Source organism: Vicia villosa, linkage group LG3 (assembly GCF_029867415.1).
Source record: "Vicia villosa cultivar HV-30 ecotype Madison, WI linkage group LG3, Vvil1.0, whole genome shotgun sequence".
Classification (NCBI taxonomy): Eukaryota; Viridiplantae; Streptophyta; class Magnoliopsida; order Fabales; family Fabaceae; genus Vicia; species Vicia villosa.
The window spans coordinates 16,618,170-16,719,614 of NC_081182.1; the positions used below are offsets into that span (position 1 = coordinate 16,618,170).

Below are 101,445 nucleotides of genomic sequence, written 5' to 3' on the forward strand. Positions count from 1 at the left end.
TCAGATTCAATTGCTTGATGAAAGGTTATTTTATTAAATATGCTTCATTCAAAGTTAAATTTTGTGATGATCTATAAATGATAGCATGAAAATAAAATTATTGCTTGATCGACGTTATGTTTCACTCATTCTTTGAAAACATGTTACTTAAATCAGAGTCATTATATACCTAGTTGGTGAGTTGTGTGTACATATATTGAGCGTAGACGTGTATATGATAACTCTGTTGATTTTACATAAATCTTGCTATTTTTTAATATGTATGAATTAATGTTAATGATCAATGTCATGTTTCTTTTTAATTAGTGGCAACTATTTGGCCAAATTAAACTTACATGTTGATATAATGATCTTTTGACAACTTCTTTGAGCCGAAAGTTGATTTTTTTTTTTGAAATGTTATAACCCTTAGCCAATAAAAAGAAAAACTATTTTTGATCTGAAGTTGTCTTGAAATAATAATTTGAGTAAGCAATGTTTTCATCTCCATACTTTAATTATGGATAATTGTGAAGTTGTTTTTGACTATGCATGGTTGAACTTATTATATAGAACCATTTGTTTTTTGTATGACTTTTGTTTGAGGGAAAACAAAATGTTAAGTTGGCGAAAGTTGATAAGTGCTCATATTACATATTTTTACATATACATTTAAGAACACTTATTAACTTGCCTAACATTTAAGCTTAAGCTTATGAAAACTCCCAAATTGAGTATAAATAATGGACAAATTGGAAATTTAGCATCTTTGTGAACACTATGATTATGTCACTATCAAAATGCAGGTTAAACAAACTTAAAATGATAAAAGGATCACAAATCAGAGACGATGAATAACAAAGGGCTTGTTGGGCAAGTTTACTGGGTCCTAGGCAAAATTAGGAAATTACTTCTTAATGAAGAAATGAATTGCATATTGGGCGAGCTTACAAGGTCGTTAGGCGAAAGAAGGCGGTTCATAAGCACAAATTGAGTAAGTCACTTCATGGTGAAGCAATCACATTCTTGTTGGGCAAAAATGCAGGCCTGCTGGGCAAAATTCAGGCGGTTCAAAGTCCACTTGACCAAGTTACTTCATGGTGAAGCAAACATATTCTCATGGGGTGAAGATACAGACTCTCCATGCCAAATTCAGGAGGCTCATAACACATTTGAATGAGCTGGAAAAAATTTCTTGGTGAAGTAAGATATGTTGGCTGGCAAAAATGCCTTAAAAGACCCATATAAATAAAGGTCACGACATCTCACTAATTCTATTCATTCCATACTTAATATAGTTGAAAACATAGATAATAGGGAGAGATAAATCTCATAGGAGCAATTAAAGATTGAAGGTGGAGACTTAATTCGATCAGAGAGATTGATCACTAATTAATGCTTTTTCATCTCTTTGTTTATCATTTGTGTAAAGTTATTATTAGTAAGAGTAGATAAATTCTCTTTTGTTGGGATAAGATGTATTTATTCTAAACTCGTGTGTCCTTTTTATCATAGCATTATATATGTTTTAGTTATTTATTATAATATTGTCGGTTATCCTCGTTTTTAATGTCTATTGTAAACTAGCTAATTATAACTTGATATATGGTTTTAAAATGCTACTGAGAATTATTTTTCATAACTAGATACATGATTTTCCTCTGTTAAACATAAACTCAATAAATAGTCTTAGTTAACCGACTAAGAGATCACTTAATGTTAAACAATATTATTGGTATCATGTTGTTTAGACTTAAGTAACATACGCAAAACGATAAATAATAATATTAAATTCTAACTAAAATATATGTAATTGATCACGATAGTACATTAGAAATGTAGAATAGGATAACAAAACCTAACCCCAACAATCTCATCTTATCAGTTAAACTTATTTTTATTTACTATCATTCTACTTTATTTCTATAAACCAACCTCTTTCAAGTCACTTTCCTTAAAATCACAAAGTCACATTAATCTCTACGAAACAATAGATAAAAAATACTTACTTTTATGCTTTAAATCTTTAAATAAATTCTCTCTCAACTATTGCAGTTTATCCTCGAACCACAATTTAGGGATGTCAACTTGCCCCCGTTAGCGGGGATCTCCGCGGGGATTCCCGTTTGGGGCCCCAAAGACGGGAAATTTCCCCCCGTGGGGACGGGGGTGGGGAAGAAAGTCTCCCCGACGGCACTTCGGGGGGGCGTGGCGTAAATACCCCCCGCCCCGTGGAGTCCCCGTCCCGCCTCAATTAGCATAATGTCCTTAATTTATATATAATTTTAAATTATTATGCAAGTTTATTTGTCATTTCATATAATTTTATCTTATATAAATTTAAAATACATATATATATATATATATATATATATATATATGTATTGTTAGTAAAATGATGAGATCTAAATGATTATTTAAAAAAAAAATTAGTTTGAAATTTTAGTGGTCATAACACTCAATATTATAGATTAAATATTGTTAAAACAATATATTTATCATAAAGGAATAATTTCTAAATTTCTTGTGGTTAGTTTTGAAGCTTTTACTATTAATTTGGTTCAAAATAATAAATAAATAAAATCATGATTATGAATCTCTGCATGAACCTTGGGGATCCGTGGAGACCCGCGGGGACGGGGATGGGGGACAAAATCTCCCCGTAGCGGGGTTCCGAAGCGGGGATGGGAAATAGATTCGAGAACGGAGATTGTGATGAGAATGTATCCCCGCCCCCGTCCCGCCCCATTGACATCCCTAAACCACATTTAATAATATCAAATTTTTTTTATAACTAGTCACACAAATATTAACCGTAGAAGATCCAAATAGTGAATTAACAAACTAAAAATTTGCAACCTAAAGTTTTCAAGTGTTTTTTCTTCTTCTTTTTCCACCACAATTAAATCTTTGACAAATGATAATCAAACATGATCTACTTTTCATCATTTAACAAAAAATTATGATCTATTAATATTATTTTTCTTCTCTTCCCTAATATAGCATTCTTAGGATTAATGTTTTTAAGATATTCTTTCTTCAATTTTAAAAAGCATATATATGACCCGTACACTTAAGTACAAACACATTTGTCAGAAAAGTCATGCATGTTATGTTTTGCTCTCTTTATTTTAAACAATTTTTTTAATATCAATTTGCATCCTATTATTGAATTTATTATTAAAAGATTCATCTTACATTGCCAGTTTCTGTCTCAGCATAAAATCTTAATTTCACATGGCAGGTGGGGTGTAGAAACACAACAGAGAGGCGCAAATAGCAAAAAACTTGCAGATTTCAAATTATGAGGAAAATAAATCTGAAACTTTTTATACAAAATTTTCCTCAAGAAATGCTCCTGGTAACAAACGTTACAATCACATTGTTCACCAAAAATACTAATAATGATTTTCGATTCGATCTCGATCAAAAACTAACATAACCACGAACTTACTAACATTAAAAAAAAAAACTAGATTGCGAATCTACGCAAACTAATTCAATGACTACATTGAAGAAAGATGCTAAAAAAAAGAGAAGCAAAAGCTAGATGCAGCTTCATCTTTGATCACCTTTTCTTCAAGTAGAAGCAATGTAATGAAACGAGGTTGGCTTATGTTTATGATCTGAGCATGATTGATGTTAACGAGCGAAAAACAACTTCGTGGCAAGGAATTGTGAGGCCGGTGTGATGATGGAAGCCGAATTCTTCTTCGGCTTGTCGAAGGAGGGACTGAAACTGAGGGTGAGTTAGGACTGTGATCGGTACAATGTATCTGCTTCTGTTTTCTCCGACGTAAACTGCGAAGTGGCCTTTTGGTACATCAAGAGGAAGATCTTGGACATCATCTTCGTCTTGATCGTAGCCGTTTTTCTTGGTTAGGCTTGAACATCTTTTTAGGATTTGCTTGAGGACTGTTTTTTGAGAGAGTTTGTTTGGTTTTGTTGTTCTAATGGCCATTTTCAAAGAGAGGGTGAAAGAAGCCGAGAGGTATGGTAGTAGTGGTGGTGGTGGTGATGGTGATGGTGGAAGTGATGATAGGAGTGACGGTTGGTATTTATGAAGAGAGAAAGAGAGAAAGAGAGAGAAGTTAGTTGTATTTGTTGATCATGTGGAGTGTGTATGTGTGGGGGCAAAGGAGAGCCCACGGGTGTTTTGGGGTGTGTGTAAGGAGTAAGGACATGTGTGATGGTGGGAACAAACCCCACTTGCATCTCTTCTCTATGTTGGTCCTCTATATGGCACCAATAACATGGATGGATCTAATATTTTACATTGTTTCCAACTATTTTCACCCATCCCTCATGATCATATTTTCTACTATGTTTTAAATACTATACATTATAATATATATCTACATTAACCAATATATATATATATATATATATATATATATATATATATATATATATATATATATATATATATATATATATATATATATATATATATATATATATATATATATATATACTCCCTTAGTTTTAAAATGTGGGCCGTTTTAATAAACAAAATTTATTTTGAAATGAATATTATTTTCATTTTTTTAATACAAAAATGATTGCTACTTATACTACTTGATACACTACTTTTAACACAGGTTAGTTTAGTAAAAATGTAGTATCTTTTGATAATATTACTGCATCTATTACTCTATATTCTGAACTCATAAACGACATTCACTTTAAAAATGAAGGTGTAATTTATTAGACTATGAAAGGTAATAAAATGTTCATGTCCATCAAATTTAACTTAGAGAAAGTTTATGACCGCCTCCAGTGAAATTTCATATAGAATTACTTAGAAGAGTGCAAGTTTCCCTCGTAATCTAATCTAGACTATCCATCATTGTAACATGTCTCCATCTTATACAATCATGAGGATAAAACATATTCAATCACTCATTCGAGAGGAACCCGACAAGGGGATCCTTTTTTTCCTTATCTTTTATGTCATTTACATGGAGAGATTATCTCACATTGTTGTTGATCAGGTGGAAGAAAATTACTAAAAACCCATGAAAACTAGAAAGCATGTTCCAAATATTTCTCATCTTCTTTTTACAGAGCCTTCTGTGGAGAAGGCTCATTAGGTTATTAGTTGTTTTTATACTTTCTTTCGAGCATTATGACAAAAGAGTAGTATAAAAAAACACAAATATATTTCTTCAAAAATGTTTATCAATAATTGTGTTATGCCATTATACAACATATTGGGTTTTTCACCTATGTTAATAATATTTAAAGGTATCTCAAGACCAATAGTGTTATACATGTGAAGGGCTCACATAGGACAATGCTTTTAGACTGTCTCAGAAGAGGCAACGATGGAATGTCACATAAAGGGAGGTATCTCTTCGCCCCCAGACCTTTCTATAGCCCAGTTTAGCTAATAAGCTAGAGGGAGTGAATAGATCAACATAAATTTTTACGGTGTTTTAAAAACTTTGGTTAACAGAAGCGTCTCAGAATCGACTTTCGTCTATTCTAAATCGCTATTGGTAGGATCTGATATGCTACAAACCACGAAGAAAGTTGATACGCTAAAGAGTTCAGAAAATAGAATCGATAAATTTGCTAAGGCAATTTATCGAACATGTGTTGTGCAAACAATTTTGTTGCACAAGCAAATCAACAAACACTTGGGGTGCAATAGTTAACTTGTCAATGTAATCTAAGAGTGGTTGATTGTGATATCTAATTGCAATTAACAATTATAATTCTCTATACAAAAATGGTTTTGTATCACAATTTAACACTTAGACTAATTTCCAAATTAACAATTGTGAACCAAAATTAATAGAATGTAATAGAGAAGTAGAGATAGGAGCACAAGGATATATTTAGGCAGATCGCTGTCCGTCCTCGCTATAACTACGTCTGACCCAAATTCCAAATGAGAATGGAGATAGTTTTTATTACTTTGCGAATTGTTATTACAAGAGAAGTTAAATCAATGAACAAACAAACTCAGTTTAATGTTGATTCTTTATCTTCTCTCCCCCTTAAGCAAGATTAAGTCGACCCAAGGGCTTTCCTTGATACTCCGTCTACCGTGACTCACTTGAACGAACCTGTGTTCTTCAAGACCTTCACTTGGCTGAATCATCACAAAAGCCTCTTGTCCAAAAACCACTAAATTGAGCGCGACTTTACTTGTCTATTAGTCGGAAGACTGCAAGTGCACAGTCATGTCGTGTAGTTTTAAAAGATATCGAATCTACAAGGACTATAAATCGATCTACCGTTATCTAAAGTTACTATGTAAAGCTAAGGCTAATGATATTTGAATTGTTTATAAGGGGAAACTAAAATCTTAAATCTAGATAAAATATAAATGTGCGGATAGCGGTATCTAATTCGTCTAACTTAGGTGATCCAAAGTTCCATTGGCCAGGTTCTTTATCAAATCAAAAATCTTTATTAAATATGTCATTTAAAAGTCCTCATCTCAAACTCTCGCTCTATTGATTAAGACTACGATCCTAACTCATAATGTACGCTCTCGATGTCCCACCAGATTTAGAAACGCTTTTTGAAAACATCAGAATTAATAAAATGCCTTTTTCATGCAAATATTATTTAATTAAAAATCCTCATCTCAAACTCTCGCTCTGTTGACTTAGATTATGCTAATATCCCCTAACGTACGCTCTCGCTATCCCGCTGAGTTTAAAAACATTTTTTTAAAATAAATAATACCTAATTAGTTTTAATACGCTCTCGTTGTCCTTAAAACTAATGTCATGTGTCTACTATCTGGTTAAATATCTCAAACTCTCACACTATTGATTTTAACCTTAATCAGTTCTAAAATCTCAAACTTCCGCTCTGTTGATTTTATAACTTTAATAAATACAATTAGACACAAAAATCAGAAATAGGTGATTTTCAATAAAACTTTATTTAGGCCAATTTATTTCGGATCCCTTCGGTCAGATTAATTTACATACCGACATTTGATTAAATTAGCCAGACATACTTATTAAATTAAACATGTATAAATAATAATAATTAGGCATATTCATCAACATATAATAATTAATCATGCAATTAATAAATAAATACGGTAAATAAGAAACCTAGATAATAATAATAAAAACTAGAATTAAATTCTGAATCTTCAAGTACTCAAACTCTCCACCACAAGTCGGTTGGATTGTTCTTCAATTAATTATTCAGCGGAAAAATAAAGAAAAGGAAATAAAAGACTTGAATCTAACGTAAGGTTATATCAGTTAAAGATTCACAACAATTTTTGATGTAGAAATTGTTGTGAGAAAAGATGAACGAAAATAGAAACAAATGCTGGAATTAAAATTGCTGAATGAAAATAATACGAAAGCTTAAAACTAAAATGTTGATCCTTGCTGAAAAACTCGGACCCTCTCAAAAGTCCTTTCAGTCTCCTTTTATAGTAATATGTTGTAACTGTCTTTTTCTCTTGACGTTTTCCTGTTCCCGATTTCTTCTCAAAAATAGGCCTCAATTGACTTGGAAAGTAGCACAGAAATAGGGGACGTGGCTGGATTCCCTTAACTAGTCAAGAGACAGGCGTCTCTTTTGGGTGAGGAAGTGGAGACGGGTCTCCACTTGGTGACGTGGCTCGTGAGACGGACGTCTCATTTACTTGATGTGGAAACGGACCATTGGGCCCTGGAGACGGGCGTCTCCTATATTGGAGACGTGGGCCTTGCTTTGGAGCGTTCGTCTCCTCCCTCTAAGATGGGCGTCTTAGCTTCAGGAGATGGGTCAGGCCTCTTGTACGTTTCTATTTCTCTCTTCTCTTTTTGCACCTCCATTTTGTTATTGCTATGTTACCTCAATTTGCGCTTTTTTAGTGATTCTTTCTTCATTTCTTCTTCTTTTGTCAAATGATTCTTGCAGGGACATAATACCTGAAACAAGGAAAATACCAGCATAATACCGTAATAAAATATAATTATAATAAAATAACGAAATGATTTATGTTATAATCGATCCAAATATACGATACAATTACGTGTTATCATAAATCACCTTGATCTTGGAGTACAAAACCCTAAAGATTTTATTCAATGAAACCACCACAATCTTCACCCAAAGGAATATTTAATTCATATCCATGGACGTTATTAAACTTGATCATATGCCAGCAACACAAAAGAGATTACATGTACTTAGTTGTGATCAAGAAGAAGAATGAAGATGAGAAGACTTGTGTATCTTTTAGGTTGTAAAGTTTCTTTTAGTGCAGAAAAAGTATATGTGTGAGTGTAATGAGGAGCTGAAACAAGAATCAGATGCCCAAAAATTCAATTTCTACTAGCGACGCGTCGACCTCCTGATCACCATGCGTTGACCAGAATCATGCACAGAGTTGCAGCTTGGAGAGTGGTTCAGTATAGGTCGACCTAGCCATGTAGTACGTCGACCTAAATTTGACAGAATTTTCCAATTTAACATCTCTGCATTATATGTCGACTTGGCGGAGCTTGTGAGTCGACCAGATTTAGGCAGGGAGTTCAAGAGTGTTTTTTATGCAGTATAGGTCGATCTGGAGGATCCATGAGTCGACCTAAAATTGGCATAGAGGCTAGCTTGTTTTTCTTGTCTTCATGAGTTGACCTGACATGTCTGTGAGTCGATCTAAGCTGAACATAATTCTTTCTAATGACTTTATGGCTTCCTCAATGGACTTGTGTGAGGAAGCACAATGCTGAAGAGAACATTATTCTTTCTAAGGGAAAAGAAGAGAACATTACACCATAAAAAACAATGCTGAATAAGGTCATAATGCATACTGACCACACCCCATTCACTTATACTTAAGCTTATCGATCACATTTAGAGCCTCTCACGTCACGTGAGCAAGAGTCCTAAAAACCACCATAAAACACCATTATATAGGGTTTTTCATCATTTTGGACAAACTCTAACCACCATACAACTTTATACACCTACTGATGCCTCTGAGTCTCTCTTTTCTTGTTGGAGGAATGCACACACCTGTACCGTTTGAACAGTACAATGGCTCCCACCGCGGGGCTCCGGTAAAACTAACATGGGCCACACCTTTACTATAACCCCTTCCATCTTCCCTCTGAGGATGGCCGATAAGACTCTACTTACAACACAAATTCCATAGGTGAAGGTTTCGCCGGGAGAGGCGGCTCTAGAGTCGCCTGAAGGAAATATGCAAGGCAGGTGTTTGTAACAAATGTAATTTCCCTTAGGTTTCCCAAAAGTACCTTAGGATAAATAAGGGTTAGCATCATTTTCTCCGAGGAGGACGCCCTCACCATCAACCCTCACGATGATGATCCTTTAGTGATAATGGTGCAAAAGGGAAATTGGGATATGAAGCACGTCTTGATTGACCCTCATAGATCCGTTGACCTCTTGTTCTAGGATGTCTTCCATAAGCTAAAGATTGACCCTAACAATAGAAATATGTTTAGTGGTTCATTAACAGGGTTGTTAGGGGAACATGTGTAAATAATGGGCTCTGTAACCCTAGAGACCACATGTGGCGAGGGATAGACACCAACGCGATCAAAGTCAGCTACCTTTATATGGACATCCTATCACCATATAATATCATCATCGGGTGACCAACCATCAACGCCAAGCAATCAACGAGATCTACCTTTTGTCTTAAAGATCGAAGCTTGTGGAGCTCTCCATGCAAAGATGTGGCGACTAAATCATTGTTTAGACATGACTTGGAGGGGTAAAATTTCACATCACTTTATGGAAAGTGATTCAAAGATTCTCGTGGAAAAGATTTCAAATCACTTCAAGACCATTGATACTTCTCTTAATTTGTTGCATCGCATTCATCATATATTGTCCTTGACTTGACATGTTCAAATTAAACATACATATTGTGAGTGTAATTGATTGTTAATTGACTTTCTAATGTTATTATTTCAATGAATTCAATGAATTTTTATGTTATAGAGACTACTCATAATGAGCTTCATAATTTTCTTTTAATAGGTATTATGTACCGGAGCTAGATTTGATTAGAAGGTATGGATTGGAAGTTGGTTGTAATGGTTTAGAGCTTCCGATGTTGTGGAGAAAGGGATGACTTGCACGATTATCATTCTAACACTCAAGTCACAATGAGGTTGAAAATGAGTGTTTGAATGAGAAAGTATTTGAATACATGTGAAGTGGCATGTTTTCCTCTTTAAAAATTTGAAGTGGTTGATAACTGCACACATGTTGAACAACATGAGGTGCGGTAAACTGTTGAATTATTGGATAGATAGCGTGATTTTAATGTTAAAGGATTTCTTTTTTATCAAAGAGAGGGGGTTTACCTATTTAGTATCACATGCCTCTTTAATCCTCAACTGGACCTTTTTATTTTAGGCCTTGCAACGGCCCAAAAAAATTGTTCCCAAGCCCTTGTTTATGCTTTTTAGGGCGAGGGTTTGTGACATGTGTTTTTGCTCGACCATGGAGTTCGAGCGTGGAAGTCCTCAATGGGATGTGGTCGTTCTCGAGAATATAGCGCATTAAATTTCGTTTCTGCAAGACATAATATAATGCTGGGAATGACAAACATGTCTCTATGCGCTAGTTAGTGATGACGTTTCTTTTTCTTTCAGAGTACTCATGTGCCTCTGAACTATTTCTAGAAAGATATCGACCATTGATGGTGCAGGGTGGATCATACGGTCTTTAATGTCTGTATAAAGTATAAAGGGTTTTTGAAAAATCATTTTACCTTTTTAGCTGTTAATGATATGCGAAAAGAGTGTTTATGATTCTTTTATCGTTTTCTTCTAATATCATTTTTCTAGCATTAGATTTAATTCAAACGAATTTGTTTCTCGGTACTAGTTTTGCATGTTCAATTATCCCTTTGTTAAGTCTCGAAGTCTGCATTCTACTTTCGTTCTTATTCCCCTTCTCTTGGATTTCTAAAGTAGTTAGTTATTGCTCAAACTTGCTTGTTTACTTCATTTTACCTGCATCAATTTCTTTTACAACATATTTTAATATGGTGAGAATTTCTACTTCGACCAAGAAGGCCAGTAAGGATATTCCAGGTGAATGGATGGATCTCAACATATTGGAGATTCTTTTTGCTTTTGTTTGTGAAGATGTTTTCGACCAAGTTTTGACTAATGTGGGTGCTGAAACTAACAAGAGAGTGTTTCTGCTAGATGAAGATAAGATGTTTTGTAGCCGATATGATGGATGTGTTATCCCTTTTCACAAATTCATATTCCTCCTTATAAGTTATCTCTTTTCCTTCAATGAATTCGACGTCTCGATATTAAGCTGTTTGCTTATAGCTCATTCGTAGCTGCATTCACTGAGCTGGGAATTTTAAAAAAAATTCCAGTATTGGTGGCATTATAATGTGGTAATCCAATTGTTACATTATTTTTTCATTTTTTCAAGACTTAGAATAAATTTAAGCCAATAATATTTCTGTCATTGATAAGAGTTTGCATGCCTTGGAATATTATATTAGAGTATTAGACTTTTTTTTTTGGATCGGGGTGCTTCTAAATTTAAGCCAAATATCCTACACTGTTTCAGGCTTCTAATTACTATTACAGCCTGAATTTTAATTGCGAGAATCTTATAAGTAAAGAATAAAGAAATAAACAGAGTAAAATAACAAGAGAAATTTCAGATTGGCATATAAATTTATATTCTTCACGGATGGACCTACTACAAACAAGTACTCATCTGTACAAGCTGGTAATGTTTTGGCTTTTCTGATTGCTGGATTTGTAAAACTATGAACTATACTATACTCTCTTCTACTACTGATCAATGACACGTGATATTAAATTCAAACAAAAATCAATCAACTTTGCAGAAAACCCATGTGTCCTTACTTTACTTGCTGCCGTTAATAATATCATCAATTCTTTCATCCATCTTCAAACTTTTCCACCAAATTATTGAAACAATAATAACAACACAACACTCATAAAAACATATTTGGTCTGCCTTGTGGCTATAACCTTCTTATATCCATGCATGTCCCACTTTTATAGTACTATCATTTATTTTATGTCTACATTATGTAGAACTCACCATGATGTCTATAACTAATTAATCTAAATACATGGATCACGGTTTTAAAACATGAAATATGATCCGGTCAAATCTTATGACCTTCATCTCAATTAAATCGTTGATCTGCAGTTTTTGGAGGTGTACATGCAAACACTCTTTAAAAATTGCAATTGCAAGTGAGAAGTTTATAGTCTAAAAATGTGAGTATATGAACCTGAACTACCGATTGGGTTTTATAGCACGAGGTTTCGGGGTCTGAAATCCTAGAATTTTCTCTAGGACAATTGTCTTTTAGACCAGGTGTAATGAAATTTTTAAGTCTTTTCATCTAACGATCTTTTAAGTTCTCTTAAGTGTGTCTATCTATCGGTCCACTTAATCGATCCACTTAAGTATTTTGTGATTTTGAATTGAACAGCTCAATCCACTACGGATAGGGTTTGGCTCACTCCATAACAAAACAAAATCAAACAAATGTATTTGACTATTAACATAAGGCACGTGATGTCTATCTATGACTAAATTTGATTATTTAAAACTAATTCAAATATGGTTTCATTAATTAAGAGCAAAGTTGTCGAGTGAGTTATGAACATGAATCACATTCAACGTGGTTGGTTGGCTGGCTGGCTGGTTCTTTTCTAGTAAGACATCCATATTAATTGTTTGAGCCACAAACAATGTAGTATAACAAATTTGGTAATAAAAACTTGTAGTATTCCTTGCTTCTCAATTTCTCAAACTACATACTACATGTCATGAGTAGTGTTTGTGTTTTCTAGTGTCTTAAAATTGCAAGGCTTCTCTTCCCATGTGGTCCTGCCTAATTAATACAAAAAATTGTAATCTGACACAAATCTACATATCATGTGTGTACAACTATAGTGGTCTTTATGTGAAGTCACAATATTTTTTACATTACTAGTAGTTTTCATTTGTGTGTAGGTATATGTTAATGTGAGTATTTCTCTATTTCTATATAGGGAGCTATAGTTATGTGGATGTCACTTTCATTGTAATAATCTTTAGGCTGGTCCCCCTATTATCCATTTTTTGTGTTTTGGTCCCTCTATTTTAAAATCTGGAATTTTAGTCCCTATATTTTAGTTTTTTGAGGATTTTGGCCCCCTGCAAATTCGAAGGCAATTTTAAATGAAATGACGCTCACATTGATGATGTATTAGTGTCAGTTTAACAATGAACTGTTCAAAAAAAATTAATTTTATTTAAGATTTATGTTGAATATGTCATCAATTTGAGTTTCATTTTATTAAAAATTGCCTTCGGATTTGTAAGGGGATCAAAATCCTCAAAAAACTAAAATAAAGGGATTAAAATTCTGGATTTTAAAATAGGGGGACCAAAACCCAAAAAAACGGATAATAGGGGGACCAAAATTGCAATTAAGCCTAATCTTTATGTTTCCAGCCCAATTAAGGGATAATCTTTAATGTTGATAGTGATTTTACCTTTCATTTGGCACATGAAAAGTCATGTTACTCTCTCCCAACAAATCCTCTCATCAAAACAACATAATATTGTGAGATATATCATATCTCTCCTTCACATGAAAATGCATACCATAGAGAGATGGTGTGTTTAATTTGTGGGGAAGTGAGTTATTATTATTTGGTTTTATATACAGTTATGAAATGATGTCCACACACATGGAAATATTGAGAAGATAATTGCTCAATCTATACCTTAAAGTTTATTTATATTCATACATAGCACTAAAATGGGTATGTGAAAGGGAGTGAGGAATGTTGCACAATTAATCTAGTTTAGTAGTTTGAAAGTGTTACAAGCACTACTGACTCAAGTGGCTCATCAATGGTGGGGCCAAATTCAAGAGATCATCATTTAAGACCTTCCATTGTGTTTGATTCTACGATGAAAAAAATTAATTATGAGTGAATTGGTTATATATAATTGATTTTGATTAAAAGTGAATTGAATGTAGAATGATTCTATTGGAATAAATTATTGTAAAAGTTAGTTGAATATAAAATTCAATGTAAAATAATGTTTAAATTCAAAAGTTGTAAATTCTATTTTTTTTATTTTAAAATTTTTTAAAAAACATAACCAATTCTACTTGAGACTCAAGGATAAGACATTTGCAAATTGATAACCAAATTCTACGATATCTCAAAGTCACTTCAAAAATAAATCAATTATTCAAAAGAGGTGGCAATCTAACTATATACGTAGACATACATTCTAAAAAATCTATTTTGTGATAGCAAATTGATCATTAGTATCGTACAAAATTCTGTTCTAAATGACAAGACAACTATGTTAAGATTGATCAGAATTTCATTAAGGAAAATTAGACAATGGATCAAAGATAGCAAATCGACCTTTTGGATATCTATTGGACAAATGTATTAACAAAGGATTTATCAATTAAACAATTCAACTAAGTAATTAAGTTACTTGTAAACATGAAATTATTAATATCATTCCCTTAAAATTTAAGGGGAAGTGTTATAAATAATATATCACATTGGTTTTATTTTACCTTCATTATTTCTATTTTATCTTTAATGTTTTATATTAGAGTGAAGATCCATTTTGGTCCCTCACAAAAATCACACGACTCAAATTAGTCCCTCACAAAAAAAAAGGACTCGATTTAATCCCTTACAAAATTTAATCGGACCATATTAGTCCTTCTGTTAATATTTTTATCAAATCGGTTTTTTATATTTTTAAACCGTGAATGGACTGCCACGTTGGCTTTTATTTTTTATTTTCATTTTTTAAATATTAAATTAATTTTTATTTATAATTTAATTTTTAAACAATTCTGATTTAATAATATCAAAAAGACAAAATTGTTTTTTATAAGGAACCAAACTCAATACTATTAAACAATATCTTAAGTTTTATACCACTAGGCCAATATGCATTCATAAAAAATAATTTTCAAGATTTTTAATAATATTAAATAATTATGAATTTAAAACAAAAATTATAAAATTTATATCAATAGGATTTCGAACCTCTTTGATTTACTAATTTCAAATAATACACCAATTTAAAAATAAAATTTATTAAATGTAAAGCCTCAATATATTTAATCAATTAGAAATAAATTAAATTATATGTAATTGAAATTAAATAACACACAAATAAATATTTATTTATTTCAAATTAATTCAAATTAAATAATGATTAATTAGTTTAATAATAATTCAACTAATTATTAAAATATTTAATAAATTTAAACTAAATAATCAAATAATTTTTAAAATTATTTAGTTAATACAAACTAAATAGTAATCAATTAATTTAATAGTAATTCAATTAAATATTATTTAATTTATTTTAATTTGATTAATTTTATTTAGGATTTATATTTTATTAGTTTTATTTTTAAATTTTTGTATTATTTAAAATTAGTAAATATTTATTTTTTATTTGAAATAAGTAAATATTTGTTTTGAATTATTAACAATATAAATTGACTTGTATAGTTGTAAAGTGACTATTATTTAACTTGAACGGATTTGAATTTGAGACCCAGTTGATACAAATTTTAACTTTTTTGTTTTGTTTTAAATTCTACATTATTTAATATTTCTAAAATTTATAAGAATTATTTGTCATGAATATACATTGGACTATTGGTAAGGACTTAAGATATTGATTAAAGGTCATAGGTTCAATTCCATATAATTTTTTTTTTTGGCTTTTTTGATATTATTAATTCAGAGTTGTTTAAAAATGAAATTATAATTAAAAATTAATTTAGTATTTTAAAAAATGAAAAATAAAAAATAAAAGCCAACGTGACAGTTCAGTCACGGTTTAAAAGTATGAAAAAATCGATTTGGTAAAAATATTAACATAAGGACTAATATGGTCCGGTTAAATTTTATAAGGGATTAAATCGAGTCCTTTTTTTTGTGAGGGACTAATTTGAGTTGTGTGATTTTTGTGAGGGACCAAAATGGGTCTTCACTCTTTATATTATTTTACCTTAGTTATTTTTGTTTAACCTTTAATTAGTTTTATATTATTGTATGAAATCGTTAAGCAGAGTCTATTAAGTCTAAAAAAAATCTATTTAAACAAACTAATTATTATATTGTAACGATTATTTAGAAATGGTGTATTATAAAATACTTTCTACAATGTACAATATATTAACATATGTATTGTTCTGTTGTAGAATTTAAATGGACGAAGATTTGGTGGTTTTGGAGGATTATGATTCATCTGAGCTTCTGATGCGGTGGAGAAGGGGTTAACATACAAAATTAGCACTATAACACTCAAGTCAATATGTGAGAGAGAAGAGTGAATGAAAATTGAATTTGAAATTGTGTATTTGGATTCTTTGTGTATATTCATTATATAGTTAGGTGGTTATAACAACATGTTATTTGCTACGCATGTGATGCGGAGAATCGTTGGATGTATCTGAAATGTTGACTGTCTGTGTTCTTTTGTGTGGTAGTTCTTCTGTACTCTAAATGTTCTAGACGAATTGCAACACCATCTAAGTGGTCGGTCGATGACCACTATGGTTAATCTAGAACAGTTGCACACCAAGCCCTTGTTTATGTATGAAAGTGAAAGGGTTTGTCGTATCTGCCTTATTTACCGACCATTCTTTTTAGATACTCTGAAAGGTTAGGAAAAGTCGTTACTGTTTCTTGGGAATTCACGCATTTAATACCCCCGTGCTAAAAATATCTTTTCGGAGGTACCCTTATGATGACCTTAGGGAACTGGAACACTTGCGTGTTTCATCTAAGTGACTTGAAGCGTTGGTAGGTCTATTATGCCATCACATGATTTTTGAAGAGTCAATTTCTTATTTTTTTTGGTGGCTTTTCTACTTCGTTGTCATTTACTTTCATATGATACTTCTTTTTTCAATGCTTGGAGATGATCGTATCTGTCATGAGTCAAAAGTCAATGGTGTCTGTGCTTCTTGGGAAGATCATGTCTATTCTTCAAGTGTTTCTATTTTTGCTTGCAATGGTAGTCTTGACGGGGTCTTTCTGGATGTTAGTCCATCATTGGATTGGCTTGTCTTGACCACTGGTGAAAATGAAATAATTTACAAAGAGTATGGTGATTGTGCCATCCATTTATAGGAGTGTGTTTTCTCGATCCTGAATCTTCAACCTCCCGTTAATGGCTTCAAAATAGAAGTTCTTAAAACACTTGATGGTTGCTTTGTCACAAACTCGTCCTGTGAGTTGGGAAGATGTAAAAGTCTTCCAATATTGGTGTAAATATTTGAAACGAAGGCCTTCTTTGACCCTTTTCTTTCATCTCTTAAAAGTCCAACTTGGCCATGTGACTCGGACACTGGTTTGTGGTTTAGTTTTCCTGGTGTCGATCGTCTGTGACTTTAGGGCTTTTTTAGAGAACTTGAAGCGTTTTCAATACTGATTCTTCCTAGTTACCCCTATTTGCTTGGAGGATCATGCGGCAATATGTGTAGTCGGAGGTGGAACATGGGTTAAATGCATCAAATTATTCTCCGATTACTACAAAAATTACATCATTGTCAGAAATTTCAAATATTATAAATCATGTGTTTCAAAGGATAAATAAAAACAAATTGTACCTCTTCGTTCCAAACGTTTAGCAGCATGTTTTGCATGCAAAGGAAGTAGGGGCGTGTCATAGGGGCCTCCTCTAAAAGCTTCAGAAACGGTAGCAATGGCGACATATGCATCAACATGGATTAGTGGGGACTTCCGGGGCACTAATAAGTGACATTTTTGCCTATGAGAAGATGAAGTCGGTGACACCTGAACTCTAGAAATGAACGCTTCCGTGTCAAATGAACTAGCATCAAGCGGTGGTCGCGAGGGTCGAGCTTTCTCCCTGCAAACCGATGCATATTGGGACACTCTATTGTGCCTCAATCGTGTTTGATTGTCAGCCATTTTACCTATAATTAAATCAGACAGAGCAAAAAAAACAAACCCATATGAAATACATTCAAAATTAAAAAATGTAGACATAATACGGAAGTGCACTTTTGTATTCTAGAAAATCAAATTCATACAAAATATGGAAGTGCACTTCGCTATTTTTATGAAACTCAGAAAACACGAAAATGGCAGAAAACGTAGGGAACACAAAAATGTCAAAAAAACGTATGCCTCAATAAAATACCTAACTAAGCATATAACTACATATTTAGTAATGTACCGTAAACAATCGTAATGTACCTATTTGGTAATGCATAAAGATTAAAAAAATAAATAGAGAAATAAAAAAAAAACTTACAAAATGTGTAGTGGAAGCACTTTGAATGGTCTTGAGAAGTCTGGTCTTGAGAAGTGACTGATAAAGTTGTTGGATCAAATGGGGTATAAAAATTTGAGCAAGGTTGAAAAATGATGAATTTAGGAATATTCGAAAAGTGACTTGAGAAGTGACTTGGAAAATTTTACTGGAAACGAGGAAGAAGGAAGGTTTGATGCTTATTAGATTAAAAACTCATTTGGAGGTATACTTTTCGTATTTTTCACAGAGATGCATCTCCGTACTATTTGGTTTGGAAAAATGAAGGTGTAGTTCACTTACGAATGGATGGGATGTGGATGTGATGTGTCCGAAACTGCATCTCCGTATTATAAAGACATTTTTTATTTTTCATAAGAGTGTGTGAACACGGGATTGGATTCAGTGACTTTACTATGCAGGTGACTTTGTGACTTTAGGCAAAATAAAAGAAAAATGAATGATTAAAATAAAATATATCTTGAGAGAGAAAAGTTGGTTTAGATAGAGACAGAGGGAAAGTCACTAAGTTACCATATTCTCAAAGTCACCCAATCCCTCTCCGTGTGAACACCACTATTAAAAGCTCAATAAGTAATTCCTTTCTTTTTTTATCAATGGTGCAATCAACCTCTCTAGAGTCTTTAGGCATTAGTACCGATAATTTCTTTTGTTTTGTTTTGCAATGGGTCTAATCTATAATATAAGAAAGGAAATTGTTCTGGAAAACACCCAAATACCCTTCCTTCTAATTTTGCCACCTCTCCAAAATGGGGGCAATTTTGGTCATAAATTTACTTTTTTCAACTAATGATGTCATATAATTGACTTCCAATTGTATAGTTGTTGCTTTTTGTCTTTGATAATTAACTTGGAGTTAATTGATGATGTCATTTTGCGTTGTTTGGTTACATACAAACTATTTTAGCTACTTTAATTCAAATTTCTCTGAAATCATCACTCTCTATGGTCCTTTTTCACGTGTTTCTTCCTCTTCAGTACTGTCTTCTTTCTCTTTCTGTATCTCACCACCATCCTCTTATCTCTCATTCATTTCTCTTCTCTCTATTCCTTCTCTTTCTCTTTCTGTTTGTCATCCTTCTCTAACGTATGATTTTTGCCCTAATACCAACAATTTTCAGTTTCAAATATGTGATATTTGATATACCCTAATCCCAATATTTTTTCGGTTACAAATCTGTGATATTTGATTTGTGTGGGTGCGATTTTTGGTTTCAGGTGTGTTTCGACGGTTGAAAGCAAGCATATGTGTGGCGACCATGGTTTTAGGTGTGTTCTTACCGTGGAAACGGGCTTGAGACGGTTGTGATGGTGGTGGTTGAAACGGGATAGCAACGATATGATTGTAGTTGGCGGTTTCCGTCGACGAGTGTGGTGCGTATGCACGGACCAACTTCTTTTGACTACTTCTGTAATATTAGTGAATCTTACTGAGATTTCCTATTTAAACTTTCAGGTTCTCTAGCAGATAAATGTGAAAAGCTTTATGGTGAAGTGAAATGGACGGGGGAAATCACTGTTTGAAAGGTTTATAAAGGTTTATAATTGGTTATCTGTTTAAATTTAGGGTTTTCAGATTGTGATTAGGGTTTTTGTGTTTAATGTGATAATTTTGTGATAATCACAATACTAATATGTGACTTTAGATGCAACAGTTATGTTAGCTTTCATAAGTTGGTCTTTATGCAGTTAAACAGTTTGAGTCCGATTCTTTATAAAGCTTTGATGATTTAAGCACGTCAATCACTGTTTGCATTATTTCAAGTTTAGCAATCCAGTTGAATCCGATTGAACAGGGCAAGATGGACAGTGGAAGCTGCAACCAACCACATTTTGTTGTGAGTACAAAGGATATTAAATTTGGTATGAGTTTTTTGAGTTGCTAAATGCTGTCAAATATTTTGGTATCTTTCGCGAGTTATTGAAAACTACCAATATTGAGTTGGATAGCTTGAATGTGTGGATGATGCCATTGGTTTTGCATAAAAAATTCCAGCATTGTGTAATGATAGTCCTGCAAATGAATATTTGAGAAAGAACACTATGGATGATATTGAATCCTTCTAACAGGGGCTTTTGACAACTTTTGACTATTTGAAGTGTGTTAAGGTATGACTCAAACAACTATCGTGATTCTTCTTATTATTTAGAATTTCTTGAACTAATTTGGTATAACTCGATTTTTTTTCATTATTTCTCTGAATTAAGTTATCCCCGTCTTATTTCCTTACATATGTGTTACTGTTTTACTGTTTTATTTCCCTAATTCATACCATTGTCAACCAAACCCATTTTGGGTTTCTTTCCCTTTTACGCATATCATCCAAAAGGTGGCACCTTTAGCAACCTAGAAGAGTGTTTTCAATGAAAACCAACCAGGGTGTTGTTATTACTTGGAAAACGGATGGAATGTGAGTGGCTTTATTAAGCAAAATGGCTAACGCCGAGGTCGAGATTAGTCCTTTTGTGTTTGCATTGGCTTTCAACCCAACTTTTGTTTCTGGTTTCTATGTGATACGTATTGTGTTTTCAGCTTTAATATGGTTTACTTTTAAGTATCTTTAACTACATATGTTATTTTTGTAGATCTCATTGGGGTCGTCGATGAAGTTGGATACATGTTGACCCATATGGGGGGAAAGAAGGTGCAGGTGAATCTGGTGTTGAGGGATTTGTGGTATGTTACTCTTAAATTGTCTGTTGTTTGGTGGTTATACACACATCACATAATTAACCAATCTATCTCTCTTTTAGGGACAATACGTTGAATTGTACATTATGGAAGAGCTATGCACAACAGTAATTTGAATTCAAACCAAATCTACTTGATCCGTCAGCCCCTACCGTTATATTCTTACAGTATGCTAAAGTCAATGAAGAAGGTCATTCACGCTTTCTGTAATAGTGGACTTTATTTTGTTTCATAACAATACACAACACTTCTTTCATGGTTTCATACCTTTAATATTCAAATCTGTTTGCAGGGAAAGACCCCCCTCGCTGTTACAAATACCTACTACATAACCAAATTACATATTAACGAGGATATCCCAGAGATAATAGCTTTTCGTCAACGGTACCGTAAAATTTACTCTATTGATTGATGCTTTGAGCTAGCGGTGCTAAACAAAAAAAAAAACTCTTTGTAACAATACTGTTATCATGTTGGGAGTTCTCATATTCTTAAAGATATTCTGTCAATAAAAGGGGGAATTATTATTACAAGTGTATGACTGTTGGTTACTTCTTTTCTGCAGGATGATATTTTGCCTTTAGTAGCTTCTATTTTTTTGAGAAGGCTGCTGCTTCCAATGGTTCATCATAATACTGCTTTGCTTGCAACTCTGGCTAACTATAACAGGCATTTGAGTGAATCGAATTACAAACATTAATTGTAGATGGACTAAAAAAGGAGATACTTTGTCACTAACCAGCATAAACAGAAGGAGAAAAAGGAAAAACTCAGAAACTTAGATGCTAACAAAACCTAACATTTACTTCATAATTGATTGCTTGCATTTATTGAAAAAGTTTGGTTCTTAAATAACCAATTTTTACAGAGCATATTCCTTGGAATCAGTAAAGGATAAGAATGACAACTGTCAGTACTATGCTAGCTGTCAAGGAATTGTTCTAGACTATTCTATTACTATGCAAGCTGTTATCATCCATCATTTTCGTATCATATGAGATGTGTCATAGTCCTTCAGGTATTTGGGCTTGACTCTGTTTCTTTTGGGCCTTCCTTGTGGGATGACATTATCATATTGCTGGCCCAATTCAACATTAATGTCTTCCGTAACATCCCTGTCCCCATCAAGACTAACCTTGTCCTCAAGGTTCAACTCAGGATACTTGAGTGTGATAGCAGCAGCCACCTCCCAAGTTGCATCTTCCGGAAACAGACCACTCCATTGCACCAGCACCATGTCTTTGCCTTCCTTCCACCCTCTGTCCAGAATAGCCACAGGTTCAATAATAGGACAATTTTCAAAGTCATTGGGAGGTAATTCCAGTGACGAATCAGCAGCACCACAATATGGTTTTAGTTGGGAAACATGAAACACTGAGTGAATCTTACTACTAGGTGGTAACTCCAATTCAAAAGCAACTTCCCCAATTGCTCTAGTGATTTTGAAAGGACCATAGAAACGTTTAGCTAGCTTCTTAGGATGGTAACCGGTAACCGAGACTTGTCGATATGGTTTTAGCTTAACAAGCACTAAATCACCCGGTTTGAAGGAATGCTCTTTGCGATGCTTAGCAGCAAAATGTTTCATTTTTTCCTGTGCTTTCAGCAGCTTTCTTTTCAGCACATTCAGAATTTGGTCTCGTGTTACTAAGTCAGTGTCAACAGCCTCAATCTGACTTGTCCCTGGAATGTACTGGTTCAAAGTTGGCGGTGGTCTACCAAAAACTGCTTGATAAGGACTTATGCCTGTGCTTTCGTGAATGGCTGTGTTGTAATGCCATTCGGCCCAATGAAGGAACTTTCCCCAAGTCTTAGGTTGTTCATGGACAAAACAACGAAGGTATTGTTGTAAAGCTTTGTTGACAATCTCGGTCTGTCCATCACTTTGTGGGTGATAAGCGAAAGACATTCGTAGCACCGTTCCACTTAAGTGAAATACCTCCTGCCAGAATTTACTAAGAAAAACAGGGTCCCTATCACTAACCATGCTCTTTGGCATGCCATGCACACTTGAGATCATTTTGGTAAACAACTCTGCTACTTTGACAGCAGTGAAATGGGTAGGTAGCATACCAAAATGTGCAGCTTTGGATAATCTATCAACAACAACAAGCACCACTGTGAATGTTTGGAAGGAAGGGAGCCCTACTATAAAGTCTAAGGATATGTCTTCCCAAACATTCGAGGGAATAGGAAGAGGTTGTAATAAACCATATGGTGAGTGAGGGGGAATCTTGGTTTGTTGACATGTGAGACAAGTTTTAACAAATTCAGTGACATCATTGCGCATTCCCTCCCAATAGACATTCTCCTTTAGTCTCCCTAATGTCTTTGTAATCCCACTATGCCCCCCAATGAGGGATGAATGGAACTCCTCTAAGAGTGTAGCTTTCAAGTCAGAAGATGCTGGAATATAAAGTTTACCTTTATAGAACAACAGGTTATGAACTAGTTTGAAGTCAGGAAATTCAGAAGGTTGGTGGTGCACTTTGGAGAGTAATTCCTGATAAGCCTGATCTTGAAGGCAGTGGGTACGTAGCTTGTCCAAGAAGACCGTGTGTGAAACTGTAAATCCCAAACAAGCAGGGGCAGAATCATGGATGCGAGATAAGGCATCTGCAACTTTGTTTTGAGCTCCGGGTTTGTAAACAATCTCATAGCAATAACCCAGCAGTTTTGCGAGGTAGAATTGCTGTTCTGGAGTCTGAACAACCTGTGTCATTAGTTCACGGAGACTCCGTTGATCGGTGTGGATCACAAACTTTCTGCCCAGAAGGTATGTACGCCATTTTTTTACCGCAGAGGTAATAGCACACAATTCATGGACATAAGTAGAGGAAGCAAGCAAACGTGAACAAAACTTCTTACTATAATAACAGATGGGGTGACCATGTTGACATAAAACAGCACCCATACCAAGTCCAGAAGCATCTGTTTCGATCAAAAACTCACTTGCAAAATCCGGCAGAGCTAATACCGGACTCTCAGTCATGGCTTGCTTTAATGTAGCAAAAGCATGGGAAGCATCTTCATTCCAAAAGAAAGAGTCTTTCTTCAAGAGTTCAGTAAGAGGGGCTGCAATGGAAGCATAATTCTTCACAAATTTGCGATAGAAGCCCGTGAGGCCCAAAAAACCTCGCAACTGTTTCAAATTCTTTGGGGTAGGCCAATTGACCATAGCCTCTATCTTCTCAGGGTCTGGACCAACCCCCTCAGCAGACACAATGTGACCAAGATAAGATATAGATGACTGAGCAAAATAGCACTTAGATTTCTTCAAGAAAAAATTGTTATCAAGCAGTAATTGAAATATAAGTTGAAGATGATCTAAGTGTTCTTTCAGAGACTTACTAAAGACTAGAATGTCATCAAAAAATACTATAACAAATTGTCGCAAGTAAGGTTCAAAGAGTATGTTCATAGTAGCTTGGAAGGTAGAGGGAGCATTACAAAGGCCAAAGGGCATTACTAAGAATTCGTAATGACCTTGATGAGTGCGAAAAGCAGTTTTAGGAATGTCACCTGGGCACATAAGAATTTGATGATAACCTGAGCGGAAGTCCAGCTTGGAGAAGAAGTGAGTACCATAGAGCTCATCAAGCAGTTCATCGATGGAAGGAATCGGAAAGCGATCCTTGATGGTAATGGCATTGAGAGTAGGGGTGGCAAAACGGGCCGCTCGCCCCGTCCGCCGCCCGCCCCGCCTTATGCCCGCCAAAAAACGAGCGGGGCGGGCATGCCCGCCAAGTAAAATGGGCATAAAAGTCATGCCCGCCCCGCCAAGATGGCGGGTTGGCGGGCGGCGGGCTTACCCGCCTATTTTTATTTATATTTTTTTAATAGATTAATAGGCTTTTTTTACCTTTTAATTAAACTTTTCACTTATTTTTTAAAACAATTTTTTATAAAAGCAACTTTTTAACAAATTTACTTAAAAAAATATTACATATATTTATAAATAAATGTATAAAATAAACCATCAAGAATTAAAATTACTAGAATTAACTAAAAAAAGAGTTAGTTTTGGAGGAGAGGCGGGTTTTGGCGGACGGCGGGCTTTGGCGGGGCGGGTATGGCGGGCAGCGGGTTTTTGCGGGGCGAGTTTTGGCGAGCGGCGGGCCTAAAATCTCAACCCAACCCGCCATTTTTTGGCGGGTGGCGGGCCGGCCCCGCGGGCCACGGCCCGTTTTGCCACCCCTAATTGAGAGCACGATAATCTACGCAGAACCTCCACGTGCCATCCTTCTTGCGTACAAGGAGAACCGGAGAGGAAAAAGAACTTGAGCTGGGGCGAATAATGCCCTGAGTTAACATCTCACGAATCTGAGTTTCAATTTCACGCTTCTGAAAATGCGGGTAGCGATATGGTCTGACATTCACTGGATTGGTCCCGGTTTGGAGGGGTATTTGGTGATCAGTGTTTCTTGAGGGAGGAAGGTGAGTTGGAGTTTCAAATAGTTGATTGAATTGGTCAAGTAAGGTAGTGACAAGTTTAGGAGTTGTAGTGGGAGTGGGAGGTGAAGGTTGTGGGGAGATAAGGTGTAGTTGTAAGCAAGTGTCAATGGCTTTGGTAGATATCATTCTTTTTAGTTGGTGGAGTGAAGCTTCTGTTGGGTGAGGTTTGGGAATGCCTTGAAGGAGGATGGTTTGGTTGTTGATGATGAATTTCATTGTGAGTGTGTTATAATCTGTGAGAATTGGACCGAGTGTTTTAAGCCACTGGACCCCCAAAACTAACTCAGCTCCACTAATGGGTAGGACAAAAAAATCAACAAAAAATTCATTGGGGCCCAATAAAATAGGTAATTGACGACACAGATAACCACATGGTAGTTCCTCGCCATTTCCTACTAAGACATTGAAGGCATCTGTGGGTTGAAGTTCCAAGCCCAATTGTTTAACAAGTCTATCTTGGATGAAGTTATTTGTACTACCACCATCAATTAGTACAGACACTTGTTGTTTGCCAATACGACCCATTACACGCAGCGTTTGAGGAACGGAATGGCCCACTAATGCGTGGTAGCTAATTTGAGCTGGGTCGTCAACGCTTTCAGGTTCAAGTGGTTGGGTAGAGGCTGCTTCTAACAATAGTTGGGTTGCAGTGTGAGAGGTTGATTCAATTGGGTCAGGTTCGGCTATAAGGAGGTGAAATCGGCGTTGACAGCGGTGACCAGTATGATAAAGTTCGTCACAATTGTAGCACAAGCCCTTTTCGCGGCGTGCTTGTAATTCTGCCGGCGATAGGCGTTTGATAGGGGTTGGGGTTTTTGTTAACGGTGCGAGAGGGGTTGTAGTTAAGGCAGGTCGGATGTTATGGCGTTGGTTTATGTTGGTTTGAGTGAGAGATGTGTTTGTGGTAACTGGTGGAGAGGTTTCGGTGCGGCGAAGGTAGTTAGGTTGAGGACGGTCATTAATTTTGGCTTCTTGGAGGCGAGCTAAACTAATGGCATGAGAAAGGGATAATGGCTGAAAAGCTTGAACCTCGCGACGTATCGCAGGTTTAAGGCCAGAGATAAAGCAACTTAAGTAGAAATCAGAAGGCAAACCTACAATGCGATTAGCGAGTGACTCAAAGGCGGTTTGGTATTCTGTAACGGTGGTGGTTTGACAGAGCTTAAAAAGTGCGCCTTTCGGGTCATCATAGAGAGATGGAGCAAATCTCAGTTCTAGGGCTTGAAGAAACGCTTGCCATGATCTGAGTTGTCCATTGGAAAACATCCATTGGAACCAAGTAAGAGCTTCTCCCTCCATATAGAAGGAAGCCGTTCGGAGACGTTGATCTTCAGCTGTTTGGTGAAAGTCAAAAAATTGTGTAATTTTGAAGATCCAGTTGAGGGTATCAGTTCCATCAAACTTGGGTATATCAAGCTTGATTGTGGTGTTGGAGAGTGAGTGAGTAAGGTGGTTAAATCCAGGTGGTGGTAAGTTTGCTCGAATCTGACCCATTTCGGTGAAGAGGTGGGAAATGTCTTGGCGAAAGGTTTGTTGTGTTTCGATGATTTGGTTGAGAGCTGAAAGGATATCAGAGTTGTTGGTAGGGGAGGCCATATGCAATGAAAGCACCAATGTCACTAACCAGCATAAACAGAAGGAGAAAAAGGAAAAACTCAGAAACTTAGATGCTAACAAAACCTAACATTTACTTCATAATTGATTGCTTGCATTTATTGAAAAAGTTTGGTTCTTAAATAACCAATTTTTAGAGAGCATATTCCTTGGAATCAGTAAAGGATAAGAATGACAACTGTCAGTACTATGCTAGCTGTCAAGGAATTGTTCTAGACTATTCTATTACTATGCAAGCTGTTATCATCCATCATTTTCGTATCATATGAGATGTGTCATAGTCCTTCAGGTATTTGGGCTTGACTCTGTTTCTTTTGGGCCTTCCTTGTGGGATGACATTATCATATTGCTGGCCCAATTCAACATTAATGTCTTCCGTAACATACTTTCAGTTATTGAACATGAGGTTTTTGTCCATATTTATTAAATCTCTCTCATCTCCCTCTTTGCGTTTCCCTCCCTTTAATTTTGGAGAAGTTGTATATAGATAAGATTTTTATGTGATTGGTTGGATCTGAAAAAAGTGTCTATACACTCTATAGTGCATTGCTGGAAATATTTTTTTGCACGGGAAATCATATTCTGTTACTGAGTCATCACAAATGCATCATCATGTTCAATTATATGTAATATATTGAATTGACTCTATAATATCATGATAGCATGTTGAATTGACTGATTAACACTACTTTTATGTGCAGGGTCTGCCTATGTAGCTGTGTGGTTAGGCGGTTCGATCGTCATTTTTGTCGTTGATATGCTTGGTGGCATTCTTACTGTTGTTGTGGTAGAACTTTTAGGAGGTATGATATAAATTTAAACTATTTTGGCCATTTAGATATTGCTATTTTTCTCATATGGCGTGAAATTTACTTGAATCATAACAACAATGAGATTTAAAAAACTGTCATCATGGTGTTGATTTATAGATATATTCACTTTTCATCTGAATCATCTTTTGATCGAGTGATCTGTAATTTTTGTTTTCATTATTAAGCAGCTAATAAGTTTATCAAGTTTATGTTTTACATGCACTGGTTTTGTATGCAACTCATATCTTGGACAAACACCACATTCCATGGATATTGTGAGGAAATTTAATTTAAGTGATGATATCTGTAATAAGTCATAAAAAATATTTCATTGCAGTTTATCAATTATTTTTTGGGTTAAAATCACAAACATTATATATTAGTTTTCAAGCTGTTGTAAGTTACCATTGTTGCTCTGAATGAGAAAGTTGTTTCATCTATTCGATTACCTTATTACTAATTTGGCTAGGTGCAGAGGACTGTTTTGTATATGAGATTGGATTTGGTATTGGGAAAATATCATTAAATTTTATACGTTTGTCTTATTTCTGCAACAATTGGTACTCCTGACACTGAGTTTGGTGCGGAAACTAGCTAATCCACAAGTGTTAGGAAGTTTACAAAGTATAATGCTGAATTTGCTCATAATTTTTTTGCATTTATAGATCACTTGACGCTTGATTAATTTACTTCCTACAGGATTTCTGCCGAAGAAAATTCGAGTACTCGACAAGCTCGACCAATAATACTCATGCTAAGAGGGATGCTAACACCATGATGCTGAATTTGATGACTGAAACTATTTTCTAACTCCAAAATAATCCACCACCAAAGTCAAGCACATGTTTATCATGATACGATACTATGTTATGTAATTTGATGACTGAAACCGTGCTACAAATAATGTAGAAAAAATTATGTTATAATACTATTATATATGCTCCATTTTGTCTTCAAATTTTTGTTTCATTATGTCTAATCATCCTCATAGGTGGTATATCAAATACAATTTTGATATATTCTTGGTAAGTATGGACATCACTTTATATCAGTTTGATATTTATATTTATGATCATTTCATTTAAAAAGTTAAGTGAACATCACTTTCTTAATACTCATGAAATGGTTGTATCTTTAATGTCAGTTTGATTTTTCAACTTATGGGAAAAAAAAAGACCAAATAATTTAAACTTATGATAGGCTTCCGTGTATGTAGTATTGTTTCTGATATGCTTATGATAGGCTTCCATAATAATTTAGACTTAGTATGTAGTATTAGTAAGTAAACACACATTAATGACTTTCTTAAACTTTAGTTCTTCATCTCAATTATGCATAAATGGAGTATATCAAATTGTAAACATAACTCTCATGACTGCTACAACTTTGGTTTCAGAGTACTGTCACATGATATTTCATCCGCTTGACCACCTTTCATTCATTTTTTTAATTATATTTTTTCTGCTGCATCTTATTATAGTACATTGTTAATTAAAAAATAGCTGGATAACATCAACCTGTCAAGTCTAAATTGTACTATAATTCAAGATCAATTCATGTATCATGTAGAAATGAAATAACTTATCCAAATATTGATATCATTTACATATCTTCTAAATAAGTAAACAATAAATAATTTTTTTACTTAACAATTTAATTTTTCTTTCATTTATTTTTAATATATATTAAAAACAAATGCGCGTACCATACCAGTACCCGTGCGAATGCACGGGTATCCCGCTAGTTTGAACTAATAAAGTCGACTTATAACAAAGGATTTACTAAGCTTTATAAATCTTACACACGTCTTCATAAACACTACATAAACCATATGTTTAGTTAATGCAATAATGCGGGACTAAATTCAATCTTTCACATTCAAAAAAAAATGAGGGTGTTGGAGGCTACAAAGAAAAGGTGAAGTGAATGGTACACCTTTATTGGCCGAAACAAACTTTTATGGCTTGGCTTAAATCTCATGTGAAAAGTTTAAATTTCTTGTTTTTTAATCAATGGTACACTTCATTGATAGAGTCTATCTAGAAATTTTAAAATGATTCTATTTTCTTAAGTACCCGGAAAAACTCAGAATTTAAAAGATTAGAGTATTTTCTCTAGTTAAAAAATTTTCTTTTTGAGCATTTGAAACTATTCCTAGAACATAATGTATTCTAATCATTCTATTAAAGTTGATGAAGGGAAATAATAAGAGTCTGCCTTACAGAGGAACTTATCCTGATACAGAAGGACATATCTATTTAAGACATTTATCTTAAATAGTGAAGGTGCGGCAAAATGATAAGTGCGAAAAGAAAACTGCAAATCAGGCTTAGCTTTATCAGCTGATATTCATAAGTTATCTGATATATGAAACATTGCCATATTCACATAACAGACCTTTGTTGAAATAATTCATGCTCAAATAAGGAGATAGAACTTAACGGATTTTGGCAAGCCCAAGCAAGCAGCATGAGTATTTATGCATTTGAAATAGGTTGAATTTTATCTTGGTCTACTTAACAACAAAAACCAGCAAAACAAAACTGCAATTTTGTTGGTAGTAATTGACATTCTAATCAATCAAATGATGAGTAACATATAAGAGAAGTGGATAAAAAGTTAGTTACATACTTTCAATACTAAAAGTTATTGCTCGTTTTGTACTATTTAGCATTTCTTCAAGGAAACATATTCTAGTTTACACTGTTCTTCAGTTCAAAATCCATTCTAAAATCTAAATAAGTGTCGCATATTTTCACCCGAGCTAGTTGAGCATTGCCCATTTGTTCTTACTTTTTATGGTTAGCATGTTTAGGATTCGGAGTAGAGACTCTTTAAGGTAGCAGCGTCACTTCAAACCATATCCTACCCATTCAACTTTTCACCTGAAGCCAACTGCATCCAACATCTTTTCTTAACCCTCTTTGTTTGATCAATACCCTCAAACGTCCAATCTCATCCCACATACCAAACTGGGCATATAGGTTTGATAGCATAACACAAATTCCACCATTTTGAGGATCTAAGTCAAGAGCCCTCTGTGCGGCCAATTTTGCCAGCTCTATATTCCCACTTTCCACGCAAGCACTCAGTAGAGCTCCCCACATCGAGACGCTACAATTCCCTATATCATTATAGTGTGTCTCATTAAGCAATTCCCATGCCTTGTGTAATTCTCCAGCCCTACAAAGCAAATCAACCAGGCAACTATAATGCTCTGGACCAGGATTCAACTTAAAATCATTAGTCATAGATTCAAAATACTTGACACCAGCATGTACTTGGCCAGTGTGACCACAAGCTGAGATCACTGTCAGAAACACTATCCCATCAGGTTTGATTCCTTCCTGCAACATTTCACTGTACAAATCAATTACTTCCTTATAACGCCCATTTTTACCATACACACCGAGCATCGAAGTCCATAACACAACATCTCTACTTCTTTCATTTCTAATCTCCATTCCATCCAACTTGAAAACAAGCTGAGCCTTCTCTACCATTCCACATTTTCCATACATCTCAACCAAAGCGCTCTGCAGAAACACATCACTCTCTATATCAGGCATAGTACGGAGCAAATAACTATGCAGCTGTCTACCCATTTCAACAGACGATAATCCAGTGCAAGCACGTAAAGCCGCTGATAACGTAAAGTGATCATACTTCAATTTCAACAATGGCATCTTCCTAACTAGTTCAACTCCCTTAATCCATAGCCCAGCCTCACAATAACCAGACAAAAGTGCATTTGCACAGACAGTATTCTTGTCAGGAATTTCATCAAACACAAGAGCTGCATCTTCAACATTCAACAATTTAGAGTAATAATCAATGAGAGCACTACCCACAAACACACTAGAAAACCAACCTGATTTTCTCACGTGGGCATGTATCTGTTTCCCAAAATTGAAGTCTTTGAGTTTAGATGAAGCGGTCAAAGTGGTACACAAAGCGTATGTATCTAAGGAAACACCATTGGTGTGCATAAAGGAGAAGGATGCAAGAGCGTGAAAGGGGAAACCTTTACGACAAAAATGAGAAATTAAGAGATTGAAGTGTAATGGGTTGGTTGAGTTAATGCATTTGAAGAAAGAGTTTGTTAGTGTTTGAAGATTGTTGTTGTTGGGAAGGCATGAGGTGTAAGTAGCAATGAGTTGGGTGTGAAGATCATGGAGAGCAAAGAGAGTGCCATTAGTGAGTAGGAGAGCATGGAGTTTCTTGATGCATGAGAGGTTTTTAGTTACTTGACATTGCTGTAAATATTGAATGTAGTTGGACATGTAAAGACGATATCAAGTCGTTTTCTGCTCCTATCACTGATGGGGGTCTGTTATGACTTTTGGTTGGAAAAATATATATACAAACAACAACTTGTATTTTAATAAAATTTAAATATGAGATGCTTACAGGTAAATGTAAATGAGTTAAATATTTTAATACTTACATAGACTTGGTAAACACAAAGTTGTTATGCACAAGTGCTTGATGATCATGATGCCATAAAGAAAACAAAATTTGCCTATTTTCTATGATGTTGATCCTTCTGATGTTAGACATCAAAAAGGAAGCTATGCTGAAGCCTTTTCCAAACATGAAAAAAGATTTAAACATGGCTCTCAGATGCTGCAAAAATGGAGGGCCAATCTCTCCGGTTGGGATGTTCGTCAAAAGTAAGAAATATTTCTTCATATTGCTTGTTTTTTCAACATGCATAAGGAGAAATATGTTTAAAATGTTTTAAATTATTGTGGGCTTCATGCTGATATTGGATTAAAAGTTCTCATTGATAAGTCACTTATAAGCACTGAAGATGAAATGATTTTAATGCATAATTTGTTGGCAGAAATATTGTTGCAGAATACACAAGCAAAGATCCAGGAAAGTGGAAAAGACTTTGGTTTGACAAACAACTCTACGATGTTATGTTGGAAAATATGGTAAACTAGTTGTTTGAATATAAAAAACATACTCCCATTTTAAATGCTAACTGGACAGTTATTTAAGTTCTTTTTTCTTCATTTTCTGCTATGTTTTAGGAAAAGAATGTTGAAGCCATATTTTTGGATCATGAATATGAAGACTATGAAGATATCGATGTGGAGGTGAAGAAATGTGGGTATCGTTGGGTATATAAACAATATTTCAACTAAGCAATGAGACATCTCAGAAATAAATCATAAGATTTTTGAAATTGAAGGTGAGCCATTTTTCCTTGTAATTTTGTTATTTAAAAATAAAAAGCAATTGTTATTTATTTAATAATAATATCATTTTAATATTTAATTTTAAAATTAAATATATTTTTAGTTTTCATATTGTTTAATCCTTACCTTACATATAAAAAAATGAAACATGAATATTTTAAATTCTTGAATATGAACTTCTTATTTATTATGAAGAGAGTATATATACACCATGCCATGATGTTGTATGATTTGGACAATGCAAGAAGTATGAACCCTTTAAGATGGGGCTGAGTTTGTATTTTATATAGAATAGGAAGAAGCACAAGATAAGATGATATTTTTTCTGTGGTGAGGAAAAAACCAGGAAATAGATGAACCACATACTGCAGAAGAATATATCAATGATTGTGAATGAATCTATTTGACTGCGATTTGCTGTAATATTTATTAATATTCAATTGCATTTTAAAACCTTCGTTTAGAAATTATAACATTATCAGCTCAGGCTTGATGAATATCTCTTAAATTAGAAGCTAAAGCAGTAACTTGGATTTGTCAAATGCTAAAATGTTAAACTGTTGTATCAATCTTTCGTCATAACTTTAGGATGAAGGTAACATCTTTTTCCCAATAAAGGAATAAGAAAAATATTTACAAGTTTAAAATATGCCTATTGTACAAAATTTCAATACTAGTCTATGTCAGTCTCTTGCAGTTGTAGATTTATAGTCCATTGAAGCCAGAAGTAACATGCAAGAAAACATCTTCTGGGCAAGGAATTGTGAGGCCACCCATTGGATGATCGTATCCGAATTCTTCCTCTGCTTGACTCAACAAGTCTTGAAATGAAGTTTGGTTCAAGTATGACATGGGGATCACAAACCGCTTCATTTCTTCTCCGACATACACGGCAAGATAGCCCCTTGGCATATTCAGTACCTTTGACGATGTTCGGCTTCTGCTTAATGAAGCACATCTGATAACAGCCGGTAAATGAAAGCCCGTTTCAAATGATTCAAAGAACTGGTAAAGCTCTCAAATATAAGAAAAACGTAACTAGCTTTTGATGGTTGAGTATGTGAATGAGTTTTGATAGTTGTGAAGGAAGGTAGTGTATTTATAGTCTCAAAGAGTTTCTTGGAATCTATTTTGTTGAGAAGTGGTTGCTAAATGACGGGGTCCATGAGATGAGAGATCACATGATATCTCTTTTTGATGTCTCTATCAAGGACCAGTAAGTTCAATAAGAGTGCATATATACACCACATCTTTAGTAGATCACTCACTTGGATGTCAAATGAGATAGGAAGGTTCAAATTAGTGCTTAACTTATGGCCACTCAAGTATTTGTAGATATGTGCCATGTTCTCTTCATATTGGTAACACGGCTCAATGTCGACACATAGTAGCAAAAATCATCTTAAGGATGACTTTTAAGCCAATTAGTGGCTACAAATCATGTATGTTAGGAGGCAACAAAGGAACCTGTATCAAGGGATTGGTTGGTCGGAAGTCATCCTAACCAGAAGATAGTAGTACAGATTTGAATCCACAAGTAGCAGAAAACTGTATTCTGAAAATTGAATTATTAATGTCAACAGTCCTATATATTTTCATTTTCAATAACTGCATTCTTCCGAAGAAAAGTCTAGCAACATTGCCCTGCTGGCTGCCAAGATATTTTATCATAAGGTAGACTGATTATTTCAGCTTATAAGAATAGTATGTTAGCAGAACTTTATTGATGAACCTGTTTTAAAATGTTGAGCAATGAATTCAAGGGAAACAAGTAGAGTTGTATTTATGATTCATAATATTTTTTCCTGTTTGTTACGGATAAGGACTTACTAGTATGCTTTTAACTCAAAAGGAAATTATCCTTAATGTATGATTAATATGTTTCGAATTTTGAGAGTTTTATAATATAGACTGAATTTTAAGAATTTATATAAGCCCTCTAAAACCCTCCCAAAGTCTTCCGTTCCTTCCATAACATCCTTTCTTTTTTTCAAAACCCTCTTCTCTCCTCCTAAACTCTTAAACATAAACTTAAGAAAGACGTTTTTACTTTTACTGTTTTAATATATGTTTGGCTCAATTGTGGAACCAAATGTCATGTTTTGATCCATGTCACTTATCCAATTGATATATCAGCCACATTTTACGTTTAGATCAACAATGTAGCAGTAGCCTGTCCATTCAAAGTTGCGGCAGCTTCCAAGAAAAATGCATGATTTGTTGGTTGGATATATCATCAAGTACTTGTAGATACCTTTTGTCGTACAAAAACAAGAACAATATACTTGATGTGTTTAGAGCTTGTCTGAAATATATTAAGTATGTTATCTCTGGTCTCTTTCATAGACTAATTTTCCAAAAGGTGTGGGGTATTTGATCACACATTTCGTACAGTCCTCTATGAAAGCCTTCAAGACAGTACCATGTGATCATTAATGAGCCATGGCTCCCACTAACATCCATTCAATAACTCATTCACCATACAATTGGTTTTCAAAGTCTAAATATATATCCAGCATTGGGTGTACAAGCAACACAAACCATTCATTCCTTGAAGCATCAGAATACAAGTTCACCTCTTTCTTCTACTACTTTGAAATCATTCTATTGTAAAAAAACAAAACCAGAATGGGTTTTCGCTTACCTGGTATTAGACGATCATCATCTAGCAAAGAAATGGAAGTCCCAAAAGGATATCTCACAGTTTATGTTGGAGAGAAAGCAAGGAGGTTCTTGATTCCGGTATCATTCTTGAACGAGCCATTATTTCAAGAATTGCTTAGCCAAGCTGAAGAGGAATTCGGTTATTGTCATCCAAAGGGCGGTCTTACAATTCCATGCAAGGAAGATGTCTTCTTACATACAACTTCTCGCTTGAACAACCAATTATGATTAATTCATACGGCAACAAATATCATATGAAAGTTAGCATAGAGCAGCGTAGATTGACTTGTTAAGACATTTTTTGTACATTAGGAACTTTTTTGTCAATTTTGATGTTTCCTCCGAAGTGGAAATATGAAATGAGAATCTAATCAAACTATATTCTTATTCTTTTGAATTTATCAATTGTTTTTTACATCATCTTAAATACTTGCATTGCATGCAGAAACACAAGCCATGCCTCAATTTAATAGATACTGTCTATTATATACTAATAATAGATATGGTAATGCTAAACTGGTATATATTACGAGGCCATACATGAGTCCACAAAACTAAACAACATCTTAGTCACCGATGAATTTGTATTTGTATGTTGCATTTTGTTGTGATGTTTAAAGAAGGTGATGCAATCCACAAACACAGGGAATTTCTATGCTTTTCACATGGAGTTAGCATCGAAGTTGTTGTCAGAAGCATTCAATTAGTGGCAACCCTTTACTCTAAGTTCCTAGCAACCCTCCACTATACATAAAAGTTTGTATTATTTATTTACTAATCAAAAGATTATCACAATCTCCCTACATTCAATATCCTCTCTTAAATCATAAATATACTAAGTAAAGAGTGACTAGACTATAAAAAACGCAGTTCACATGTTTCAGGAGCTAATTCCATGACTAAACAGAGTCTGAACAGAGCATATAATAATTAATATTAGTAATTAGACACAATTAATTATAACCTAAAATAGAAGCTAAGCCCATCAATAATAGAGTTCAGGCTTACCACTTATTAAACCAATTATGAGAAGTCTTTTATTGCAAGTTCTCAGTGTTCAGCCATAATCTATGCACAAAATGGCAGTTAAACATGAATTTCAAATCAATATAAATAACATAATTCAAAGTTTGGCTGAACCATCAGCTGAAACCGAGTACAAGGCTTTAGCTTAGCTTACCTTAATCAGAGTTGTTGTAATCAAACAACTTCTTAGGATCATTGACTTTATATTCCAAGGCCACGGAACAGACAAAACAAACATTTAACTGTCCTGCAACTTATGCTCAGTTCATTGCTCTTCCTAGATGAAGAAGCAGTTGATAGAATAATCATAAATAAGACATGTAAAAAAATATTGAACTTAGATACAAGGTAACTTATCTACAATTATAGTTTCTCCTTCATCTAGGATAATTAATTGGTTTGATAATGAAAACCACTCCCTTCAATATGTTTCAAATTTTCTTTCGGGGTGTATTTTCTCCTTAAAAACTAGTAAAATAATACTGATTGGCTGAATATAATAAATAGAAGCATAAAGGAACCCATTCAGTTGTTGAATATAATATGTCATTATGATTAGAAATAAAGAATAACAAATATTTTGTTTCAGAATTTTTCATTCAAATGGAAATTCTAACCCATTCCAAAAGTAGGCAAAGGAAAAATCTATACAAATATAATAAGTTGTGACTGTTGTACAAAATGTCACTGCTAATCTAATGTCAGTCAATTGCAACTCTAGATTTATAGTCCATTGAAGCGAGAAGTTATATGCAAGAAAACATCTTCTGTGCAACGAATTGTGAGGCCGCCCATCGGATGATCATATCCGAATTCTTCCTCTGCTTCACCCAACAAGTCTTGAAATGAAGATTGGTTCAAATAAGACATAGGGATAACAAATCGCTTCATTTTCTTTCCAACATACACTGCAAGATAACCTTTTGGCACATTCAAAGCTTTTGACGATGCCTGGTTACCTGTAAAAGAAGCACGTCTAATAGAAGGTAATCGGAAACCCATCTTCTAATGGTGTGAAAAACAAGCTGAGAAGTGTACCTAAATTAGTTTGCTCGAGTGGTTTGTGATGCTGTGATTGTGAAGGAAGATGGTGCATTTATAGTTTCCAATAGTAACTTGAAATCCATTTGTTTGAGAAATTATTGTTAAAGTGGTGGGGCCCATGAGACAATAGATCACATGGTGCTGTTTTAGATGCCTCTACCAAGGATCAATAAATCCAACAAGAGTGCAAACCGTAACCACTGAAAATCAAATGAGATGTTTGTGCTTGTTAAACTCAAAACTTGTACAATTCCTACTCATTCCTTTTCAAACATGCATCAGACATGGCACATGTTCTCTTCATATTGACAACACAGCTTAATGTTGATATATGATCTGTACAATTTTGAGAAATATCAGTCATGCACACTTTATGAATTGCACATATTTATTGTTCTTGAAAGACCTAGTTGGAGATAATCAGACTATGGTTCACAACAGATCACATGCTACTGTCTAGAGATCTTTCTCAAAGATTTGAATAATTGCTTAAGGATTTAGAGAGTAATCACATGTATGTCCCACATTCACAAAATGAAATTAGACTACATAGATAAGAAAACTTACTAATTTTTAAGCCAGTGCATTGACATGATTCTCATGTTTTCAGCATGCCTGCATTCCTCTGACCTCATATTATAGCAATAGCTTGTCCAGAGAAAGGCTGTGTTAATCAAATTTAAAATTTCATCCAAATCAGTTTTTTACTTGTGTTGAACGCGAATATACAGCCAGATTATACGATACGGTTACATCAAAATGTGGCAGCAGTCTGTCCATATAAAGTTGCATAATTTTTCAAGAAGATTTCATTGTTTATTGATTGGATTTAAAGTACTGGTAGACATCACTTGTCTTATAAAAACCAGAACAAAATATTTGATGTGTTTAGAGCTTGTCTATAATATATTAAGTTAGCTATCTCTAGTCTTTTTCCAAAAGGTGGGGCATGTAATCTCACGTTTCATACAGTCCTCTATGAAAGCCTTCAAGACAGTGCCATGTGATCATTAATGAGCCATGGCTCCACTAAACCACATTCAATAACTCATTCACCATACAATTGGTTTTGTATATATATCCATCATTGAGTTTACCCGTAACACAAACCATTCATACTTTGAAGAATCAAAAATCAAGTTCACTTCTTTCTTCTACTACTTCTTTGAGATCATTCTATTGTCAATAAACCAAAACAAGAATGGGTTTTCGCTTACCTGGTATTAGACGATCATCATTTAGTGCAAGCCAATCATCTAGCAAAGAAGGGGAAGTCCCAAAAGGCTATCTTGTAGTGTATGTTGGAGAGAAGGCGAGGAGGTTCTTGATTCCAATATCATTTTTAAACGAGCCTTTATTTCAAGAATTGCTTAGTCAAGCTGAAGAGGAATTTGGTTACCGTCATCCAATGGGCGGTCTGACGATTCCCTGCAAGAAAGATGTCTTCTTACATACAGCATCTCGGATAAACGGCCTATAATTAATTCATACTGAATATAAAAGTTAAATTTGTATTATAACATAGAACAGAGTAGGGTTGACTAGTTGAGACAATTTTTGTACATGACGAATTTTGTAATGTTTCCTCTTAAATGGAAATCTGAAATGAGAATATCATAAAACTATATTCTTGTGAATTCAATTCATATGTTGTTTATTGTGTCATCTTAAATACTTTCATTACATGCACAAACACAAGCCATATATCAATTTTATGGATATGGACTATTATACTCTAATAGATATGGTAATTCAAAAGTGGTATAAATTACCACGCCATACATGATACGACAAAATTCAAAATAAAACCTCTTTAAAGGAAAAACCTTTCTTAAACCTACAAAAATATTTAACTTGATTGTCACATGATAGAATTTTGGAAGCAAGTCAGTAGAAATAAAATAAAAAAAACATACCAATAACTGATCACATAATATGTTGCACTTTCTAGTGATGCTTGAAGAAGGTGGTAAGGACCGCAATCACAAAGACTTCTCGTGCTCTTCACATGGACTTGTCGCCGAAGTTGTTGTCCGAAAAAGTGTACTATATTTGTATTGTGTTAATCAAAAGATTATCACAACCTCCCTACATTTAGTTCATCAGTAGAAGAGTGAACATGATGGGTATTTTGAGATTGACCCCATTGTGAAAGTGCCTAAAAATTAAAGAACTCCAAGCATTTACCAAACAGTGGTAAAAAAAGCTCCCAGTGAGAAGCACTTTACTCGACATGCATTTCAAGAGAAACTCTCAAAAGAGAAATTATGAACAAGCATGCAATGGTACTAACAATTACTGTCATCTAACGGAAGGTCTACATATGATTCCTTGCGACGAAAAAGATATGTTTTTACAGCTTCTCGCTTAAATGGCCTATAATTAACGCATACTGCAAAAAAAAAAAAAAAAACATTTGAAAGTCTATCATAGCAAGATAGGATTGACTATAGTTGAGACAACTTTTGCACATCATGAATTTCTTTTGTTAATTTTGATGCTTCCTCTTAAGTGAAATGGGAAGCCTACCAGACTACATTCTTTTGAATTTATCTGTTGTTTTTTGTATCATCCTAAAGGTTTCCTTTGCAGGCACAAACACAAGGCCATGCACCAATTTTATGGAAACTGACTATTCTTACATAGTAGATATGGTAATGCAAGGCTGCTGGTTATTCTATTGGATACATTGCGAGGCCATACAACAAAGCTCAAAAGAGAAAAAAAAAATCTCTAAATAAAAACCATAACCTATAAAAAAATTCAGCTTGTTTTACACAAGATAGAATTTTGAAGCAAGTGGGTAGCATTGAAATGAAATGAAGACAAGAATAAACCAATAATTGAAGAAGGCGGTGGTGACGATAATCACATGAACTACCGGCGCTCTTCCTATGGATTGGTGAGGTCATAGTTGTTATCCTATAACCAACGGCGGCGGCAACCCTTTACTTCGAATTCACCTCAACTGTTCGTAAAATTGGATGTTAGTTAAGAGTCATATAGTCATCACAGTTGTTAAAGCTAGAAAGTCATCCGAGCTACACCATCACCTCTTGCCTACATATGTATGTTTATAAGTTTTAAATGGAGGAGAGCTTTGACTAGTTTGACTGACAGTTAAAAGATAGTTTGGCTGCGAAGCTTAAGACTGTTGAACTTAAAAAATATCCATCCAAGTATGTCTGCTACTTGTGGGTTCAAAGTCAAACAAGTACTACTAATATATTTGGACTGTTGACCAAGCCAATGATGAAAGTTCCCTGTTGCCTCCCTACAATTATGATGGATTGATTTGAACCCAACTAAGCATTATCTATATACATTAGAATTCATACAACAGCAGAATTTATTTGTCGGCACTGAGTGGGTGTTATCAATATGAAGAAAACATGTGAGATGTCTAACGCGTGTCTAGAAAAATAAGATAATAAATCAAAGCATTAAGTTTATCTACCGGCCATCTCATTTGACTCTGAATTGGGCTATCTATGTACTGGGCTTTCATTGAGAAGGTGGGGCCTTGACCGTCCAAGACAATAGCATGTGGTGACCCCTCATCTTAAGGACCCCATCCTTTAACAAGAATAGTTTATCAAAGAAATGGATTTGAAGAAACTCTTGAAGACTATAAATACACTATCTTCCTTCACAACCAACCATCAGAGCCGATTCACATAGTCAAGCATAAAAAATAAGATAAATTTGAAAGCTTTAGCTTGTTATTTGAAAGATTTGAGATGGGTTTCCGTTTACCTGCAGCTATGAGACGGGCATCATTTAGCAATGGCCAAACATCATCAAAAGTGCCAAAGGGATGTCTTGCGGTGTACGTTGGTGAGGAAAAGAAGCGGTTTGTGATTCCCACGTCATACTTGAACCAACCATCATTTCTAAACTTGTTGAGTGAAGCAGAGGAAGAATTCGGATATGATCATCAAATGGGTGGGCTCACAATTCCTAAACTTGTTGAGTGAAGCAGAGGAAGAATTCGGATATGATCATCAAATGGGTGGGCTCACAATTCCTTGCACGGAACACGTTTTCTTGGATGTTACTAGTTGCTTGAATGGTCTATAAATCTGCAACTGAAAAAGACTAACATAGATTAGTATTGACATTTGGTAGAATATAGGCAGGCATGTTGTAAATATTTTTTCGTTTTCCCTTTGAATGGGAAAATGGGTGAAAATTGTGTATAGGAATGAATGAATGAGATAGAAACACAAATTGGCAATCTATTATTTGATGTTTTTGCTATGACAGAATTGAATTGAAAGCTATGATGTTATAATCTATATGGTGAATTTGATGTTTTTGCTATGACAGAATTGAATTGAAAGCTATGATGTTATAATCTATATGGTGAATTTGATGTTTTCACAATCACAGAATTCAATTGAAAGGTATGATGTTTATCTATATGGTGAAGCATTTGATTAGACAGATGAGCGAAATGAAAGTAATTTAAGTCAAGAAAAATAACCAAAATTCAACTATACATAATAATAATAATACATGGTTGAAAATCAGTAGGAGACACCCCCAATTTCAAAATCGTGATGAACAACCCATAACTGCTTTGAAAGAAAAACAAAACCCTAAACGCAAAATCAAAGAGAAAACGAACAAAACCTCAACGCACAATCAAAGAGAAATCGAACAAAACCCTAAACCTAAACGCAAAATCAAAGAAAAAACGAACAAAACGTAAACGCAAAAAAAATCAGAGAGAAGAGGAACGTAGAAACCCTAATAATTTCGGGGAAGAAAATGACAAAAAAATTTGGACCATTTCTCGATTTGTGCGTGTCATCCTTGCGCAGGGGCCATGCTAATCTTCTCTGTATCGTTCCAATTTTATCGGATGTCCCCGAAGGGACAAGCTTAGGGTGAGTGACTGTGCTATATAAACAAAATACAAATAAACAATGCAAGCGATGTGGGACTAAAAGCAAGTAACATAACACAACACAGTTAGTTCTCCTAGCTCTCTCAAACTCGCTTATTATTTCTCTTCTTCAATTAATCTGCATCTATGTTTAATTCATTATGTTGCCTCAACTTCACTTAATTAGTACTAATTAATTATATTATCATACTTAATTCTACACATTACAGTCAAGAAACTTCTTCATGGAGTTCAAGCTGCTGCATGCATATATACTACTAATATTTTTGCCATCGTGGCGTTTTATTTTCTTATAACATAATAATCTATGTTTAGTAAGAAAACTAATTAATCATCTTATTATTACCTATTCTTTATTTGATTAATACTATTATTATCACTTATTGGCGATTAACTATATTATGAGTTATTTTTTACTCATTAATCGATCAGCCATTATAGATTTTTCGTTAAATAATCGATTTCATATTCTTCATTAATAAATTTTTCTAACACTTAGTGAATTATTTTATTTAACTTTAACTAATTGATTTCTAAAAGCCTCTTAATTATTTTCAATTTTTAATTTGTATACTTAATTATATTATCTACTCAATTTATTCTTTTCCAAATTAATCACTCAATTGAAAAATATATAAAAATTATATTATACAAAAATAATTACATGTACCTTAAAGTCCGATAAATAAAAGAGTGACAAGAATATGGTGAAACAACACTTCAAGATATGGTATCAAATTATCATAGTATAATCAAAGTCTCACATTTTTGTGGTTTAACATTTAAACTAAGATATATCTAATCAAAGTGTTTTCATTCTTCATCATCGATAGGATGCCACAACACGCATAAACTTCTTCTATTATCATAGTGTTGCATCATTTCACCTGTTGTTTTTATTGATGATTTACCATGGTTCAACGTTTGAACTTCTTCTATTATCGCAACAAGTCTTCCTTTATTTCTTAAAACATTTACATTTTTATACTTGTATCAGTGCAAAGGGCCCGTTGGAGGTGATACCAATGTTATCTCCGGATATGTAATGTAGCATGCCGCCCTTTGTAAGCTTCTTGGGTGCCCACTATTATCTCAGTGCAAAGTGTTGTCACTCACTGTACTTTTAGCAAGTACAATATGCGCCCGCCGTAGGGCCTGGTAAAACTGACATGGGCCGCACTCATCGTCATTCTCTACTCGATTTGTGTGTGTCATCCTTGCGCAGGGCCATGCTAGTCTTCTCTGTATCGTTCCAATTTTACGCCAACACTTCTTTGCATCCTCACAAAGATTACACTTCTTATGTGCGAGGTAAACGTATTGATTATCGTCCTTTTGTACTTAATCATTTGCTTCATCTCCTACCACTAAGTAGGTGTAGCATTCAACATAAAAGGGGTATTAGTATGACCGAGCAAATGTGTAAGGTGATGAAAAATGAGTTTTGTCAACCTGAGGCTAAGTGGGTGATTGTGAAGGGTTAGCCATTGAGACTATGCACTAGATAGATGCGCCACATACAAAAAGCATGGGCATCTTTTATTGTTCAAACTTTAGAATATGCATCTAACCCATCAGAACTTGTTATGAAAAGGTGTATGGCTCTGATGGCAATTCTGAATCACGATCCAATTGATGTTGGGATATTAATTGTTGAAAATATAAAATACATAGTTGATGCACCGCAATGAGCTTGTGGGCATTTTTGTGTTATTAATGAATTGTGCAGGTTAGCTGGAGTTCAAAGCCACCAAGATGATAAGATGGTCACTTTTGTTAAAACATATGCAATTTTGATAATCAATTTTGCAGTAGATTTACTCAATTCTCCATTTTCTTACTTTGTTCATTAAGAAAGTTAAAGTTAATTTCTATGTACTTGCTTTTCATTAGGGGTGGCGAAACGGGTCTCCCGCCACGCCTTATGTCTTCCAAAAAAAGGGCGGGGCAGGGAAGCCCGCCAAGTCAAAATAGGCCTAAAAATCAAGCCTACCCCGCCAAGGTGGCGGGTTGGAGGGCGGCGGGCTAGTCCGCCTAATTTTTTATTAATTTATTTTTATATTTTTTAATGGTTTAATAGACTTTTTTACCTTTCAATTAAATTTTTCACTTATTTTTTAAAATAATTTTTCATAAAACATCTCTTTAACAAATTTTACTTAAAAAATGTTGCATATATTTACAAATAAATGTATAAATTAAACCATCAAGAATTAGAATTACTAGAATTAAATGAAAAAATGGCGGACTTAAGGCGCGATAGGCTGGACAAATAGGCGAGGCGGGCTTTGGCAGGTTGTGAGTTTTTGCGGGACAAGAATTGGCAAGAGGGAGGTTTTGGCGGGACGTGCTTTGGTGTGCGGCAGACCTAAAATTCCAACCCAACCTGCCATTTTATGGCGGGTGCACTGGCGGGCCACAACCCGTTTTTCCACAGCTACTTCTCATGACATATGTGATTGTTTGCAAGGTTGATAAAATCAATCATTATCTATCATGAACTCCTCATCTTCTTCCTTGTCAATCTTCATTTCACACAACAATGAATGCAACCAGTAAGTTTGACAGATTTAATTGCAAGTTGAGACACATTGACAGGTTGTATTGCAAACTGAGATGTATTCTGACTCATTTGATGACAACGCTGCAACAATTTTCTCCTTAGAACACCGTGAAATTAGAGAACTGGAAAATTTTGAACACATATCAAATTATACTTCTTCTTTCATCTTTGTCACCATACTAGTATGAATTAAAATAAGTCAAGAAGGTTGCTTTTATGCCTTATGTATTTTCAGTTAAAACATCAAAATCAATTATGTCTTGGAGGTATCTCACCATTATCTTCATAACTTTCATATGTTACAATTTAGGTCCCGCATAAATCTACTTACAATTTCTACAATGAAGCAAAATGCAGGTCTTGAGTTGCTAGCTGTAGCGCCCCGATTTTCGATATTTATTTTATTACGTAGTTGTTTGGTGTGTTTGGTGCTTAAACTGATATTTTAATTATTATTATATTAGTTTAGTAATTATTTATAAGTAGTAAAATGATTAATTAGTTATTTGGGTCAAGTAGTGGTTAGTAATTGGGAGGGTGTGTAGTAAGCCCAGTAGCAAATTAAGGATTAGTGAAGGATTAATAAAAATAAAGAAAATTAGAAGGAATAGTTTCTTTTGGCAAAAATTGTGAAGAACGTAGAAACAGAGAAAGAGGCTAGGGCAAGAGAGAAAGGAGACTTCCACCATTGTTGAAGGATCAAAGCTCAATCCTAAGGTAAGGGGGGGAGAATGGGTTCTTTAAATGGTGATAACAACATGAGAGGGTAGTGAGGGTTCCTTTCCCTCTTTAGGATTCATAATTTATATGTCTGATTCCTTCTTTGATGTGTGAATTGATTTGATTTGTATGATGTTCTTCATGACTAATGAGTATTGTATGATTGTGGACGAAATTCCGTTTGGATTGATGAATTATGATGTGGTGTTGAGTTGTTGTTGTGCTCATAAGAGGAACTGAATCTGAATGTGAAACTGTCCAATTTGATGAGTAGGAATTGAGTTGTCATCATGTTAAAACTGATGTAGTATAATAGGTTAGTGAATCTAGATGAAGGGAGTGAGTTAATGGGTGAAAATATGATGTTTTGGACCTGAAAGCGCAGACTGGAAGTGATGAAAACAAGTGAGAACGAACTGGTGCGAGTGCATACTTTGACAGACAGTTTTCCTGTCAGTTTGCGTATGATACGCGTATGGGTTGGGACCATACGCGTATGAGGGACACACCCAGGGGGCTATACGCGTATTATACGCAGCCCTGTCCCAGCATAGCACAACTTCTGGTGCAACGCGTATGGTACGCGTATGGAAGGGAGGCCATACGCGTATGGAAGAGTGATACGCGTATGGGAGAATTTTTAGTGCAAAACTGGCCCTGATGGTACGCGTATGGGACGCGTATGGGATAGCTATACGCGTATGGTTACGCTAGTGTGCAGAATTTTCCATTTTTGTGATTTTCTTCTAATTCTTGAGTGAGATGAATACCTTTATGAGTTCCTTGAATGGTTGGGCTTAGGTAAACGTAGAGAGACTGTAAAAGTTATGCTTCGGACCTAGAATAATGTGATAAGTTTATGTTGATTGTTGTGAATGTAACTTCAAGAAAATGAAATTATAGTTGCATGTTGTTGAGTTGGTTGATAGCCTAAATGGCAATGAGTTGAGGGCTGAAGCCTTGTGTTGTTGGGTTGTGCTGATTGGATGTTCATATTGCATACATATGTCGTTGAGGGCTTATGCTCTGTTGTTGGCCTGTATTGGCGTTGTTGAAGGCTCATGCCTTGTTACTGCCTCTAAAATAATGGCAATTGTTGGGGGCTTATGCTCTGTTGGTACCACATGCATGTAGAGTTGATAGTTGCATTTTCATTCATCTGATTGACTGTAAATGTTGTGTAACGATGTTGTAGTGTAATTGGTGGAGTGAGAATCTGTTTATGTTTGTGTTTGTGCGTGGTGTAGATACTACTCCTTAACCATGTGATATTTCACCGTGTATTTATTGAATGTAATTCTCACCCCTTTTCTATTGTTGTGTCTGTGCTTCTTCGGGAGTACAGATAACCAGGTACCAGAGTAGTGCTTGGATTGTCGAGTGTTACCTGATCGAGTCTTAGGAGTCGCTCTGATACGTAACACGGGAATGTTGGGATACGCTGTGCTTTGTTTTCTTTTCAGTAAATGTTAAATTGTTACGTATCTTGATTTTGACATTATTGTTGGACCACCTGTTTAGTGGATATGATTTATTTGTTGAGGCCGTGGTGCCATGAAAATTAATAAGCTGTTTTAAATTCCGCTGCAGTATTGAATATTCTATTTTAATGAGGAACAATAAAATAAAATGATGTTTTAGTGAATTGTTTAGAAGATGTGACATCCTACTCGCATTACTCTGATTATTTATGTATTTATAATTCGTTATTTTCGATATGGGAAAGTGGGGTGTTATACTAGCACGCCACCAATATCTTACCATCTACTTTTACAAATTATTATTTAATACTTTTCCCTTTTCATATTTCCTCACTTAGGATTCGACCTCCGTAGAAGTACAAGTTAAATTACACTTCAACATCAAAGGCCCTACCTGTGAATGCGGTTTGAACTATTGATATACGTAGGATATTGGCTGTGTACTTCTTATTATGAATCACCATCACTCTTCTAGTTTTAACAAACTCAAGGCCAATGAAGTATAATCCTCCTCAATATGTCATATCAAACTCAATTTTTTATAATCAACTTTGTAGTAGATTTACGCAATTCTCCATTTACTTACCTTGGTCATTAAGAAAGTGAAATTTAATCTCTATATACTTGCTTATCATGACATATGTGATCGCTTGCAAAGGTTGGAAGAGTATGTTCTTGGCATGACAAATTGGGCCACTGAAATTTCACCCAACTTTTATGCTGAACCACCAAGATTTAGACCGAGACGTCATGCTTTCTATAATAAGCATCAAGATCATAAGTCAGTTCAAAGCTTACAGGAGAGTTTTATAATTGAAGAAGACATGAGACATACTTTAGAGAGCAAGACCAAGCCCTGACATACCGAAGAGCTGAGATGAGGACAACTTAGATCAGACAAGACCAAGAATTCAGGGATACCATGGAGAATGTGCAAAACTACTTCAACTCAGACATCATATGACTCAAGAGTTTCTTATTTTTTTAGTTTTTGTTTTATTTCCCTTATTTTACTTTGATCCAAGCACGAGTAGTAGCTAGATTTTAATAATACTCTTCCCCTTTTATACTATTTCTCTATGATTTACTTAGTGAACAAGTTTGTTGATGCTATTTCTTTAAGTTATAATTTTCTACCTTACCGATGACACTATAAAAAAGAAGGAAAAAAAGAGGTCACTAGAAAAGATTGAACGAAAGAAGGTCAACATAGAAGTTTCAATTGCGAATTGTCATGTTATGAAGAAAAGAGAACGCCAACTGACTTGTACTCAATCTCTAGATACCTCAACTAGTAAGATTTGAGCCAAAAAATTCTATTGTTTACTTTTGCTTCTTATGAGGGAAACAGTACACTAGTTAATTTCTAGAATTTTCATTATGTCTACTTAGTCTATTGGTCTGATAAATACACACTGAGGTAGTTGTTTGTGAATACTTTGAGTCTTTTAATGGGTGCTAATCCGCAAGTGCATAGACTTATCACTGTAGTTATAAAAAATTGTTGATCCCATGAGGACTTAATAATCAACCTCATCGTTATCTATAGACGCTTTGTAAATCTAAGGGTAATTAATATTTGTGGGAAAAAAGAGAACTTAAAACTAAAGTTAAAGCTATAATCGGGCTTTAAGAATATATTAATTAAGGAAGACCGAAATATAATTGCCAATTGTTCCTTTGAGACTCAATAAATTACTGGCATAGGTTGTATTTACAAATCATTTTAAGAAAAAAGATATTAATTTAAAAACATTAGTCTCAGTTGTCATTCTGTTGACCTCTGCTATATTTTAAGACACGGGGATTTTACTCTCGTTCACCCATTTAAGTTAAGGACTACTCTTTGAAAACCAAACAAATCCTAGTTAATTCTAAAGTGTTGCTCGCTGTATTTAGAAATTAATGTCCTATTTTTACTAACTAGTACAAGCCTCATGCTCTCGCTCTATTGGTTTGAAACATTGTGTTTTCGCCGTCACATAAAACCTTATGGAAAATATTCAATTAAAAAGAACCAGAAAGATAGTTTAAAAATAAAGTTTTATGCCAATTTAATACTGAGTCCCGTCAGAATGGCAGTCCTCGCATACCAGACTTAAAGGGTTTAGCCGGACATGATTTCGGAAATAAACTTTAAGTTATAGTTATTAATGAAAGGCATAAACATAATAAGGTTTTTGAAAAGTTTTATTGCAATCATAAACAAAACAGTAAACAGTGGCAACCTACGCATATATATATATATATAACCACAACAGGAATAAATAATAAAAGCGATAAATAAGAACCTGTAGTAAAAATCAAAAATAAAAATTGAATTGTTGCGGGAAAGTAAACTTCGAGTACATGAAGGACCTAAAATCCCAACCCAACCCACCATTTTATAACGGGTGTGCGGGCGGGCCACAACCCGTTTTGCGACCCCTACTTCTCATGACATATGTGATTGTTTGCAAGGTTGATAAAATCAATTGTTATATATCATGAGATCCACTTCTTCTTCCTTGTCAATCTTCATTTCACACAACAATGAATGCAACCAGGAAGTTTGACAAATTTCATTGCAAGTTGAGACACATTGACAGGTTGTATTGCAAATTGAGATGTATTCTGACTCATTTGATGACAACGCCGCAACAGTTTTTCATAAACGAGGCACCAAAGGCGGAGATATGAAATCTTATCTTAGAGTGAGATGACACTAACTATATACTATGATGGTCCAACTATGACAACTTTAGGTATCAGGGAGAGTTACAGATTTGCGTTTAACCAAATAGGATGGGACACTTTTATCATAAAAGGTTTTCAACATACTGTCACCTAACCTTAGAGTTCCCGCGCTCCCTATATTATGATCTAAACTACGGGCTTATGTTTAATAGAGGTCTAATAACCTTTAGGCTGTTTTGATATACTTATCGGTATAACCATCGTGAGATAGCTGACCTTTTAGGATTCCCTAATGACCCTGGTGTATATACATAAGTTCTTGATGATAACTTCCTTGACTATAACCTTAATAAATTTTGGAAGAACATTTCTAGAGATACAAACCCTTCGCCTGATGCTATGTATTCTAATAGTATCCATAACCTAGTTATTAGGTATTTCCACATGATCTTAGCTTACACCCTTTTCTGGAAGGAAGGAAACAATACTAGCGTATCCAGAGAAAATTGTTTATCATGTTTTCTGTATTTCAGTCTAGGCATGTTAATGCTGCAACCTTTATGATTGCTAACTTGAATATGAATTCCTGTGCTACCCACATACCTATCTTATTTTGAGGCCTCGTTACCATGATAACTGCTAAAATAGGTCTTATGACTCCATTATCCCACTTGACACTTCTTTGAGGCATCCGACCTATGCACATTAGGTTTTTTTCAACCGTAGTATAATAAGAAACCTATGACAAGATAGGTATGAGATGCAAATCAATAATGAAGTGGTACACCAGTTCTCTCTGCATAACCATGAGAGGACTAGTGTGCATAATTGAGACAACTGGCTATATGCCATGGAGGGTCAAGATGAGTCACCCATTGTACTTGAGACACCTTTTCCCTATGAGTATAACACTGGCCCTCTTTTTGATGCTTCTTTATTCTCATTTGTTGTACATGTTGCTCCTCTTGTCAACCACACTGCTACATTTAATGCTCTTAGGAATGAGCTTTCCATTCTTAGAGACGACATTAACACTATTCAACAAGATCCTTTCGGATTTATGGATGTGACAACCGAGCAATTCAATCATATTTATCAAGAGTTCTATTCTTTTTGCAAATAAGTCGATGCTAGTGTCGGATGACGTGGCTGATTTTTAGTTTATTGTCACCGCTAGTATACCATGCGCTTAGACATCGAGGACATTGCTCAGTTCAAGTGTGGGGGAGGACACATTTTTACCGTTTTCTGAATTAGGAGTTTTCCAATTTTATAATTAGGGTCTCATATGCTTTCTAATATTAGGACTTGATTTTTATTGTCAAGCTATCGACGGAAAACATAGCGCTACGTGGGAGGCAACCCACGATTTATATTTTAATGTTGTAGTTTTTCATTTTTCTTAGTACAGTTTTAAATTTTTCTATTCATTTAATTCCATTTTTATTTTATTATATTTTATGCTAATTTTCTTTTCATGAAATTTCATAATTACTATTTGTTCCTACTATGTCGTGTGATTATTGTGAGACCAGGTACACTTATGAGAAGCATTACGCAAAGACTCGTCCTTAAAAATACATTAAAAACCTTTAAATTTAGTCTTTTGCCATCTGAAGTTCAAAATGGCGCACCTAGGCTCATGGTGTTCACCATGGCTGTGGCATTCACCATTACCCTTAAAATTGAAAAAATAAAAAAGATAAGGCATGGCGTTCGCCATCCCATATGGCGTCCACCACAACCTCCGGACCAGTAAAAGGCGTGAAAACAACAAGCACACTCACACTCTCTCCAACCCCACATTATCTAATTCCAACACTACATTTTCAACTTCCAATTCTCCATTAAATCTCCATTTTCCCATAATCTTTACCTCTTCTCAACCCTCCTTATTTCCTTCGAATTTACAACTTCCAACTACTACTCTTAAATTCTTACTCCACCTTCACCCCTATAAATTTCTACCATTCCACACAATTTTCACTCACCTTCCAAACTCCCATTCTCTAATCTATCTCTCCAACACTCATCTACTTCACAAATTCTCTTATTTCTTGCAAAAACAGAATGTATGTATTATATGGGCATACAATTTTGTGGTGGAGCTGACGGTGATATGCAAACTCAACGCTGACACTGACTATATGCGAGAGAAATATCTTTAAATCGGTATCCCGATAATGTTGTCTTCATGATTTAGGTTTACTCACTGATGTTAGGCTTTTACTTGATAAAGTTAATTTACGTTACTTTTCTTCTTTGCATTAACCCACTTACTGTTAGATAACTTTAGAGTTTTTGAGTTCTTTCACTTACACTGTTCACCCTCACAGTCAGAGCACAATAGACACTGTTAGATTTTGTATGTTTGAGCAGGGATATAATTTCACCCAAGATGAAATTGCATATTTGCTTCATTTTCCCCATGGGGAGGGGATCCCTTGTGAGCACCCTACTGACGAGGCTTGGTTAGAAATTGTTGGTAGGCTATGGGAACGCCTCACCACTCATTATGTTAATACCTTCAAAGGCCTTAAGGCCACCCAAATTTACAACCCGACCATTCGGTAGTTTCATCGCACTTTAGCTGACACTTTGTTTGGCCAATAAAATAATGGAAGAGTCAACCAAATGGAGATGTTTTTCCTTTATTGTGCCTTGAATGATAATATTATTAATGTTTCCCCATTACTACTCTCTCACTTTACAAGCATTGTCGAAAGCGGTAACATCCGAATTGGAGGGATAATCACCGCCTTAGCTCCAATAATGGGGATGAGCCATGAATTTAGGAACATGGAACCCATACCGACTCTTTTCATAGATATTGATTCTGCTAGATCTATGCACCTAGTTAGAGGTAGAGATGATGGACGGTATGACCTTATGATCAATAATCGTGGTGTTGAAAATTTTATCCTCACCGACCACCAACTAGTTAACATACTCGATGAGGATAGTTGTTGTATCACCCTGTTGCCCCTGCACAAGGGAAGCCTGGGCAGGCTAATCAAGGTGGGACACTGATGAAAAGTTCGATAATCAAGAGCAATTTCCCCCACCTCATCACTCACTTTACCAGGATGAGCGTGACTTGTAACGCCCCAAACTATTTTCAAGATTATCGATTGACCCCACAAACCAACACGAGACTTTTCAGCGTGCTTTGACCTCACTCGCACGCTTTCTAGGAAACTTCCCAGAAGGTCACCTGTACTAATATTGCTCCAAGTCAAGGGGTGTTACATGCCCACCATCTTCCGCATGGTTCGTCCTCGAACCACATCGTACTGAGAGAGGTCTGGCTCTGATGCCATTTGTAATGCCACAAATTGCCTTCGAGATTTTCGACTCACCCCACAAACCAACACAAGTCTTTTCAGCGTGCATTGACCTCACTCGCACGCTTTCCGAGAAACTTCCCATAAGGTCGCCCACCTCTATACTCACTCGCAGGTTCTATCTTTTTTTCCACCTTTTATCGAAACATTGGGGACAATGTTTGGTTTAAGTGGGGAGAGGAATTTTACTGCTTTTGTTTATCACTTTCTAGGTACATTTATTGTTTTCCTTAGCATTGCATCTTGTTAGGATTTTACTTACTTTTAGTGTTTTAGTTTAGTCTTTGTATGTGTTGTTGAGTCTTTATGCGTGGTTTCATGCTTGTTATTAATTCTACCATTTCTTGAGCTATACCATACAATTTTGAAAATGTTGAAACAAGAGGAAATAATGTTTACTGTAACACCCGTATATTTTAAATTCTAATTTAATTGGAAATTTAATTAATAATTAGAATTATTGGTGGTTTGTGGAATTTAATTGGAAAAGAATGGTTTATGATGTTGGGCCATGTGTGATGTTAAGGAATGAGGGGGTGTTATATTAGTAAAGGCCCTATTCTAATTAAAGGTTATTTTATAAAATAATAAGGAATTGGGAGAAAGGAAAAAGAGTCAGAACGTGAAAAATGAGAAGTTGAAGAGAAGAGCTGAGGAACGTGAAAGAGGAACAAAGAGGAAGAGACCAAAGATCAAGAATTTGGCTAAGGTAAGGGGGCCTCTTCCAATTACCATCTCTTATCGTGTTATGAATGATAGGGCATGATTAGGGATATTGTTTGGGTCAATTTGATCATATGTCAGAGTTAGGTTTTGGGATAATTTTAATGGAAGTTGAATAATTGATGAATACCTTTGTGAATTCTATGTAGAATTGTATGTTAATTGATGTTTGTGTTGTGGGTATTGTATCAATTGTTATGTTGTTGCATTCTTCCATTAACACTGAATATGAGTTATGGGTTTCCAATAATTGTATAGAAAATTAGGTTTTAATGTGTAAAACTGACATAGGATAATAGATTGATGAAATTGGATGAATACCATATGTTAATGTGTGAAAAGATGGTGTATTAGACTTAAAATCGTAGCCTGTTATGAGTGAAAACGAGTGGAAAACGGACTGGTGCGAAATTGCATATTTTTGGAGAAAAACTGGTGTTTTGCGTATGAGAATTGGTGATACGCGTATGGGATGAGGCCATACGCGTATGGGTGTTTTGATACTCGTATGAGAAATTTCAGTGTAACATTAGTTATGTTGATTCGCGTATGGGATTATTGAAACGCGTATGGGTTTGGGTGATACGCGTATAGGAATTGCCATACTCGTATGGCTTCTGTGTGTAAAAATTCTGTTTTGTGATTTTCTTCGAAAGTTCAAAGATGCGTAACTTTTGATTCGTAACTCCGTTTTTAGTGTCGTTTCAAGTATGATGAACCTTATGAGATAACATATGAGTTTAAGTGATAAAATGAGGTTTATCTTTCAATTAATTTTGAATTATGAATTTATTTCTTGATGAATGGTGAATTGTACATATATATGATGAGATATGACAATACATGCTATGTTTTAAACATGATTCGTATGATGATTGTTTGATTGTGTAACAGAGCTCATGAGATATTTCATGTGATGATATGAGTATGATGTGAATACCTTATTCATTTGATGGATGATATATTGTTGACATATATGATGGAATGTGACAATATAAGATGTGTTTGAAAACATGACTATGTGATGATTGTTGAGAATTATACAATGTTGATTGACTTGTTTTGGAAGATGTGAATACATGTATATTCTTACTTTTGATGATGATGATTGATTTGTGATGAATGATGCTGATACATATAAACATACTTAATAATGATGATGATGATGATGATGATGATGATGATGAAATGAGTATAGATGATGCTACTCAAAGAATGGTGATGATGAAAGTATTTTATATATATGTTTGCATGCATTCATAAACATTGATGAGGGCTGAATCCTAGATGATGAGAGGATTCAGTGAGGGGCAGAATTCCCATTGTATGGAATTTGTGCTGGCAGGGCCGTATCTGGATGATGATAGATCGGTCGGTGGGTTATTCCCATTGATGATGTTTGGTACCACATGCATAGAGTCGGTTGCATTCATATGCATGAATTTGATAACATGACTGAATGTACTTCATTGTTATGATTGGTGTTGTGTGTTTTGTGTGATGATGGATTATCTGAATATAGATGGATTGGGTAAATAATATAACTATTGATGTGTTGTTATTTATAATGAAATAATATTTGTTAATTGCGAATGAGACTCACCCTTACATTATATTTTTCAGATTGAGGATAGCGGCTTCGACTCGGTGAGGATTAGCTCATGAGTCAATGTGTTAGTTAGCGTCGGGTCATGCTCTGATAGATGTAACACTGGGGGAACGCTGTTTTGAGTTTATGATGATACTCTATTGTTGTTTAATTTATTTGAGGATTAATGCATCGATGACGTGATGTAATTTGATGATGTTATTCCGCTATGTCAACATGATATATTATGAATTATGAGTTATAATGACATGCTCCTTGGTGAATGCATGACATTAACAGGATGATAATTGATTTATTTTAATTGTGGCACCCTGGTTTGCATGTTACTCTGATTTAATTATTAATTTCCGCAGGGGTTTAGAAGGGTGTTACATTTATCTTGATTTTTTAGGCTATTAGACAAGCTAAGGGTAAGATGTAGCGACTTGGGAAAAATCCTAAAAGATCAGTATCGTTTTAACACAGTAAATCTCCTAATTATAGAAATCAATACATATGCTTATTATGTCACAACCTCAAAAAAAACACCCCAAATAGTCCTTAAGTAGTTTATCTTATCAGCCAACACCATCTTACGCATACTCTACGTAGTGAAGTCGATGAAAATAAGTGGATGATCCTAGTTTTGAAATAAATTAATTGAAAAATAGGGAACGTGCATTTTAATTTGGGCGACCCTCACCCGATCGCTTAACCCAACGGTTATGAAACCTGCAAAAACACAATAATAACACCCGTTGTTGGTTGGTTCAGAGGTTTCTCGTGCTGAATTTGGTAGGGCGGATTACGATATGATCCCCCACAACTACAATTGAGTAAATGAGGGGCTATGGCAGTTAATTACCAGAACCTCATGCTAAAAAGGATCAGAATCATAAATTGGTTGCCTTACTATGAGTGTGTATATATAACAGGCTTAATGTGATTGCGCCTGGATGAAAAATGGATGAGTAAACTAGGCCTAAGCATTATGACATGATGCAATTTGGTTTGTATAAAAGGAGATTTAAGATCACAAAAGTGGAATGTGTTATTACGATATCCTTAGTTTTCGATTTAGTACCCATCGACACGACCGTACCGAAGTAGTTTATGGCCTAAAATAATTTTGCTACTGTTGTTCTTCTTATCAGTAAACATTTGGCTTGAGGACAAACAAAGGTTCAAGCATGGAGGAGTTTGATGAACACGTTTTATACCTAATTTTATGACTCAATACACATTGTTTTAAGTTTGTTTTATTACTGTTTCTTTGTCATTTTATCGTATTATGCTGGTTTTATTTATTTGTTTCAGGTAGTTGGCTAAGGAGACCGTTCGTGCGAGAAACCGAAGAAAAATGCAAGAAAAAGAAGAATTCTAGTTTTCTGATACATGGTGACCGCCATGGGGTGGTGGCGTCCGTCATGCACATCCCTTTCCACATCATCCACATTTTAATCCATGGTGACCTCCATGGGATGGTGTCGACCATCATTGACCCAGTTTGTAGAAAAATAACAACAAACTTGGCTAAGTCTTTACCCCACTTTTCCCTATATTTTCTCCAAAAATTACGTGATTTTAAGGGACGAATTCTGATGCCAAACTACTGTATATTGCGACTTTGAATTGGAAAAAATGGTCGAAGCTTTATCATATTATGGTGCACTTTTGAGCTATCATTCTTTTCATAGTTTTAGGCAAAAAATCACTTGTAAAAGTGATTGTTTCTCACATTGGGGAGCTATCACAACATTAGTCTTTTAGGCCTATATGGATCAATCTTGCATTCATTTTAGAGTTTTATTTTCAAGTTCCTTCATGTACTCGAAGTTTACTTTCCCGCAACAATTCAATTTTTATTTTCGATTTTTACTACAGGTTCTTATTTATCGCTTTTATTATTTATTCCTGTTGTAATTATATATATGCGTAGGTTGCCGCTGTTTACTATTTTGTTTATGATTGCAATAAAACTTTTCAAAAACCTTATTATGTTTATGCCTTTCATTAATAACTATAGCTTAAAGTTTATTTCCGAAATCATGTCCGGCTAAACCCTTTAAGTCTGGTATGCGAGGACTGCCATTCTGACGGGACTCAGTATTAAATTGGCATAAAACTTTATTTTTAAACTATCTTTCTGGTTCTTTTTAATTGAATATTTTCCATAAGGTTTTATGTGACGGCGAAAACACAATGTTTCAAACCAATAGAGCGAGAGCATGAGGCTTGTACTAGTTAGTAAAAATAGGACATTAATTTCTAAATACAGCGAGCAACACTTTAGAATTAACTAGGATTTGTTTGGTTTTCAAAGAGTAGTCCTTAACTTAAATGGGTGAACGAGAGTAAAATCCCCGTGTCTTAAAATATAGCAGAGGTAAACAGAATGACAACTGAGACTAATGTTTTTAAATTAATATCTTTTTTCTTAAAATGATTTGTAAATACAACCTATGCCAGTAATTTATTGAGTCTCAGAGGAATAATTGGCAATTATATTTCGGTCTTCCTTAATTAATATATTCTTAAAGCCCGATTATAGCTTTAACTTTAGTTTTAAGTTCTCTTTTTGCCCACAAATATTAATTACCCTTAGATTTACAAAGCGTCTATAGATAACGACGAGGTTGATTATTAAGTCCTCATGGGATCAACAATTTTTTATAACTACAGTGATAAGTCTGTGCACTTGCGGATTAGCACCCATTAAAAGACTCAAAGTATTCACAAACAACTACCTCAGTGTGTATTTATCAGACCAATAGACTAAGTAGACATAATGAAAATTCTAGAAATTAACTAGTGTACTGTTTCCCTCATAAGAAGCAAAAGTAAACAATAGAATTTTTTGGCTCAAATCTTACTAGTTGAGGTATCTAGAGATTGAGTACAAGTCAGTTGGCGTTCTCTTTTCTTCATAACATGACAATTCGCAATTGAAACTTCTATGTTGACCTTCTTTCGTTCAATCTTTTCTAGTGACCTCTTTTTTTCCTTCTTTTTTATAGTGTCATCGGTAAGGTAGAAAATTATAACTTAAAGAAATAGCATCAACAAACTTGTTCACTAAGTAAATCATAGAGAAATAGTATAAAAGGGGAAGAGTATTATTAAAATCTAGCTACTACTCATGCTTGGATCAAAGTAAAATAAGGGAAATAAAACAAAAACTAAAAAAATAAGAAACTCCTGAGTCATATGATGTCGGAGTTGAAGTAGTTTTGCACATTCTCCATGGTATCCCTGAATTCTTGGTCTTGTCTGATCTAAGTTGTCCTCATCTCAGCTCTTCGGTGTGTCAAGGCTTGGTCTTGCTCTCTAAAGTATGTCTCACGTCTTCTCCAATTATAAAACTCTCCTGTAAGCTTTGAACTGACTTATGATCTTGATGCTTATTATAGAAAGCATGACGTCTCGGTCTAAATCTTGGTGGTTCAGCATAAAAATTGGGTGAAATTTCAGTGGCCCAATTTGTCATGCCAAGAACATACTCTTCCAACCTTTGCAAGCGATCACATATGTCATGATAAGCAAGTATATAGAGATTAAATTTGACTTTCTTAATGACCAAGGTAAGTAAATGGAGAATTGCGTAAATCTACTACAAAGTTGATTATAAAAAATTGAGTTTGATATGACATATTGAGGAGGATTATACTTCATTGGCCTTGAGTTTGTTAAAACTAGAAGAGTGATGGTGATTCATAATAAGAAGTACATAGCCAATATCCTACGTATATCAATAGTTCAAACCGCACTCACAGGTAGGGCCTTTGATGTTGAAGTGTAATTTAACTTGTACTTCTACGGAGGTCGAATCCTAAGTGAGGAAATATGAAAAGGGAAAAGTATTAAATAATAATTTGTAAAAGTAGATGGTAAGATATTGGTGGCGTGCTAGCAACTCAAGACATGCATTTTGCTTCATTGTAGAAATTGTAAGTAGATTTATGCGGGACCTAAATTGTAACATATGAAAGTTATGAAGATAATGGTGAGATACCTCCAAGACATAATTGATTTTGATGTTTTAACTGAAAATACATAAGGCATAAAAGCAACCTTCTTGACTTATTTTAATTCATACTAGTATGGTGACAAAGATGAAAGAAGAAGTATAATTTGATATGTGTTCAAAATTTTCCAGTTCTCTAATTTCACGGTGTTCTAAGGAGAAAATTGTTGCAGCGTTGTCATCAAATGAGTCAGAATACATCTCAGTTTGCAATACAACCTGTCAATGTGTCTCAACTTGCAATTAAATCTGTCAAACTTACTGGTTGCATTCATTGTTGTGTGAAATGAAGATTGACAAGGAAGAAGATGAGGAGTTCATGATAGATAATGATTGATTTTATCAACCTTGCAAACAATCACATATGTCATGAGAAGTAGCTGTGGAAAAACGGGTTGTGGCCCGCCAGTGCACCCGCCATAAAATGGCAGGTTGGGTTGGAATTTTAGGTCTGCCGCACACCAAAGCACGTCCCGCCAAAACCTCCCTCTTGCCAATTCTTGTCCCGCAAAAACTCACAACCTGCCAAAGCCCGCCTCGCCTATTTGTCCAGCCTATCGCGCCTTAAGTCCGCCATTTTTTCATTTAATTCTAGTAATTCTAATTCTTGATGGTTTAATTTATACATTTATTTGTAAATATATGCAACATTTTTTAAGTAAAATTTGTTAAAGAGATGTTTTATGAAAAATTATTTTAAAAAATAAGTGAAAAATTTAATTGAAAGGTAAAAAAGTCTATTAAACCATTAAAAAATATAAAAATAAATTAATAAAAAATTAGGCGGACTAGCCCGCCGCCCTCCAACCCGCCACCTTGGCGGGGTAGGCTTGATTTTTAGGCCTATTTTGACTTGGCGGGCTTCCCTGCCCCGCCCTTTTTTTGGAAGACATAAGGCGTGGCGGGAGACCCGTTTCGCCACCCCTAATGAAAAGCAAGTACATAGAAATTAACTTTAACTTTCTTAATGAACAAAGTAAGAAAATGGAGAATTGAGTAAATCTACTGCAAAATTGATTATCAAAATTGCATATGTTTTAACAAAAGTGACCATCTTATCATCTTGGTGGCTTTGAACTCCAGCTAACCTGCACAATTCATTAATAACACAAAAATGCCCACAAGCTCATTGCGGTGCATCAACTATGTATTTTATATTTTCAACAATTAATATCCCAACATCAATTGGATCGTGATTCAGAATTGCCATCAGAGCCATACACCTTTTCATAACAAGTTCTGATGGGTTAGATGCATATTCTAAAGTTTGAACAATAAAAGATGCCCATGCTTTTTGTATGTGGCGCATCTATCTAGTGCATAGTCTCAATGGCTAACCCTTCACAATCACCCACTTAGCCTCAGGTTGACAAAACTCATTTTTCATCACCTTACACATTTGCTCGGTCATACTAATACCCCTTTTATGTTGAATGCTACACCTACTTAGTGGTAGGAGATGAAGCAAATGATTAAGTACAAAAGGACGATAATCAATACGTTTACCTCGCACATAAGAAGTGTAATCTTTGTGAGGATGCAAAGAAGTGTTGGCGTAAAATTGGAACGATACAGAGAAGACTAGCATGGCCCTGCGCAAGGATGACACACACAAATCGAGTAGAGAATGACGATGAGTGCGGCCCATGTCAGTTTTACCAGGCCCTACGGCGGGCGCATATTGTACTTGCTAAAAGTACAGTGAGTGACAACACTTTGCACTGAGATAATAGTGGGCACCCAAGAAGCTTACAAAGGGCGGCATGCTACATTACATATCCGGAGATAACATTGGTATCACCTCCAACGGGCCCTTTGCACTGATACAAGTATAAAAATGTAAATGTTTTAAGAAATAAAGGAAGACTTGTTGCGATAATAGAAGAAGTTCAAACGTTGAACCATGGTAAATCATCAATAAAAACAACAGGTGAAATGATGCAACACTATGATAATAGAAGAAGTTTATGCGTGTTGTGGCATCCTATCGATGATGAAGAATGAAAACACTTTGATTAGATATATCTTAGTTTAAATGTTAAACCACAAAAATGTGAGACTTTGATTATACTATGATAATTTGATACCATATCTTGAAGTGTTGTTTCACCATATTCTTGTCACTCTTTTATTTATCGGACTTTAAGGTACATGTAATTATTTTTGTATAATATAATTTTTATATATTTTTCAATTGAGTGATTAATTTGGAAAAGAATAAATTGAGTAGATAATATAATTAAGTATACAAATTAAAAATTGAAAATAATTAAGAGGCTTTTAGAAATCAATTAGTTAAAGTTAAATAAAATAATTCACTAAGTGTTAGAAAAATTTATTAATGAAGAATATGAAATCGATTATTTAACGAAAAATCTATAATGGCTGATCGATTAATGAGTAAAAAATAACTCATAATATAGTTAATCGCCAATAAGTGATAATAATAGTATTAATCAAATAAAGAATAGGTAATAATAAGATGATTAATTAGTTTTCTTACTAAACATAGATTATTATGTTATAAGAAAATAAAACGCCACGATGGCAAAAATATTAGTAGTATATATGCATGCAGCAGCTTGAACTCCATGAAGAAGTTTCTTGACTGTAATGTGTAGAATTAAGTATGATAATATAATTAATTAGTACTAATTAAGTGAAGTTGAGGCAACATAATGAATTAAACATAGATGCAGATTAATTGAAGAAGAGAAATAATAAGCGAGTTTGAGAGAGCTAGGAGAACTAACTGTGTTGTGTTATGTTACTTGCTTTTAGTCCCACATCGCTTGCATTGTTTATTTGTATTTTGTTTATATAGCACAGTCACTCACCCTAAGCTTGTCCCTTCGGGGACATCCGATAAAATTGGAACGATACAGAGAAGATTAGCATGGCCCCTGCGCAAGGATGACACGCACAAATCGAGAAATGGTCCAAATTTTTTTGTCATTTTCTTCCCCGAAATTATTAGGGTTTCTACGTTCCTCTTCTCTCTGATTTTTTTTGCGTTTACGTTTTGTTCGTTTTTTCTTTGATTTTGCGTTTAGGTTTAGGGTTTTGTTCGATTTCTCTTTGATTGTGCGTTGAGGTTTTGTTCGTTTTCTCTTTGATTTTGCGTTTAGGGTTTTGTTTTTCTTTCAAAGCAGTTATGGGTTGTTCATCACGATTTTGAAATTGGGGGTGTCTCCTACTGATTTTCAACCATGTATTATTATTATTATGTATAGTTGAATTTTGGTTATTTTTCTTGACTTAAATTACTTTCATTTCGCTCATCTGTCTAATCAAATGCTTCACCATATAGATAAACATCATACCTTTCAATTGAATTCTGTGATTGTGAAAACATCAAATTCACCATATAGATTATAACATCATAGCTTTCAATTCAATTCTGTCATAGCAAAAACATCAAATTCACCATATAGATTATAACATCATAGCTTTCAATTCAATTCTGTCATAGCAAAAACATCAAATAATAGATTGCCAATTTGTGTTTCTATCTCATTCATTCATTCCTATACACAATTTTCACCCATTTTCCCATTCAAAGGGAAAACGAAAAAATATTTACAACATGCCTGCCTATATTCTACCAAATGTCAATACTAATCTATGTTAGTCTTTTTCAGTTGCAGATTTATAGACCATTCAAGCAACTAGTAACATCCAAGAAAACGTGTTCCGTGCAAGGAATTGTGAGCCCACCCATTTGATGATCATATCCGAATTCTTCCTCTGCTTCACTCAACAAGTTTAGGAATTGTGAGCCCACCCATTTGATGATCATATCCGAATTCTTCCTCTGCTTCACTCAACAAGTTTAGAAATGATGGTTGGTTCAAGTATGACGTGGGAATCACAAACCGCTTCTTTTCCTCACCAACGTACACCGCAAGACATCCCTTTGGCACTTTTGATGATGTTTGGCCATTGCTAAATGATGCCCGTCTCATAGCTGCAGGTAAACGGAAACCCATCTCAAATCTTTCAAATAACAAGCTAAAGCTTTCAAATTTATCTTATTTTTTATGCTTGACTATGTGAATCGGCTCTGATGGTTGGTTGTGAAGGAAGATAGTGTATTTATAGTCTTCAAGAGTTTCTTCAAATCCATTTCTTTGATAAACTATTCTTGTTAAAGGATGGGGTCCTTAAGATGAGGGGTCACCACATGCTATTGTCTTGGACGGTCAAGGCCCCACCTTCTCAATGAAAGCCCAGTACATAGATAGCCCAATTCAGAGTCAAATGAGATGGCCGGTAGATAAACTTAATGCTTTGATTTATTATCTTATTTTTCTAGACACGCGTTAGACATCTCACATGTTTTCTTCATATTGATAACACCCACTCAGTGCCGACAAATAAATTCTGCTGTTGTATGAATTCTAATGTATATAGATAATGCTTAGTTGGGTTCAAATCAATCCATCATAATTGTAGGGAGGCAACAGGGAACTTTCATCATTGGCTTGGTCAACAGTCCAAATATATTAGTAGTACTTGTTTGACTTTGAACCCACAAGTAGCAGACATACTTGGATGGATATTTTTTAAGTTCAACAGTCTTAAGCTTCGCAGCCAAACTATCTTTTAACTGTCAGTCAAACTAGTCAAAGCTCTCCTCCATTTAAAACTTATAAACATACATATGTAGGCAAGAGGTGATGGTGTAGCTCGGATGACTTTCTAGCTTTAACAACTGTGATGACTATATGACTCTTAACTAACATCCAATTTTACGAACAGTTGAGGTGAATTCGAAGTAAAGGGTTGCCGCCGCCGTTGGTTATAGGATAACAACTATGACCTCACCAATCCATAGGAAGAGCGCCGGTAGTTCATGTGATTATCGTCACCACCGCCTTCTTCAATTATTGGTTTATTCTTGTCTTCATTTCATTTCAATGCTACCCACTTGCTTCAAAATTCTATCTTGTGTAAAACAAGCTGAATTTTTTTATAGGTTATGGTTTTTATTTAGAGATTTTTTTTTTCTCTTTTGAGCTTTGTTGTATGGCCTCGCAATGTATCCAATAGAATAACCAGCAGCCTTGCATTACCATATCTACTATGTAAGAATAGTCAGTTTCCATAAAATTGGTGCATGGCCTTGTGTTTGTGCCTGCAAAGGAAACCTTTAGGATGATACAAAAAACAACAGATAAATTCAAAAGAGTATAGTCTGGTAGGCTTCCCATTTCACTTAAGAGGAAGCATCAAAATTAACAAAAGAAATTCATGATGTGCAAAAGTTGTCTCAACTATAGTCAATCCTATCTTGCTATGATAGACTTTCAAATGTTTTTTTTTTTTTTTTTTGCAGTATGCGTTAATTATAGGCCATTTAAGCGAGAAGCTGTAAAAACATATCTTTTTCGTCGCAAGGAATCATATGTAGACCTTCCGTTAGATGACAGTAATTGTTAGTACCATTGCATGCTTGTTCATAATTTATCTTTTGAGAATTTCTCTTGAAATGCATGTCGAGTAAAGTGCTTCTCACTGGGAGCTTTTACCACTGTTTAGTAAATGCTTGGAGTTCTTTAATTTTTAGGCACTTCCACAATGGGGTCAATCTCAAAATACCCATCATGTTCACTCTTCTACTGATGAACTAAATGTAGGGAGGTTGTGATAATCTTTTGATTAACACAATACAAATATAGTACACTTTTATGAGAGTAGTGGAGGGCTACTAGGAACTTAGAGTTAAAGGTTGCCACCCATTGCACGTTTTCGGACAACAACTTCGGCGATAGGTCCATGTGAAGAGCACGAGAAGTCTTTGTGATCGCGGTCCTTACCACCTTCTTCAAGCATCACTAGAAAATGCAACATATTATGTGATCAGTTATTGGTATGTTTTTAGTTTTTTAGTTCTACTGACTTGCTTCCAAAATTCTATCATGTGACAATCAAGTTAAATATTTTTGTAGGTTTAAGAAAGGTTTTTCCTTTAAAGAGGTTTTATTTTGAGTTTTGTTGTATCATGTATGGCGTGGTAATTTATACCACTTTTGCTATTAGAGTATAATAGTCCATATCCATAAAATTGATATATGGCTTGTGTTTGTGCATGTAATGAAAGTATTTAAGACGACACAATAAACAACGTATGAATTGAATTCACAAGAATATAGTTTGATGATATTCTCATTTCAGATTTCCATTTAAGATGAAACATTACAAAATTCGTCATGTACAAAAATTGTCTCAACTAGTCAACCCTACACTGTTCTATGTTATAATACAAATTTAACTTTTATATTCAGTATGAATTACTTATAGACCGTTTATCCGAGATGCTGTATGTAAGAAGACATCTTCCTTGCAGGGAATCGTCAGACCGCCCATTGGATGACGGTAACCGAATTCCTCTTCAGCTTGACTAAGCAATTCTTGAAATAAAGGCTCGTTTAAAAATGATATTGGAATCAAGAACCTCCTCGCCTTCTCTCCAACATACACTACAAGATAGCCTTTTGGGACTTCCCCTTCTTTGCTAGATGACTGGCTTGCACTAAATGATGATCGTCTAATACCAGGTAAGCGAAAACCCATTCTTGTTTTGGTTTATTGACAATAGAATGATCTCAAAGAAGTAGTAGAAGAAAGAAGTGAACTTGATTTTTGATTCTTCAAAGTATGAATGGTTTGTGTTACGGGTAAACTCAATGATGGATATATATATACAAAACCAATTGTATGGTGAATGAGTTATTGAATGTGGTTCTGTGGAGCCATGGCTCATTAATGATCACATGGCACTGTCTTGAAGGGATTTCATAGAGGACTGTATGAAACGTGAGATTACATGCCCCACCTTTTGGAAAAAGACTAGAGATAGCTAACTTAATATATTATAGACAAGCTCTAAACACATCAAATATTTTGTTCTGGTCTTTATAAGACAAGTGATGTTTACCAGTAGTACTTTAAATCCAATCAATAAACAATGAAATCTTCTTGAAAAATTATGCAACTTTATATGGACAGACTGCTGCCACATTTTGATGTAACCGTATCGTATAATCTGGCTGTATATTCGCGTTCAACACAAGTAAAAAACTGATTTGGATGAAATTTTAAATTTGATTAACACAGCCTTTCTCTGGACAAGCTATTGCTATAATATGAGGTCAGAGGAATGCAGGCATGCTGAAAACATGAGAATCATGTCAATGCACTGGCTTAAAAATTAGTAAGTTTTCTTATCTATGTAGTCTAATTTCATTTTGTGAATGTGGGACATACATGTGATTACTCTCTAAATCCTTAAGCAATTATTCAAATCTTTGAGAAAGATCTCTAGACAGTAGCATGTGATCTGTTGTGAACCATAGTCTGATTATCTCCAACTAGGTCTTTCAAGAACAATAAATATGTGCAATTCATAAAGTGTGTATGACTGATATTCTCAAAATTGTACAGATCATATATCAACATTAAGTTGTGTTGTCAATATGAAGAGAACATGTGCCATGTCTGATGCATGTTTGAAAAGGAATGAGTAGGAATTGTACAAGTTTTGAGTTTAACAAGCACAAACATCTCATTTGATTTTCAGTGGTTACGGTTTGCACTCTTGTTGAATTTATTGATCCTTGGTAGAGGCATCTAAAACAGCACCATGTGATCTATTGTCTCATGGGCCCCACCACTTTAACAATAATTTCTCAAACAAATGGATTTCAAGTTACTATTGGAAACTATAAATGCACCATCTTCCTTCACAATCACAGCATCACAAACCACTCGAGCAAACTAATTTAGATACACTTCTCAGCTTGTTTTTCACACCATTAGAAGATGGGTTTCCGATTACCTTCTATTAGACGTGCTTCTTTTACAGGTAACCAAGCATCGCCAAAAGCTTTGAATGTGCCAAAAGGTTATCTTGCAGTGTATGTTGGAGAGAAAATGAAGCGATTTGTTATCCCTATGTCTTACTTGAACCAATCTTCATTTCAAGACTTGTTGGGTGAAGCAGAGGAAGAATTCGGATATGATCATCCGATGGGAGGCCTCACAATTCCTTGCACAGAAGATGTTTTCTTGCATATTACTTCTCGCTTCAATGGACTATAAATCTAGAGTTGCAATAGACTGACATTAGATTAGCAGTGACATTTTGTACAACAGTCACAACTTATATTTGTATAGATTTTTCCTTTGCCTACTTTTGGAATGGGTTAGAATTTTCCATTTGAATGACAAATTCAGAAACAAAGTATTTGTTATTATTTATTTCTAATCATAATGACATATTATATTCAACAACTGAATGGGTTCCTTTATGTTCTATTTATTATATTCAGCCAATCAGTATTATTTTACTAGTTTTTAAGGAGAAAATACACCCCAAAAGAAAATTTGAAACATATTGAAGGGAGTGGTTTTCATTATCAAACCAATTAATTATCCTAGATGAAGGAGAAACTAGAATTGTAGATAAGTTACCTTGTATCTAAGTTCAATATTTTTTTACATGTCTTATTTATGATTCTATTCTATCAACTGCTTCTTCATCTAGGAAGAGCAATGAACTGAGCATAAGTTGCAGGACAATTAAATGTTTGTTTTGTTTGTTTGGTGGCCTTAGAATATAAAGTCAATGGTCCCGAGAAGTTGTTTGATTACAACAACTCTGATTAACTGGAAAACTTTGAATTATGTTATTTATATTGATTTGAAATTCATGTTTAACTGCCATTTTATGCATACACATATTTATATTGATCTGAACACAAAGAACTGGCAATAAAAGACTTTTCATATTTGGTTTAATAAGTGGTAAGCCTGAACTCTATTATTGATGGGCTTAGCTTCTATTTTAGCTTATATTATTTATTATATGCTCTGTTCAGACTCTGTTTAGTCATGGAATTAGCTCCTAAAACATGTGAACTGCATTTTTTATTAAATATAGGGAGATTGTGATAATCTTTTGATTAATAAATACGTAATATAAACTTTTATGTATAGTGGAGGGCTTCTAGGAACTTAGAGTAAAGGGTTGCCACTAAGTGAATGCTTCTGACAATCAACAACTTCGATACTAAGTCCATGTGAAGAGCATAAAAATTCCCTGTGTTTGTGGATTGCACCACCTTCTTTAAACATCACAACAACATGCAACATACAAATACAAATTAATCGGTGACTAAGATGTTGTTTTGAGTTTTGTTTACTCATGTATGGCCACGTAATATATCCCAGTTTTGCATTACCATATCTATTATTTGTATATAATAGACGGTATCTATTAAATTGGGGCATCGCTGTTGTTTGTGCGTGAAATGCAAATATTTAAGTTGACATAAAAAACAACTGATGAATTCGCAAGAATATAGTTTGATTAGATTCTCGTTTCATATTTCCAGTTACGAGGAAACATCAAAATTGACAAAGAAATTCCTAATGTATAAAAATTGTCTTAACAAGTCAATCTACACTACTCTATACTAACTTTCATATGATATTTTTTGCCATATGAATTAATCATAGGTTGTTCAAGCGAGAAGTTGTATGTAAGAAGACATCTATCTTGCAAGGAATTGTAAGACCACCCATGGGATGACAGTATCCGAATTCCTCTTCAGCTTGGCTAAGCAATTCTTGAAATAAAGGCTCGTTCAAGAATGATACTGGAATCAAAAACCTCCTCGCTTTCTCTCCAACGTAAACTGCGAGATAGCCTTTTGGGACTTCCACTTCTTTGCTAGATGCTTGGCTTGCACTAAATGATGATCGTCTAATACTAGGTAGGCGAAAACCCATTCTTGTTTTTGTTTCTTCACAATAGAATAAAGTCAAAAAAGTAGTAGAAGAAAGAAGTGCACCTGAAATTTTATGCTTCAAGGTATGAATGGTTTGTGTTGCTTGTATGGTGAATGAGTTATTGAATGGATGTTAGTGAGAGCCATGGCTCATTAATGATCACATGGTACTGTTTTGAAGGCTTTCATAGACGACGGTACGAAATGTGAGATCACATACCCCACACATTTTAGAAAAACAGTCTATGAAAGAGACCAGAGATAACTTACTTAATATATTTTAGACAAGCTCTAAACACATCAAATATATTGTTCTTGTTTTTGTAAGACAAGTGGTATCTACCAGTACTTGATATCCAAACAATAAACCATGCATTCTTCTTGGAAGCTGCCGCAACTTGGTATGGACAGACTACTGCCACATTGTTGTTCTAATCGTAAAATGTGGCTGATATATCGATTGGATAAGTGACATGGATCAAAACATGAAATTTCATTCCATAATTGAGCCAAACATTAACTAAAACAGTAAAAGTAAAAACGTCTTTCTTAATTTTCTGTTCAAGAGTTTAGGAGGAGAGAAGGTGGTTTTGAAAATAAGGAAGGATGGTGTGGAAGAAACTGTAGACTTTGGGAGGATTTTATAGGCCTTATATAAATTCTTAAAATTCAATATATATTGTTGATCGTACCTGATCAGAAGAATCGTCGTAGGCTGCTCGGACTGGATCTTCTAGGAAGGAGAAAAAGGGGGGGTGTACCTGCAAGGTACTCCAATGCCAAAGTAAGTTGACGAGCAAAGGAGCGCAAGTACTAGCTAAGAGTGAGTAAGAATTGAATACCTGACCCTCTAGTTAAAGAGGGTATATATAGCCCCCAGCGCTGGGCCATGATCTCGCTATTGGGTTGGATTCCCAAGCCCAACTAGGAGACTGCCAGGTTTCCTGAGCGGAAATATCGGAGGTGCGTGTATGCCCTCTGTCCTGGTTAACCGCTCCGAAGTTCTAGGGAGACGCGGTCTTTCAGGAGCCACGTGGAATCCGAGTTGTTCGGAGGGTTGAATATGAAGGAACCCTGCGCGGAGCAGAGTCCTCGGCAACGAAGGTGTTCGCGGGCTCGTCAGTGCCGAGCATGTTGGTGTCACATGCTCGGGGATATAGGGCAGCCGAGCATGTCTAAGGTGGGCATCCTATCTGCGTAGGAGGGCCGCAGAGGGACGTGGGCCTCTGAGGTTTATTGGGCCGAAAATCATAGTGGGCCTAACCTTGGCCCAGTCCAGAACAGGAGCCCCCCAAGTCGGAGTCTTCTGGTCAAGAAGCTGTGACTTTACCTGATGCTCGGGGCGGGGAGATGCTCGATGAGATGGCTCCTCGTCGGCCAGATGTGCTCGGAGGAACAGCCTGTGGAGGGACGAAACGTCGCGCGTGGGTGACACGCGCTGACGTGGCACAAGTAATAATGGCCTAGGGTCTAGGAGACGGCGCTTGTCAGGAGAAGCGACGCTTCGCCTTCCGAGCCCTTTTCCTATAAAAGGGGGCGAATCCTCTCATTTGGAAGTTTCACTCTCTCTGTTTTCTTGCTCGGCATCAGACAGGCGTTCCTCGGAAGATACTCTTCCAGATTGTTCACCGTACCGTTCGTCTACCGAGAAGCTCATCCGGTTATCATCATCATGTCTTCACGTAAGTCCGCTTCCCTCTTCGTTGCTTTATTTTCCTTAGGGTTTGTGCGCTTTAAACGTAGGCCGGGTCCGACGAGAGGTCGTTGCTTCCTCCCTGGGTTATCCAGGCGATGCCCGGGGGTTAGCGTGGGTCGGTGGACCAGATGACGTAGGCGTTGGACCGTTGTGCCTGTTCGGATACGATTTTTCGTTGTCGTGTCACGTCATTTGCGAGTCCTCGGCTGACGGGCGTCTTTCCTCGATGGGGGTTTAGCTGGGGGCTCCGCCGCTCCTGCTCTACCCTTTCGCTTGCATTGCGGTGGAAGGGTGGATTTGATGAACTGTCGAATTCACTTTCTCCCTTCTGCGTGCAGGTGAATCTGATTCGAGCGCTAGCTCGTAGTCCAGCTCGGGATCTGATTCGTCGTGGAGTAGCGAGTCGGACGCCTCAACGGCCACAAGTTCAGACGTCGAGATCATCGAGGATCAAAATGCGCCCTCTCTGGCCGACGACGACCATGTTGATTCTCCCGGCCCGGACGCCGAGGGAGGGGTCTCCCCAATGCCCTTGTTTAGTTACGACTGCACGGTTGCTGCAGACTGGATAGCCGAGGAAGCCTTAACAGTCACTTCCCGATACACTGAGTCTCTAGACGGGGCCTTTATAAAAATCGAGGTTTTGAGAGAGGGCGAAGCGCCGAATTACCAAGTGACGTGCCCGTCTCAGGACGAGCGCATATGCTCTCGGTTCAACGGGGATGGCTTCGCGATGTACGAGTATGTGTTCAAGGAGCTCGGCTTCCGACTGCCCTTCTCCGACTTTCAAAAATCGATGATGGCGTTTCTAAATTTGGCGCCGTCCCAATTGCATCCCAATGCTTTTGCTTTTATGCGAGCATTCGAGATTGTCTGTGATTATTTGGGTATTGGTGCCACGACCGCATTGTTCGGCCGGTGTTTTCGTGTTCAAAGGCAGGCGGCAGACGGGCGATATGGTTGGGTCTCGTTCAAAAATGCCGAGCGGAAGCTCTTCGGGATGTACACTGACTCTGTGAAAGGTTTCAAGGACCGATACTTTGTCGTTCGTCCGCTCAGCCCGACGACTTACTACGATGTGTCGGATTCCGTGGTCCTTCGTGATGCCGACGGGGAGTTAGTGAGGGGTGAGGACGGGCAGGTAGCAAGGGAATTCTGTACGAGGTTCCCGTTTTTCTGGTGGAAAGGTCACTTCTCGTCTCCCCCTAAACATTACGTTTGGGAAGATGGGGACCTGGACGAGCAAGACGCAGAGTCCTACTCGGTCCTATGCAAATACGTAGACAACTTTACCATGTCCCGGTGGGTGACGAGGAATGGGAGTCCCGTATTGGACGAGAATGGTGTGCCGGTCGTGGAGCAGCGGCCTATTAATACCAAGGCTTTGCTATCTTGTCAGACTCCCGAGGAGACTCGGGCGTTGTTAGGTCGTGCCTATGCACCCTGCTTTCCCTTTTCTGTCTTGTGTTTTCGCTAACTCCTTTTATTTTTTCTTTGCAGATGCCATGCCGGAGAAGGAGGACCCAGTCCTGAAGATGGCCCTGGATGCAAAGAGGAATCAGAAGAAGAAGAATCGGGGGACTGGTGCTGCAGAGAACTCGGCCTCTGCAGGTTCTCCTCGGATGAAGGAGGACGAGAGGGGTCCCAAGAGACCTCGTGTTACCGAGGGGGGACGTCATGAGCCGTCGAGCTTAGGTCCCGAGCGTGGTTTTGCATTGCCTCCTTGCTACAAGGATGGAAGTTATTTTGAGAAGTTTCCCCTGGTTACTTCCCCTGATGAAGCTCGTCGGATCTGTGAGATGGGCCCTCCGTCCCTTCAGAAACAGCTGGCGCGTGACGGTGCCGCCGTGATGAGGGTTTTGGGGATGGCCCAAGTGTTAGCCAATGGTGGCTCGGGCTCGTCCGAGGCCCTGAAGGAGGCGGAGGCGGCAAAGAAGACTGCCGAGGATAGGGTGAAGACCCTGGAGACTGATCGCAAGGAGTTGAAGAGAAAGATAGACGCGGTTCTCAAGCAGAAGGACGGGGAGATTGCGGCGGAAAAGAAAAAGCTCGCCGACCTTCAGCTTGAGTGGGCTCCCTCGGCTGACGAGTCGTCGGATGTGGCCGCTCTGCAGACTAGGGCTGAATTTGTGGATAAGATAGATAGCCTGAAGATAAGCTTGGCTGACATGGCTGAAGTCGGTTTCGAGCGTGATGTCCGTCAACTGAGGCTTCTAAACCCTGGTTTGAAGGAGGATAATATCGGGCTTTCTTCGAAGATTGTGGACGGTGCGTTGGTGCCCGAGTCTCCAGAGAGTGAAGAGTAGATAGTGGTCCCGGGCCTGCGTGCCCTTTTTCTTCGGCCTGCGTGCCACTTTATCTTTTGTTGGGCAATGCCCGGAGTGCTTTGGGGGCCTGCGTGCCCGGCCTTTTGATTGTAACTTTTGGATATCGTCGACCACGTTGGTCGGCAATTTTAATGTTTTATAATTTTGCTTGCTTATATTTGTTTATCTGCACTTTCGGCGTTATCGTTGTATGCTCGTGTTTTGATAACTTTCCTGTTGTGCTCGTATGACGGGGTATCTCTTCCATACTTAGAATATTTTTCGATTGCTTTAGGTAACTGATGACTTTTGCTCGGATACGCCGGAGAGTTACCTATATATTTGTGATATTATCGGTTTTGTGGACTATGCTCGGCCTAGATTGATTGCCCGGGCGTGTTGAGTACGGCCCGGGTGCGCAGAGCAGGTGTGCGCTTTTAGCGAGCGCGAGACCGCGGTTGTGGCCAAGCGTTCGCGGCGTGAACGATCCCATCGCGAGCTGGGGTTCTGCCATGCAGGTACTTCCACGGAGGGTCTAGGTGTAGAATCCGCCGAGGGGTCGGTCCGCCTATCTGACGAGGGGAATCGACAGTTGCTGTCGTGGAATACTCACGCCCGTACCGACGACGTGGATCCATGCCCGTCCGTTGCCTGAGTTTGGGCCAGGGGCCGGGCGTTTTAGTTTATGTTTAACTGTAATAACGTCTGAGTTTTTCAGCGTTCCAGGGTCGAGCAAGTTTTTCGCCGAGAAGATTCTCTAGGTAGTAGGCGCCGTTCTCGGTTTTGTCATAAACTCGGTATGGGCCTTCCCAGTTTGGGGCTAGTTTGCCCTCGCGCGAGTCTTTCATGTTTCTGCGGAGCACTAGGGCGCCGATTTCAAATTCGCGCTTTATAACTTTGGCGTTATGGCGAAGAGCTATTTGCTGTTTTAGTTTAGCTTCTCGGAGGGAAGATCCTGCTCGGATTTCCTCTACCATGTCGAGCTCTTCCCTCATGGCCTCGTCGTTAAGTTCTTCCTCGAGGGGAGATTCGGTGCGCCGAGAAGGTTCTAGGATTTCCACGGGGATTACGGCTTCGGTGCCGTAGGTTAATCTGAAAGGAGTCTCGCCTGTGCTCGAATGGGGCGTCGTTCTATACGCCCAAAGCACACTATGTAGTTCTTCGACCCAGGCTTTTTTAGCCTCGCCGAGCCTCCTTTTCAGGCCTCGGAGGATGACTCGGTTGGCCGCCTCCGCCTGCCCGTTCGTTTGAGGGTGTTCGACCGAGGTGAAGTGCTGTTTTGTGCCGAGCTTGGCCACGAATTCTTGGAACTTCCTGTCAGTAAATTGGGTGCCGTTGTCGGTGATTATAGCCTGTGGTACCCCGAACCGAGCGAGTATGTTCCGTTTGTAGAAGCGTAGCACGTTTTGAGACGTGATCTTGGCGAGAGGTTCGGCCTCTATCCATTTCGTGAAGTAATCCACGGTGACCACCAGGTATTTATTTTGGTACGATCCGACCGGGAAAGGGCCGAGGAGGTCCATTCCCCAGGTGGAGAAAGGCCAAGGAGAGGAGAGGGATTTAAGCTCGTTGGGGGGAGCTAGGTGCATGTCGGCATGCCGCTGACATCTGTCGCATTTCTGAACATGCTCTTTGGCGTCCTGCTGCATAGTCGGCCAGTAATAGCCGGCTCTGAGGGCTTTCCTCGCCAGCGAGCGGCCGCCGAGATGCTGACCGTTGATCCCTTCGTGAAGCTCTTGCAGTACTTCCAGTGCTTGCGAGCTGTCGATGCATTTAAGGAGGGGAACGGAGAAGCCCCGTCGATAGAGTTTATTTTCGATGACCGTGTACGAGCAGGCTCTCCTCTTAATGGTTGAGGCTTCCTTCGGGTCGTCGGGAAGCTCGCCGTTTGTGAGGTATTTGTACACCGGGGTCATCCAGCATTGGTCGTCTCCGATGGCAAACACTTGTATGGCTTGTGTGTTTTTGCCTATGCTTGGATCGGATAAGATTTCTTGTATCACCGACTTATTCCCTCCCTTCTTTCGCGTGCTCGCAAGCTTGGATAAGAGGTCGGCCCGTGAGTTGTGCTCCCGAGGGATGTGTGCGACGTCTGCCTTTGTGAATCCTTTCATTTTTTCTTTGACGAGTGATAGATACTCGGCTAGTGTGTCGTTTTTGGCCTGGTAATCGCCGCTAACTTGGGACGCGACCAGTTGTGAGTCGGTATAAATCATGACTTCCCGAGCGCCCACGTCTTCGGCAAGGCGTAGGCCCGCTAGGAGGGCTTCGTACTCGGCCTGGTTGTTCGATGTGGTGAAGGAGAGGACTAAGGATACTTCGATGACGAGCCCCTCGTCGTTCTCCAAGATGATACCGGCTCCACTGCCCGCGTGGCTTGAGGCGCCATCAACATAGATGGTCCACTTATTCTCGGTGGGTGTTGGGGAGTTGGAGATCGTCGTCATCTCGGCCACGAAGTCGGCGAGTGCTTGGGCTTTTAGCGCTTTCCTTCCCTCGTATTGTATGTCGAACTCGGACAGTTCGAGGGACCATCTCAGCATTCTCCCGGCCATGTCTGGTCGGCTGAGAAGCTGTTTGATCGGTTGGTCTGTCCGGACGATAATAGTGTGGGCGAGGAAGTAGTACCTCAGTCTTCTGGCGGCGGTTACTAGGGCCAGCGCGATTTTTTCTATCTGTTGATAGCGGACCTCGGGCCCTTGTAGGGCTTTGCTAGTGAAGTACACTGGCTTCTGCCCGTCTTCCGTTTCTCGGATCAGGGCCGCGCTGGCCGCCTCGCCAGAAACGGCCAAGTAGAGATAGAGAACCTCGTTGCTGTCTGGTCGGGATAGCACCGGGGGTTTGGAGAGCACTTGTTTGAGGTGGGATAATGCTTGTTCGCATTCCTCGGACCACTCGAAAGCTGCTTCCTTCCGAAGAAGCTTAAAGAATGGAAGTGCATGCTGGACGGATTTCGCGACGAAGCGGGATAATGCCGTGAGCATTCCGTTTAGTACCTGGATGGATTTTTTGTTGGTGGGGGTAGGGAGGTCTGAGAATGCTCGGCATTTATCAGGGTTGGCTTCTATTCCTCGTTCTGTTAAGTAGAAGCCGAGGAATTTGCCCGCCCGTACTCCGAAGGTGCACTTCTCTGGATTGAAGCGCATCCTGCAGGACCTGGCCTGCTCGAAGACCCGCTTGAGATGTAGCGTGTGGTCGGAGTCTTCTCGAGATTTGACGATCATGTCGTCCATATACACCTCGAGCGTGTCGCCGATTTCTCCTCGGAAGACCTTGTTCATCATCCGCTGGTAAGTTGCCCCGGCATTTTTGAGTCCGAAGGGCATTACGTTGTAGTAATAATTGCCCGATTCGGTCATGAAAGCCGTGCATTGCTTGTCGCATTTCGCCATGGGAATCTGGTTGTAACCAGAATAAGCGTCCATGAAGGACAACAGTTTATAGCCGGCCGAGTTGTCGACCAGTCTATCAATATTAGGTAAAGGGTAGGCGTCTTTTGGACATGCCCGGTTAACATCAGTATAATCAACACACATTCTCCATTTTCCATTAGATTTTTTAACAAGTACAACGTTTGAGAGCCAAGTTGAATACTTGGCCTCGGAAATAAAATTTGCCTCTAGGAGGTCTTTTACAGCTTTCTCGGCAGCCTCCGCTTTCTCGGGAGACTGGCGACGCCTACGTTGTACTACGGCCTTGGCGGTTGGATTGATGGAGAGGTGGTGGCAGGCGACCTCAGGGTCGAGTCCGGGCATCTCTGCGGCGCTCCAAGCGAACAGGTCGGCATTGGCTCGAAGGCAGGCTACAAGTTGTTTCCTCGGTAGGTCAGGGATGCCTTTGCCGATCTTCACTGCTCTGTCGGGGTTGTCTCCCAGGGGGATCAGCTCGAAATCTCCGTCGGGGACAGGCCGGACGGGATGAGGGGCTTTTGATTGTGTTTCTTCCCCGGTCTTCAGTTCTTCTTGTGTGAACCTTGCATCGAGGTCGACTGAGCTGACGTTGGCCGTTGGAACCTGATCTTCCCGAGGATGCTTGTCTTCGGCTCTTGGTTTTTTGTTGGAGCTGGTCGGAGGGGCGATCAGCTCTAGTCCTTTGACGGATGCATCGAAGATCCTCCTCGCAGCTTCAATGTCGGCGTTGATGGTGGCCACTTTCCCTGTCCTCGTGTAGAACTTCATCTTCAGATGGACCGTGGAGGGCACGGCGGTTAGCTCGGCCAGTGTTGGGCGTCCGATGATGCAGTTGTACAATGTTTTGCAGTCGATTACCAAAAACCTGGTTTTGACTTGCCTGGACGCTTCCCCTTCCCCGAAGGTGACAATCAGCTCGACGTAGCCCCATGGTTTGGTGGTGGCTCCATTAAAACCTTGGAGGTCGGAACCCACATAGGGAGTGAGGTGCGAGTCATCCAGCTGAAGTGTTTGGAAGAGGTGGGAGTACATGATGTCGACCGAACTACCTTCATCTACCAGGACCCGTCGAACATCGAAGTTTGCCATTCTGGCTCGGACGAGGAGGGGAATGGTGGCGTTTGGAGCTCCGCCGGGCAGTTCTTCGAGGTAGAAAGTGATTGGCTCTGACTTTTCTCGGAATTTCTGCAGAGTAGGGCCGAGATCGGCATTGGCGCTGAGCAGCTCGTCGAACTTTCTCTTGACTGAACTGACGGTGAGAGAGCCGGGGTCCCCGCCGTTGGAGATGACCATTGCGGTGGGGAAATGTTCCCAGGTGCTGAGGGCGGTCGTCACGCCGACTGAAGGGATGAAGTCTTCCGGTCGGGTTACGGACAGTACGACTTGAAGCGGTCTGCTGTCTGGTGAGTTCCCCTCGTCAGAGTTTCGAGGGATGTCTCTTCTGGGGGGTTCTCCCTTCTTGGTGTATCTTGCCAGGTGGCCCTCTTTGATCAGGGTCTCTATGGCATCTTTGAGATTTATGCATTCGTCGGTCATATGCCCGTGACTCTTGTGGTACTTGCAGTACTTGGACTTGTCCGTCCCCGGTCTTGTAGGATTTGACTTCGGGGGCCTGATGTTGGATTTCTTGAACTCGGCGTTCTGGCAGTCGGCCAGGATTTTCTCCCGGGAGGTGTTCAAAGGAGTGTAGTCGTTGAAACGCCCTGCTGGTCCTCGTCGTTCTTTGACATCTCGGGACCTGTCGTCCCTTCTTTTGTCTTGTCCTCGGCGTGACCCCGGATCTTCGAGGTTTGAGCTGCGAGCGGCATCACTGCCCCTCGAGGCTTTGATTGCGGCTGCCTCGCCTTCCTCAAAATCGATGAATGCCTTTGCTTTGCGGAGGAGGGCATTCATCGAGTGCACCTTTTCAATCTTAATGGCCTTCTTGAAGTCACTGCCGGGGAGAAGTCCTCGCTCCAAGATGTACCTCTTCATGTAGTCTTCTGTCTGCACTTGGACGGCCTCCTTGTTGAATCTTTCAAGGTAATCTCGAAGAGGTTCTTTGGGTCCTTGTACTACGGCCTCGAGATTGGCTTCCGATTTCGGTTGTCGTCGGGAGGCTGTGAAGTGGCTCAAGAAGAGTTCTTTGAGCTCGGTCCAGGAATGGAGGGAGTTCGAAGGGAGGTTCCTGTACCAATTCATCGCTCCCTTCCTGAGGGTGGTCGGGAAAATGCGGCACTTGATCGAGCCTCTGACGACGTGATAGTCCATGACCGCTTCGATGCTCCGAATATGGTCGTCGGGGTCAGTGGTTCCGTCGTATTGGTCCAATACTGGCGGTTTTTCCATCCCCCGAGGGAGGTGGGCTCTCCGGATACTGGCGGACAAGGGGCTGCGGAAGTCCTCCTCGTCGCTCGGTCCTGGTGAATGGTAGTGCCTGTTTCGTCGGGGATCCTCTTGGTTGTTACCCAACGCAGCTTTGGAGGGGCCCCGACGGCCCTGTTCGGGGGAGGGGCTTCTTTGTTCAGCGGTTTCAGGTTTCTGGTTCTTCCTGTTCTTTCTGTGTGGAGAACGGGAACGAGTCCTCCGGCGGCGATGTCTTCTCGGGGGGAGACCTTGAAGAGGACGGGGAACGCCGACGGTATCTTCTCGGCGGTGAGCGCGAGGAGGAATAGGAGCGTGACCTGTAGCGCCTCCGTGGAGAGGGGCGACGTCGCCGCTGTCTTTCCAGTTCGTGAATTCGGTCGTCCTGAATTCTGAGGAGGCTGTTCGTCAATTGTATTTCTTTGAGCAAGCGGACGGTGATGGGGTCAGCATCCTCGGGAATGTTGAGCGGTTCCTCTTCTTCTCCATGACGGGCTCTCCACCTCTCGGAGGTGTGGGTGAATGAGGAAGCATGTTGCCCGTCTCGGAGGTCGGTCTCATTCACATTCTGAGCATGTTCCGGCACGTTGGTCGTTCTGATCTGCTCGCCGTTCTGAACGTGCCCTTCTGGAGGAACATGGTCAACATTCTGGACCTATTGTAGGACCTGCAACAGCTGAGTGTCCCGGGTTTCATGCCCGGACCTTTGTCGCCGACGATCCCCCCGACGATGATTAGCTAGCTCGCGGGAGGATTCCTCGATCAGCTCGTGAAGGAGGAAAGGGTCAGCGTTTGGGATGTTGTTGTTGTCAGCCATGACGATCGGGGATGATTAGCTTTGATCTTTGTTCTTTAAAGATGGGGAAGCAAGTTTCCCACAGACGGCGCCACTGATCGTACCTGATCAGAAGAATCGTCGTAGGCTGCTCGGACTGGATCTTCTAGGAAGGAGAAAAAGGGGGGGTGTACCTGCAAGGTACTCCAATGCCAAAGTAAGTTGACGAGCAAAGGAGCGCAAGTACTAGCTAAGAGTGAGTAAGAATTGAATACCTGACCCTCTAGTTAAAGAGGGTATATATAGCCCCCAGCGCTGGGCCATGATCTCGCTATTGGGTTGGATTCCCAAGCCCAACTAGGAGACTGCCAGGTTTCCTGAGCGAAAATATCGGAGGTGCGTGTATGCCCTCTGTCCTGGTTAACCGCTCCGAAGTTCCAGGGAGACGCGGTCTTTCAGGAGCCACGTGGAATCCGAGTTGTTCGGAGGGTTGAATATGAAGGAACCCTGCGCGGAGCAGAGTCCTCGGCAACGAAGGTGTTCGCGGGCTCGTCAGTGCCGAGCATGTTGGTGTCACATGCTCGGGGATATAGGGCAGCCGAGCATGTCTAAGGTGGGCATCCTATCTGCGTAGGAGGGCCGCAGAGGGACGTGAGCCTCTGAGGTTTATTGGGCCGAAAATCATAGTGGGCCTAACCTTGGCCCAGTCCAGAACAATTGTTATAAAACTCTCAAAATTAGAAACATGTTAATCATATATTAAAGATAGTTTCCTTTTGAGTTAGAAAAAACACAAGTCCTTCTCTGCAAGAAACAAGAAAAAATATAATCATAAATACAACTCTACTTGTTTCCCTTGAATTTATTGCCCAACATTTTAAAATAGGTTCATCAATAAAGTTCTGCTAACAAACTATTCTCATACGCTGAAAAAAGTCATCAAACAACCTTTATCAATCCACCTTATAATACAAAAATCCTGGCAGAGATTTTTCTCGGGAAGACTGCAATTATTGAAAATGAAATATATAGGACTGTTGACATTAGTAATTCAATTTTCTGAATACAGTTTTCTGCTTCTTGTGGATTCAAATCTGTACTACTACTATCTTCTGGTCAGGATGACTTCTGACCAATCAATCCCTTGATACAGGTTCCATTGTTGCCTCATAACATATATGATTTGTAGCCACTAATTGGCTTAAAAGTCATCCCTAAGATGATTTTTGCTACTATGTGTCGAAATTGAGCCGTGTTAGTGTTACCAATATGAAGAGAACATTACAAATACTTGAGTGGTCATAATTAAGCACTAATTTGAACCTTCCTATCTCCTTTAACTTTCAAGTGAGAGATCTACAAAAGATGTGGTGTATATGTGCTCTCTTATTGAACTTACTGGTCCTTAATAGAGAGATATCAAAAGGAGATTTCATGTGATCTCTCTTCTCATGGACCCCATCATTTAACAACCAATTCTCAACAAAATAGATTCCAAGAAACTCTTGAGACTATAAATACACTACCTTCCTTCACAACTATCAAAACTCATTTACATACTCAACCATCAAAAGCTAGTTACGTTATTCTTATATTTGAGAGCTTTACTTGTTCTTTGAAACATTTGAAATGGGCTTTCATTTACCTGCAGTTATTAGATGTGCTTCATTGAGCAGAAGCCGAACATCATCAAAGGCACTGAATATGCCAAAGGGCTATCTTGCCGTGTATGTCGGAGAAGAAATGAAGCGGTTTGTGATCCCCATGTCATACTTGAACCAAACTTCATTTCAAGATTTGCTGAGTCGTGCAGAGGAAGAGTTCGGATATGATCATCCAATGGGTGGCCTCACAATTCCTTGCACAGAAGATGTTTTCTTGCATGTTACTTCTGGCTTCAATGGACTATAAATCTACAACTGCAAGAGACTGACATAGACTAGTATTGAAATTTTGTACAATAGGCATATTTTAAACTTGTATATTTTTCTGATTCCTTTATTGGAAAAAAGATGCTATCTTCATCCTAAATAGCCCAGTAAATTACAAAAATAACAAAGACAAATATGTAAAATGGAGTTGTTTTGGGCGACATTTTTGTCTCTTTTAGATTAACTAGCATAAAAATTAAAGCATTTGGCAAACGGCTTTAAAGCTCGTTAGTTACTAGTTAGTACTATTTTCGAAATAGAAATGTCTTAACCCCTATGCTCTATAGCTCCCTTGAAACACTTCCTGATAATAACTACCTATGATTCCAAATCAGTTGCACATGTGAATCCATTCTCAAGATGGGTTCTGGTGTACACAATTTCTGTTAAATTATAGGCATGACTTCTGTTACTCCATAAATCCATTTGTTGTGCCTGAAACATTGAATATGCAAGGTTTTAAAATTGACATGATAATTAAGTTACAGGTAAGACAAAAAATGAACCACAAATACCTAACCATTCTCTACAACACGTGATAATTAATAATCTTGCAAAACCAGCAATTAACAGATATAGTGAAACTAGCATCACATCTTCAATATTTGATAGCACCAGCTATTAACAGGTATAATGAAACTAGCAACATGCTCTATGTGGCAAACTCGGCTGTGGCATTTATTCTGTCATGCAGCACTTGAGCATGCATGCTCACCGAGGCTCTGAGCTCATGGACCATAAGAAAGAAAGCACCGATCCACATTCTATAATAACTGAAACACCTTAATGATAAACAAACACCCAACAAAACTAAATTGCATACTTGGCTCATTTCAAACAGCAGAAACAGCCTGAAGTAGGGACTAAGATCTCCCTTATTTTAAACAGCCATCTTCATCTCAATCTTCTGGTGAGGATCATAGTCAATGAGCTTGAAGTCAGTAGCCACAAAAGAATCTATATCTTTCTTCATTGAATTGATTTTCAAAGTCTGCATTGGAGTCAGTTTAGTCAGCATGTAAACTAGTAACCGAGCACAAATTTATAGTAATAAATGGTAAAAAAAAATAGTGTGCCTAACTACATAAAAACAAATTATTTTCTTAAACATTACACATACTGGAAAAGGTTTTGGCAGGTTATGAAGCTGTTCCTGCAAAGGCGTCACATGAGTTTGATAAACATGTGCATCTCCAAGAACATGGATAAAATCACCTGGAACAAGGTCTGACAAGAAAAATATATAATATAAGAATTGATGGTTTCAATTTTAAATTAATTCTTGATACCTTTAGAGATATTATGATATCAACCCAATAAAGTTTTGAATCCCAAGTCCAACAACACCCAACCTAATTCAACAACAACTAAAACCACCAAAGACTGAGTCAATTGATTTCATTAAATCTTCTGACAAGTATTAGATCCAAAGACCATTTGCCCCGAAATTTCTCTAATTGGTTTGGCTCATAATTTTCTTTGATCTACCTCTAAGTATTAAGCTATCCTCCACCTTTTAAGCTCCCCTTTTCTACAAGCCTTCTCCATACATACCCCCAAACCACCAAAGACAAGACTACCATCTTCTATTCTACAATGGGGGAACTCCGACCTTATTACTAATTATTGTAATTATAACTTTACTCTTAAAATTTGGATTGTCTATAGCTCGATGCTATAAAACCGGCTTGTAAGGTGAGGAATGCATCCCACTTATAAACATTTTCATGTCATATTACATCCAATGTGGGTCCTTGTAACCATAAGCAATAGAGTTCAAATCCCCTCGAGGACAGTTATAATATAGTCTTCAACTATTAATAATGTGGGACCCACAACACTCATCACGCCGGACATATAGAGCATGACCCAAGTGGCGTGACAGCGGGTAGTCCAACGGATCTTTGATAGACTGTAATACCATCATAAAATTGGGGTTATGGCGAACTCAACCTAGAAAATCAACTTGTAAGGTAAAAGGTATCATCCACTTATAACACATTTTCAAACCATATCCTATCCAATGCGGGACCCACAATACTTACCTCGTCTTATGCAATTATTCATCCATCTTAACATTCTCATCTCTACTTTTACATTGGCGAAAACTGTGTTTCCACAACGTGAATCCATATTTTTAGCTTTTCATTTGTTTATCCGTAGCTTTTTTATCCAACCTTTACAAGTGTAGCAAAACTATCTCAATACATTTTGTGTAAAAGCAAATATACCAAAATGGCTACAAAAATGCTAAAACTTGAAAAGTGAATTATGATAGAATATTGGAAAGAGAAACATAAAAATAAGAGCTTTAACCCCTGTATTCAAAACCATTAATGTTACTATTAAAGGATACATAAAACTGTCACTGTATCAACCTCCACACATGACTTAAAGTAAGGACATGCTCACCTGCCTTGTGTTGAAATTATTAGAAGAATAGGGGCAGGAAGAAACCAACTCTACACCATTTGGTCAAAAACATCAGATACCATATTCTAAATCAAATACCCCATAAACTTAAGCATTGAGGTGAAAAATCGCGAACGGTTTTGATATTACATCTCCAATAGTTTGAACAAACCAAATAAGCCTAACTTCCTAGGGTAAACCTCAATTTAACCAAAAAAATCTAAATCAAGATTGGGCTGAGCTCGGCTCATGAACATTTTACTATTTACCACCCCAGGCCCCTCCTCTATACAGGAAGTGAATAGTTGTGTAATTCAAATCTATGAAAACCAACACCAAGTAACGAGCCTAAAGACATTTATAACCAAATAAAATAACATAAATTATCTTTTATTACACCCACAAAACCTCAAGATTTAAGATGATGTATACATATTATAAAATAGTTTACTTTACAGAAGATGCTTAGATAAGTTTGCATACCACAAATATGAGCAATCATGCATGTAAGGAGGGCATAAGATGCAATGTTGAATGGCACACCCAGGCCCATATCAGCAGATCGCTGATTCATTTGACATGATAACTCCCCATTTGCTACATAGAACTGCAAAAATTAAAATTTAGAGTGTAAATTAATAGGATAGGAGACTAGAGGTATGGAGAGAATTTTCAAACAGAAACCCAAATAAAGTTGCATACCTGTGCAGACATGTGGCAGGGTGGAAGTGCCATCAATTTAAGATCTGCTGGATTCCATGCAGAGAGAATGATCCGTCTATCATCAGGATTGTGCTTTATCTTGTTGATAACATCTAAAAGCTGATCAACTCCTTGGCCGGTATAGTCATTATGCATGTTCGTATACCTATAAAAGGTAAGATGGGAAATAAAGAGCATATTACAACATAAGTAGTCTACTAATCTACTGGAAAAAAGTTATCATAAATCCACGTACCTGGCACCAAAGTGCCTCCACTGAAACCCATAAACAGGTCCTAAGTCACCCTCCTCCCTCTCTGACAAACCAATGCTGTAATAAATGTAAAGCCACTCAATAAATACAAGAAGAGATATGTACAATTTTGTATTTAAAAGTTCCAACAATTAACAATCATGTTCACCTATCAAGGAATTCCCTGGATGCATTATCATCCCATATATGAATGCCTTTTTCCTGTAACACCTGTCAATATAAGTATGGGTTATATAACATGCTCACAATAGCGCTCTGCCTCTGTCAAACCAAAGCTCAGATAACATAAAATACCCCAGTTCCATACACCATAGTGACTAAGAAAGTTGAGTAATTATATGTGTATGGATAAGATCGATAAAAGATATAATACCTTGGCATTTGTTGAGCCACTGATAAACCAAAGAAGCTCTTCAACAACTCCACGCCAAAATACTCTCTAACAATCAAATGTAGATGTCACTTTAAATTTTTTATCAAAATATACAAATAGATATTCCTCTTCTCCAATAAAGACCGAGAGTGTTATGCAAACAAATAAGTAAATAACAAAAGCAACTCTTCCTAAATAAAGACCGAAAATCAGTGAACAAAAAAATTAGTTAACATTAAAATTACATGTTATTTTACACAGTTGATTAACACAACTTAAACCATAATCTCTGACATACCTTAGTTGTTAGAAGAGGAAAGCCTCTGCGCAGATTGAACCTCACCTGTGGAATTATCACATACAACGTAAGCATATAAATTGCATCAACCCACAGTACACTAACTGAAATTTTACCTGGCAACCAAATTTTGACAAGGTTCCAGTCCCTGTCCTATCACCTTTGGAGGTACCTTGAGATATGATTTCTTGAACCAGATTAAGATACATGTACTCCTCATGCCTCTCAAAAACCATTTTCGGAAGAAAAGAGAAGTTCTGAACCTCAAATTTTTTAGAAGCTGGTTTATTATCAATAGGTGAATCAGTATTCCGACTCAAGGACTCTGCTACAGAACTTCTTACACGCACATAAGTGGTGAAAGAATATCGGATATTGTTTTCCACCTTAGGAAAGGATGAGTACCACGGCCGAAATATTGTGAAATCAATTGGAGGCATAAAAGTGTCACACTCAATGCTTGTGTGAATTTCTGTGATGTGGATAGCTTCACATTCAGGTGCATTGAGAGCATCTCTATACATAAAAATAATCACCTATAAGTCTATATACGAGAAAATACTAAACTTGAAAAATGAAAGAGAAGAGAAACAAGGAAAAATAAAACAAAAGTAATACCTAAATATCTCACCACCCCCAATAACAAATATTTTCTCAATTGATGTACAATAAGGAGAAGCCGCTAAAAGTTCCAATGCAGAAGACATACTTCCACAAATAACAACATTATCCGCTGCTTTAACATCAAAACTACCCGAGCGAGTCAAAACAACATTAAGACGACCGGGAAGAGGCCTGAACTGAAGAGGGATACTCTCCCATGTTTTTCTTCCCATAACAACGGCATTCTTCTTCCCGGATTCGTTAGTCGTCGTAGTTATCTCTTTGAAAAACTTGAGATCAGTAGATAATCTCCACGGCAACTTTCCATCCTTACCAATGCCCATATCTTTGGTGGCAGCCACTACCACTTGGTAAGTCCTCTGTAGGTTAGGCATTGGGTTGATACCACCATTTCCATTTCCATTTCCGTTATACATTACAGAGGAATCAGCAGCCATAGCAGAACTTCGAAACCGTGATAATTTTAAAGATTGCTTCTGATGAAAACAGGGACTGCACAACCAATTCTTTTGGAAGTGCAGTGCAATCTGAAACCCGAAAAGTAAATATTATGAAATGTATGAACAATAACTTGCTAGAATACACAAGAACAAACCCTAAAAAATTCAAGATTTCAGCATGAATTGAAGAAGAGGAAATTGAAGAACGACGAAACTAACCGATATGAAATTGAGGCGCGAAATTTTGAAATGGTGATGAGGTGAGAGTGAGTGAGAATGGAGCTTTGTGTTTTGATTTAGAATAGTTGTGGGTGGAGAGATGAAACGGAGACGACGAGCGGAGATGATGACGGCGAGAGAAACTGCCGCCGGTACGACTGCGACGATAGGGTTTGGTTGAAATTTTGCTACAGTTTGTGTTAAAAGAGTGATATGCAAGTACACAAGTACAAAATTGATTTAATAATGTTATATAAAGAAAAAATAAAACAAATCAAATTGTTTAAAAAAGATACAATTTGACATGTGGCAAAAAGTATAAAGAAACAATTGATAAAATTCCAGTAGTACAATTTTTGACACCATACTCTAAATGGTATACAAATTTTCTAAGAAATGTTAGTTGTTAAAGAAACAAAGTCGAATGTTTTAGGAATGATATAATCTGAGAGACAGGGAGACCATAGAGTAATCTCTCACAACAACAATTCTTTATTGTATTAAACTTATACTAAAAGCAATCCATTAAGGCATTTCTTTTTCTTCCAATTACTTTAACTAAGAAAAGAAAGAATCAAACATTTCTGAAATCTGTACAAAAAATAAACTAAGAAACTTTCTCATTCAGTTATTCACCTTTTTGTTTAGACTGCTGCAGCATAAAGGCCAACAACAAACATAGATTGAAAGCACATTTGATAATGCTGCCATAAAATTTCATTTAGTTTGTTACAATTGTATGACCATACAAATTTGACAACAATGTTAACATCAAGCTATAGAGATCATGAATCAGCATTTGTCTCATCCAACAAAGTTGTTTCAGGTGCAGCATTTTGAGCTTCAAGTAGCTTCATTTGGTGCTCTGCATGTTCCCTTTCACACGCTGTAATTCCCATAATAATATCCAGCATAGTTCCGGTAGTGCCAAAAAATACAAGAGGTCCAAGAGATTTACGCTTAATTCCTACCGGAATTGCCAGCAAAGCTCCTGCCACAGAGAATACCCAAGTTCCCAATGCACTGCAAATTTTCTATGTTCAGTAACTAACTAACATTGCTAACAAAATTCACCTTTCAAGATGTCATTTACAACATAACAGAGAAAAAAAACTTAAAAGGTAATGAAGGAAACAAATAATATAAACAAAATCACAGAAGAATTAAGAACAAACTTACCACACTCTCCCTATAGCTATGTTGTACGTTCTATAAAGCACCGATACGGACACGTTGACACCGACAATAATTTTAAAAAGAAATTGAATAATTGAAGATAATCACAAGCATCAGCGTGGTGTCGGCGTTGATAGTGACACGGACGCTTTTTTCGGAGGTGTCGGTAGGTTTCCCCCACTTAGAAGCTCACCAGATCGGCAAACGTAACCAATTCAATACACTATCTAGCATACTTGCTGGGGCTTAAGGCCCAGACCAGGTAACTAATCTAACAGAATTGTTTACAGAATCATAGAAAATGAAAGCGAGGAATCGGTTATGAATAGTGTGAAAATGAAAGGGAGAGGAAATAGACTAACTTGGCAACAGAACAGTCTTCGAGATGCTTTACATTTTCTTCGGCTCCTCCCATTGATGAATGAATAGCGGTTGCTAGGTTTTTCAGTTTCAGTGATGGATGGATAAGCGAGACTTGGCTTCTCCGCTGGTGGCTAAATCATTCATGGATCTATATTATTTGCTTAATATTTCTTATATTAAAGATTGTAGAAGATTATAAAAATAAAACATTAAACAAATTGATTCACACAAATCAAATTGTTTGAAAAAGGCACAATTTGACATGTGGCAGTGGGTATAAAAGTCTTTTCCATGGCATATATATTTCGAATATTAAAAATAAAGCGATTGATTGACACTAACACAAGAATAGAAATAGAAGAATTTACCTGGGAGTTCCGGAAGCACGGTGCACCGGCGAGATGGATGAGAATTGAAAGTGCAGTATCGAATCCACGAAACGGAGTGGCGACGGCGGCTCTAGTTTGAGGCTGGAAGTGTAGTTGGTGATCGATGAGAGGTTGAACGTCGTGAAGCTTGCGTCGAAGCCTGTTCGTAACCCTATATTGGTTTTGCAGGTAAGGGTATGTAAGTAGTTATGGACAGGTGTAGTTTTAGTTTTTTATTACGTCATCAAGAAATAAAATAAATAAATAAATAAATTACTTTGGTTTGTTGAGGGGGAATATTTATTTCAAAAAAAAAGTAGAAATAAATTTGTTGGAAAGTATACAAGGAAAATAAACTATTTTTTATTTGAATTTTTTCCTACAAATTAACTTTATAGACTATGATAATTATAATAGTTATTCATTCATGGTTCAGAAATATATATATAGAGAGAGAGTTTGAAAACCAATTGTATGGTGAATGAATTATTGATAGATGTGAGTGGGAGCCATGGCTCATTAATGATCACACGGTACTGTCTTGAAGGCTTTCGTAGAGGACTACTCGAAATGTGATATTACATGCCCCACCTTTGGAAAATTACTTAATGTATTTTAGACAAGCTCTAAACACATCAAATATCTTGTCCTTGTTTTTGTAAGACAAGTGATATCTCCCTGTACTTGATATCCAACTAATAAACCATGCTATCTACTTTTACTTGTATCTACCAGCAATCTCCTTGGAAGCTGCTGCAACTTTGTATGGATAAACTACTGCCACATTGTTGATCTAACCGTAAAATGTTGGAGAGAAAATGAAGCGCTTTGTTATCCCTATGTCTTTCTTGAACCAACCTTCATTTCAAGACTTACTGAGTCAAGTAGAGGAAGAATTCGGATATGATCATCCGATGGGTGGCCTTACAATTCCTTGTGCAGAAGATGTTTTCTTACATATTACTTCTAGCTTCAATGGACTATAAATCTACAACTGTAAGAGACTAACATTAGCGTAGCAGTGACATTTTGTACAATAGTCACAACTTAGATTTGTATATTGGAATTGGTTAGAATTGTCCATCTGAATGACAAATTCAGGAACAAATTATTTGTTATTATTTATTTCTAATCATAGTGATTCGTTATATTCAACAACTCATTGGGCTCCTATATGCTTCTTTTTATAAATTCTAAAACCGACTTCTCTTCCGAAAAAAGAAAATATATTGTTTATCAAATTTTTCTAGTGTTGAAGTTGAAGGCATGTTGAAGGAAGTTCTTATAATTATCAAACCAATTACTCTACATTTGTTGGCCTAATAAAACATCAGCCAAACTCTAATAGTAAATGTGCTATCTTATATATAAGCTTTCAATTTTTACACATTCCTTATGCTTCTGATGCTTGCAAGCCATGAAGCCATAAGATATACATTAATGAATAAAAGGCCAACAGGAAACACTTAGTCCACCTTTAAACTATTCATCCTCTGCATGAGTTTACAATATCTATATTGACTTGAAATTCATGTTTAACTGCTATTATATGTAGATTATGGCTGGACACATAATTGGCAATGAAAAACTTTTCACAATTAGGTCAATAAGTGATAAGCCTGAAGTCTATTAATTGATGGGTTTAGCTTCTGTTTTAGTCATGGAATTTCCCCTGAAATATAAGAACCGCATTTTTTTCAATCTCTTTACCAAAAGTATATTTTTAATTTGCAAGAGTATACTAAATGTAGGGAAGTTGTGACAATCAAGTTTGAAATCATTGCAGGTTAAAGAAACATTTTTCCTTAAAAGTTTTTTATTTGAGTTTTGTTGTATCATCTATGGACTATGGCCTCGCCAATACTACTCTTGTACATTACCATATCTATTAGTATATAGTAGTAATTGACAGTATCCACAAAATAGTGCATGTTTTGTGTTTGTGAATAGAATACAAATATTTAAGATGACACAAAAAATAACGGATGAATTCACAAGAATATAGTTTGATGAGATTATCGTTTCAGATTTCCACTTAAGAGGAAACATCAAAATGGATAAAAAAAATTCTGGATGTACAATTTTTTTCTAAACTAGTCAAGCCTACACTATTCTATGTTATCAAGCCAATAAGACTTTTTTTTGCCCTATGAATTAGTTATAGGTTGTTCAAGCGAGAAGTTGTATGTAAGAAGATATCTTCCTTGCAGGGAATTGTAAGACCGCCCATTGGATGACAGTAACCAAATTCCTCTTCAGCTTGACTAAGCAATTCTTGAAATAAAAGTTCGTTCAAGAATGATACTGGAATCAAGAACCTCCTCGCTTTCTCTCCAACATACACTGCAAGATAGCCTTTTGGGACTTCCATTTCTTTGCTAGATGATGATCGTCTAATACTAGGTAAGCGAAAACCCATTCTTGTTTTTGTTTCTTGACAGAAGAATGATCTCAAAGAAGTGATCTAGATTTCTGATGCTTCAAAGTATGAATGGTTTGTGTTATTTGTAAACTCAAGAATGGAGATATATATATATATATATATATATATATATATATATATATATATATATATATATATATATATATATATATATATATATATATATATATAGAAAACCAATTGTATGGTAAATGAGCTATTGAATGAGGTTTAGTGGGAGCCATGGCTCATTAATGATCACATGGTGCTGTCTTGAGGGCTTTCATACACGAAATGTGAGATTACATGCCCCACCTTTTGGAAAACTAGTCATATATTTCAGACAAGCTCTAAACACCAAATATTTCTTAGCTGTGCATAACATTTTCATTTTCTGAATGGTTACATTGTTGACACAGCTATGTAATGTGGGACAAGTATTTAATTACTCTGTTGAGTCTTAAGAAATCATTCATTTAATCTAGACAGTTTCATGTGATCTCTTGTCAACATTAAGCTGTGTTGTCAATGTGAAGAGAACATGTGCCATGTGTCAATGCATGTTTGAAAAGAAATGAGTAGGCATAGTAGTACAAGTATTGAGTTTAACATTAGTCTTTCATTCACAAAGTGGGGTTTGCACTCTTGTCGAACTTATTGATCTTTGACAGAGGCATCTAAGACAACACCATGTGATCTCTCATCTCATGCCCCCCATCTTTTATTACATTAATTTCTCTAGCAAAAGGATTTCAAGAAACTCTTGGAAACTATATATGTAGAGTATCCTCCTTCATAACAATCACAAATCACTCGAGCAATTAAGCTTAGCTACGTTTTCATACATCTTAAAAATTTAGCTGGTTCTTCAAAATATTTGAAATGGTTTTTGTTTACCTGCAAATATTAGATGGACTGTAAATCTAGGTAATCTCACATTCATTCCACATTCAATTTGGAAGAGAATGGCTTCCACATTCTATATATGCTCGTTATTAGTTTTACAAATAACAATATTCATTCTGGCACTGAAGCATCATAATTCAAGTTATTACTTTTTCTTCTACTACTTTGAGACCATTCAAATTATAGAATGATAATTTGTTTGACGGATTTTGAGGATATTTCTAAATTCTATAATTGGATTGAAGTGATCCTTAAATCTGCCGAATTATCTATTTCTCAATGAATGGAAAAGCTGCTTGTTTCTTTTCTTGCAAGAGAGAGGCGAGACAAGGGATCCCTTTACTCAAAGTAGAGCAATTACTTATCAGTCAGTTTTTTTTATCAATGGTCCAAGTGGAAATCACATCCCTATAGATGTTTTATATGATGATGATGTTTTGATTTTTTGCAAGGGAACCATGTCTAATATGAGGGCTGCTATTCATAAATTCCTCTAAGAATATTAAGAATTTGTTGTGCTTTTCTCTTCATCTACTTAGTGATCCCTATCTTCAAACTGAAATCTAAAGTCAAGCATATGTAGCCACTGCTGATAATATCGAAGTAAAGCTTTTAGCTTGGAAGCTTCCTTACGTTCAATTGCCGACATGGTGCAGTTCGTGAAAATTTTCATCCATAATAGGTTTTATCTATTGCTTTACCTTTTGTATTTGGTTAGTTTCTCTTCTCAAACAAGTTTATCAATGCATTAGGAACCTCATCTGGAATGAGAACATTAATCATGACTAATGAAGCTGCCCCTCTTAAGCTAAATTGGGATTTGCTGACCTTTGATCGTCATCCTTACTCAAAGCTAGGGATCATAGGGCTCATAAGACCATTTCTTATTCTATTGATCCCTCCATCCTCCATGGTCGTAAAATGGGAATGGCTCAGGTAAAGGAAAATAGTATTTGGAAGATTAGCAAACATGATAAGGTGAATTTCTTTTGTGATTGCCAAGTAACATATCTGTTAATTCACCTTCATCATTTAACTATTAAGGTTAGTGATTTTATTCAAAATGATAGACGGATTGTTCCTCACCCTGATTTTGCACGATGGTAAGTCTCAAGATAATCTCATATGGAAGCATTCCACTAATGAAACTGTTACTTTTAAGTATGCATATCAAGTTATTCCTCTCCAATTCGAGGTCATTCTTGGGCCCAGCTTATTTGGCATAATTATATTCCCCTTCAAAGTCTACTCTATTTTGGAGGATTGTTTACAACAAAATAGTTACTAATGAAAATTTGATCAACAGAGGTCTCTGAATGTGGCCTTTCTCATTATTGTTAAACTCGGAACATCACAAACATCTCCTTTAAAAGATTTTACACAAGAGGCAACTCATGAGTAAATTCAAAGAGGTTTAAAATATTTTGCATAGTAAATATAGAATTACTCTTATATCATTATATTACACTTATCACCCAGACACAGGATCAAGGGAGCATTCAAACTTCCCCTCTTTTACAACCCTGAAGTTTCATTATTTAATTCGTACTTCAAGTGAAACTTAGCTCTTCAGCTGATGAGAATTGAGGTAACTTCTTTGATAGACACCAATTTGATGGCCATTATATATCAATTAGTGATGGGGATGAAAATAACTAGTTTTTTTCTTCTGTTCTGGTATCTATATTGATTTGAAATTCATATTTAACTGCTATTTCATTTGTATCTATATGGCTGGACACAGAAAACTGACAATGGAAAACTTTTTATTATTGGGTCAATAAGTGGTAAACTTGAAGTCTATTATTTGATAATTTTTGCTTCTGTTTTACGATTTAATTAACTGCATCTCTAATATTAATTAATATTAGTTTGATTAGATTAATTCACAACAACAAAAAAATAACATGGATTCGCAAGAATATAGTTTTGATTAGATTCTCATTTCAGATTTCCACTTTAGAGGAAACATCAAAATTGACGGATGTACAAAAAATATGTCTCAACTAGTCAATCTACAATGTTCTATGCTAACATTCAAACGAACTTTTTGCCATATGAATTAACTATAGGTTGTTCAAGCGAGAAGTTGTATGTAAGAAGACATCTTCTTTGCATGGAATTGTAAGACCACCCATTGGATGACAATAACCAAATTCCTCTTCAGCTTGGTTAAGCAATTCTTGAAATAAAGGCTCGTTCAAGAATGATATTGGAATCAAGAATCTCCTCGCTTTTTCTCCAACATAAACTGCAAGATAGCCTTTTGGGACTTCCACGTCTTTGCTAGATGCTTGGCTTGCACTAAATGATGATCGTAAGCGAAAACCCATCCTTGCTTCTGTTTCTTCACAATAGGATGATGTAAAAGAAGTTGTAGAAGAAAGAAGTGAACTTGAATTATGATGCTTCAAGGTATGAGATGAGTGGTTTGTGTTGCTTGTAATCCCATAATGGATGTATATATAGAGTTTGAAAACCAATTGTATGGTGAATGAGTTATTGAATGGGGTTTAGTGGGAGCCATGTCTCATTAATGATCACATGGCATTGCCTTGAAAGCTGTCATAGAGGACTACACGAAATGTGAGATTACATGCCCCACCTTTTGGAAAGATATAGCCTATAAAAGAGACTTGTTATGGAATTCTAAATATGTTTCAGACAAGCTCTAAACATATCAAATATTTTGTTCACGTCTCTCTAAGACAAGTGATGTGTACCATCTTTGTATGAATAAACTGCTTCCACGTTGTTGATCTAACCGTAAAATCAGACTGCATATTCATAGTATATTCGCCTAGTAAAAAAGAACTGATTCGGCTGAAATTTGGAATTTGATATACATTCCCTCTATGTGGGCTGGTTATTGATACAAATCATAAGTCATAGTTGCTAGAAAAATCAGAAAAGTTTGTCCCTCTGCATAAAATAAGGCATATGATATAAATATAAAACTGTAATTTTTTTTTATGATGTTTGCAAGCTTGAATGAAGAGACTGATTCACTAGTAGCAACTACCGATCTGTGAAGAAAATTAGAGATGTTTTAACATGGCGGCATGTCTGAAACATAAGAATCATGTCATTGCAATTGCTTAAAAACTAGTAGGTTTTCTTATATATGTAGACTAATTTCATTTTGAGAATGGTCACCATGTCAGCATAGCTTCCTAATTTGGGAAAAACATGTAATTTTTAAGCAATTATTCAATCTTTGAGAAAGACCTCTAGACAGTAGCTTGTGATCTGTTGTGAACCATAGTCTGATTATCTCTAAGTAGGCCCTTCAGAACAATAAATATGTGCAATTTATAAATAGTGTATGACTGATATTTCTCATATTTTTGCAGATCATACATCGACATTAAGCTGAATTGTCAATATGAAGATAACATGTGCCATGTCTGATGCATGTCCGCAAAGAAGTGACTAGGCATTGTACAAGTATTGAGTTTGACATGCGAACATCTTAATTGATTTTCAGTGGTTACGGTTTTCACACTTCTTGAACATATTGATCTTGATAGAGGCATCTAAGACAGCACCATGTGATCTATTGTCTTCTGGGTCCTATCATTTTAACAATAATATTTCAAACAAATGGGTTTTAAGATACTATTGAAAACTATAAATGCACTATCTTCCTTCACAACTTCACAAACCACTCGAGCAAACAAATTTAGATACACTTTTCTTAAATCTGAGAAATTCAGCTTGTTTTTCAAACCATTAGAAGATGGGTTTCCGATTACCTTCTATTAGACGTCCTTCTTTTACAGGTAGCCAAGCATCGTCAAAAGCTGTGAATGTGCCAAAAGGTTATCTTGCAGTGTATGTCGGAGATAAAATGAAGCGCTTTGTTATCCCTATGTCTTTCTTGAACCAACCTTCATTTCAAGACTTACTGAGTCAAGTAGAGGAAGAATTCGGATATGATCATCCGATGGGTGGCCTTACAATTCCTTGTGCAGAAGATGTTTTCTTACATATTACTTCTAGCTTCAATGGACTATAGATCTACAACTGCAAGAGACTAACATCAGATTAGCAGTGACATTTTGTATATTAGTCATTGCTCAAATTTGTATAGATTTTTGATTTCCCTACTTTTGGAATGGGTTAAAATTGTCCTTCTGAATGACAAATTCAGGAACAAAATATTTGTTATTATTTATTTCTAATCATAATGACACATTATATTCAACAATTCTTTGGACTCCTATATGCTTCTATTTATAAATTCTAAAACTGACTTCTGTTAGATAAAAAAGAAAGTATACTGTTTATCAAGTTTCACTTCAATAAGTCATATTTTACTAATGTTGATTGCATGTTGAAGGAAGTTCTTATCATTATCAAACCTATTACTCTACATTTATTGGCCTAATAAAGCATTCAGCCAAACTCTAATAGTTGATAAGTTTTCTTGTATCTAAGCATCCAGTTTTTACACATTGCTTATGCTTTTGATACAGTTATGAATAAAAGGCCAACAGGAAACACTTTAACCATATTTAAACCATTCCTCCTCTGTATGGCTATCGAAACAAGAGTTTATAATATCTATATTGACTTGAAATTCATGTTTAACTGCTATTTATATGTAGATTATGGCTGGACGGCAATGGAAGGCATTTCATAATTAGGTCATTAAGTGATAAGTCTATACTCTATTATTTGAAGGGTTTAGCTTCTGTTTTAGTCTTGGAATTGGCCCTGAAATATACGAACTGCATTTTTCCGCTCTCTTTGCCAAAAGTATATTTTCAATTTGCGAGAGTATACTAAATGTAGGGAGGTTGTGACAATCAAGTTTGAAATCATTGCAGGTTAAAGGAAGGTTTTTCCTTTTGAAGTTTATTTATTTGAGTTTTGTTGTATCATCTATGGACTATGACCTCGCCGGTACTACTTTTACACATTACCATATCTATTAGTATATAGTAGAATTAGTGCATGTCTTGTGTTTGTGAATAGAATACAAGTATTTAAGATGACACAAAAATAAATTTTGATGAGATTGTCATTTCGGATTTTCACTCAAGAGGAAACATCAAAATGGATAAAAAAATTCTGGATGTACAATTTTTTTCTAAACTAGTCAATCCTACAGTATTCTATGTTATCAAGCCAATATGACTTTTTTTTGCCCTATGAATTAGTCATAGGTTGTTCAAGCGAGAAGTTGTATGTAAGAAGACTTCTTCCTTGCAGAGAATTGTAAGACCGCCCATTGGATGACGGTAACCAAATTCCTCTTCAGCTTGACTAAGCAATTCTTGAAATAAAGGTTCGTTCGAGAATGATATTGGAATCAAGAACCTCCTCGCTTTCTCTCCAACATACACTGCAAGATAGCCTTTTGGGACTTCCACTTGTTTGCTAGATGGTGATCGTTTAATACCAGGTAAGCGAAAACCCATTCTTGTTTTTGTTTCTTGACAGAAGAATGATCTCAAAGAAGTGATCTAGATTTCTAATGCTTCAAAGTATGAATGGTTTGTGTTATTTGTAAACTCAATAACGGATATATATAGAAAACCAATTGTATGGTAAATGAGTTATTGAATGAGGTCTGGTGGGAGCCATGGGTTCATTAATGATCACATGGTACTGTCTTGAAGGCTTTCATAGAGAACTACATGAAATGTGAGATTACATGCCCCACCTTTTGGAAAACTAGTGTGTATGAAAGAGACCTGAGATAACTTAATATATTTCAGACAAGCTCTAAACACATCAAATATTTCTTAGTTGTGTATATCATTTTCATTTTCTGAATAGTTACATTTTTGACACAGCTTTGTTATGTGGGGAATGAATTTAATTACTCTGTCGAGTCTTAAGAAATCATTCATTTAATCTTTGAGAAAGACCTCTAGACAGTTTCATGTGATCTCTTGTCAACATTAAGCTGTGTTGTCAATGTGAAGAGAACATGTGCCATGTCTGATGCATGTCTCAAAAGAAATGAGTAGGCATAGTAGTACAAGTATTGAGTTTAACATTAGCCTTTCATTCACAAAGTGGGGTTAGCACTCTTGTTGAACTTATTGATCTTTGACAGAGGCATCTAAGACAACACCATGTGATCTCTCATCTCCTGCCCCCATCTTTTTTACATTAATTTCTCTAGCAAAAGGATTTCAAGAAACTCTTGGAAGTTGGAAACTATATATGTAAGTATCCTCCTTCACAATAATCACAAATCACTGGAGAAATCAAACTTAGCTATGTTTTCTTACATCTGAAAAATACAGCTTGTTCTTCAAAATATTTGAAATGGTTTTTGTTTACCTACAAATATTAGATGGGCTTCAGTTAGCAAGACCCAAACATCATCAAAAAAGGGCTATCTTTGATTATACGTTGGAGAGAAAAAAATGAATTGGTATGTGATTTGATGTCATATTTGAACAAATTTTCATTTCAAAACTAGTTGAGTCAAGCAGAGGAAGAACTTGGATATGATCATCCAATGGGCGGCCTCACAATTCCTTGCACAGAAGATGTTTTCTTGCATATTACTTCTCGCTGCAATGGAGTATGAATCTAGGTAATCTCACATTCATTCCACATTCAATTTGGAAGAGAATGGCTTCCACATTCTATGTATGCTCGTTATTAGTTTTACAAATAACAATATTCATTCTGGCACTGAAGCATCATAATTCAAGTTATTATTTTTTCTTCCACAAAAAGGTTTTATTAAGGGAAGAAATGTCACTAACGACATTTGTCTTGCTTGTGAGGCTGTTAATATGCTTCATCATAGATCGTTTTAGAGGAAATGTTTTCATGAAAATTGACATTAGAAAGGCATGTGATACTATTAATTGGGAATTCTTAATTGAAGTTTTACGACCTTTTGGATTTCGCTCTAAATTCTATAATTGGATTGAAGTGATCCTTAAATCTGCCGAATTATCTATTTCTCAATGAATGGACAAGCTGCTTGTTTCTTTTCTTGCAAGAGATAGGCGAGACAAGGGAACCCTTTCCTCTTATTTGGATGATAACAGTCAGTTTTTTTATCAATGGTCCAATTGGAAATCACATTCCTATAGATGTTTAATATGTTGATGATGTTTTGATTTTTTGCAAGGGAACCATGTCTAATATGAGGGCTATTCAAAATTTGCCTACTAGATATGGTCAATTCATAAATCCCTCTAAGTTTGTGATGAATGCAAGCTCTATTCCTCCATCACAGAGACAAAATAGTAAGAATGTGTTGGGCTTCTCTTTTTGTACTTTTTCCTTCGTCTACTTGGTGATCCCTACTTTCAAACTAAAATTTAAAGTTAAGCATATCCAGCCATTGCTGGTAAGATGAAAGTAACACTTTCAGCTTGGGAACTTCCAATCTTTCAATTGTTGGAATGGTGCAGTTCATGGAAATTTTCATCCAAAAGTTTGTTTTATCGATAACTTTACCATTTATATTTGGCTAATTTCTCTTCTCAAACAAGTTTATCATTGCATTCTGAACTTCATCTGGAATGAGAACATCAATGAGAGAAGGTAGTTATCTTGGCTTGGAAGAAATTATGCATCTCTTAAAAAGAAGTCGCCCCTCTTAAGCCAAATTAGGATTTGCAGACCTTTGATCATCATTAGCTACCTTACTCAAGGCTAGGGATCTTAGGGCTCATAAGACCATTTCTTATTCTTACTCAAGGCTAGGGATCTTAGGGCTCATAAGACCATTTCTTATTCTTACTCAAGGCTAGGGATCTTAGGGCTCATAAGACCATTTCTTATTCTTACTCAAGGCTAGGGATCTTAGGGCTCATAAGACCATTTCTTATTCTTACTCAAGGCTAGGGATCTTAGGGCTCATAAGACCATTTTAAAATGAGAATGGCTCGGGTAAAGGAAAATAGTATTTGGAAGATTAGCAAACGTGATAAGGTGAATCTCTTGTGTGATTAATTGAATGAGGATTCCTTGGCTGCCAAGTTACATATTTGTTAATTCACCATCATCATTAACTACTAAGGTTAGTGGTTTTATTCAAAGTGACAGATGGATTGTTCCTCACACTATCAAGCAAGCTTAATCGGGTATCACCCAAATTTTGCATGATGGTATCATTGTTCAGTGCAAGTCTCAAGAGCATGTCATATGGAAGCATTCCACTAATGAAACTCTTATTTTTAAGTATGTGTTAAGAGTCTCACATCAGAAAATATATGGTCTGAACACGTCTTTACAAGTGGTGGAAATCTTTAACTTTCGAGTCAGTTTTGTAGGGTTGAGTTGGACTCAACCATATTTCTAACGGTATGCATATCAATTTATTCCTCATTCTTGGGCCAAGCTTATTTGACATGATTATATGACCCCTTCAAAGTCTACTCTATTTTTTGGAGAATTGTTTACAACAAAAAATAGTTACTAATGGAAATCTGATCAACAGAGATCTTTGTGTGGTATTCTAAATGTGACCTATATCACAAAACCAGTGAACAATGCAACATCTTTTCTTAGAGTGTCCCAATGTTTCTAAAATTTGAGATTGGCTTAGTCAAATCACTTACGTAGAGATTGATATAAGCTCGCCTTTGACTTTTGCATATATCCTTGCCTTTTTATCGAGCAATATAAATTTTGAGATTTTGAAGTTGGTGCAAAGTTCATGGTATTGGTACGGTCAGACTTAAAATGTTTGATGATCGAGAATTTCTTCTTCACAATGTGAGGTATGTTCCAGAACTCAAGCAAAATTTATTATCTCTAAGTATGTTTCTTCTTCAAATGTTGTTATT

At 36.6% G+C, this 101,445-nt stretch overlaps 5 protein-coding genes, 4 long non-coding RNA genes, 2 other non-coding genes and 2 pseudogenes across 34 annotated transcripts; 5 read left to right on the forward strand and 8 right to left on the reverse strand.

The window, feature by feature from the left end:
- Positions 1-3,061: 3,061 nt before the first annotated feature.
- On the reverse strand, positions 3,062-4,094 carry LOC131655009 (protein SMALL AUXIN UP-REGULATED RNA 12-like). Its single transcript, XM_058924918.1, has one exon. The coding sequence runs from the start codon at positions 3,938-3,940 to the stop codon at positions 3,599-3,601; it is 342 nt and encodes a 113-aa protein (XP_058780901.1). The 5' UTR covers positions 3,941-4,094; the 3' UTR covers positions 3,062-3,598.
- A 15,116-nt stretch (positions 4,095-19,210) lies between these two features.
- LOC131660445 (uncharacterized) lies at positions 19,211-21,708 on the forward strand. 4 transcript variants are annotated; one of them, XR_009300844.1, is made up of 7 exons: positions 19,211-19,668; positions 19,751-19,831; positions 19,984-20,403; positions 20,881-20,971; positions 21,049-21,176; positions 21,279-21,370; positions 21,552-21,708. It is a non-coding gene; the product is annotated as an uncharacterized LOC131660445 (long non-coding RNA). The 4 variants fall into 4 exon arrangements; XR_009300845.1 differs by having other exon boundaries at positions 19,751-19,821; XR_009300843.1 differs by having other exon boundaries at positions 19,212-19,668; positions 19,751-20,157; positions 20,291-20,403.
- A 3,475-nt stretch (positions 21,709-25,183) lies between these two features.
- LOC131657638 (uncharacterized) lies at positions 25,184-26,935 on the reverse strand. The gene has a single exon (XM_058927011.1). It carries the CDS (start codon positions 26,933-26,935, stop codon positions 25,184-25,186), a length of 1,752 nt encoding a protein of 583 aa, XP_058782994.1.
- A 502-nt stretch (positions 26,936-27,437) lies between these two features.
- On the forward strand, positions 27,438-29,209 carry LOC131660446 (uncharacterized). The gene is made up of 3 exons (XR_009300846.1): positions 27,438-27,461; positions 27,757-27,858; positions 28,567-29,209. It is a non-coding gene; the product is annotated as an uncharacterized LOC131660446 (long non-coding RNA).
- Positions 29,210-30,431: 1,222 nt separating this feature from the next.
- On the reverse strand, positions 30,432-33,779 carry LOC131660449 (pentatricopeptide repeat-containing protein At3g12770-like). 2 transcript variants are annotated; one of them, XM_058929695.1, is made up of 2 exons: positions 31,739-33,779; positions 30,432-31,663 (listed from the first exon to the last, which is right to left on the reverse strand). In XM_058929695.1, the coding sequence occupies exons 1-2, from the start codon at positions 32,148-32,150 to the stop codon at positions 30,741-30,743; spliced, it is 1,335 nt and encodes a 444-aa protein (XP_058785678.1). In that variant the 5' UTR covers positions 32,151-33,779; the 3' UTR covers positions 30,432-30,740. The 2 variants fall into 2 exon arrangements, with proteins under 2 accessions (XP_058785678.1, XP_058785677.1); XM_058929694.1 differs by having other exon boundaries at positions 30,432-33,779.
- A 203-nt stretch (positions 33,780-33,982) lies between these two features.
- LOC131660451 (uncharacterized) lies at positions 33,983-42,816 on the reverse strand. 9 transcript variants are annotated; one of them, XR_009300852.1, is made up of 7 exons: positions 40,681-42,811; positions 40,102-40,200; positions 39,725-39,966; positions 39,026-39,236; positions 38,376-38,472; positions 37,803-38,144; positions 37,584-37,723 (listed from the first exon to the last, which is right to left on the reverse strand). It is a non-coding gene; the product is annotated as an uncharacterized LOC131660451 (long non-coding RNA). The 9 variants fall into 9 exon arrangements; XR_009300853.1 differs by having other exon boundaries at positions 37,605-37,740; positions 40,681-42,813; XR_009300856.1 differs by lacking the exon at positions 37,584-37,723 and having other exon boundaries at positions 37,762-38,144; positions 40,681-41,384; positions 41,565-42,816.
- On the reverse strand, positions 42,589-42,691 carry LOC131593668 (U6 spliceosomal RNA). The gene has a single exon (XR_009281056.1). It is a non-coding gene; the product is annotated as a U6 spliceosomal RNA (small nuclear RNA).
- A 1,083-nt stretch (positions 42,817-43,899) lies between the features above and the next one.
- On the reverse strand, positions 43,900-44,010 carry LOC131593675 (U6 spliceosomal RNA; annotated as a pseudogene).
- Positions 44,011-61,366: 17,356 nt separating this feature from the next.
- Positions 61,367-61,477, forward strand: LOC131593676 (U6 spliceosomal RNA; annotated as a pseudogene).
- Positions 61,478-62,543: 1,066 nt separating this feature from the next.
- On the forward strand, positions 62,544-67,758 carry LOC131660452 (uncharacterized). 7 transcript variants are annotated; one of them, XR_009300864.1, is made up of 6 exons: positions 62,544-64,696; positions 65,178-65,276; positions 65,479-65,711; positions 66,189-66,399; positions 66,959-67,055; positions 67,707-67,758. It is a non-coding gene; the product is annotated as an uncharacterized LOC131660452 (long non-coding RNA). The 7 variants fall into 7 exon arrangements; XR_009300862.1 differs by having other exon boundaries at positions 65,409-65,711; positions 67,690-67,740; XR_009300861.1 differs by having other exon boundaries at positions 67,690-67,740.
- LOC131593669 (U6 spliceosomal RNA) lies at positions 62,686-62,788 on the forward strand. Its single transcript, XR_009281057.1, has one exon. It is a non-coding gene; the product is annotated as a U6 spliceosomal RNA (small nuclear RNA).
- A 12,883-nt stretch (positions 67,759-80,641) lies between the features above and the next one.
- LOC131660447 (bifunctional dihydrofolate reductase-thymidylate synthase-like) lies at positions 80,642-88,213 on the reverse strand. 6 transcript variants are annotated; one of them, XR_009300847.1, is made up of 13 exons: positions 88,073-88,210; positions 87,437-87,624; positions 86,772-87,304; positions 86,270-86,669; positions 86,154-86,198; positions 85,856-85,921; positions 85,631-85,692; positions 85,465-85,539; positions 85,209-85,374; positions 84,990-85,113; positions 83,215-83,321; positions 82,918-83,085; positions 80,642-82,529 (listed from the first exon to the last, which is right to left on the reverse strand). XR_009300847.1 is itself a non-coding variant. In XM_058929693.1 (12 exons), exons 1-12 carry the CDS (start codon positions 88,155-88,157, stop codon positions 82,975-82,977), a joined length of 1,962 nt encoding a protein of 653 aa, XP_058785676.1. In that variant the 5' UTR covers positions 88,158-88,210; the 3' UTR covers positions 82,536-82,974. The 6 variants fall into 6 exon arrangements, 1 of the variants encoding a protein (XP_058785676.1); XR_009300850.1 differs by lacking the exon at positions 87,437-87,624 and having other exon boundaries at positions 80,643-82,529; positions 88,073-88,213; XR_009300851.1 differs by lacking the exon at positions 88,073-88,210 and having other exon boundaries at positions 80,644-82,529; positions 87,437-87,893.
- Positions 88,040-89,496, reverse strand: LOC131660450 (uncharacterized). The gene is made up of 3 exons (XM_058929697.1): positions 89,344-89,496; positions 88,975-89,106; positions 88,040-88,459 (listed from the first exon to the last, which is right to left on the reverse strand). Exons 2-3 carry the CDS (start codon positions 89,025-89,027, stop codon positions 88,222-88,224), a joined length of 291 nt encoding a protein of 96 aa, XP_058785680.1. The 5' UTR covers positions 89,028-89,106; positions 89,344-89,496; the 3' UTR covers positions 88,040-88,221.
- Positions 89,497-101,445: the final 11,949 nt, after the last annotated feature.

What these genes read in the sequence shown, in the direction of transcription:
- LOC131655009 (XM_058924918.1), bottom strand. Translation starts at nt 3,940, where the DNA reads ATGGCCATTAGAACAACAAAACCAAACAAACTCTCTCAAAAAACAGTC.
- LOC131657638 (XM_058927011.1), bottom strand. Translation starts at nt 26,935, where the DNA reads ATGGGTCAGATTCGAGCAAACTTACCACCACCTGGATTTAACCACCTT.
- LOC131660449 (XM_058929694.1), bottom strand. Translation starts at nt 32,150, where the DNA reads ATGTCCAACTACATTCAATATTTACAGCAATGTCAAGTAACTAAAAAC.
- LOC131660447 (XM_058929693.1), bottom strand. Translation starts at nt 88,157, where the DNA reads ATGAAATTTTATGGCAGCATTATCAAATGTGCTTTCAATCTATGTTTG. An exon ending in TCCAGGGAATTCCTTGATAG is followed by an intron (nt 85,540 to 85,630) that starts GTGAACATGATT and finishes CATTTATTACAG; the next exon opens with CATTGGTTTGTCAGAGAGGG. An exon ending in CCTGCCACATGTCTGCACAG is followed by an intron (nt 85,114 to 85,208) that starts GTATGCAACTTT and finishes TAATTTTTGCAG; the next exon opens with TTCTATGTAGCAAATGGGGA.
- LOC131660450 (XM_058929697.1), bottom strand. Translation starts at nt 89,027, where the DNA reads ATGGGAGGAGCCGAAGAAAATGTAAAGCATCTCGAAGACTGTTCTGTT. An exon ending in GAAGACTGTTCTGTTGCCAA is followed by an intron (nt 88,460 to 88,974) that starts GTTAGTCTATTT and finishes GAAAATTTGCAG; the next exon opens with TGCATTGGGAACTTGGGTAT.